Source organism: Salvelinus namaycush, chromosome 25 (genome assembly GCF_016432855.1).
Source record: "Salvelinus namaycush isolate Seneca chromosome 25, SaNama_1.0, whole genome shotgun sequence".
NCBI lineage: Eukaryota > Metazoa > Chordata > Actinopteri > Salmoniformes > Salmonidae > Salvelinus > Salvelinus namaycush.
In genome coordinates, this window is record NC_052331.1 from 9314241 (window position 1) to 9458419 (window position 144179).

Below are 144179 nucleotides of genomic sequence, written 5' to 3' on the forward strand. Positions count from 1 at the left end.
CTGTAGGTTTGCACAACTGAAGAATTTCTGCACAAACTGTCAGAAACTGTCTCAGGGAAGCTCATCTGCATGCTTGTCATCCTCACCAGGGTCTTGACCTGACCGCAGTTCGGCGTCGTAACTGACTTCAGTGTGCAAATGCTCCCCTTCGATGGCCACTGGCACAGTGGAGAAGTGTGCTCTTCACGGATGAATCCTGGTTTCAACTGTACCGGGCAGATGGCAGACGTGTGGTCGAGGGGTTTGCTGTCAATGTTGTGAACAGAGTGCCCTATGGTGTCGGTGGGTTTATGGTATTGGCAGGCATAAGCTATAGACAACGAACACAATTGCATTATATTGACGGCAATTTGAATGCACAGAGATACCGAGATGAGATCCTGAGGCCCATTGTCGTGCCATTTATCCACCGCCATCACCTCATGTTTCAGCATGATAATGCACGGCCCCATGTCACAAGGATCTGTACACAATTCTTGGAAGCTGAAATAGTCTGCACACCCAGTTCTTCCATTTCCTGCATACTCACCAGACATTGAGCATGTTAGGGATCCTCTGGGTCGACGTGTACGACAGCATGTTCCAGTTCCCTCCAATATCCAGCAACTTCGCACAGCCATTGAATAGGAATGGGACAACATTCCACAGGCCATAATCAACAGCCTGATCAACTCTATGCGAAGGAGATGTGCGCTGCATGAGGGAAATGGTGGTCACACCAGATACTGACTGGTTTTCTGATCTACACCACTACCTTAAAAAAACAAAATAAAGCTATCTATTCCCAGTCATGTGAAATCTATAGATTAGGGCCTAATGTATGTATTTCAGTTGACTGATTTCCTTATATGAACTGTAACTTAGTAATATCTTTCTAATTGTTGCATGTTGCGTTTATATTTTTGTTCAGTGTATATAGCAACACCTCCTTCATTTGCATTTCTATCTTTCCTGTATAACCATGTATAGCTACTACTGCATCAAAGGAATTATGTGTGTTTCAGAGATGGCTAGAATAGAAAAATATTCTGATGTTAGTAAATTGTCAATTTCATGAACCTTGTTTTGCAGGCTACATATGTTAATATGGTTATTTTTTTCTTTCATTTATTTGGTTTCTAGTACTATTCTGAAAGGCTGATCTGAGGTAGACATGGGTTGTCTTGCTGGAAGATCCACTTGCGGCCAACTTTCAGCCTTGCAGAGGCATCTAGGTTTTTGTCTAAATGTCCTGGTACTTGGTAAAGTTCATGATGCTGTTGACCTTAGCAAGGGCCCCAGGACCTGTTGTAGCAAAATAGCCCCATAACATCAAAGCTCCACCACCATATTTTACAGTAGGGTTGAGGTATTTTCTGCCTATGTATTGTTCTTTTGAATGACAAACTCACCACTGGTGTGTGTGGCCAAAGGCCTCTATTTTCATGTAATTTGATCATAGCACTGGTTCCAATCCAAGTGCCAAAGCCATTTAGCAAACTTCAGGCGGTGCTATGGTCAGATGAGATGAAAATAGAGCTTGTAAAGGGTTTACTAACGTGTTAGTTCTATTAGCTATGTTGACTATGACATTACTTTAGCTAATATGGTGACAATGATGTAGGCTGTGGGTAGCGGTTATGATATGGTTTTACTTGGAAAGGATTTTTCGCCTGGTCATATAGAGCTGATGTGTTGTGCATTGAAGTCCACAAGCGAAAGGAAAAGGTGAGAGGAGGAGAGCATGTAGATGCAAGACGGAATACGTGGCTGCTATGAAAGTGAACTGTTTTTACCTGTGATCAGGGATGTATTCATTCCGCCGATTGTTGAAAAACGTTTATTAAATAGAAGCAAACAGAAGGGGATAAACATACCTGAATTTGTCCAATAGAAACTCTCGTTTGCAACTGTTGGACTAATGATTACACCCTAGATCAGCTAGATGTAGGCACGAGTGTGCATGGCGGTATCGAATGTGTCACTGTCCATCGCCTCAAATTTTTCTCTCGACCTGTGTGCACCTACGTTGTAAACTTTCATTCATAGGCTAGGTTGTAGCAACATCATGATGGGTATAGGGAAATTACAATGAACTGGGTGAATGGAATATGAATGGTCCTCCGTCATCTTAAACGGCACCGACCGCTACTGCACTGTATATATTAGTCATAAAAATGCACTCTCCAAATCCACGCTTTTTCATTTTTCTTCTTTAATACATTAAATGTATCACACCAATGTGAATTTGAAAACAAGATATATAAACATGTAGATAATTCCAAGAGTCGTAGATGCTTTTATCCAAAGTAACTTACAGTGTACAGTGACTTTACATAATATTTAAGTATTATAAACATGCTATAAAGGTGGATAATAATGATATAGAGAGGGACAGAAAGGAGAAAAAAGAGATATATAGTTGTCACATTTTGACGTAAAGTAAAAACAAACAAAAAAAGGAATGTCACTTTAGCTCAGTCGAGAGCCAACCAAGAGTTTGCGTCCCGGGTGGCACAGAACTCATAGTTCAAAAACAACAAACAAAAACGATGGTCGCTTCAGCCCGGTCCAGTGGAAACCCATAGCTTTTATCCAAAGTGTATAGTGACAATACATGATAAGTATTATAATCATGTTATAAAAGTGGATAATGATAAAGAGAGGCAGAGAAAGGGGAAAGCTGGGATATAGTTGTCACATTTTGACAAAGTAAAAACAAAAACAAACAAAAGTCACCATTTGTCCTCCCTATCTAATTTATTATGATCTGAAAGGCAAAACTGATCATAGATCAACACTCCTACTCTGAGAATAGAGGCCCAGGTTTAGGAGAGCTACAGCCATATTCCTATTCCTACACATTGTTACGAACGATTAACTAGCCTACTGATTTTGCTACACTCATGATGTCCAGAGGTCCTCGGCCTACTTACTTAACTACCAAACATATTCCAGAACACCTGCCCCAACAAGAAAAGAAAACCTCAGTCACCACTATCTATTTTCCTGAATTTTTTCAAACTTTTAATCTTTATTTTTTATTTTAATAAAACTTCCTTAACTAAGTACCAATATGTACACTAGTGCTGAGGGATTAGCCGAAATGTTGGTTTATTTTCAGTTTAAAAAAACGAATTGATTGATTCAATTATTTGAATTTCATTTTTTGTGAGCTCAAAGTGCAGTTTTTAGAGAGAAATCAAATCAAGCAGCACAAACAGTGGGACTTAGTAGGAAGTTGTGGTTTTCAACAGGCAAATATTCAACAGTTTACCACAGAAAACCTTTGTAATTAACTAGTAATTAACTCAACAGAAAATGTTCCTGCCCACGAGCAAAACACTCACCAGCCCTACAGTAGATAACGAATACCAGCTGGAAACAATTGGACTAACCTCTTGGCCGACAGCCCAAAATGTTTTGTTGACCAATAATATCAGCTATCTTGCTAACTAACAAACTGAAAACCACACTTGCGCTGCTGGAAACCTCTCCTAGCATGCGAGCTCGACACAAACACTGGCTACAAACTTTCTCAACAAATGCACCACAATACCAAACTGGTTCAAAACCACCCAGACTTAACACCTGCCCCACATGAGCACCCAAATGCCAACATTTATGCCTGGACGAGCTCCAATTATGTTATGAAACCGATTAACTACCCTACTGATTTTGCTACACTCGTTATGTCTAGGGGTCCTAGGCCTAGCTAAATAGTCTGTAACCTGATGTAATGTGTGTATTTATGTAATAAGTAAGAGTATGCAAACTGTGTTGTTTGCATGTGCCCCCTAGAGACAGCAACCTTACCTTGGTCCAGCTCAGTAATGATTCCTTGGGTCAGCAGCCCAAGCTGATTCTTGACTTGTCCAGTTCATGGTGACAAAATAAATATAAACAAAAACGATAGTACAATAAGGCATGCCCAAAACTAAAAAGGTAACTCAAACAAAAAATGGCAGGCTACTAGCCACCGCACTCTCACGGTTTGAAAATCCTCCTGATTACCTGCACCTGCGGGCTTATCAAAGTCTCGCTCAGCACCTGGACCCAGTTGCTGCTGCCCCCTGGGGATGGAGTGTGGAAATGCCAGTGTAGTGTCCAAGTGTGTTCATGCTTGCTTAAATAACAAACACCTTCCCCATAACACATCCTCCAAAAATAAAATATATATTTTTTAAACTCACAATAGTCACGACTATGTATTTTCCAAACTTTTTTAATTTCTTTCCCCGTTTTTATTTTGTGTTCGTACAACTTAACTACCTAACCTATACTATAACAACATCTAGAAAAAAACAAAGACATATAAAAGTTGTTTCTGTAAAAAAATAAATGTCAACCTCAAATGATTATGCCTTTAGTGTAGTTAGTTGTATCTACTGTAGTTACTGGTATCACCAGCCTGGTCTCATAGACTAGACATAACATACTAAATGTAAATCTGTGACCCTGAAATTAAGGTTTTGGCATGGTTTTGTAAGACAGAAAATTACTTGAAGAAAAAAATGGAAGGAGGGTGGTTGGTCAGCGTGGATGGATGGGCGTATAACGCAAACGTCTAGCAACCCAAAGATTGCATGTTTGAATATCATCATGGATAAGTTTAGCATTTTGGCAACTTTTCATCTACTTACTACTTTTGAGGTACTTTGCATGTTAGCTAACCCTAAACTTAACCCTTTAACCTAACTCCTAAACCCTAGCCTAGCTAACATCTTCCAGCTAGCAAACATTAGCATTATCCATGTAGCTAATGTCAGCCACAACAAATTGGAATTCGTAACATATCATCCGTTTTGCAAATTCGTAACATATTGTACATTTTGCAAATTTGTTACATATATTTTAAGTTTTGCATATCCATAACATATACAAATTGTTATTTGTAACATATCATATGAAATGGATGATGGACATTCACAAATACAGTTGAAGTCAGAAGTTTACATACACCTTAGCCAAATACATTTAAACTCAGTCTTTCACAATTCCTGACATTTAATCCTAGTAAAAATTACCCGTCTTAGGTCAGTTAGGATCACCGCTTTATTTTAAGAATGTGAAATGTCAGAATAATAGTAGAGAGAATAATATTTTTCAGCTTTTATTTCTTTCATCACAATCCCAGTGGGTCAGAAGTTTACATACACTCAATTAGTATTTGGTAGCATTGCCTTTAAATTGTTTAACTTGGCTCAAACGTTTTGGGTAGCCTTCCACAAGCTTCCCACAATAAGTTGGCTGAATTTTGGCCCATTCCTCCTGACAGAGCTGGTGTAACTGAGTCAGGTTTGTAGGCCTCCTTGCTTGCACACACTTTTTCAGTTCTGCCCACACATTTTCTATAGGATTGAGGTCAGGGCTTCGTGATGGCCACTCCAATACCTTTACTTTGTTGTCCTTAAGCCATTTTGCCACAACTTTGGAAGTATGCTTGGGGTCATTGTCCATTTGGAAGAGCCATTTGCGACCAAGCTTTAACTTCCTGACCAATGTCTTGAGATGTTGCTTCAATATATCCACATAATTTTAATCCTCATGATGCCATCTATTTTGTGAAGTGCACCAGTCCCTCCTGCAGCAAAGCACCCCCATAACATGATGCTGCCACCCCCGTGCTTCACGGTTGGGATGTTGTGCTTCACGGTTGGGATGGTGTTCTTCGGCTTGCAAGCCTCCCCCTTTTTCCTCCAAACATAACGATGGTCATTATGGCCAAACAGTTCTATTTTTGTTTCATCAGACCAGAGGACATTTCTCCAAAAAGTACAATCTTTGTCCCATGTGCAGTTGCAAACCGTAGTCTGGCTTTTTTATGGCAATTTTGGAGCAGTGGCTTCTTCCTTGCTGTACGGCCTTTCAGGTAATGTCGATATTGGACTCGTTTTACTGTGGATATAGATACTTTTGTACCTGTTTCCTCCAGCATCTTCACAAGGTCCTTTGCTGTTGTTCTGGGATTGATTTGCTCTTTTCGCACCAAAGTACGTTCATCTCTAGGAGACAGAACGCGTCTCCTTCCTGAGCGGTATGACGGCTGTGTGGTCCCATGGTGTTTATTCTTGCGTACTATTGTTTGTACAGATGAACGTGGTACCTTCAGGCATTTGGAAATTGCTCCCAAAGATGAACCCGACTTTTTTCTGAGGTCTTAGCTGATTTCTTTTGATTTTCCCATGATGTCAAGCAGAGAGGCACTGAGTTTGAAGGTAGGCCTTGAAATACATCCACAGGTACACCTCCAATTAACACAAATTATGTCAATTAGCCTATCAGAAGCTTCTAAAGCCATGACTTAATTTTCTGGAATTTTCCAAGCTGTTTAAAGGCACAGTCAACTTAGCGTATGTACACTTCTGACCCACTGGAATTGTGATACTGTGAATTATAAGTTAAATAATCTGTCTGTAATCATTTTTTTGGAACAATTACTTGTGTCATGCACAAAGTAGATGTCCTAACCGACTTGCCAAAACTATAGTTTGTTAACAAGAAATTGTGGAGTGGTTGAAAAACGAGTTTGAATGACTCCAACCTAAGTGTATGTAAACTTCCGACTTCAACTGTACATACCATTCGAAATGTAACATATCATACTAAATGGGGTGTCTCGAATTTACGTAAAGAATAATACGAAATACTGAGACCAGGTTGGTATCACCTGTATCTCATTCTTCTCTCAGATTAAATCCTGGAGAGGGCTTGGGTCAGTGTTTCCCTGTTAAGCCGTTGGTCGAGTTTGGTTCTTTGTCATTGTGTCACAGGTGTGACGAATGCCCTATACTGTGCATGCTTTGGCCCAGGTGCTCCTAATTTAGTATTTGTTAACTCCGTGATTAAATGAAAGATGTGATTGTCTCCCTGTGTTTCCCTGCCCCTTTATAACCCTTTCTGTTTGGGGTGCGGCCGCCTTGGGGAAGGTGCAGGTGAGAGGGAAGCTGTGTTGGTGTTGAAGCTGTGGCCGAGCTCCTTCGGAAGCCTTGGTTTTACTAAGAGAAGTATTACCTTCCACCTGAACTGAAACCTGTTGTTGTTATTTGATGGTGTTACTTGTTTTATGGTGTATCCTCCATCTTGTGCTGAACAAAAGCTTACGCTACTGTGGTTCATGGAAACTGAGATTGACCATTCTTCCATGTTCTTCTACTCAAACCCAAACTAAAAGAACCGGTGTTGTCTATGGTAGAACTGTTATTCAGAGCTCCCTATTCTTAGTGTAAACATAGGGTGGTGTAGTCTGATCTATGATACTGACTGAGCTTAGTCACAGCCCCTTTCGTCCAGGGTGTGACAATTGGGCATCTCATTCCCCCCTGAATCATCCAAAGACTTATTGTCCTCATCTGCGTCAATGTCCTTAATGGGTTGGTATTGACTGATATCATCACTGTAGTCTTCGTGGAGGCTATTCAGGTCAACATCCTTCATGGGTTGGTATTGACTGATCTCCCGACTGTAGTCTTCATGGAGGCTATAGAGGTTCACATCACTACTCATGCTCTTATCTGAGTCATGAGGGAGCTCTTCAAAGAACTCTTCATAGCTCTTCAAACTGTTTGATTGTTGGCACCTTGTCATGACTCCTGTTTCACTGACGTTTTTCCTACATCTACCATCTACTGTAGACAGTAATTCCTTTACCATTACATCAGAACATTTCTCCCGACAAAGTCTTTTCGTTTTCAGGTGCTTCTTCAAATCAGTATGGAATATAAAAGTCTTTGGACACACCGGGCACTTCATGGGGCCATCGTAGTGTTTTAACATGTGCCTTCGCATGTCACATGTCTTCGAAGTTGTTTTCCCACAAACATGGCACTTTCTGGAACAGTCTTTTGTGTGTTCTTTCAGATCATGTGGGAACTGGAAAGTGTCCCCACAGTGAGGACACTTGTATTCACCAGGGTTGGATTGATCAATGTCCTTCATGGGTTGATATTGACTGACCTCCTGACTGTAGTCTTCATGGAGGCTATTCAGGTTAACATCACTACTCATGCTGATATCGGAGTCATGAGAGAGATCTTCAAAGAACTCTTCAAAGCTCTTCAAACCCAACACAGGCCCGATCTTTGAAGGCCCACCTGTGTTGCTGGAGCTTGGTTGTTGGCACCTTGTCATGACACCTGTTTCATGAAAAAAATCCCTTGATCTACCATCTACGGGAGACAGTAATTCCTTCGCCATCACATCAGAACATTTCACCCTACCAAGTATTTTCATTTTCAGGTGCGTCTTCAAATCAGTATGGAATATAAAAGTCTTCGGACACACAGGGCACCTGATGGGGCCATTGTTGTTGTGCTTTAACATGTGCCTTCGCATGTCACATACCTTCAAGATGGTTTTCCCACACACATGGCACTTTCTGGAACAGTCTTTTGTGTGTCCTTTCTGATCATGTGGGAGCTGGAAAGTGTCCCCACAGTAAGGACACTTGTACTCACCAGGGACAGATTTGAGGTGGAGCCCGGTAGTAATTACTTCATCAGAACATTTCTCCCTACAAGATCTTTTTGATCTCAGGTGCGATCTCAAATCAGCATTTGATATAAAAGTCTTTGGACACGCAGAGCACTTGTATGCTCCATTGTTGAAGTGAAGTAGAAGGTGCCTTCGCAAACCCAGCATACGAGTAGTTATTTTCCCGCACACATGGCACTTTATGGAGCAGTCTTGTGTGTCTCCTTTTACATGTTGTTTTAGGTCTCCTTGCAGATCACGATTTTTTTTCAATTCAGTTTTTTGCTGGACACTTTCTCCACAGTAGTCATCCCCATTGTCCTCGCCGTTCTCGTTATTGTTCCCTCCATCCTCATTCTTCTTCTCCTCACAGCCATGCTTCTGGTGTTCCTCTAAGTCCTCACTGAATTCAAAGTCTTGCCCACACTGGGTGCATTGATGTGATCTCTGCTCAATGTGAGATCGCATGTGTCTTGTCAAGCCCAGTGTGTCAGTGAAAGTCTTGCCACAGAAAGAGCATGCTTTGATGCGTTGGCTTCTTTTGTGAGAGATGTTGGATGGCTCAGGAGTTAGAGAGTCCTGAGGTACACTAACTGAGCGTTCTTCTCTGTTCTGCCCTTTGGCCATATGACCCCTGTGCTCCTCTGAGTGAAAGTGCTGTATGGGCTGTTGCAATTCCTCCTCCTTTTTATGAGATGATGGACAATGAGGAGAAGCACGGACTCCACCTAGTGTTGAAAAGAGAGAAGTGAGCAAGACATCTCCATATTGACATGAACTCAATCAAAGTCAAAGAGCACAGCTTAGTGCTTGAAGCTTAATACAGTAAAGGGATACTGAACTTTCCTCAAACATCAAGAAGTAAGAAAAACATCTAAAAATGGACATGAACTCAGTCAGAAAACAAGACCGATCCAGTGCTTCATAACAATAGAATAGAACACATCTCAATGCAGGTACGAATAGAATAAAGTGAAGCGATGCAGAAAATTCCTCCAAAAAAACATCAGTGAGCTCCAAAAGTATTGGGACAGTGACATGTTGTTTTGGCTCTGTACTCCAGCACTTTGGATGTGAAATGATACAATGACTATGAGGTTAAAGTGCAGACTGTCCGCTTTAATTTGGGGGTATTTTCCTCCATATCGGTTGAACCGTTTAGAAATTACAGCACTTTCTGTACATAGTCCTATTTTAAGGGACCAAAAGTATTGGGACAAATTCACTTATATGTGTATTAAAGTAGTAAAAAGTTAAGTATTTGGTCCCATGTTCATAACACGCAATGACTTCATACATTTGTTCGATGCATTTGCTGTTTGTTTTGGAAGTGTTTCAGATTATTTTGTGCCCAATTGAAATGAATGGTAAATAATGTATTGTGTCATTTTGGAGTCTATTTTATTGTAAATAACAATGGAATATGTTTCTGAACACTTCTACATTAATGTGGATGCTACTAGGGTTGGGAAGTATCCAGATGTCCACATCGTCATACCCAGTGGCAGTTCTAGCTTGTATGGCTCCCTGGGCGAGCCCCCCCTTCAGCCCCCCCAACAAAAACAAAAAGCACCATTCTGCACTAACTGTCATTTTTATTACGACATTTGGAACAACACAAATAAAAAAACATTTAAAACTATATAAATATAAAAATAAGACATAATAAATATCAAAAAGAAGTAACAAATTGTAGTATATAAATACAAATAAAAAAAGAGAATTTAATTATTACCCCATTACCCTATTGCTAACAAAAAAAACACAAATAAAACTAAATTGCAGTAGCCTGCCTAGCTCAAACTAGAATCAGGGCACCCACTCCGACAAGGTTAATTGACCCACAGTCCCACACGGTGACATGATATCATTGACGCAACGTGCAAATGAGCGATAGAAAACCGATTGCGCAAATGTCACCATTCTAAATGTATTTATATATATTTTTTTGTTTTGTTGGTGCGGGCGCCCCATACCGCCCCCGGCAAGATGCTGCCCTGGGCGGCTGCCCATGTCGCCTATGCCTAAATCCGCCACTGGTCATACCATCCTTCTCTCATCCTGGGATTTATATTATTACCAGTTTAGTACACAAGGGGGCGCCAAAGCATGCTAAAAAGACCATTGGGCGTCTGTTACCAGAATGCTAACAAGATTAGCACAAGTAATAACGAATGTCCATGGAGGCTGCTAGCTAAAGATGATGAGTGCAAACGAGAGACATTGCGCAAATGAACATGCTTGTCTGAAGGAAGAACTGTCTCTGAAGCAGCATGTGTACACACTGTGTCTGTATGGAGTCTGGAGTCTCTAGGGCAACAGGCCTGCCTGTTCTGCTTGTGAAGATGGGGGAGGAGCAGACTGGCCAAGAATGGAGGAGAAAAAATGCAAGGAAATCAAAAGATCGCAGCGGCAACTGTACAAAGAGCTTTGACTTCTCAAACACGGCAGAAATCTTACACAATATGATTCCCCCTTAATTCAGTAACTTACTTTGATAACTAGCAAGTTAAACTTAGGTGTCACGTTAATGCAGAATTCTTAATATTTCACGCAGGAAAAAAAGAACGCATAAGAAATCTCAAAAGCTGTGTTTTGTAAATCAGATCTAAAATGCTTCTTATTATAATTTCAGTTAAAAAAAAATTGATTCCGTTGCAATTCACTCAGATGAGAATTCACGAATGGGCATTCTATCAGCAGACAGCACTCTGACTGATGTGTAGCTATTTTTCTCTGGTACTTTTCTCTGGTAAAATGCGAGATTAACTTTAGGAAATGTAGCTGGCTACAGTCTTTCTGTGATAAACATTATAAATATGATGGCCATGCATCGTTTTTGCAAAAAATACTTAGCTTTTTCATTGTAAGCTCATTTACTTGTGTGGCTGCAAACCAAATAGCGTTGCACTTCTGTTGTCATCTGATGAAAATGAAGCTATTTTCTGCCAAATGTGTTGCACTAATATATTTTCTGTGAAGGAAAACTATAGTTGAATGTGCCTGATCACTCTGTTGACTTTCAAGATAAAAAGCGACCCCTGTCAATACACAGCTGGACTCACCTGCTACCGCTTTCTCCCGTTGTGCTATTTACAAACAAACACGTAACTGGCTCAACTGTTCTGGGGAACTATGATAAGCTTCATAATGTAAAATAATGTGACCTGGGAAACGAAGAACGCAATCTGCTAACGAATTGCACAAGTTGACCTGCAGGTATTGACTTAAAAAGTGGCTGCAAATATGAAAATGTATTTAAAAAAAGTTTCAACGGTATTGAAAAACCATCCCGTGGCTATTTCCAAATACCACAGTAAACGCTATATATGGTATACCGCCCAAGCCTAGCTGCCATGATTACGGATAATCTTGAATGAATCTTGAATAATGATGAGTGAGAAAGTTAGACGCACAAATTTTATACCCCCCAAAAATGCTAACCTCCCCTGTTATTGTAATGGTGAGAGGTTAGCATGTCTTTGGGGTATTATATTTGTGCGTCTGTCACTTTCTCACTTCATTCATGATTATCCGTAATCATTGGAACACCCACATTAATGTAGAAGTTTTTAGAAACATATATTCTTATTTACAATAAAAGTGACTTCAAAATGACACTATTTACCATTAATTTCTATTGGGCACAAAATCATCTGAAACACAACTGAAACAAACAGCAAATGTATCCAACAGATTTGTAGTCATTGCGTGCTATGAATATGGGACCAAATACTTTTTACTACTTTAATACACATAAGTGAATCTGTCCCAATACTTTTGGTCCCCTAAAATGGGGCACTAAAAAAGTTGTAATTTCTAAATTGTTCACCCGATATAGATTAAAAAAAACTCAAATTAAATCTGACACTACACTTTAACCTCATAGTGGTACCACTGTACCATTTCAAATCCAAAGTGCTGGAGTACAGAGACAAACAAAAAAAGAAGACAAAAACTGGGTCACTGTCTCAATACTTTTGGAGCTCCCTGTGGACGCAAGGAAAGTGTTTACTGAACTCGCAAGGGTACGATAAGCACTAGGCATGAATAGCATGGACGTTTAGGTATAGTAACCATTTTTCCCGCATCTTTAACGCTGTCATTTCTAGTTTGTTCATTATTTCAGAAGTTTTGCATGAGGAGCTCGACGTTCAGTGTTCTAAACACTAAGGAACACTCCTTACCAGAATCATTGACAGAGGTCCTTTCATTGACAGAGGTCCAAAGTTCTTTATCTGATGGTTCAGCATCTTCCCTGAGGACAGACCAAAATGAAAGTCAGGTATGATTTTCAATGGGTAAGTTCACTGCCAAGATCCCACAGTGCAAAAAGTGAAATCTGAGCAAGCCATAATATCTTATATTGAGTGATAAGTTAAATTATATAACGTCATTGGCAAATAATTTGGCTTATGCTAACCAAAAAAAAGGCATAATACAAGTAATTTATCTTCATTCAATATATTTTCCCTTAATAACATTTACATTTTAGCAGACGCTTTTATCCAGAGCGACGTACAGTTGTGAGTGCATACATTTTCAGATTTTTTTTCCCTTTTCATACTCGTCCCCTGTGGGTATTGAAGCCACAACCCTGGTGTTTCAAGCGCTATGCTCTACCCAACTGAGCCACACAAGACCATATATTGTATTAAGCCTTTTTTAAAGTTAAAATAAGCAAAATTATCTGCCAATGACATGAAATAATTTAGCTTGATAGAAAAAACGAAGAAAAAAATGTAAGTGAATTATCCTTCAATATATTATAGCTTGTTTTCGATTTCACTTCCTGCAGCGTAGCCACCACTGTAGCGACATTCAAATCTGTTTTTCATCCTTCCCCTAATACCTCTCGAATCAGGGACCGATTCAGTCCTCTCTGTACACTAGGTGACTGTATTCTCTGGTCAATCAATTATATTAATAAATCAATTTACTACCTGGGAGAAAAGAAAACCAGCAGCACAGCAGACCTTGAGGCCTGGATTTGAATACGTCTGTTCCACAGCTGACACTCACTCAGTTTCAGGTGAGTGCTCTCTTTTCACACTCTTTGCCTCGGTCTTCTCATTTCTGACACCACGTCCTCTTTTCTGTTTTCTCTTTCTGCCTCTTCTTTTCTGTCCTTGGGATCCCGTGGCCTCAGCCTGCAGTTTCCCTCTCTGTATACAATATATATGATAGTCATAAAAATGCACAGTCTGACTCAAAGCCATGCCTTTTCATATGTTTTCTTTAATGAATTTAAATGTATCACACCTATGTAAAACTTCAAAACAAGGTGGATAAACATGTAGATAATACTAGATAGATAATACTAGACGGCGTAGACACTTATCCAAAGTAACTTACAGTATACAGTGACATCACATGATATTAACGTGTTATAAAAGTGTTATAAAAGTGGATAATTAATGATACCGAGGGAGAGAAAGGGGAAAGATATAGTTGTCACATTTTTACATTAAGTAAAAACAAAAACAAACAAAAAAAGTAATGTCATTTCAGCCCAGTCCAAAGGCAACGCTGAGTTTGCACCCCAGGTGGGGACAGAACTCACTCTGTTACAATGGTGCCGTGACTCGAGATTACAAATCGGCTGTAGCAGACTAATAGGGAGTGAGTGTAGTGGATGTGGAACTAGCAGGCTGGAATTGGTAGCCGTCATGGGGTGATGTCACCCGCGCCGAGATCTCACGGCAACTATTTCTCATTGAGTAACAAGCTCCGTCTGTCAGCACGGTTGACTTCAGTGCCAAGGGTTGTGTAACAGAGAGAGGGTGAGATGGAACTCACTCGCTTACAGCAACATGTTGGTCCAATCTGGGCCCATATTCCTAACGCTTCTCAGAGTAGGAATGCTGATCCTCTTAGTTATTCTGATCTCAAAGGAAAAACTTATTCTAGATCCCTTCTACTCTGAGACACTTTGTGAATACAGCCCCAGGTTTAGGAGAGCTATGGCCATACAATACAATGAAATATAGGGAAAGTGGTAGGAAGTTGTTGCAGTCCATCATTTTCTTAAAACCTCAAATTGGAGTGCCTTTAGTATTGTCGTATCTATTGTTGATACCGGTATCACCTGTATCTCGTTCTTCACTTCTCCGCCTGTCTCTGATTGAGAATCCTGGAGAGAGCATGCCTCAGTGTGTGACACCTGCTCCTCTGTTAAGCATTCGGTTGAGTTTGGATCTTTGTCATTGGCCATCTCATTTCCCCCTGAATCATCCACAGACCTTCTGTCCTCCTCTGGGTCAACGTCCTTAACGGGTTGGTATTGACTGATCTCTGCCTGACTGTAGTCTTCATGGAGGGTATTCAAGTCAACATCCTTAACGGGTTGGTATTGACTGATCTCTGCCTGACTGTAGTCTTCATGGAGGGTATTCAAGTCAACATCCTTAACGGGTTGGTATTGACTGATCTCTGCCTGACTGTAGTCTTCATGGAGGCTATTCAAGTCAACATCCTTAATGGGTTGGTATTGACTGATCTCGTCACTGTAGTCTTCAGTGGTCATTATGGAGTCTTCATGGAGGCTATTCAGGTCAACATCCTTCATGGGTTGGTATTGACTGATCTCGTCACTGTAGTCTTCATCGAGGCTATTCAGGCTATTCAGGTTCACTTCACTACTTATGCTGTTATCGGATTGCTGCAAGTCATGAGAGAATTCTTCAAAGAACTCTTCAATGCTCTTCAAAGGCCTGGCTGTGTTGTTAGAGCTTGGTTGTTGGCACCTTGTCATGACTCCTGTTTCATTGACATTTTCCCTACATTTACCATCTGCTGAAGAAAGTAATTCATTCATCATTACATCAGAACATTTCTCCCTACAAAGTTTTTTTGTTTTTAGGTGCATCTTCAAATCAGTATGGGATATAAAAGTCCTTGGACACACCGGGCACTTGTATGGGCCATTGTTGTTGTGTTTTAACATGTGCCTTCGCATATCCAGCATTCGAGCAGTAGTTTTCCCACACACATGGCACTTTCTGGAACAGTCTTTTGTGTGTCCTCTCAGATCATCTGGGAGCTGGAAGGTGTCCCCACAGTAAGGACACTTGTACTCACCAGGGACAGATTTGAGGTGGAGCCCGGTAGTAATTACTTCATCAGAACATTTCTCCCTACAAGATCTTTTTGATCTCAGGTGCGATCTCAAATCAGCATTTGATATAAAAGTCTTTGGACACGCAGAGCACTTGTATGCTCCATTGTTGAAGTGAATTAGAAGGTGCCTTCGCAAACCCAGCATACGAGTAGTTATTTTCCCGCACACATGGCACTTTATGGAGCAGTCTTGCGTGTCTCCTTTCAGATCAGGTTTCTTGTCTCCTTTCAGATCAGGTTGTTTGTCTCCTTTCAGATCAGGTTGTTTGTCTCCTTTCAGATCAGGTTGTTTGTCTCCTTTCAGATCAGGTGGTTTGTCTCCTTTCAGATCAGGTTGTTTGTCTCCTTTCAGATCAGGTTGTTTGTCTCCTCCCAGATCAGGTTTCTTGTCTCCTTCCAGATCAGGTTTCTTGTCTCCTTTCAGATCAGGTTTCTTGTCTCCTTTCAGATCAGGTTTCTTGTCTCCTTCCAGATCAGGTTTCTTGTCTCCTTTCAGATCAGGTTTCTTGTCTCCTTTCAGATCAGGTTTCTTGTCTCCTTTCAGATCAGGTTTCTTGTCTCCTTTCAGATCAGGTTTTTTGTCTCCTTTCAGATCAAGTTTTTTGTCTCCTTTCAGATCAAGTTTTTTGTCTCTTTTTAGATCAGGTTTTTTGTCTCTTTTTAGATCAGTTTTTTTTTTCAGATCAGGTTTTTGCTGTACAGTTCTCCCACAGTAGTCATCACCATTTTCCTCATTATTATCCTTTTTGTTCATTTCCTCACAGCCATGCTTCTGGTGTTCCTCTAAGTCCTCACTGAATTCAAACTCTTGCCCACACTGGGTGCATTGATGTGACATCTGCTCAATGTGAGATCGCATGTGTCTTGTCAAGCCCAGTGTGTCAGTGAAAGTCTTGCCACAGAAAGAGCATGCTTTGACGCGTTGGCTTCTTTTGTGAGAGCTGTTGGATGGCTCAGGAGTTAGAGAGTCCTGAGGTACACTAACTGAGCGTTCTTTTCTGTTCTGCTCTTCTGCCATATGACCTCTGTGCTCCTCTGAACGAAAGCTTCTTTTGTGAGAGCTGTTGGATGGCTCAGGAGTTAGAGAGTCCTGAGGTACACTAACTGAGCATTCTTCTCTGTTCTGCCCTTCTGCCACATGACCTCTGTGCTCCTCTGAGCGAAAGCTTCTTTTGTGAGAGATGTTGGATGGCTCAAGAGTTTGAGAGTCCTGAGGTACACTCTCTGAGTGTTCTTCTCTGTTCTGCCCTTTGGCCATATGACCCCCGTGCTCCTCTGAGTGAAAGTGCTGTATGGGCTGTTGCAATTCCTCCTCCCTCTTATGAGATGATGGACAATGAGGAGAAGCACGGACCCCACCTAGTGTTGAAAAGAGAGAAGTGAGCAAGACATCTCCATATTGACATTAACTCAATCAAAGTCAAAGAGCACAAGTAAGACAGATCTGGTGCTTGATAAAAATAGAATAGACCACATTTGAACAAAGCTCAATAAAGTGAAGGGATACAGAACTTTCCTAAAATACAGAACAAGGTACTGCAGCCTTATAGATGCAGAGAAAGTGTTTACTGAACTCGCAATGGAATGATAAGCACTTAGCTATTCTCACAGCAGAATATCATGGACATTTAGGTCTAGTAACCACTTTCTTTGCATTTTTAAGCCTGTCATTTCTAGTTTCTTCTTCTTTATTCAGGAGTTGTGTATATCTAAGGAGCTTGACGTTCACTGCTCTACACTCACTAAGGAACTTTTCTTACCAGACTCATCGACAGTGGCCCCTTTATTGACAGTGGTCCAAAGTTCATTATCTGATGGTTCGGCATCTTCCCTGAGAAGAGTCCAAAATTAAAGTCAGTTATGATTTTCAATATTCGAGTTCATTGCCAAGGTCCTAACCAGCAAACTGAGAACATTCCCAGAACATAAGCTAGGGTTTTTTATATAACATTAGGTTAACATTCCAAAAACATTCAAATACTGTTTTTCATAACAGTTTTTGTTTGTTTGTTCAGAAAACGTTTTAAATGAAATATCCTTGGAATGTCCTAACATTCACTAAAATGTTGTGCACAAAATCTGTAACAACCACCACAGAACATTCCCCAAACGTTCTCCAGGTTATGTAATAACAAAATGTACCAGTAATGTTTTTCAGAACATAGTGCGGCAGCAAAATATATGAGCAACGTTCTGGGAACGTTCTTGCAACAGCAGGCGAATATTTTATACAAACATTGTATAATCATCAGTATAACTGGACAGTTTTTGTGTTATGAGAACATTTGTGGCAACCGAACAAATATTCTGGGAACTTTCATAGAACCACTTTTGGTTTGCTGGGTAGCCAATACTGTAGGGGCCTTCAAATCTGGGTTTTGAAGTCTGCACCACTGTTGGTTTTCATCCATCCCCTAATACCCCTCGAATCAGGGACCGATTCAGTCCTCTCTGTACACTAGGTGACTGTATTCTCTGGTCAATCAATTATATTAATAAATCAATTTACTACCTGGGAGACAAGAAAACCAGCAGCACTGCAGACCTTGAGGCCTGGATTTGAATACGTCTGTTCCACAGCTGACACTCACTCAGTTTCAGGTGACCGCTCTCTTTTCACACCCTTTGCTTCAGTCTTCTCATTTCTGACATCACGTCCTCTTCTCCATTTTTTCTTTCTACCTCTTCTTTTCTGTCCTTCTTTTCTGTCCGTTGCCTCAGCCTGCAGTTTCCTTCTCCGTATGATCAGCTTTAGCGAGGTCTTGGGTAATGACATATCGCTAATGTCAAGCGTATGTACTCCAACATTTTCAATCTTTAATCTTGTGATACCAGGTCCTATTTTCTGTCCTTTCTTTCTGCCTCTTTTCTTCGGTACTTGGGAACTCGTCGCCTCAGCCTGCACTATCCCTCTCTTTAGAGTCAGCGTTAGTGATGACTTGGGTAGCGGCATATCGCTCACGTCAAGTGTGTCTGTTTCAATCTTCTCGTTTGCAACACCCCGTCCTCGTCTCCGTTTTTTCTTTCTGCCTCTTCTTTTCGGTCCTGGGCGTCTTGTCACCTCAGCCTGAAGTCTCCCTCTCCTTAGAATCAGTGTTAGCAAGGACTTGGGTAATGGCATATTGCTAATGTCAAGCCTGTTCAAACGCAGTACAGGCTGACGGCGCAGACAGGCAGCTGTCAAGCGGCTGGTTTTCAGTCCGCTGCGTGTCTGAGGGCAGAAAACAGCTTCTTCTCTCCTCGTCTCTTTTATCGACTCTTTGTCGATTGTCTTGCGTTTAACCATTATATCAGTGGCGTCCTCTATAGTCTCGACCTCTACCTCCACAGAAGCAGAACCGGCTGGTGGCTTTACAGTCCAGACCCTACAATCTGCCATTCGGCAGTCCCAACTCATCTCTGGTTCATCACATGGGAAAGGGCTTTGATATCCCTGCATGGTGGGATAGGACTGTCTCTCTGGGCCAGCTTGGTAAGAGGCACTTTCTTCCTTCACAGAGGAAGGGGAAGACAGTGAAGAGAGGATGTAGTCACCACCAGTCGACCTTAGAGCTAGAAACAAGGAGAGCATCACGAGTAAACATCAGGAATAACTATTGAGATCAATGATAACTTTTTCCTTCATTTCCTGCATTTCCTCATTTCTACCCATAAATATAGAAATTCAGGCAAACAGGCAAGTCAATTATTTCCAAATCCTGTAACCCCACCTACCATTGGTGTCTAACTGTTTTCCATTTTTATGGTGATGGAGGAGTGCCTGTAATGGCTCAGGGTGAGCCACAGACTGCACACACTCCTCTAAGAGAGCAGGGGCAAGGTTGAGCCACGATGCAGTCTAAGAGGTGGAGAAAGTAAAAATGGCGTTTCAAGGTCTTGACTGGAATCAAAGGCACTTTGGGCCAAATAATTACTTGAGATCCGCATGCATACTAGGTATGGTGCGCAAGCACTCGATTCAAGGTTTGTATTTGATTGCTAATCATACATGTACAAATTCTATTAAGTAGCAGGTTACATTAAAACCACTGACAACATTTCAAACTCTAAGACGTGTTCATTATTTGTGGGATATATGTCAAGTGCAGTGAAAATGTTACACTTCGTTTTCAGTTGTATCAGAACAACCAGAAATTGTAGCGACCGATAGCATACCATAAACGTTTTGCATTCATCCCCCTTTCACGCTGACATGTAAGTACTTGAGTACTCAAACACAGAAATTATTTCAAATGCCCATCCGTAATGCATACCTCAAATGATGTACAGTAAAATAATACCTGTTTAATGTTTGGAGCAGGAAGCAGTTTCTCCAGTCTGGACAGGAACTCCCACACAAGAATCTGCAGTGTTGAGTCATACTTGGGGCCAAACTCCTCTGGAAAAACATTCTAAAATACAGGGCAAGCAGATGACAGTCAAAAGTACATACATCAATTATGTCTCTATAACACAAGCCTAGAAATATGGTTATTGGTTTGCTATTCATGGGGAAAAAAACGAGTTCCATTGAAATGAATGGCTCACTGGCACCAGATTGGAACCGGAAGCAATGAAATGCAATCATTTCACTTTTCCCCAGCATATTTTGACACTGGCCGTGTCCAAAATCTGTCTCGCCTACTACTTACTAAAACGATATACTGTGTACTAATCATACTACATGCTAATTAGAACGTACTCCTACGTAAAACCGAATGCAGTAAGCAACAAATATCAACATACCAGGCTTATTCATACTGAGAATACCTCATCTAATGTTCGATTGAGTTGATTCCTGCCGTTGGTTAATTTTGGTACCTTATCTTGATTATCTTCCTCAATCGTGTGCGGCAAATTCTACTAGACGAAAAGCCGCAATGAGTATGACATCCTGGTGTTTTAAAATATACTACATTTTTGAACACCTGACCCTAGGCAACAGTGACGAAGTTCTGGTTTCAATTGTGGACACGTCACGGCCTACATCACTACCTTATCCGCTTGAATAAAATAAAAAAGATGAACTAGCGAGATGGAGATCACAGAGGTTATTTTTAATGAGTGCATTTCGCAAGTGTAAATGCAATGTACTAAAAACACTTAGCAATGAGGCCTAGTGCACTCGCGATGGCCGATGCTTCATTTTGCACGCTTTGGATTTCAAAGCTATATCAGATATCTTGATGGTAAAACAGTGTGCTTTGAGCTCAATAATGATCGTTGAGAAATACAAAGTTATACCTACAGAAAGCTGACCATCCTCTCTTTAATATGGACAACTAGTTGTTTCCAAAGTCGTTTCTTACCCCCGTAATTGCATTTTGAAATGTTATACTCACGAGGGGCGGGGAGAGTGTGAGAACATTTCAGAACTCACTCATTACAGCAGCCGGCTGCAGCGAAACAGGAAGGCACAGCGGCAGGGCAGACAATTTTATTACAGGAATCATGTGGATAATGTAATTTACTGTTGATCAAATTCATGGTTTTATCCGCCTCAAAAATAGGACGTGTAGATTGAGGTGACCAGGTAGAATGTGAAGCTCGCACCAGTTTCCTTCCAAGTGCCAATGCCATTTAGCAAACTCCAGGGGACTCATTTATCAATATTACATCGTAACTATTCTAAAATAATACATACGGAAGGAATTTAGAATGTTCGTATGCATAGTGATTTATCAAACAATCCTACGAGCGTCATACACACACACAGGTGGTAGATCACCATTGTTTTCAGCCCCAGTGCTTGTGAACAGCCTTGCTATTTGCATTTTGAAATGCCCATAGTTAACCATATATGATGAAAATCATCCCTTTCTAGACCGTCGCGAATATACAACCCCGTACCATGAAATACAATGGCTCAACCACAAAAGGAAAATATTTTTGTTGTTGTTGATCCGAGACTGTAATAAAAGGTGCTAGTGTCAGAGGTTGAGTGCAACCAAAACATTTTACTTGGCTCGCTCAGTTGTGGCTTGACCAGTAAAAATACAAACACAGTGTGGGAGAAAGTAGGAATTGCAGTGAATGCTGCCTCTTCAGAATGCCCGTCAGTGGTGGAGATAAAGTAAAGTGGTTTGATCTTAAGTTAAATGCCAAAAAGGCACTAATAGTTCACAGACAGGACATTGGTGCAACTGGAGGGTGGCAGAGAACGTAAAAAGGTTCTACAGCTGCACCATCGAGAGCATCCTGACGGGTTGCATCAGTGCCTGGTATGGAAAATGCTCGGCCTCCGACCGCAAGGCCCTACAGCAAGTAGTGCGTATGGCCCAGATCATCACTGGGGCCAAGCTTCCTGCCATCCAGGACCTCTATACCAGGCGGTGTCAGAGGAAGGCCCTAAAATTTTCAAAGACTCCAGCCACCCTAGTCATAGACTGTTCTCTCTGCTACCGCACGGCAAGCTGTACCGGAGCGCCATGTCTAGGTCCAAGAGGCTTCTAAACAGCTTCTACCCCGAAGCCATAAGACTCCTGAACATCTAATCAAAATGGCTGCCCAGACTATTTGCATTGCCCCCCTCTTTTACGCTGCTGCTACTCTCTGTTTATTATCTATGCATAGTCACTTTAATAACTCTACCGACATGTACATATTACTCAATTACCTAGACTAACCGGTACCCCCGCACATTGACTCTGTACCGGTACCCCCTGTATATAGCCTCGCTATTGTTATTTTACTGCTGCTCTTTCATTATTTGTTACTTTTATTTCAAAAATGTTGTAGGTATTTTTCTTAAAACTGCATTGTTGGTTAAGGGCTTGTAAGTAAGCATTTCACTGTAAGGTCTACACCTGTTGTATTCAGCGCATGTGACAAATAAATGTTATTTGAGTGAGATGAGCCTCTCTCCTCTAGAACTAAGAATTGCCGGCATCATACGGCAGTGGTTCCCAACCTTTTTCGGTTACTGTACCTCCAACTGAATTCTGCTCTGCCCGGAGTACCCCTGAAGTACCCCTTCATGTGCATTTTACCAGTAGGCCTATGGTCTTATGAGTCTTCTCAAGTACCCCTGTGGATTGACCAAGTACCCCCAGGGCTCCTAGTACCACTGGTTAGAACCACTACTGTAAGGGATACTACTGGGGGGTGACAGTGACCCCCAGCCCGGTGTCTGACTCAAGGCCATCGCAAGTTCAGGTTGAAGGTAAGGATACAGCATATCAATTTCATTCAATTCATATTTATTTATCACGATATTGAAAACAAGTAGTTTTTTCGTTGTCCTGTGTTTAAAACAAATAATTGTAGGCTAATGATTCGGAACAAAACGAATCAAACAATAACACGACAAGTCATTAATACACACAAAAGAACGTCTATTGCGGATAGTGACTGGCAGAGATCCAGTCACCGTGCCACCCAGGGGAACTGGTGACAGTGCCAACCAGGGGAAGTCAACTCGTGCCAGTGCCACATCAAGTCGGGAGCCAACGGTACTGACTGACGCGGTCCTGAAAAAACAAGACGACATCAATAACTCCATCCTTGAAATAAACAATCAATTGAGAGAGGCATTAAATAACATAAATGATTCACTAAAGCAACAGGTCACATGTGCAAATCAAATGATCTAAACTACATTCACGTATGCGCCTTTTAAATAATTCCTTCGGCTACAAAACTCAATTTGTGCATCAGGCATAGGGTAGTCAGGTCGGTCCACCTGCTGTAGAGGGAGGCCAGGCTTGATGGACATATTTTGGAGAACACTGCAAGCCATTACAATATGGCAAAGCCTTTTCAGGTCAATATCGAGGCGGCAAGTAGCCTAGTGGATAGAGCGTTGGACTAGTAACCGAAAGGTAGCAAGATTGAATCCCTGACAAGGTAAAAATCTGTCGTTCTGCCCCTGAACAAGGCAGTTAACCCACTGTTCCTAGGCCATCATTGAAAATAAGAATTTGTTCTTAACTGACTTGCCTCTGTAAATAAAGGTAAAAAAAAAAATATATATATATATTGCAATGCGCCCCCAACAGAAGACAAGCACAGCCACAACCCTTGAGCATGCCAATTGTGTGCTCCGCCATGGACCTTCTAAGCGCATGGGCCGCGGTATAAGCCCTGTCCTGTGCCGTCATCAGTGGGGTAGGAAATTAACACCGCCAAATGAGGGTAGATTTTGTCTTTGGCGGTTAGAATGTATATTTCACCAGCCACGTTGGCGGGTGGTCACACAGAGCATTTGGGGAGAGTTTTATTATTTTTATCCAAAGCCCACATGTAGAAGGCTACTAAAGTGTGCTTTGGCTCTTGTTTCTTGGCCAGTTACATTGTTTTGTTCACATGCCAGGGTGTTTTTCAATGTTCATTTGCTGCAACTGTCTGCTGCTAGGAAGACATCTCGCAGTCTGAGAAAAAAAAAAAATCACAGACAAGCTGAGTGCCCAAGTTACCACAGTAGCAGCCTGTTCCTTAAGGGGCCAGTTGAACATTTTGGTCTCATCTAATGATTGTGCTTGATTGAGAATGGATCACTACCCAAACAAAAATATTCATTAACCTTTAGTCATTGTTCTCCTAGATTTATTTGTGTGCTTCTACATTTCTACTTAGGATCACATCATGTACTCCTTGTGAAAATGTCAGCGTAGAGCCCTGAACTATAATAATAAATAAGTCGTATCACTCAGCATTTTGTGGCAGGGGACTTTGTTGGTTCTTGATGTTCAGTTGTAGACGTTCTTGATGTTCTTGTTTTTATTATTGGATATAAATGATTTCTTTTAACATACATTGGTTAAAAGACGCAAGTCATAAAATGAAATGAAGCAAAATACCCCATTACTTCTTCCTAGTAGTACATGCATTGTCTTTGAAACATTAGAAAGTGTGCTCATCCATGTTTTTGTGATTTTGTTGGTGTAATTACGGAAAAACACATTTTGGTGGCTGGTAGATTTTTTTTAAATACCTGCCACAGTGGCTGGTGGACCAAAAAGTTAATTTCCCACCCTTGTCATCAGCCAGGGTTTTAACAGATAACTTCTGTCTCCTACATTTACATTTACATTTAAGTAATTTAGCAGACGCTCTTATCCAGAGCGACTTACATTTAACCTTTATTTAACTAGGCAAGTCAGTTAAGAACAAATTCTTATTTTCAATGACGGCCTAGGAACAGTGGGTTAACTGCCTTGTTCAGGGGCAGAACGACAGATTTGTACCTTGTCAGCTCGGGGATTTGAACTTGCAACCTTTCGGTTACTAGCCCAACGCTCTAACCACTAGGCTACCCTACCTCCTACAAAGAGAGAGAACCATTAGGACAAATCAAGTTGCTTTAGCAATGTCAAATATACTTCAAACGAGTAGGCAAACACTCACCAATAAGCCATCCATCCTCAACAGCTCCCTCCTGTAAGCGAAGGCCAACATTGCTGTTCTGCAGAACGAGCGAGTCGTGTGTTCCACCTGGCCACCACATTCAGTAGCGTCTTTTGAGCATCACATATGACATCCATTGAGCGGAAAACTTTTCTGTTCATAGTTGAACCCGTTTTGGGATGGTGCTTTTATCAAGACGTGGGTATCATCTATTGCTGTGATCGTATTTGAGAAACCGTTGATGGCAAACAAACCCCTCTTGACTTCAACCTTTTGTGCGACGGTGGTAACTGGATGCAACTGTAGCCCTTGCTGATGATTCAATCCAAAACAGCTGGCATGAATCGGCTCATCTAGGGTTGTGAGAGGCCAAACCAATGGCAAGCTCCAGCTGAAAAATGCTGTTTCCAAAAACCAGAGAGTGGATAGCACTTGGATGTGCACCGGAATGGCATGCGTTTTCTTTATTTACCTTTCTAAAGTAGGTATTAAATCTTGGCATAAATCCAATAATATTGGCTTTGGGAAATGATATCTTGGGAATTGATACCCGCCTAAAAACACATTTTCCAACAGAGCAAGATCAGCCATCTCCCATTCGATTTCCCATTATCTCAGTCTTTTATAGTATTTCAACAACGGTTTCACACATCCCTCTAATTTGACAATTTACTGTACTTTATATGGATTATTATCGTAAAACTGCGGTCAAATTATATTAAACAGAAATATATAGAGCACGCAGATTAGTTTCCCTGAGTTCGTATCTGACAGTTTGGCAGAAATTCTTTGGATGTGCAAACCCACAGTTTAATAAGCTTTCTGGGTGGCTGGTCTCAGACGATCCCGCAGGTGAAGAAGCCGGATGTGGAGTTCCTGGGATGGCGTGGTTATATGTGGTCTGCGGTTGTAAGGCCGGTTGAACGTACTGCCAAATTCTCTAAAATGACATTGGTAGATGACATAAAATGACATTGGTAGGCTTATGGTAGAGAAATTAACATTAAATTATCTGGCAACAGCTCTGGTGGACATTCATGCAGTCAGTATGTCAATTGCATGCTCCCTCAACTTGAGACACCTGTAGCATTGTGTTGTGACAAAACTGCACATTTTAGAGTTGCCTTTTGTCGCCAGCAGAAGGTACACCTGTGTAATGATCATGCTATTTACCCTGTAAGCAGACTATGGACAAGGTAAGGAAACCAATGTCACTATCCCTTTAATTGTTGCCCAAATAGTGGTAAATGAACCCATTGCCTGATTTATGAAGGTCAACACCCTCTTTTTGTTTGTGAGTTCTATGCCTTTCCCCATGGTGATGGATGACAAAGAGATTTTACCTGTTACCTAATTTTTATACCACAGTAAAACAGGGAGCCATGGAAGGCCACAACACAGTTCCCTAAGGTGAGATTAACTTTAAAAAGTAGAATGTTAATGCAGATTATATTTAGTTTGATTTTATTTAAAAGAATCTTTAGGGGTGCCAAAAATGTTGACACCTAACTTTTTGAAAAAACGAAATCTCTTTCTCTGAGCAATTGTATTAGAATAAAACAATATAATTTTCACCTGTTTCTGCATACAATATAGGTCTGTTTTTATATTATTTATTTTATACAGTTTTTCTGGCTCATCTTTCCTAATACAGGTGACTGTATTAGGAAAAGTCTGAGTTTGTAAGTCATAGGTCAACACATGGATTGCCATTTCGAAGGAAAGGCTTGGCTGAACATAAAAAGCGATAATTTTGAAAAAATTGTGATTTCCATTAACTAAGAATTGCCGGCATCATACGATGTTACACCCTCCATTATAGACGTTAAGAGTCTAAAATAGACATTCAAATCTCATAGATTTCTTGATCAAAATCTATCATAACATTTGTTGTCATTTGGAATGTTTTTAAAATGTCAGCAGAAGGCACAGTACTTTAAAATCGCATAATTATAGGTAGCCTGAATAGTATCCGCCTCATTTTCTAACGTTGCTATGGGCACAGCCAAACAAAAGAAGTGATGGATACGACTTCCGCTTGACTTCCCTAATGCAGTGCGCGGTGGCAAACTTGCTGTAGTAAATTATTCGAAGGAGTCAATTTATAGAGCATAAAAGTAAACAAGTGTAAGGATAAACTATAGGCTACATAGCCTAACTATAAAATGTTTGTGAGCATCCACACTAGAGGAAAGTTTACAGTTTATTGTTCTATAGTCCCGACACCTGTCGATCAACTGATCAACGCATCCTACTATTAATACAAGTGGTAACAAGACCATTCTGTGCTTTCAGGGTGTGTTTGTCATAGTGACAAATGCAAATAATAGGCTACTTTCAATGTACAGTGCATTCAGAAAGAATTCAGACCCCTTGACTTGTTCCACATTTTGATACGCTCCAGCCTTATTTTAAAATGGATTAAATACATTTTCCCTCAGCAATCTCCACACAATAATAACCCATAATGACAAAGCAGAAAACAGGTTTTTAGAAATTCCTTATTTACATAAGTAGTCAGACAATTTGCTATGAGACTCAAAATTGAGCTCAGGTGCATCCTGTTTCCATTGATCATCCTTGAGATGTTTCTACAACATGATTGGAGTCCACCTGTGGTAAATGCAATTGATTGGACATGATTTGAAAAGGCACACACCTGTCTATTTAAGGCCCCACAGTTGACAGTGCATGTCAGAGCAAAAACCAAGCCATGAGGTCGAAGGAATTGTCCGTAGAGCTCCGAGACAGGATTGTGTGCCAGAATACTCGTAAAAAATCCGTTTTTTTATTAAATACATTTTGCTTTGTCATTATGGGGTATTGTGTGTAGATTGATGAAGATTATTTTTATTTAATCTATTTTAGAATAAGGCTGTAACGTAACAAAATGTGGAAAAAGTCAAGGGGTCTGAATACTTTCCGAATGCACTGTATGTGTGCCTATACTGCCAATCCACTTTTCTGGAGACTAGATGAAGTCAGTATATTTTGGGGTCTTTCAATTGAAAGACACTCCAGGACTATTCACAGATTGTTTATCAACACTCTTCTCATCTTTTTATCTAAAAAAAAAAACTGTATGAGAAATGCATTTCAGCATATATTTTCCAAGAGAATCTTAGCTAACACACACAATTTTAAGATAAACAATTTAGTCGGTAAAAGTATGAAGAATACATCCCAGAACAAGCACACAATGTGGTGAATGCACAAGCTTCTGAAGCCAAGATATGATACAACAATATCCATTACATCCACATGTTACGGATATCATAAAGTCTTGTAGTCGAGTCACTAAACCTTGACTCCGAGTCCAAGTGCTCAAGTCTGAGTCAGTAGGTCTGAGTTTTGAAGCTTCTCTTCTATTTTTCTGTTACATATTTTACATTCTGCCACCCACTTTGCAACATCTGCTGAAAAACGTTTGAAAGCAAAACGAATGATTCGGGGTTCTTTAGATTTGGCTCGGATTTGGTCGAATAAATCCGCCCAGCAACAACTACTGGCGGGAAGATTTTCATGTGAGAATTAGAGTAATGCAAAGATTTTCCTCCCTGCCCAATGGTCATAATTGCCTGCAATATGCAATAGCCTATGAAACGAATAAGTAATTCAGGTTCACACACATTTTATTTGAACAATGTTGAATAGTTGTGTCAAATCAATAAGGATATTTTGAAGGGATGAATGGTCTCCATACGGAATTGGCTATTGCTCCTGTCAGATTGCAAATAATAATCTCATCAATAATTGTAACAGCTTCTCAGCTACGTTTTTGTAATCGCCCACTGATATGTGGATGTTTTGTTTTTTTTATTGCAGAGGGAAAACTAAAGGGAGACTTATCAGAAGAAACCTGGCTATGGGATGCAGGGGGGAAATTGAGAGGGTAGAGCGACATGACAAATTGAAATACTTTTTTATACTCTAGGAGAGAGACAAATAGCTAGACTGTTGTTTTACAATTAAACTCAATACTATTGTTTTCAATTTCGTAAAGCAGTTTGTGTTTCTTAACCAGGTGTGGCTACCCAATGAGCAAGGGCTACCCAATAAGCACTGGGTTCATTCCATCAGCCCCATTGTGACGAATGACGTTGTTTTGATAGCTACACTATATATACATAAGTATTAGTGGATTTGGCTATTTCAGCCACACCTATTGCTGACAGACGTATAAAATCGAGCACACAACCATGCAATCTCCATAGACAAACATTGGCTGTAGAATGGCTTTACTGAAGCACTCAGTGACTTTCAATGTGGCACAGTCATAGGATGCCACCTTTCCAACAAATCAGTTTGTCAAATTTTTTGCCCTGCTAGAGCTGCCCCGGTCAACTGTAAGTGCTGTTATTTTGAAGTGGAAATGTCTAGGAGCAATAACAGCTCAGCCACGAAGTGGTAGGCCACACAAGCTCACAGAACGGGACCGCCGATTGCTGAAGCGTGTTGAGCGTAAAAATCGTCTGTCCTCAGTTGCAACACTCACTACCGAGTTCCAAATTGCCTATGGAAGCAACATCAGCACTTAACTATTCATCAAGAACATCACAAAATGGGTTTCCATGGCCGAGAAGCCGCACACAAGCCAAAGATCACCATGCCCAATGCCAAGCGTCGGTTGGAGAAGTGTAAGGCTTTCTGCCATTGGACTCCGGAGCAGTAGAAACGCGTTCTCTGGAGTGATGAATCACACTTCACCATCTGGCAGTCAGATGGATGAATCTGGGTTTGGTGGATGCCAGGAGAACGCTACCTGCCCCAATGCATAGTGCCAACTGTAAAGTTTGGTGGAAATTGAATAATGGTCTGGGGCTCTTTTCATGGTTCAGGCAAGGTCTCTTAGTTCCTGTGAAGGGAAATCTTAATGTTACAGTATACAATGACATTCTAGACGATTCTGTGCTTCCAACTTTGTGGCAACAGTTTGGGGAAGGCCCTTTCCTGTTTCAGCATGACAATGCCCCTGTGCACAAAACGAGGTCCAAACAGATATGGTTTATCGAGATCGGTGTGGAAGAACTTGACTGGCCTGCACATAGCCCTGACCTCAACCCCAAAAAACACCTTTGGGATGAATTGGAATACCGACTGCGAGCCAGGCCTAAACGCCCAACATCAGTGTCCGACCTTTTGTGGCTGAGTGGAAGCAAATCCCTGCAGCAATGTTCCAACATCAAGTGGAAAGCCTTCCCGGAAGAGTGGAAGCTGTTATAGCAGCAAAAGGGGGGACCTACTTCATATTAATGCCCATGATTTTGCAATGAGATGTTTGACGAGCAGTTGTCCACATAGCTTTGGTCATGTCAGGCTCTACGTGGCTTGGCAAGTGTCAACTATGAGTAGCTACCACAAGAGATTGGACTTCTGTTAACGTTACGTCCTTGTTAACAATGGACCCTGTGTGAATTGGGTATCCCATGATCATACTACCAAATTCACACGAGGTCCATGGTGACAAACGACTAAAAGAAGCTATTTAGCTGTTATGGAAAACTGTTTGTCAACAACTGGAAAATAACGAGCTACTTCATGGGCAAAGTACACTGTGTACCGGTTTCATAGCTAGCTAGTTACTTCCCTCATTGTAACGTTAAAGGGTAGGTAGCGTGAGTTTTTACTAGGGGTGTGCCGAACTTGTCATACTCGTGATCATAATCATCCGTTTTTACAGTGCCTTCGGAAAGAATTCAGACCCCTCGACTTCCCCCCCAAAAATTACATTATTCTAAAATGGATTACATTTGTTAAATGACCTCAATCTACACACAATACCCAATAATGACAAACCAAAAACAGGTTTAGAAAAATGAAATAAAAAATACCTTATTTAAATAATTATCCAGACCCTTTGCTATGAGACTTGAAATTGAGCTCAGGTGCATCCTGTTTCGCTATTGGATTAGCTAACTCTCCCTCGACTGGTGAAACGGCCTCTCCCTCTGAAGGCCTCTCCTTGGCTCTTCTTTAACTTGGTAGCTAACTCAGTCGTCAATTGAGAAGTCTCCTCTCTCTACTTTTTACCTGCTGGCTTTTTTGTTGTTGTTGTGTTCTGTGGGTCCCTGCCTGTGCTAGACTAGTTGTTCTCTGGCTTACTACTTAGCTATGTCGACCGTGGTGGTTGGTTAGCTAGGCTAGTTAGCTGGTTAGGCTAGCTAGCAGGCTAAAATAAACTTCAGCTGGCTGGCTTGCTGGCTAAGAAAACTGCATATACCGGTAACATTATTTGATAACTGGTTAGATTTTATTTTTTATTTATTTAACTAGGCAAGTCAGTTAAGAACAAATCCTTATTTTACAATGACGCCTACCCCGGCCAGACCCTCCCCTAACCCGGACGACGCTGGGCCAATTTTGCGCCGCCCTATGGGACCCCCGATCGCGGCAGGTTGTGATACAGCCCGGGATCGAACCAGGGTCTGTAGTGACGCCTCTGGCACTGAGATGCAGTGTCTTAGAGCGCTGCATTTCGCAAACTTTGGTTTACTTTAATGAAGGTGTAAGCTAGGTGTTGATTGCAACTTGGCTGACTCACGCAGTGCTAACGTTAGCAGGTTCGTAGGACTAATGATAGCAGGCTACTTGGCTAGCAACCTTAAGCTGATTTGTATCAAACTGCATTGGGACTTTTGATGCGTATACTAATGCAAATCCAAATGTTACATGTTGTTACATTTATGCTACCTACCCTTTAACATAAATCAAAACTCTCATGGTAGCTACCCTAAGTTGATGCTAATGTAGCCACGTAGAGCAACGTAGCTATCAAAACAAGTCCTTCGTCACTATGGGGCAACAATCGACCCCATGCATATTGGGTAGCCACACAGGAAAAATCAAATAGTAGGCTGGTGACTGGTGATTATGGGGAAGCAAGAGTCACTTGTGTGATGTGAAGCATATGATCGGAGGCGGAGCGGAGCCTGCCTGTCTGCCCACAGTCATCGCTTGCTTCGCTGCAGCTCACCAGCTGATGTAGGCTGTGTGTTCCGCACCCTTCCCACTGCCAGAGAACAGAACCCTCGCTGCTCTGCGCACCCAGTTTTCCTAATATTCTGCTTATCATAGTAGCCTATTCAGTTCAAGTGCAAATATAAGTCACGAGAAGGCGAGTCCACGTCACTAATGGTCGAGTCACAAGTCATGAAAATCTGGACTCAAGTACTACAACAATGTCAATTATAGACCATATAAAACCTTGATGAACGTTAGTTATACTGATTAAGTTTCAAGATCCGATGAAAGGTGCATGTTTTACAAAAACTTTTAACCTAAAAAAAACGTCATGAATGTAACTTTGCCTGTCCCATTCACCCCGCTATCTTTACAAGACTGTAGGAACATGCAAACAAAATTCAAGACACTTCAACTTGGTTTGGATTGTTTTTCATTAACATCTCATCTTTTGTAACTAATACTGGGAGACAGCTGTGAGTGGAAAAACAAGCTCAGTGAGCCCTGTCTAAAAACCATGAAATATGATTGTCTGAAAAGCCTTTGACTACTGTGTAATGGTCAGAATTCATGCAATTTCCTACTTAAAAACGTATCAAATAAAGCCTGAACTCCAACATATTGACTTCAAGGATAATTATGACATGGTTTCATTTGGAAATTAACTTTATTTGTGCATGCTCAAGATGAACTTTTACACGGAATCAACCTATAAATCGTACTATTTTCGCATACCCAAAATGCCTACTATTTAGAATGCAAGTATGGGTATTCGGACACAGCCACTGACCTGGAAGAAGAGTTCCCTCTCCTTTGGCTCCTCCATTAGGGTTTCAATCAGCTTCGTGAAGTTCGCCTCTGATGCTTCCACATTTGGATCCGAAACCTGCAGCAAGAATTCACAGTGGATAAATATAACTAACCATTGGTTAGCAACATAGGTTAATCCTTTACAATGTTCATCCATAATGCCATTTAGCAAATATACTTACAGCCTTACATACTGTATACTTAGTATTTTGAGGCGAATGTGGGAATAAAACCCACATTATAAGCACTGTGTTCCATGTTACAAGGACAACACTCCAACCAACTGAGCCATTAGAATCACGGTTCCTCCTCTGAGTAGTCCTCACCTCTCCCTTATGATTGGAGATACAGCTCCTCATCCTGTTCAGGTGTGGCTGAACGGTGTCAGGGCGACACAACTCATCATCACAGCGACATAACTCTAGGACCAGCTGTCAATAAAATGAGAATTGAGTATTCATGGCAACAGGTGTGTATGTGATCGTTGAGTTTAATGTTGAAGTAGGTTGAGGTCTCCCCGAGATACTTATCTAAGGTAAATCTTGCGTTTCCTTCAAAAAAGGTTCAGATTTGACGGTACACTGATCCTAGATCTGTGCCTAGCGGCAACTTCTACGTCTTTCCCTCGTCACCCCCACTCACCCGTGCTCTTAGTCCCATGAGAAGTTGGACCCTCTCTCTGTAACTCATCAGCTCAGGGACTATTTCCAACACGGTGGTGGCAAACTCCTCCAGCAGCCCATAGTCCATGATGTCTCTCCGCTCGATCACCTGCCACAGAGCAGCACACACCAGCCGCAGGGGCGGAACAAAAAGACGCAGAGACGACAGAGGAAGACCTAGAAGAGACGATTATGTGCATTCAAAGATAACATGAATGAAAAAGCAAGCTAGCTACTATAACTTGGGCAGTACTTTATATAATGCCCCAACCCTTTCTGCACTTGTTCACACCCCTTTCCAGCTCTTCTAGATACAGGCAGGTGTAAACAACAGTGCCATTCATGTCAGATATATAATGAGTAACAGTGGGAGGGAACACCTTTTGGAAATAAAACTGAGCCTTGATCAACGAGGAAGCCATAGAAATCCTATTAAATTATTAGAATTCCTAATTCTATGGAGAATTAGGAAGTTACAGTATTTACTACACACATTACTCTAGGCTACACACATTACACTAAAAAAACATTACTGTCTGAGTTGCACAACATTTCTAATGACTCATATTCTTGAGTTCTTATACTACTGCATGATGTTCTATCTGGATATGGGTATTTTACTAAATTGGTTATGGTTTAAACACGTTCCAAGGCTCAAGCCAGGGCCCAGCTTCAGGCTGAAGAAGTGGGGAAGGGCTATAGTTCTGACGTGCAAAACGACTTGCCAAAATCTATAACTGACCCTTACCTTAACCTTGACCCAACCAAATGTTTTACCAATTATCAAATTAAATATTTAAAGTCCGTATTGCCACTAAATAAACCATCTTTGTTATAGCCCTTTCCGCGAGACTACTGGCAAAGATGGTGGTTGGCTAGCTAGCTAGTAAGGTAGCTAGCTTGAAATTGTGGCAGCAATGCAGACTGCAACATGTCACCTATACAGTTAATTGCAATATATTAATAAATTACCCTGTTCCTCCCGGAGCGTTTGCATTTTGTGCTTTCGTAAACATTAGCTACACCAAAAACAGTAGATCTCTTCACAGATCTGTCCGTGAAAATCTTGTTTACAGCATCACACGGTGCATAGTACGACATTAAAAACGCCTGTTTTTCTCTACCATGTTATCATCTTCAACGTTACAAATGTTTAAGCTACACAGTTGTTATTTGTAATATGTACTATATAATGATACATTAAATTCTGCAACTGTGTTTATGCAGATAATCGTTTAAACAAATGGTTCAAACTGCAGGCAAAATTGTAGAAAGACAAATGGGGACCTTCCAAACACGTGATTTTTAAGTGCGGAAAATGTGATTTAAAAAGACGAGGGAAAACGTGAGTGAAGATTATTATTTTTTTACGGGTGGAAAATAACCAATTGTAGATGACGAGGAAAATCCGTAAAACAATTCAATCAATCAATCAAGTTTATTTTATATAGCCCTTCGTACATCAGCTAATATCTCGAAGTGCTGTACAGAAACCCAGCCTAAAACCCCAAACAGCTAGTAATGCAGGTGTAGAAGCACGGTGGCTAGGAAAAACTCCCTAGAAAGGCCAAAACCTAGGAAGAAACCTAGAGAGGAACCAGGCTATGAGGGGTGGCCAGTCCTCTTCTGGCTGTGCCGGGTGGAGATTATAACAGAACTATGCCAAGATGTTCAAAAATGTTCATAAGTGACAAGCATGGTCAAATAATAATCATGAATAATTTTCAGTTGGCTTTTCATAGCCGATCATTAAGAGTTGAAAAACAACAGGTCTGGGACAGGTGGCGGTTCCATAACCGCAGGCAGAACAGTTGAAACTGGAATAGCATTAAGGCCAGGCGGACTGGGGACAGCAAGGAGTCACCACGCCCGGTAGTCCCGACGTATGGTCCTAAGGCTCAGGTCCTCTGAGAGAGAGAGAGCATACCTAAATTCACATAAGACAGGAGAAACACTCCAAATATAACAGACTGACCCTGCCCCCCCGACACATAAACTACTGCAGCATAAATACTGGAGGCTGACACGGAACCCAAACCGCTGCGCACGTGCTCCATCGTGCATAAATTTATTTTGTCCCACTACACCAAACACGATCACGACACGCAGGTTAAAACATCAAAACAAACTCTGAACCAATTACATTAATTTGGGAACAGTCGAAAAGCATTAAACATTTATGGCAATTTAGCTAGTTATCTTGCACTTGCTAGCTAATTTGTCCTATTTAGCTAGCTTGCTGTTGCTAGCTAATTTGTCCTGGGATATAAACATTAAGTTGTTATTTTACCTGAAATGCACAAGGTCCTCTACTTTGACAATTAATCCAAACATAAAACGGTCAACCGAATCGTTTCTAGTCATCAACGAAACTTATATGGTGATTGGCATCTAAACTTTCATAGTATTACTACACCGACCGGCAACACAGTTCGTCTTTCAATCACCCACGTGGGTATAACCAATGAGGAGATGGCACGTGGGTACCTGCTTCTATAAACCAATGAGGAGATGGGAGAGGCAGGACTTGCAGCGCGATCTGCATCAGAAATAGAAAGGAGTTCTATTTTAGCCCTTGGCAACGCAGACGCTTGTGAGCAGTGTGGGTGCAATAATTGAATAACATAAATTTCTAAATTTATTTTGCAGCGCACGCGACGCGATCGGTGTGGTCAGCCTATGAGACAGGAGGGGTCGGGAGACACTGTGGCCCCATCCGACGATACCCCCGGACAGGGCCAAACAGGCAGGATATAACCCCACCCACTTTGCCAAAGCACAGCCCCCACACCACTAGAGGGATATCTTCAACCACCAACTTACAAACCTGAGACAAGGCCGAGAATAGCCCACAAAGATCTCCGCCACGGCACAACCCAAGGGGGGGCTCCAACCCGGACAGGAAGATCATGTCAGTGACTCAACCCACTCAAGTGACTCACCCCTCCTAGGGACGGCATGGAAGAGCACCAGTAAGCCAGTGACTCAGCCCCTGTAATAGGGTTAGAGGCAGAGAATCCCAGTGGAGAGAGGAGAACCGGCCAAGCAGAGACAGCAAGGGCGGTTCGTTGCTCCTGTGCCTTTCCGTTCACCTTCCCACTCCTGGGCCAGACTACACTCAATCATATGACCTACTGAAGAGATGAGTCTTCAATAAAGACTTAAAGGTTGAGACCGAGTCTGCGTCTCTCACATGGGTAGGCAGACCATTCCATAAAAATTGAGCTCTATAGGAGAAAGCCCTGCATCCAGCTGTTTGCTTATAAATTCTAGGGTCAGTAAGGAGCCCTGCGTCTTGTGACCGTAGCGTACGTGTAGGTATGTACGGCAGGGCCAAATCAGAAAGATAGGTAGGAGCAAGCCCATGTAATGCTTTGTAGGTTACCAGTAAAACCTTGAAATCAGCCCGTGCCTTAACAGGAAGCCAGTGTAGAGAGGCTAGCACTGGACTAATACGATTTAAAAAATTGGTTCTAGTCAAGATTCTAGCAGCTGTGTTTAGCACTAAATTAAGTTTATTTAGTGCTTTATCCGGGTAGCCGGAAAGTAGAGCATTGCAGTAGTCTAACCTAGAAGTGACAAAAGCATGGATTCATTTTTCTGCATCATTTTTGGACAGAAAGTTTCAGATTTTTGCAATGTTGCGTAGATGATGTTCTCTTGATAAATGCATTAATTGGACAATTTTCTTGTACTGCTAAGCATTCAAAATGTAATGAGTAATTTTGGGTGTCAGGGAAAATGTATGGATAATTTTCTTATTTTCTTTAGGAATGAAGTGAAGTAAAAGTTGTCAAAGATAAATAGTAAAGTACAGATACCCCAAAAAATGACAGACCATGGCCCAGATTAACAAAACACTTCTTAGGAAGTTCAAAATATATTGTTGAGGAATTGCACTTAAATTATCTTAACATTTAATGTTTTTCTTACGAACTTCTAAAATATCTTCTCACAAATTTCTTAACTATCTTAAGATTCACTAGGCAACCTACAGTTGAAGTCAGAAGTTTACATACACTTAGGTTGGAGTCATTAAAACTTGTTTTTCAACCACTCCACACATTTCTTGTTAACAAACTATAGTTTTGTGCATGGCACAAGTAATTTTTCCAACAATTGTTTACAGACAGCTTATTATTTCACATATAATTCACTGTATCACAATTCCAGTGGGTCAGAAGTTTTCATACACTAGGTTGACTGTGCCTTTAAACAGCTTGGAAAATTCCAGAAAGTGATGTCATGGCTGTAGAAGCTTCTGATAGGCTAATTGACATCATTTGAGTCAATTGGAGGTGTACCTGTGGATGTATTTCAAGGCCTACCTTCAAACTCAGTGCCTCTTTGCTTGACATCATGGGAAAATCAAAAGAAATCAGCCAAGACCTCAGAAAATAAATTATAGACCTCCACAAGTCTGGTTCATCCTTGGGAGCAATTTCCAAAAGCCTGAAGGTACCACGTTCATCTGTACAAACAATAGTACGCAAGTATAAACACCATGGGCCCACGCAGCCATCATACCGCTCAGGAAGGAGACGCGTTCTGTCTCCTAGAGATGAACGTAATTTTGTGCGAAAAGTGCAAATCAATCCCAGAACAACAGCAAAGGACCTTGTGAAGGTGCTGGAGGAAACAGGTACAAAAGTGTCTATATCCACAGTAAAACGAGTCCTATCTCAACATAACCTGAAAGGCCGCTCAGCAAGGAAGAAGCCACTGCTTCAAAACCGCCATAAAAAAGTCAGTCTACGGTTTGCAACTGCACATAGGGACAAAGATCGTACTTTTTGGAGAAATGTCCTCTGGTCTGATGAAACAAAAATAGAACTGTTTGCCCATAATGACCATCGTTATGTTTGGAGGAAAAAGGGGGAGGCTTGCAAGCCGAAGAACACCATCCCAACTGTGTAGCACGGGGGTGGCGGCATCATGTTGTGGGGTGCTTTGCTGCAGGAGGGACTGGTGCACTTCACAAAATAGATGGCATCATGAGGCAGAAAAATGATGTGGATATATTGAAGCAACATCTCAAGACATCAGTCAGCAAGTTAAAGCTTGGTCGCAAATGGGTCTTCCAAATGGACAATGACCCCAAGCATACTTCAAAAGTTGTGGCAAAATGGCTTAAGGACAACAAAATCAAGGTATTGGAGTGGCCATCACAAAGCCCTGACCTCAATCCTATAGAAAATTTGTGGGCAGAACTGAAAAGCATGTGTGAGCAAGGAAGCCAACAAACCTGTCTCAGTTACACCAGCTCTGTCAGGAGGAATGGGCCAAAATTCACCCAACTTACTGTGGGAAGCTTGTGGAAAGCTACCTGAAACATTTTTCCCAAGTTAAACAATTTGAAGGCAATGCTACCAAATGCTAATTGAGTGTATGTAAACTTCTGACCCGCTGGTAATGTGATGAAAGAAATAAAAGCTGAACTAGATCACTCTCCTATTATTCTGACATTTCACATTCTTAAAATTAAGTGATGATCCTAACTGACATAAAAGGGAATTTTTACTGGGATTAAATGTCAGGAATTGTGAAAAACTGAGTTTAAATGTATTTGGCTAAGGTGTATGTAAACTTCCGACTTCAACTGTATCCAGCTAGCAATGGCAATCATGTTGGCATATTTCATACTGAGACACGTTGGGTTTCAAATAATCAATACTTCATCTTTCAGATGAGGTTTGAGTGAATTAAACATTGCTTTCATTAACTTATTCTCCCACTGCCCTGAGTTTAAAGACAGGGGTTTAGCTATCTTGGAATTAAGAACAAATCCAATCATTTTATCTTCAAGAATTACATTTTTTAAGGAGAAACATAAATAACGCAAGAACATTTTCAATAACCTTTTTGAGGAATAGCACATTTGCTTTACTTTGTTCATAAGTCTATACTTAAGACATTTCTTCTTAAGGTTTTGTTAATCTGGGCCCAGAGACTTAGATATGCAGTTTTGCTAACTATTATTATTCCTGTAAGTATTAAATATCAAGGCGGGAATTTTTATAGCGCACAGGGCTGCAGGCCAGAAGGCCACCGTGGACAAGAGTAGGGGTGGAAAGATCTCCTTTTATAGTAAAATAATTGCATGAATCTAGCATTGTATTTGTAGGTCTGAAAAAAATCATGCAATTCTATGTAATTTTACACGTTAGCAGAATCTGTTTTTTAATACCACACAAATTACTGAAATTGCAGGCTAAGAATGGACAGAAATAGGTCTGTGTTTATCTTATCATATTTCTCCAATGCCAAATGCATGTGTCTTGTTTGCAACGAAACTGCCCGTTTGCAATTAATTACATCTGAGACATCATTGGGAATCTTGAGCATGGTACTTCCAAAAGTTAGGCTTACCTTTCCACCCCGGACAGAGTAGGCTTACCTTTCCACCCCGGACAGAGTAGGCTTACCTTTCCACCCCGGACAGAGTAGGCTTACCTTTCCACCCCGGACAGAGTAGGCTTACCTTTCCACCCCGGACAGAGTAGGCTTACCTTTCCACCCCGGACAGAGTAGGCTTACCTTTCCACCCCGGACAGAGTAGGCTTACCTTTCCACCCCGGACAGAGTAGGCCTACCTTTCCACCCCGGACAGAGTAGGCTTACCTTTCCACCCCGGACAGAGTAGACTTACCGATGCAGAACATGTAAGCTTTAACTGCTTGAACTCACAAGTGTTTCCCTAAAAGCTATCTGGGTTTAAACATGTTCTATTGTACAGAAAGTGAATAGCTAAATCAAGTGATAGTGACATAATTGGATTACTTCCCAAGCAAAGTCGGTCCCTGAATGTCAAATAACCGAAACAATGACATCCCCATATGCATCAGTCACAGTCACGTTTTAACTGGGTATTTTACAGCTTGTTTCTAGCATAAAGCATCACGGACCAAAGCTCTGTTACAGATCACTTTATATAATCGGATCAGTTTTATTTATCTAATACAATTGTATTGGTCGCATAGACATTTAGCAGATGTTATTGCGGGTGGAGCGAAATGCTTGTGTGCCTAGCTCCAACAGTGCAGTAATATCTAACAATACACACATATAATTATAATTAACACACATGTAATTAAGAAATGTAGAAATATTTGGACGAGCAATGTCGGAGTCCGGAATACACACAGTACCAGTCAAAAGTCTGGACACACCTACTCATTCAAGGGTTTTTCTTTATTTTTACTATTTTCTACATTGCAGAATAATAGTGAAGACGTCAAAACTATGAAATAACACATGAAATCATGTAGTAGCCACCCTTTGCCTTGATGACAGCTTTGTACACTCTTGGCATTCACTCAACCAGCTTCAAGAGGCATGCCAATTGCACTCTCACTCAATCTGTGACATTGACAAAACTGCAAATAGAGTGGTCATTTATTGTCTCCAGCACAAGGTGCAACTGTGTAATGATCATGCTGTTTAATCAGCTTCTTGATAATCCATCCACAGATGTGGCCTATCTTGACAAATGAGAAAATGCTTACTAACAGGATGTAAACACATTTGTGCACAACATTGTAAGAAATAAGCTTTTTGTGCAAATGGAAAAGTTCTGGGATCTTTTATTTCAGCTCATGAAACCAGCACTTTACATGTTGCGTTTTATATTTTTGTTCAGTGTATTTATTCATAGTAGTACACAGGGACTGGTCTCTAAATTACCTTCTCTGCTGCTTAAAATTCCTCAAACCAACCCCTTACAATGCAGTAGCGGTGCGTGGGTAAAGTCACGGGGAAGCCAAACCAGAAAAAAGCCATAGGTCTATTACAACCTATACTACCGGTCAAAAGTTTTAGTACACCTACTCATTCAAGAGTTTTTCTTTATTTTTTACTATTTTCTACATTGTAGAATAATAGTGAAGACATCAAAACTATTAAATAACACATATGGAATCATATAGTAACCAAAGAAGTGTTAAACAAATCAAAATATTTTATATTTGAGTTTCTTCAAATAGCAACCCTTTGCCTTGATGACAGCTTTGCACACTCTTGGCATTCTCTCAACCAGCTTCATGAGGTAGTCACCTGGCATGCATTGCAATTAACAGGTGTGCCTTGTTAAAAGTTAATTTGTGGAATTTCTTTCCTTAATGTGTTTCAGTTGTGTTGTGACAAGGTAGGGTTGGTATACAGAAGATCGCCCTATCTGGTTAAAGACCAAGTCCATATTATGGCAAGAACAGCTTAAAAAAGCAAAGAGAAACGACAGTCCATCATTACTTTAAGACGTGAAAGTCAGTCAATCCGGAACATTTCAAGAACTTTGAAAGTTTCTTCAAGTGCAGTCACAAAAACCATCAAGCGCTATGATGAAACTGGCTCTCATGAGGACCTCCACAGGAAAGGAAGACCCAGAGTTACCTCTGCTGCAGAGGATACATTCATTAGAGTTACCAGCCTCAGATTACAGACCAAATAAATGCTTCACAGAGTTCAAGTAACAGACACATCTCAACATCAACTGTTCAGAGGAGACTGCGTGAATCAGGCCTTCATGGTCGTATTGCTGCAGAGAAACCACTACTAAAAGACACCAATAAGAAGAGCCTTGCTTTGGCAAAGAAACACAAGCAATGAACGTTAGACCGGTGGAAATCCATCTAAATTTAAGATTTTTGGTTCCAACCGCCGTGTCTTTGTGAAACGCAGTGTAGGTGAACGGATGATCGCAGAGTGAAGGAAAAGCAGCCAACTCCTTCAAGAGTGTTGGAAAAGCATTCCAGGTGAAACTGGTTGAGAGAATTCCAAGAGTAGTTTTGATGTCTTCACTATTATTCTACAATGTAGAAAATTGTTCAAAAATAAATAAAAAAACATTGAATGCGTAGGTGTGTCCAAACTTTTGACTGGTACTAGACGTGTGTGCATAAGTACGATCATTTTATGTGGATACAGCAAATAGTGTCTTATAAGCGCAATCGTATAATCAATATGGTAAAATTCCACTTAGACTATCAAGGCAATATGAAGTTACTACAATATGCTTACTGTCCGGTCCGTTCATATCAGCTATGGATTTGTCATACCTGTCATTTCATCCAAGTCCCAGAGCAGACAGTTACACATTCCTCCACAGGGTGGCACTGTGCACCATGTGTATGCATGCGCTCTCTTGCACACATGCGTTATTTTACTCTCCGCCAGGACCCTAAATCTAGCACACTTTTTTTTTTTAACGACACAATCTCTCTAAAAACACACACACACAGCATCTCGCAGACAATGACTCATGAATAATTCAAAGGCTCTTGGATGTAATTGTTATTTTATTTCGGTGGATAAATTCCCAGTTTTCCTCTTCAGAGTGTTTGTGAGAAGATGATGGGAACTCAGGGGACCGCTGGGGAAAGATTGCCGTGAACCTCGACTTTGTGTGTGTGTGTGTGTGTGTGTGTGTGTGTGTGTGTGTGTGTGTGTGTGTGTGTGTGTGTGTGTGTAAATGCCTGTGCCTAGTTCTTTTATTTACGAAAAGACACCATGGGACTTATTAGACATGTATGGATGCCTGTTATTCTAACGCTGCTGAATCTGAGCCATTATGGTTGTATTTTTACTCTTATCATTGGTATGCAAAGCTTCACTACTCGAACAAGTTTGAGAATGCTGGTGTGTTCAGTCATTTCACAGAGGAGAAGGCTCAGTTAGAAACCCAAATAAAGCCAATATTGACCAATAACAGTCCACAGAATGTGTAAATCCAAGCTTACCAACGAAACACACGCACACACAGTGAGCCAATGGCCATAGAGTGGGGGGTTCCAATCGCTGTGGTGCATGGTGGGTAGTATTCTTCCCCATTCTGCACCTGGGGTAAAGGGGTTGGCTCATTGTGTTGGAGGGATCAGGGTCTGGGCTCCATTCAAAAGTGTCCTTCATGATTTGCTCCCTCTAATTTGATAGGACTGAAAGACAGATGGACAGACATGGTAGAAGCTCTATTCAGTATTTTCAGACCATCACTTGCTCTTACCTACTGTACCTACTCTACCTACTCTTACCTACAGATCTACCTGGGGTTTCACCAAGGGCAGAGGGAAGGCAATAACTGTTTGGTTTGGAATGTAGCCATGTGGGAGGAGAACAGGAGCAGATGTGATGAGCTCTCGCCAGAAATGGAACCAGGCCCCAGGGACCTCCTGAGCTGAGCGCAGGTCTCAGTCCAAACTGCTGCTTCTGTTTTGTGATTCTCTCTTGAGACACGTATGCCCTCCCCTGTACCTCTCAATATACTGTACCTTACTATGCCATGTGCTCACTGACTGATAGGGATATACTTGCATTTTGTGAATCATCATTCAATGAGCGCATTAGCTCAAAGGAGACACATTAACAACAGTATATTATTCAAACAAAAATACTATTTTCTAAAAGACAACATTTTGCCTAACTTTATTCAGGAATGCTTTATCAGATAACATTTACATTTGAGTGATTTAGCAGACGCTTATCCAGAGTGACATACAGGAGCAATTAGGGTTAAAGGGCCATTCAGTTACGTACTTGCCCAATGCTTTAAGTGCTAGGCTACCTGTCGCCGTATGTAGCTTAGAATCAGTGGTGGAAAAAGTACCCAATTGTCATACTTGAGTAAAAGTAAAGATGCATTAATAGAAAATGACTCAAGTAAAAGTGAAAGTCACCCAGTAAAATACTTCTTGAGTAAAAGTCTAAAAGTATTTGGTTCTAAATACGTTTGAGTATCAACAGTATATGTAATTGCTAAAATGCACTTAAGTATCAAAAGTAAAAGTATAAATTATGCCAAATTCCTTATATTAAGTAAACCAAACAGATAGCCAGGGGCACACTCCAACTATCTCAGACATCATTTACAAACAAAGCATTTTTGTTTAGTGAATCCGCCAGATCAGAGGTATTAGGGGTGACCAGGGATGTTCTCTTTATAAGTGTGTGAATTGGACCATTTTCCTGTCCTGCTAAGCATTCAAAATGTATGTGTCAGGGAAAATACATCATTAAAAAGTACATCATTTTCTATAGGAATGTAGTGAAGAATGTAGTGAAGTAAAAGTAAAAGTTGTCAAAGAATATAAATAGTAAAGTACAGATACCCCCCCAAAACTACATAAGTAGTACTTTAAAGTATTTTTATTTAAGTACTTTACACCACTGCTCAGAATCAAACCAGTCAATTAGCATATTTACAGATCCTGGGATTTAGGGATTCATTCCTCAACGTTATTTTTGTTGTTGTTGATCGGATCAATTAAATCAATCATAGCAACCCCTGAGAGAAAGAGCTGATATACAGTACACAGAAAAACACACATAATGCTTTTATGAAGATAAGAAGATAATTTAGAGGGAGATTCTCATATGTTTGACAGTTACATCCGTTTGTGGGCCAACAGCCTGCTGGATAATTTATCTGACGGTTTACGCCAGAGAGGATCTAAAACGTACACTCCGCCACGAGCCAAACAAACACTAAACCCACCCAAATGAACAAATGACCTACATTTGATCATTTGAGTAGAGCATGAGGCACAGGGGAGGGTCCTGTGGATAAGCTTGTAAAACGCTAACACATACATCACTGGTTCCAAGTCACTTGTTTCACATTCTGTGGGCTAACATGGTCTGAAAGAGCATGGTCGACCCGGGTTCAATACCGGGTGGGTCGCATTGATGCCGTGACTCAGATCACGCAATTGGTTGTCTATGGTCTGCTAGATCAGTGGTTCACGAACTGTGGGGCGTGCCCTCTGGCAGGGGCGTGAGCTGTCGGCAAGGGGGGCTCCCCCAAAAAATCATATACTCTGACCAAAAATATAAACGCAACATGTAAAGTGTTGGTCCCATGTTTAATGATCTGAAATGAAATATCCCAACATTTTCCATGTGCACAAGAAGCTTATTTCTCAATTTTGTGCACATATTTCTTTACACCCTTGTTAGTGAGCATTTCTCCTTTGCCTAGATAATCCATCCACATGACAGGTGTGGCATATCAAGAAGCTGATTAAACAGCATGATCATTACACAGTTGCACCTTGTGCTATGGACAATAAAAGGCCACTCTAAAATGTGCAGTTGTCACACAATGCCACAGATGTCTCAAGTGTTGGAGCATGTAATTTGACATGCTTACTGCAGGAATGTTCACCAGAGCTGTTGCAAGAGAATTTTAATATGAATTTTTCTACCATAAGCCGCCTCCAATGTCGCTTTAGAGTATTTGGCAATAGGTCCAACCTGCCTCAACCGCAGACCACGAGTATAGCGGTTTGCTGACGTCAACGTTGTGAACAGAGTGTCCCATGGTGGCAGTGGGGTTATGGTATGGGCAGGCATAAGCTATGGACAACAAACACAATTGCATTTTATCGATGGCCATTTGAATGCATAGAGATACCGTGACGAGATCCTGAGGTCAATTGTCAAAAGCCCGTCTAAAAAACACGAGCAATTAGACCGGTGGAAATCTGTCCTTTGGTCTGATGAGTCCAAATTTGAGATTTTTGGTTCCAAACGCTGTGTCCTTGAGATGCAGAGTAGGTGAACGGATGATCTCCGCATGTGTAGTTCCCACGTGAAGCATGGAGGAGAAGGTGTGATGGTGTGGGGGTGCTTTTTTGGGGACACTGTCAGTGATGTATTTAGAATGCAAGTCACACTTATCCAGCATAGCTACCACATCATTCTGCAGCGATACGCCATCCCATCTGGCTTGCGCTTAGTAGGACTATAATTAGTTTTTCAACAGGACAATGACCCAACAAACTTCCAGGCTGTGGAAGGGCTATTTGACCAAGAAGGAGAGTGATATAGTGCTGTATCAGATGAACTGGACTCCACAACCACCCGACCTCAAACCAATGGGGTTGGGTGGCTACTTTGAAGAATCTCAAATATAAAATATATTTTGATTCGTTTAACACTTCTTTTGGTTACTACATGATTCCATATGTGTTATTTCATAATTCTGATGTCTTTACTATTATTCTACAATGTAGAAAATAGTAAAACAGAAAAACTGTTGAATGAGTAGGTCAAATCAAATTGTATTAGTCACATGCGCCAAATACAACAGGTGTACACCTTACTTACGAGTCCCCCTAACCAACAGCGCAGTTTAAAAAAATATATGGATAATAATAAGAGATAAAAGTGACAAGTAATTAAAGAAATTAAGTGGGTTCAAACGTTTGACTGGTATATATGTTCTCTCCGACAACCAGACGGGTGGGAACAGTTTCTGTCATGAACAGGGCTTGTGCACATAGAAATAGAAGTGGTGGGGGCGCGGGATGTTCCCCAATGCTGGAAGGTGGGGCCCAAGTGGAAAAAGTTTGGGAACCCCTGTGTTTGATTGAGGAGGTCAGTGTAGTTACCTAGAGTGAACAGTATCTGGAGCTCTGGCCTTGGTACTGTATGACTTATTAGTGGGGTGGTCCTCACTGAATAAGTCCCTGAAACCTCTCTCTTTCTCTCTCGCTCTCTAAACCTCTGTCACGGCTTCCACTCTGTATTGCTGCTCCAGATAAGGAATAAATCTGTTTTTAAATATAGCGATATCAGTTTCCCCCTCGGACGCCTGATTTAAGATGTCCTGCCCTGGGACAGAACACACACACGCAGATGAGGGAGGGGGGGGAGACGGAGAGAGAAAATAAGGTCATTTCAGCAGTGCTCTCCGACATGGTTGTGACTGTGTTGTCAGAGGAGATGAGTGGACTGGTGACGGGGACAGACAGAGACAGTGGTCTGAAAGCCTCTGTTTAGACTGTGAATCGCAAGGACAACTGGGCTGACCTTGAGCAGGGCTGAGCATGCAGACATGCACAGACAGACATGCGTGCCACACGAAAGCGCGTTCTGTAGGTCAGTGAGCTAATGTAGTCTGGATTCACTGTTCTACTCACTACTCACTCAGTATGTTCTGTATTACATTTACTCAATTCAAAACATCCCTCAAACTCCACTTTGGACCACAAAGCCTGTTCCACTGTGTTTTCCCCCCAGTGCTGCCTTCTAATCAGGGACTGGTTTAGACCTTGGACACCAGGTGGGTGCAATTAATTATCAGGTAGAACAGAAAACCAGCAGACTTCGGACCTCGTAGGGTTGAAAACCTCTGCAGTACATTTTCACTTTCCTTATTTTCTCTTAAGTGGACAATTGGTCTCCATGCAGTGAAAATAAAGACACACACAGAGGACCTGGGTTAGCTGACTCACTGTCTCCCACAACGCTAAACTGAGCCATCGCAAATGGAAAGTGGGAGAAAAATGTAGAAAAAGGACGAGTGTAAGTAATCCACAAGATGAGTGTCACATGCGTAAAGGCATGAGACTCCGTATCACTTCATCGTCTTCTCTCCAGCTACACAATGCTGTTACTGTTAGTTGCACAACCCCTGTTCCCGGAGAGCTACCCTCCTGTAGGCTTTCACCCCAACCCCATTTACCTCGTCAACTAGCTAATTATTAGAATCCGGTGTGCTAGACTATGGTTGGAGTGAAAACTTACAGGACAGTAACTCTCCAGGAACAGGTTTGAAGAGCCCTGACCTAGAGGATCTCTCTCTCTTTTGACCCAGTTACACAGGTTTGGTTCCCCCTCTCCCCAGACTCACACACATCTACACGTACGCGCATACTCTCACAGCGTGGGTTTGTATGCGTGTGTGTTTCCCTTTGTACAAATGGCCCACGTAAGGGAACAAAACTATTGGCCTGCAGTTAATTTACTGGGTGGGGGGGGGGGGGGGGGGGGGGGTCATTGGCAGCCTTTTTTCTTTTTACATGAAATAACATACTGACCCTTAAAATACCCTTTAAAAAAGATATGTGAGCCTCTCTTTGTGGTGTCACTGGGCCTCTCAATGCAGCTGCTGGTTACAGTGTATAACACTGCGTTAATTCATTCAACGCACACACGCAAACATACACAGCTCAGTACATTCTCACCCACGCATCAGATAACTAATAACACTATTCTTTACGGTAATAGGCTGACTGTTATGGGGACCCCCATATCATTCAACGTGGCCTCAGAGTTTAATAAGCTGACCCGCCGACCATACAGCCAATAACAAGTAGGAAAAAGGCCATTCGAACAGGCGGAATGCACTGTGTGTGTGTGTGTGTGTGTGTGTGTGTGTGTGTGTGTGTGTGTGTGTGTGTGTGTGTGTGTGTGTGTGTGTGTGTGTGTGTGTGTGTGTGTGTGTTCTTTCATGGTGCCAAACGCTGACATTCTGCAGACAACATACTAAACACAGCATGCATGTGTTGTATGTGCTTAAGACGCCCATATTTGGAAGGCCGCCATACAACTTCAATTAAGACCTTAATTACCCCAGAAACCCCTGCCTCAGGCAACCATTGTACAGTAACTACTCTGTGTGTGTGTGCGTGCGTGTGTGTGTGTGGGGGGGGGGGCTCATAAGTCAGGGACCTTTGACAATTTGAGTCCTTCATATTGTATTGCTCAACACTGAACCCTAATAAAAAGTATTCAACATGTGTGTCTCTATTTAGCCTTCCAGTAATAGCATGGGTCAGTGTGTGACAGGACAAAGGGACACTACACATGACCCCAGGGGCACGGGGGTCAATTCTGTGAAATGACTGCAGTGAAAAGGAAAAGCTTGGAGAAAGGAGATGGTTTAATTGAGTTAGAATAGACAGACAGGCAGCCTGAGGGTCATATTCATTATTAGTGGACAGACCGCTAACAATTTGCCCTCTGTCATAGAAATTGTATTCAATTCAATAACCAAATGTGTCCATCTCTATCTCCTTTCTATAATCTCCCTCCCCTATCCCTCTGTCTCTGTCATCTCCCTCCCTCTGCCCCTCTGTCTCTATCATCTCCCTCCCTCTGCCCCTCTGTCTCTATCATCTCCCTCCCCTATCCCTCTGTCTCTGTCATCTCCCTCCCTCTGCCCCTCTGTCTCTATCATCTCCCTCTCCTGTCCCTCTGTCTCTGTCATCTCCCTCCTCTGTCTCTATCATCTCTGTCCCTCTGTCTATCATCTCCCTCCCCTATCCCTCTGTCTCTATCATCTCCCTCCCTCTGCCCCTCTGTCTCTATCATCTCCCTCCCCTATCCCTCTGTCTCTGTCATCTCCCTCCCTCTGCCCCTCTGTCTCTATCATCTCCCTCCCCTATCCCTCTGTCTCTGTCATCTCCCTCCCTCTGCCCCTCTGTTTCTATCATCTCCCTCTCCTGTCCCTCTGTCTCTGTCATCTCCCTCCTCTGTCCCTATCATCTCCCTCCCCTTTCCCTCTGTCCCTATCATCTCCCTCCACTGCCCCTCTGTCCCTATCATCTCCCTCCACTGCCCCTCTGTCCCTCTGTCTCTATCATCTCCCTCCCCTGCCCCTCTGTCATCTCCCTCCACTGCCCCTCTGTCTCTCTATTATCTCCCTCCCGTGCCCCTCTGTCTGTCTCTCTATCTCCCTCCCCTATCCCTCTGCTCCTCTGTCTCTCTATCATCTCCCTCCCCTGTCCTTCTGCTCCTCTGTCTCTCTCTGTTACCCTGTGTATCAGTGAGTAATAAAGAGATTAAGACCGGGCCACACTGAGACAGAGGTCGAGAGTGGGCAGCAGACACTGTGGCCTTTTCGCTGTCCTCCATCTTAGGTTCCATAACCTCTCCAGCATCCCATGACCTTTCCAACAAGGCCGCCTGCCGCCCAGACACAGACTGCATGCAGCACAGGAGGTTGGTGGCACCTTAATTGGGGAAGACGGGCTACATTCCAGGCATTTATTATGAGCTCTCCTCCCTTCAGCAGCCTCCACTGGTATGCAGTACTGTCAAAACAACACATTCATCTCTGCCTCTAATGCCAACATAAAATAGCAAAGAGGAGGGAAGAGGCAGAACTCTGTAGATGAGTGTAAGTAGGTTAGGGCAGGAATGAAGACTTAATCCACAGAGATTGATGATACATGTGGACCATCAAGGGCCTCTGTGGGGCCTGGAGGGGACAAGACAAGAGGGCCTTTGTCGCTCGCTTGTGTGTGTGTGTGTGTGTGTGTGTGTGTGTGTGTGTGTGTGTGTGTGTGTGTGTGTGTGTGTGTGTTTGTGTGAGTGGAGATATGGCGGCCAAGAAAAGATGGTGGAAGAGAGAGAGAGAGTAAATGAATGGGTGGTTAACTTAATAAGTCAGACCACTGCTTCCTAATGTCATTACTGACCTTAATACATCTGGACCCATCTGAAACACACTGTGTGTGTGTGTGTGTGTGTGTGTGTGTGTGTGTGTGTGTGTGTGTGTGTGTGTGTGTGTGTGTGTGTGTGTGTGTGTGTGTGTGTGTGTGTGTGTGTGTGTGTGCGCGCGAGCGCGTGTGTGTGTACATGCGTGTGTGGTAGTTGGTCATCTGTGGTGTTGCAGCTGGTAAGTTTGTCTTTATGCTATGTGCATGAGTCGCGTGTGATGATCACTTCAAATCTACATAAATGATCACTCTTCTAATTGATAAAGAACCCCAGTTAAACAATATGACTAAAAGTCATTTTTGCACATTTCAGTGGTGTTAGCCAAAAATGTAGCCCATTTCTGTTACAGTAGTCCAGTGTAACTGTGCCACTCCATGCTAACTCCCTCTGGCTCCATCTGCTCTGATGTGAAAGAGCAGGACAGGTAAAAAAGCAAAGATCCCTGATAGGCATCCATTAGATTATCATAAAGTGGTGATGGTTAGTTTGAGGATTCAGGTCTGTGTTACTCTTATCTGATTGGAGATTGATTGGTTTTATATTTTTCTAATGAGGTTTAAAGTTCAGTAATCGATTGACACGCAACATCACGTCAGTTCCTTCTCAAATGTCATGGGAAAAGTTGAGTTAAACTTCTCACCATAGAAGTGTACTGGCCTTTCATATGACAGTGTTCACATACGAGCATGTATAAAGCAAGCCTGGTTCAGTAATGGTCAATTCCATGGGAACAGAATCGAGCTAGGACTCAGATTTTTCACCTAAATGTATACTAAACAAAAAGCATTGATTTCAAAGTTTAACAATCCATACAACTCTACTGTATGCACGAGGACTACTTTTACCAATTTACAACGCCACATTGTAAACAAAACACATTCACTGGAAGAACTGTGCAGATGCAAAGTTTGGTAACAGAATTTCTGATCAACCTCCCTCAGTTTTTTTTGGGACCAATTTTAAGATTCAAAGATGCCATCAGAAAGAATGGTGTGCCAGCTATGACATAGCCTCTGCCGAGTCCCCGACAAGCGGATGTTCCGGTTTTCAGGGGAAATGGGAAGAGAGCCCGTGATGCCGACTTCTGCTTTTGGACGCACCATCTTTAACTCCTCCTCCACATTGACTGGATTGGTTGAACAGTGCAGAAGAGAACCTCCCTCTCCACCTCTTTTTTTCTTCTTCTCCTCGTCAAGACCAGTATGTACGGGATCTACACTGAGTGTAAAAAACGACAACATTTGGTACACTGCTCTTTCCATGACACATTTGGGCATTCTACACGCTGGCTATTTTAATGACCTCTGCCCATTTGGGAAATGCTCAGTACAGGGAAATGTATCGTCCCCATATCTTCTGGTTAAGGTGTGTATCCTCACACACACACACCTGTATGGACACAAGAAGGGGTGGGCAGTCTGTCCGAATTACATTTGATTCCACAACTTAAAAACACCAGTGCCTGGGGCAAAAGTTCCCTCCAGACTCTCTCTTTTCTTCGCTCGCTCTCTTCTTTTTTTGTTGTTCAGGGGTGAATGTTTTTCTCAGAGACAAAGGGAGGTTGTTCACTCCTAGCATTCATCGTATCCACATGAAACTCTTGTATAATGATCCATCCTACAACCCTCTGGCCACATCTCTAAACCCTGCTATGTGTACTGTGTCAACACATCCTTAGTCCAACTCGTAATTTATTGTATCCATCTATCCATTGCTTTATCTCTCTCATATATATACATATCTATTCTCCATTGTCCCAATTCACACTTCTCTCACTCTGCATGTGCATCAACCCATCTCTCTCCGTCTCACTCATGCAGTTTGATTTGAGACTGGTGAAATAAGTCAACTTATCAGAAGTTGTTCAAAAGAGTATAAAGAAAAAGTACATTCCCACACCTCTGCCTATTTGTACTTTAGTGGTGTACAATATCTAAGAAGGATTTTCATCCAGCTTTGGGTCTTATGCTCCTCATCTCCCAACATAACCTACAGTAACTAATGTTTACCCTACGAATGTTATTTGCTCCAAGCGCCAAACAATATACAGAAAACTCTATGAGTGTTGTGTGAAACAAGTGATGCTTCTGTTGCTCCGTTTCAACAAGGAACATCCAGCTTTCCCTGCAGCGAGTCCTGACTCTGTGTGTGCTTGTGTCTGTGCAAAGACAAAGCCCCAGGACTTCCCATTGCCACTCTGTAGGGGTGGTGTGTCAATCTGCGTTATCTGTCAGGAGTTTCAACCTCTTAATTTGATTCTAAAAGTATATTTTGCTGTTCAAAGGCCAGGGGTTAGAGGTTAGAGTTCCAGGGCTAGGGGCACACTAGATTACTAAGCTGCATGTGTGTGTGCGCGCGTGTGTGTGGCCTAGGTCACACAAGACATGACTCAGCAGGACTGGGAACATGGCTTAGGGCTATTGGGGTGAAAGATCAGACTCTGTTGGATGTCCAAGGAGGGGTCCTGGTTGAGACTGTATTCACTTGTTTCAGACATCGCTCACAAAACTCTCCATTGTCCTAAAGCAGGGGTATCAAAAAGTCATTTTGCCAATGGGGACAATTCTTTAAAGGCAAATATCAGGAGGGCTGCAGTTGGCGGGAACAAAAACTTAGTCAACTTTTTATTTCCTTTTCTTTCAAATAAACCAACGATATACTTATATGCCCGCAGTATATTGCAGATGCGGAAGTAGAAGGGTGCGGCCTGGGGAGGGAAGGGAGAAGAGTTATGGAGCTGGGGAGAAGGAGGACTGAGGAATTAGATTTGGGGTGTGAGAGAGTGAGCGGGAAACCGTCGCTCCTTCGTAGGACGTCAGTAATGTTATTAGTTTCTTTTTGGTTGATAACAGCCTGTATGCCTCTGCCCAGACAGACAGACACCAGAGCATTCTCTCCTCATACAGTTTGGTAAGAAAGGCCACTTTGTTTACAGCGCAGACAACATTACTGAACACACGCACGCTCGCAAAACCACAATGCTACACTCACTCACTCATCTTGGTGAAAGAGGCTGGATAAGGGAAGCATAACTGTATAAACATGGTCTAGGGTTCATGGACTCCAGTCTGAAGACTGGAATGTGGGCTCTATTCCTCTCTAGAAAAAACACACAAACACACACATACCAAGTCCCTGTGGTGGGACTCCTGTGAGTTACCGAAAGGTTTGTGTGTTTCTTGCAGAGAGGCGAGAGAGCAGATATGAGCAGAGTGAAAGAGACCAGGTAAGTTATTCTAACTCATTTTGACGATGAGGACCAATGCAATGCTCTCCCTCTCTACCTCTGGGACAGTGATCAATCACAGGAATAAACCCATCTGGTAGTGACGGTATTATGGCAGCGAACAGTACAGCTCTTGGAAAACAGCCGCTGGTGTGGATAGAATATAGATCCTACAGAATCGAATATAGTATTATCTCCCAAACCGTGGTTAAGATAAATACAGGATTTTGAACTCCATAACTCTGAATCAGGAAAAATCCAGACAAGCCTAACCTTTCAGCTGTTTTTCAGTTGGATGGAGGAATTCCTGTAAAATGGCCGAAGGCTATAATCTGAGAGGTCTTGCCCTGACTCCTGTCCCATGGTGACAAGATGCACCTCAGTCACAGTCGTAACAGGGCACAATGTTCCACGGTCATAAAATATGTTCTTCCCCTCACTTTATTGAACAATAAATACGTTTTAAGCAGCTATCCCGCTGGCATACACTAAATTCTATCCACTGGATTGTTCTTTCTCTCTGAAGAAGGGAGGGGTCAAGTGGAGGCAGTAATCGCTGTAACGGATGACAGTGCCCAAGGATTTAAAGTTGTTAGACTGTGGTCTGCGCACGGAGCCAGTAGGGTAACGGGACCAGAAAAGGATAGAAGTCTGTACCATCAAATTGGACATTTTGATTCATTTTCTATAACTTTTTGGGCTATTTGACCTGTTTTTTGTCTCACTGAGATATAACATATGTTTAAACTTTAGACCTAGTAGAGCACACATGCCAACAACTACCAGACAAGGATCAACAGCAAAACATCATGTGGACGTGGGAAGAGAATTGATGAGGAGCGTTTGGACAAGATGACCATGACATAAATTTGGAATAATTCCGTTTTTTTCTGTAACCATTACTGCCCTTCTATATAAGTTGGGGAAGTCGTTTTCAAACGTTTTATTCTCAACTGGGAGAGGAGGCCTACCAAAGCAAACTGTTACTCAAGGTATCTTAAGAGAAGCATTTTTCCATCTTGCAGGTAAGAAAAGTTTTCTTCTGACATTCACCTGCTCATGTCTCGTTACATTGAACTCTTAGCTGCAATTGGGGGGGGGGGGGTATTTTGGGCTGTGTTCCTGTTTTGAAATGACAGCCTAAAGATTTCACGTTTCAGAGCAGCCAATGAGAGATCGGGAATGATTATGACGAAGACCTTGTTCATCTGTTTCCCGCTGGTTCTCCTGGCGGGACATCTCCTCGTGGTTAACGGACAAGCCAACGAGCCCAACCAACCAGAAGTCCTGCCGTCCGCCACACAGAAACCAGTAGTCTCTGGTAGAGAGAGCCTGGCGAGGTTCAACGCCAATGTCTCCGCTCCTCGGCACATGCGGCCTTTACCGCCGATGTGCTCGGGGCCTACCGAGATCAGAGACACATTTAAGTACATCAACACTGTGGTATCGTGTCTCGTGTTCATAGTCGGTATTATCGGGAACTTCACGCTCCTAAGAATCATCTACAAGAACAAGGGCATGCGCAATGGCCCCAACATTCTCATCGCCAGCCTGGCGCTGGGAGACCTGCTGCACATTGTGATCGATATTCCCATCAATGTGTACAAGGTGAGAACAATCAAGCACACGCCAACATAAGATACACACGCGCATGCACCATGCACCATGCGCATGCACCATGCGCACGCACCATGCGCACGCACCATGCGCACGCACCATGCACACACACCATGCACACACACCATGCACACACACCATGCACACACACGCACATCCACACAGTGGTCAAGTGGTACAAGGTGAGAAACAGGCTGTACTGTAATATTGGGTCAAAAATGTTTTCTCTGTCCGTGTACGTCTTACCCGGTCATACAATAGCATACGAATTGGATGATGTAACTTATCTTACATCTTTGAGGATGTGTAGTATTACACGTCTTTATCTGAGACCAAGTTGCGCTATAACAACAAGGGAGAATTATTGATGTTGGTGGTTAGGGGAACTAAAGACAAAAGGTAGCAGATTAGGTGAATTGGGTTTAGTTTAGAATAAGGGTTAAGGGAAGCGTTAGCTAAAATGCTACAGTTGTCCCCGATGCGACTCGAACATGCAACCTTTGGATTGCTAGACTGTAGTGGATTACTCCCACCCATCCTCCCCACTTTTGTTTCTGTCTCAAGTAACTACATCATTAGTAGGTATCATACACTGAGTGTACAAAACATTAAGGACACCTGCTCTTTCCGTGACATAGCTTTCACCTGGTCAGTCTATGATCCCTTATTGGTGTCACTTGTTAAATCCACTTCAATCAGTGTAGATGAAGGGGAGGAGACAGGTTAAAGAAAGATTTTTAAGCCTTGAGACAATTGAGACATGGATTGTGTATGTGTGCCATTCAGAAGATGAATGGGCAAGACACAAGATTGAAGTACCTTTGAACGGGGTATGGTAGTAGGTGCCATGTGCACCGGTTTGTGTCAAGAACTGCAACGGTGCTGGATTTTCACGAAGAATGGTCGACCTCCCAAAGGACATCCAACCAACATGACACAACTGTGGGAGGCATTGGAGTCAACATGGGCCAGCATACCTGTGGAACGCTTTCGACACCTTGTAGAATCCATGCCCCGACGAATTGAGGCTGTTCTAAGGGCAAGGAGGGGTGGGGGGGATACGTAAAGTATTATTTTGCATTGCTCTGAGGCCGGCAGTGGGGTGTTTTCATGGATGCCCCCCCCCAAAATTACCTAAAATACAAATAAACATAAAATAATGTAGTCTTTCGTGTCTGTGTTTCATAATTGTCCTTCAATTCGCAAGTGGCTGAATGTATTCCACGCAAGAAAGCATCCGAGTGAGCAAAACAGCGCTCCTCTGTCTCTTTATGTGTAGGCCAGAAGTCAGAAAATTACATACACCTTAGCCAAATACATTTAAACTCAGTTTTTCACAATTCCTGACATTAAATCCTAGTAAAAATTCCCTGTCTTAGGTCAGTTCGGATGACCACTTTATTTTAAGAATGTGAAATGTCAGAATAATAGTATAGAGAATTATTTATTTCAGCTTTTATTTCTTTCATCACATTCCCAGTGGGTCAGAAGTTTACATACACTCAATTAGTATTTGGTAGCATTGCCTTTAAATTGTTTAACTTGTCTCAAAAGTTTTGGGTAGCCTTCCACAAGCTTCCCACAATAAGTTGGGTGATATTTGGCCCATCCCTCCTGACAGAGCTGGTGTAACTAAGTCAGGTTTGTAGGCCTCCTTCCTCTCACACGCTTCTTCAGTTCTGCCCACAGATTTTCTATGGGATTGAGGTCAGGGCTTTGTGTTGGCCACTCCAATACCATGACTTTGTTGTCCTTAAGCCATTTTGCAACAACTTTGGAAGTATGCTTGGGGTCAATGTCCATTTGGAAGACCCATTTGCAACCAAGCTTTAACTTCCTGACTGATGTCTTGAGATGTTGCTTCAATATATCCACATAATTGTCCTTCCTCGTGATGCTATCTATTTTGTGAAGTGCACCAGTCCCACCTGCAGCAAAGCACCCCCACAACATGATGCTGCCACCCCCGTGCTTCACGGTTGGGGTGATGTTCTTCGGCTTGCAAGCCTCCCCCTTTTTCCTCCAACATAACGATGGTCATTATGGCCAAACAGTTCTATTTTTGTTTCATCAGACCAGAGGACATTTCTCCAAAAAGTACGATCTTTGTCCCCATGTGCAGTTGCAAACCGTAGTCTGGCTTTTTTATGGCGATTTTGGAGCAATGGCTTCTTCCTTGCAGAGCGGCCTTTTAGGTTATGTTGAGATAGGACTCGTTTTACTGTAGATATAAATACTTTTGTACCTGTTTCCTCCAGCACCTTCACAAGGTCCTTTGCTGTTGTTCAGGGATTAATTTGCACTTTTCGCGACAAAGTACGTTCATCTCTAGGAGACAGAACGTGTCTCCTTCCCGAGCGGTATAATGGCTGGTGTTTATACTTGCGTATTATTGTTTGTACACATGAGTGTGGTACCTTCAGGCGTTTGGAAATTGCTCTCAAGGATGAACTAGACTTGTGGTTTACAATTTTTTCTGAGGTCTTGGCTGATTTCTTTTGATTTTCCCATGATGTCAAGCAAAGAGGCACTGAGTTTGAAGGTAGGCCTTGATATACATCCACAGGTACACCTCCAATTGACTCAAATTATGTCAATTAGCCTATCAGAAGCTTCTACAGCCATGACTTAATTTTCTGGAATTTTCCAAGCTGTTTAAAGGCACAGTCAAATTAGTGTATGTAAACTTCTGACCCACTGGAATTGTGATACCGTGAATTATAAGTGAAATAATCTGTCTGTAAACAATTGTTGGAAAAATTACTTGTGTCATGCACAAAGTAGATGTCCTAACCGACTTGCCAAAACTCTAGTTTGTTAACAAGAAATTTGTGGAGTGGTTGAAAAACGAGTTTTACTGACTCCAACCTAAGTGTATGTAAACTTACGACTTCAACTGTATCTGATGCTGTCTGGTCTAAAAGAGTATGGCATTGTTGCCGCCCTTAGGATTGAATGCAAGGGAAGCCAGTGAGCATTTGGACTCGCTTGATAAAAAAAATTATTATAATAATACCGTTGAGCTAAACTGAGAAAGCGAACTGTGAATGGTCCTGGCAAAAAGGTGTTAAGGGAAGCCAGTTTGGATTTGGCTTCACTCCTATCACATCACATTGAGAGCGATACGTAATTCACAGAAATAACTTGAATTGTTGCATCTCGTTGTGTTGTTGTCCTCCGGTGGCTAGCTAACTAAAATTGGTGCTTTCTTGAATTAGGTCATGTAACTGTTTGTTACATGCAATATGCCTTGTGGAGTTCACCCAACAGAGGTTGCTCTCTGATTTTGTGATGAAACAAAGGTGTGGTTTAATTTATTCTGCCACTGTGTCTTCTTATTGTCTCGGCCTTTAGGCCTATATATTACGGTCGCAAGGCATATGAACTAACAGGTTATAGAGCAAACAACACAATTATCACAACACATAGGTTGTAATATGGATTCTTTTCTGGCTTTGCTTCTTCAGTGATTTTACCTGAGGCCAGGCTGCCCCAGTAAGCTTGTTTTATTTTCAAAATCACTCGTCAGGCTAGAATCTTATCATGCTCGGACACTAGTCTGCAAGCCAAATACATTCTTCTCCTCAGACCACATTCTGTATCACAGTAGCTAGGTCTCTGTATCACAGTAGCGACACTACAAAAGTATGTGGACACCTGCTCGTCGAACACCTCATTCCAAAATCATGGGCCTTAATATGGAGTTGGTCCCCGCCTTGCTGCTATAACAGCCTCCACTCTTCTAGGAAGGCTTTCCACTAGATGCTGGAACATTTCTGCAGGGACTTGCTTCCATTCAGTCACGAGGATTAGTGAGGTCTGTCACTGATGTTGGGCAATTAGGCCTGGCTCGCAGTCAGTGTTCCAATTCATTCCAAATGTGTTTGATGGGGCTGAGGTCAGGGCTCTGTGGCCAGTCAAGTTCTTCCACACAGATCTCGGCAAACCATTTCTGTATGGACCTCGCTTTGTGCACGGGGACATTGTCTGCTGAAACAGGAAAGGGCCTTCCCCAAACTGTTGCCACTAAGTTAAAGGTCCTCAATGATGTCACCATTGCCCTTAATTCTAAGCAATATTGTGCTGCTATTTTTATTGACTTGGCCAAAGCTTTTGATACGGTAGACCATTACATTCTTGTGGGCTGGCTAAGGAGTATTGGTGTCTCTATGGGGTCTTTGGCCTGGTTTGCTAACTACCTCTCTGAGTGCAGTGTATAAAGTCAGAAAATCTGCTGTTTCAGCCACTGCCACGCTCTTCTCAATTTACATCAACAACATAGCTAAGGCAGTAGGAAGCACTCTCATTAATTTATATGCAAATGATAGTCTTATACTCAGCTGGCCCCTCCCCGGATGTTGTGTTAAATGCTCTACAACAAAGCTTTCTTAGTGTCCAACAAGCTTTATCTACCCTTAACCTTGTTCTGAACACCTCCAAAACAAAGGTAATGTGGTTTGGTAAGAAGAATGCCACTCTCCCCACAGGTGTGATTACTACCTCGGAGGGTTTAGAGCTTGAGGTAGTCACCTCATACAAGTACTTGGGAGTATGGCTAGATGGTACACTGTCCTTCTCTCAGCACATATCAAAGCTGCAGGCTAAAGTTAAATCTAGAGTTGGTTTCCTCTATCGTAATCGCTCCTCTTTCACCCCAGCTGCCAAACTAACCCTGATTCAGATGACCATCCTACCCATGCTAGATTACGGAGACATAATTTATAGATCAGCAGGTAAGGGTGCTCTCGAGTAGCTAGATGTTCTTTACCATTTGGTCATCAGATTTGCATTCAATGCTCCTTATAGGACACATCACTGCACTCTATACTCCTCTGTAAACTGGTCAACTCTGTATACTCGTCGCAAGACCCACTGGTTGATGTTTATTTATAAAACCATCTTAGGCCTCACTTCCCCCTATCTGAGATATCTACTGCAGCCCACATCCTCCACATATAACACCCGTTCTGCCAGTCACATTCTGTTAAAGGTCCCCAAAGCACACACATCCCTGGGTAGCTCGTCTTTTCAGCCCTATGTGCTGTTGTCTGTGCCCAATAATGTTTGTACCATGTTTTGTGCTGCTACCATGTTGTGTTGCTACCATGTTGTTGTGATGTTGTGTTGCTACCATGCTGTGTTGTCATGTGTTGCTACCTTGCTGTGTTGTTGTCTTAGGTCTCTCTTTATGTAGTGTTGTGTTGTCTCTCTTGTTGTGATGTGTGATTTGTCCTATATTTATATTGTATTTCTTTTTTCTTTTTAATCCCCGTCCCCGCAGGAGGCATTTTGCCTGTTGGTAGGCCGTCATTGTCAATAAGAATTTGTTCTTAACTGACTTGCCTAGTTAAATAAAAAAAATAAAAAAAGTTGGAAGCACAGAATTGTCTAGAATGTCATTGTATGCTGTAGCATTAAGATGTCCACATACTTTTGGCCACGTAGTGTAGGTCTGTATCACAGTAGCTAAGTCTCTTTATCACAGTAGCTAGGTCTCTGTATCACAGTAGCTATAGGTCTCTGTATCACAGTAGCTAGGTCTCTGTATCACAGTAACTAGGTCTCTGTATCACAGTAACTAGGTCTCTGTATCACAGTAGCTATAGGTCTCTGTATCACAGTAGCTAAGTCTCTGTATCACAGTAGCTAGGTCTCTGTATCACAGTAGCTAGGTCTCTGTATCACAGTAGCTAGGTCTCTGTATCACAGTAGCTATAGGTCTCTGTATCACAGTAGCTATAGGTCTCTGTATCACAGTAGCTAGGTCTCTGTATCACAGTAGCTATAGGTCTCTGTATCACAGTAGCTAAGTCTCTGTATCACAGTAGCTATATGTCTCTGTATCACAGTAGCTATATGTCTCTGTATCACAGTAGCTATAGGTCTCTGTATCACAGTAGCTATAGGTCTCTGTATCACAGTAGCTATAGGTCTCTGTACCACAGTAGCTATAGGTCTCTGTATCACAGTAGCCAGGTCTCTGTATCACAGTAGCTATAGGTCTCTGTATCACAGTAGCTATAGGTCTCTGTATCACAGTAGCTATAGGTCTCTGTATCACAGTAGCTATAGGTCTCTGTATCACAGTAGCTATAGGTCTCTGTATCACAGTAGCCAGGTCTCTGTATCACAGTAGCTATAGGTCTCTGTATCACAGTAGCCAGGTCTCTGTATCACAGTAGCTATAGGTCTCTGTATCATAGTAGCCAGGTCTCTGTATCACAGTAGCTATAGGTCTCTGTATCACAGTAGCCAGGTCTCTGTATCACAGTAGCTATATGTTTCTGTATCACAGTAGCTAGGTCTCTGTATCACAGTAGCTATAGGTCTCTGTATCACAGTAGCTATATGTTTCTGTATCACAGTAGCTATAGGTCTCTGTATCACAGTAGCTAGGTCTCTGTATCACAGTAGCTATAGGTCTCTGTATCACAGTAGCCAGGTCTCTGTATCACAGTAGCTATAGGTCTCTGTATCACAGTAGCTATAGGTCTCTGTATCACAGTAGCTATAGGTCTCTGTATCACAGTAGCTATAGGTCTCTGTATCACAGTAGCTAGGTCTCTGTATCACAGTAGCTATAGGTCTCTGTATCACAGTAGCTATAGGTCTCTGTATCACAGTAGCTATAGGTCTCTGTATCACAGTAGCTATAGGTCTCTGTATCACAGTAGCTATAGGTCTCTGTATCACAGTAACTAGGTCTCTGTATCACAGTAGCTTGTCTCTGTATCACAGTAGCTAGGTCTCTGTATCACAGTAGCTAGGTCTCTGTATCACAGTAGCTAGGTCTCTGTATCACAGTAGCTAGGTCTCTGTATCACAGTAGCTAGGTCTCTGTATCACAGTAGCTAGGTCTCTGTATCACAGTAGCTATAGGTCTCTGTATCACAGTAGCCTAGGTCTCTGTATCACAGTAGCTATAGGTCTCTGTATCACAGTAGCTAGGTCTCTGTATCACAGTAGCTATAGGTCTCTGTATCACAGTAGCTATAGGTCTCTGTATCACAGTAGCTATGTCTCTGTATCACAGTAGCTATAGGTCTCTGTATCACAGTAGCCTGGTCTCTGTATCACAGTAACTAGGTCTCTGTATCACAGTAGCTAGGTCTCTGTATCACAGTAACTAGGTCTCTGTATCACAGTAGCTAGGTCTCTGTATCACAGTAGCTATAGGTCTCTGTATCACAGTAGCTATAGGTCTCTGTATCACAGTAGCTATAGGTCTCTGTATCACAGTAGCTATAGGTCTCTGTATCACAGTAGCTATAGGTCTCTGTATCACAGTAGCTATAGGTCTCTGTATCACAGTAGCTATAGGTCTCTGTATCACAGTAGCTATAGGTCTCTGTATCACAGTAGCTATAGGTCTCTGTATCACAGTAGCCAGGTCTCTGTATCACAGTAGCTATAGGTCTCTGTATCACAGTAGCTAGGTCTCTGTATCACAGTAGCTATAGGTCTCTGTATCACAGTAGCCAGGTCTCTGTATCACAGTAGCTATAGGTCTCTGTATCACAGTAGCCAGGTCTCTGTATCACAGTAGCTATATGTTTCTGTATCACAGTAGCTAGGTCTCTGTATCACAGTAGCTATAGGTCTCTGTATCACAGTAGCTATATGTTTCTGTATCACAGTAGCTATAGGTCTCTGTATCACAGTAGCTAGGTCTCTGTATCACAGTAGCTAGGTCTCTGTATCACAGTAGCTAGGTCTCTGTATCACAGTAGCTATAGGTCTCTGTATCACAGTAGCTATAGGTCTCTGTATCACAGTAGCTATAGGTCTCTGTATCACAGTAGCTATAGGTCTCTGTATCACAGTAGCTATAGGTCTCTGTATCACAGTAGCTAGGTCTCTGTATCACAGTAGCTATAGGTCTCTGTATCACAGTAGCTATAGGTCTCTGTATCACAGTAGCTATAGGTCTCTGTATCACAGTAGCTATAGGTCTCTGTATCACAGTAGCTATAGGTCTCTGTATCACAGTAACTAGGTCTCTGTATCACAGTAGCTTGGTCTCTGTATCACAGTAGCTATAGGTCTCTGTATCACAGTAGCCAGGTCTCTGTATCACAGTAGCTAGGTCTCTGTATCACAGTAGCTAGGTCTCTGTATCACAGTAGCTAGGTCTCTGTATCACAGTAGCTATAGGTCTCTGTATCACAGTAGCTATAGGTCTCTGTATCACAGTAGCCAGGTCTCTGTATCACAGTAGCTATAGGTCTCTGTATCACAGTAGCTAGGTCTCTGTATCACAGTAGCTATAGGTCTCTGTATCACAGTAGCTATAGGTCTCTGTATCACAGTAGCTTGGTCTCTGTATCACAGTAGCTATATGTCTCTGTATCACAGTAGCCAGGTCTCTGTATCACAGTAACTAGGTCTCTGTATCACAGTAGCTAGGTCTCTGTATCACAGTAGCTATAGGTCTCTGTATCACAGTAGCTAGGTCTCTGTATCACAGTAGCTATAGGTCTCTGTATCACAGTAGCTAGGTCTCTGTATCACAGTAGCTATAGGTCTCTGTATCACAGTAGCTAGGTCTCTGTATCACAGTAGCTATAGGTCTCTGTATCACAGTAGCTATAGGTCTCTGTATCACAGTAGCTAGGTCTCTGTATCACAGTAGCTATAGGTCTCTGTATCACAGTAGCTAGGTCTCTGTATCACAGTAGCTATAGGTCTCTGTATCACAGTAGCTAGGTCTCTGTATCACAGTAGCTAGGTCTCTGTATCACAGTAGCTAGGTCTCTGTATCACAGTAGCTAGGTCTCTGTATCACAGTAACTAGGTCTCTGTATCACAGTAACTAGGTCTCTGTATCACAGTAGCTAGGTCTCTGTATCACAGTAGCTAGGTCTCTGTATCACAGTAGCTATAGGTCTCTGTATCACAGTAGCTAGGTCTCTGTATCACAGTAGCTATAGGTCTCTGTATCACAGTAGCTAGGTCTCTGTATCACAGTAGCCAGGTCTCTGTATCACAGTAGCTATAGGTCTCTGTATCACAGTAGCTATAGGTCTCTGTATCACAGTAGCCAGGTCTCTGTATCACAGTAGCTAGGTCTCTGTATCACAGTAGCTATAGGTCTCTGTATCACAGTAGCTAGGTCTCTGTATCACAGTAGCTAGGTCTCTGTATCACAGTAGCTATAGGTCTCTGTATCACAGTAGCTAGGTCTCTGTATCACAGTAGCTAGGTCTCTGTATCACAGTAGCTAGGTCTCTGTATCACAGTAGCTATAGGTCTCTGTATCACAGTAGCTATAGGTCTCTGTATCACAGTAGCTAGGTCTCTGTATCACAGTAGCTATAGGTCTCTATCACAGTAGCTAGGTCTCTGTATCACAGTAGCTAGGTCTCTGTATCACAGTAGCTATAGGTCTCTGTATCACAGTAGCTATAGGTCTCTGTATCACAGTAGCTATAGGTCTCTGTATCACAGTAGCTATAGGTCTCTGTATCACAGTAGCTATAGGTCTCTGTATCACAGTAGCTATAGGTCTCTGTATCACAGTAGCTATAGGTCTCTGTATCACAGTAGCTAGGTCTCTGTATCACAGTAGCTAGGTCTCTGTATCACAGTAGCTAGGTCTCTGTATCACAGTAGCTAGGTCTCTGTATCACAGTAGCTATAGGTCTCTGTATCACAGTAGCTAGGTCTCTGTATCACAGTAGCTAGGTCTCTGTATCACAGTAGCTATAGGTCTCTGTATCACAGTAGCTATAGGTCTCTGTATCACAGTAGCTATAGGTCTCTGTATCACAGTAGCTATAGGTCTCTGTATCACAGTAGCTATAGGTCTCTGTATCACAGTAGCTAGGTCTCTGTATCACAGTAGCTAGGTCTCTGTATCACAGTAGCTATAGGTCTCTGTATCACAGTAGCTATAGGTCTCTGTATCACAGTAGCTAGGTCTCTGTATCACAGTAGCTAGGTCTTTGTATCACAGTAGCTATATGTCTCTGTATCACAGTAGCTATAGGTCTCTGTATCACAGTAGCTATAGGTCTCTGTATCACAGTAGCTAGGTCTCTGTATCACAGTAGCTAGGTCTTTGTATCACAGTAGCTATAGGTCTCTGTATCACAGTAGCTATAGGTCTCTGTATCACAGTAGCTAGGTCTCTGTATCACAGTAGCTAGGTCTCTGTATCACAGTAGCTATAGGTCTCTGTATCACAGTAGCTAGGTCTCTGTATCACAGTAGCCAGGTCTTTGTATCACAGTAGCTATAGGTCTCTGTATCACAGTAACTATAGGTCTCTGTATCACAGTAGCTATAGGTCTCTGTATCACAGTAGCTATAGGTCTCTGTATCACAGTAGCTATATGTCTCTGTATCACAGTAGCTATAGGTCTCTATGTCACAGTAGCTATAGGTCTCTGTATCACAGTAGCTAAGTCTCTGTATCACAGTAGCTATAGGTCTCTGTATCACAGTAGCTATAGGTCTCTGTATCACAGTAGCTATAGGTCTCTGTATCACAGTAGCTATAGGTCTCTGTATCACAGTAGCTAGGTCTTTGTATCACAGTAGCTATATGTCTCTGTATCACAGTAGCTAGGTCTCTGTATCACAGTAGCTAGGTCTCTGTATCACAGTAGCTAGGTCTCTGTATCACAGTAGCTAGGTCTCTGTATCACAGTAGCTATATGTCTCTGTATCACAGTAGCTATATGTCTCTGTATCACAGTAGCTATAGGTCTCTGTATCACAGTAGCCAGGTCTCTGTATCACAGTAGCTAGGTCTCTGTATCACAGTAGCTAGGTCTCTGTATCACAGTAGCTATAGGTCTCTGTATCACAGTAGCTAGGTCTCTGTATCACAGTAGCCAGGTCTCTGTATCACAGTAGCTATAGGTCTCTGTATCACAGTAGCTATAGGTCTCTGTATCACAGTAGCCAGGTCTCTGTATCACAGTAGCTAGGTCTCTGTATCACAGTAGCTATAGGTCTCTGTATCACAGTAGCTAGGTCTCTGTATCACAGTAGCTAGGTCTCTGTATCACAGTAGCTATAGGTCTCTGTATCACAGTAGCTAGGTCTCTGTATCACAGTAGCTAGGTCTCTGTATCACAGTAGCTAGGTCTCTGTATCACAGTAGCTATAGGTCTCTGTATCACAGTAGCTATAGGTCTCTGTATCACAGTAGCTAGGTCTCTGTATCACAGTAGCTATAGGTCTCTGTATCACAGTAGCTAGGTCTCTGTATCACAGTAGCTAGGTCTCTGTATCACAGTAGCTATAGGTCTCTGTATCACAGTAGCTATAGGTCTCTGTATCACAGTAGCTATAGGTCTCTGTATCACAGTAGCTATAGGTCTCTGTATCACAGTAGCTATAGGTCTCTGTATCACAGTAGCTATAGGTCTCTGTATCACAGTAGCTATAGGTCTCTGTATCACAGTAGCTAGGTCTCTGTATCACAGTAGCTAGGTCTCTGTATCACAGTAGCTAGGTCTCTGTATCACAGTAGCTAGGTCTCTGTATCACAGTAGCTATAGGTCTCTGTATCACAGTAGCTAGGTCTCTGTATCACAGTAGCTAGGTCTCTGTATCACAGTAGCTATAGGTCTCTGTATCACAGTAGCTATAGGTCTCTGTATCACAGTAGCTATAGGTCTCTGTATCACAGTAGCTATAGGTCTCTGTATCACAGTAGCTATAGGTCTCTGTATCACAGTAGCTAGGTCTCTGTATCACAGTAGCTAGGTCTCTGTATCACAGTAGCTATAGGTCTCTGTATCACAGTAGCTATAGGTCTCTGTATCACAGTAGCTAGGTCTCTGTATCACAGTAGCTAGGTCTTTGTATCACAGTAGCTATATGTCTCTGTATCAAAGTAGCTATAGGTCTCTGTATCACAGTAGCTATAGGTCTCTGTATCACAGTAGCTAGGTCTCTGTATCACAGTAGCTAGGTCTTTGTATCACAGTAGCTATAGGTCTCTGTATCACAGTAGCTATAGGTCTCTGTATCACAGTAGCTAGGTCTCTGTATCACAGTAGCTAGGTCTCTGTATCACAGTAGCTATAGGTCTCTGTATCACAGTAGCTAGGTCTCTGTATCACAGTAGCCAGGTCTTTGTATCACAGTAGCTATAGGTCTCTGTATCACAGTAACTATAGGTCTCTGTATCACAGTAGCTATAGGTCTCTGTATCACAGTAGCTATAGGTCTCTGTATCACAGTAGCTATATGTCTCTGTATCACAGTAGCTATAGGTCTCTGTATCACAGTAGCTATAGGTCTCTGTATCACAGTAGCTAAGTCTCTGTATCACAGTAGCTATATGTTTCTGTATCACAGTAGCTATAGGTCTCTGTATCACAGTAGCTAGGTCTCTGTATCACAGTAGCTATAGGTCTCTGTATCACAGTAGCCAGGTCTCTGTATCACAGTAGCTATAGGTCTCTGTATCACAGTAGCTATAGGTCTCTGTATCACAGTAGCTATAGGTCTCTGTATCACAGTAGCTATAGGTCTCTGTATCACAGTAGCTAGGTCTCTGTATCACAGTAGCTATAGGTCTCTGTATCACAGTAGCTATAGGTCTCTGTATCACAGTAGCTATAGGTCTCTGTATCACAGTAGCTATAGGTCTCTGTATCACAGTAGCTATAGGTCTCTGTATCACAGTAACTAGGTCTCTGTATCACAGTAGCTTGGTCTCTGTATCACAGTAGCTATAGGTCTCTGTATCACAGTAGCCAGGTCTCTGTATCACAGTAGCTAGGTCTCTGTATCACAGTAGCTAGGTCTCTGTATCACAGTAGCTAGGTCTCTGTATCACAGTAGCTATAGGTCTCTGTATCACAGTAGCTATAGGTCTCTGTATCACAGTAGCCAGGTCTCTGTATCACAGTAGCTATAGGTCTCTGTATCACAGTAGCTAGGTCTCTGTATCACAGTAGCTATAGGTCTCTGTATCACAGTAGCTATAGGTCTCTGTATCACAGTAGCTTGGTCTCTGTATCACAGTAGCTATATGTCTCTGTATCACAGTAGCCAGGTTTCTGTATCACAGTAACTAGGTCTCTGTATCACAGTAGCTAGGTCTCTGTATCACAGTAGCTATAGGTCTCTGTATCACAGTAGCTAGGTCTCTGTATCACAGTAGCTATAGGTCTCTGTATCACAGTAGCTATAGGTCTCTGTATCACAGTAGCTATAGGTCTCTGTATCACAGTAGCTATAGGTCTCTGTATCACAGTAGCTATAGGTCTCTGTATCACAGTAGCTATAGGTCTCTGTATCACAGTAGCTATAGTATAGGTCTCTGTATCACAGTAGCTATAGGTCTCTGTATCACAGTAGCTATAGGTCTCTGTATCACAGTAGCCAGGTCTCTGTATCACAGTAGCTATAGGTCTCTGTATCACAGTAGCTAGGTCTCTGTATCACAGTAGCTATAGGTCTCTGTATCACAGTAGCCAGGTCTCTGTATCACAGTAGCTATAGGTCTCTGTATCACAGTAGCCAGGTCTCTGTATCACAGTAGCTATATGTTTCTGTATCACAGTAGCTAGGTCTCTGTATCACAGTAGCTATAGGTCTCTGTATCACAGTAGCTATATGTTTCTGTATCACAGTAGCTATAGGTCTCTGTATCACAGTAGCTAGGTCTCTGTATCACAGTAGCTATAGGTCTCTGTATCACAGTAGCCAGGTCTCTGTATCACAGTAGCTATAGGTCTCTGTATCACAGTAGCTATAGGTCTCTGTATCACAGTAGCTATAGGTCTCTGTATCACAGTAGCTATAGGTCTCTGTATCACAGTAGCTAGGTCTCTGTATCACAGTAGCTATAGGTCTCTGTATCACAGTAGCTATAGGTCTCTGTATCACAGTAGCTATAGGTCTCTGTATCACAGTAGCTATAGGTCTCTGTATCACAGTAGCTATAGGTCTCTGTATCACAGTAACTAGGTCTCTGTATCACAGTAGCTTGGTCTCTGTATCACAGTAGCTATAGGTCTCTGTATCACAGTAGCCAGGTCTCTGTATCACAGTAGCTAGGTCTCTGTATCACAGTAGCTAGGTCTCTGTATCACAGTAGCTAGGTCTCTGTATCACAGTAGCTATAGGTCTCTGTATCACAGTAGCTATAGGTCTCTGTATCACAGTAGCCAGGTCTCTGTATCACAGTAGCTATAGGTCTCTGTATCACAGTAGCTAGGTCTCTGTATCACAGTAGCTATAGGTCTCTGTATCACAGTAGCTATAGGTCTCTGTATCACAGTAGCTTGGTCTCTGTATCACAGTAGCTATATGTCTCTGTATCACAGTAGCCAGGTCTCTGTATCACAGTAACTAGGTCTCTGTATCACAGTAGCTAGGTCTCTGTATCACAGTAGCTATAGGTCTCTGTATCACAGTAGCTAGGTCTCTGTATCACAGTAGCTATAGGTCTCTGTATCACAGTAGCTAGGTCTCTGTATCACAGTAGCTATAGGTCTCTGTATCACAGTAGCTAGGTCTCTGTATCACAGTAGCTATAGGTCTCTGTATCACAGTAGCTATAGGTCTCTGTATCACAGTAGCTAGGTCTCTGTATCACAGTAGCTATAGGTCTCTGTATCACAGTAGCTAGGTCTCTGTATCACAGTAGCTATAGGTCTCTGTATCACAGTAGCTAGGTCTCTGTATCACAGTAGCTAGGTCTCTGTATCACAGTAGCTAGGTCTCTGTATCACAGTAGCTAGGTCTCTGTATCACAGTAGCTAGGTCTCTGTATCACAGTAGCTAGGTCTCTGTATCACAGTAACTAGGTCTCTGTATCACAGTAACTAGGTCTCTGTATCACAGTAGCTAGGTCTCTGTATCACAGTAGCTATAGGTCTCTGTATCACAGTAGCTATAGGTCTCTGTATCACAGTAGCTAGGTCTCTGTATCACAGTAGCCAGGTCTCTGTATCACAGTAGCTATAGGTCTCTGTATCACAGTAGCTATAGGTCTCTGTATCACAGTAGCCAGGTCTCTGTATCACAGTAGCTAGGTCTCTGTATCACAGTAGCTATAGGTCTCTGTATCACAGTAGCTAGGTCTCTGTATCACAGTAGCTAGGTGTCTGTATCACAGTAGCTATAGGTCTCTGTATCACAGTAGCTAGGTCTCTGTATCACAGTAGCTAGGTCTCTGTATCACAGTAGCTAGGTCTCTGTATCACAGTAGCTATAGGTCTCTGTATCACAGTAGCTATAGGTCTCTGTATCACAGTAGCTAGGTCTCTGTATCACAGTAGCTATAGGTCTCTGTATCACAGTAGCTAGGTCTTTGTATCACAGTAGCTAGGTCTCTGTATCACAGTAGCTAGGTCTCTGTATCACAGTAGCTATAGGTCTCTGTATCACAGTAGCTAGGTCTCTGTATCACAGTAGCTAGGTCTCTGTATCACAGTAGCTAGGTCTCTGTATCACAGTAGCTAGGTCTCTGTATCACAGTAGCTAGGTCTCTGTATCACAGTAGCTAGGTCTCTGTATCACAGTAACTAGGTCTCTGTATCACAGTAACTAGGTCTCTGTATCACAGTAGCTAGGTCTCTGTATCACAGTAGCTATAGGTCTCTGTATCACAGTAGCTATAGGTCTCTGTATCACAGTAGCTAGGTCTCTGTATCACAGTAGCCAGGTCTCTGTATCACAGTAGCTATAGGTCTCTGTATCACAGTAGCTATAGGTCTCTGTATCACAGTAGCCAGGTCTCTGTATCACAGTAGCTAGGTCTCTGTATCACAGTAGCTATAGGTCTCTGTATCACAGTAGCTAGGTCTCTGTATCACAGTAGCTAGGTGTCTGTATCACAGTAGCTATAGGTCTCTGTATCACAGTAGCTAGGTCTCTGTATCACAGTAGCTAGGTCTCTGTATCACAGTAGCTAGGTCTCTGTATCACAGTAGCTATAGGTCTCTGTATCACAGTAGCTATAGGTCTCTGTATCACAGTAGCTAGGTCTCTGTATCACAGTAGCTATAGGTCTCTGTATCACAGTAGCTAGGTCTCTGTATCACAGTAGCTAGGACTCTGTATCACAGTAGCTATAGGTCTCTGTATCACAGTAGCTATAGGTCTCTGTATCACAGTAGCTATAGGTCTCTGTATCACAGTAGCTATAGGTCTCTGTATCACAGTAGCTATAGGTCTCTGTATCACAGTAGCTATAGGTCTCTGTATCACAGTAGCTATAGGTCTCTGTATCACAGTAGCTAGGTCTCTGTATCACAGTAGCTAGGTCTCTGTATCACAGTAGCTAGGTCTCTGTATCACAGTAGCTAGGTCTCTGTATCACAGTAGCTATAGGTCTCTGTATCACAGTAGCTAGGTCTCTGTATCACAGTAGCTATAGGTCTCTGTATCACAGTAGCTATAGGTCTCTGTATCACAGTAGCTATAGGTCTCTGTATCACAGTAGCTATAGGTCTCTGTATCACAGTAGCTATAGGTCTCTGTATCACAGTAGCTAGGTCTCTGTATCACAGTAGCTAGGTCTCTGTATCACAGTAGCTATAGGTCTCTGTATCACAGTAGCTATAGGTCTCTGTATCACAGTAGCTAGGTCTCTGTATCACAGTAGCTAGGTCTTTGTATCACAGTAGCTATATGTCTCTGTATCACAGTAGCTATAGGTCTCTGTATCACAGTAGCTATAGGTCTCTGTATCACAGTAGCTAGGTCTCTGTATCACAGTAGCTAGGTATTTGTATCACAGTAGCTATAGGCCTCTGTATCACAGTAGCTATAGGTCTCTGTATCACAGTAGCTAGGTCTCTGTATCACAGTAGCTAGGTCTCTGTATCACAGTAGCTATAGGTCTCTGTATCACAGTAGCTAGGTCTCTGTATCACAGTAGCCAGGTCTTTGTATCACAGTAGCTATAGGTCTCTGTATCACAGTAACTATAGGTCTCTGTATCACAGTAGCTATAGGTCTCTGTATCACAGTAGCTATAGGTCTCTGTATCACAGTAGCTATATGTCTCTGTATCACAGTAGCTATAGGTCTCTGTGTCACAGTAGCTATAGGTCTCTGTATCACAGTAGCTAAGTCTCTGTATCACAGTAGCTATAGGTCTCTGTATCACAGTAGCTATAGGTCTCTGTATCACAGTAGCTATAGGTCTCTGTATCACAGTAGCTATAGGTCTCTGTATCACAGTAGCTAGGTCTTTGTATCACAGTAGCTATATGTTTCTGTATCACAGTAGCTAGGTCTCTGTATCACAGTAGCTAGGTCTCTGTATCACAGTAGCTAGGTCTCTGTATCACAGTAGCTAGGTCTCTGTATCACAGTAGCTATATGTCTCTGTATCACAGTAGCTATATGTCTCTGTATCACAGTAGCTATAGGTCTCTGTATCACAGTAGCCAGGTCTCTGTATCACAGTAGCTAGGTCTCTGTATCACAGTAGCTAGGTCTCTGTATCACAGTAGCTATAGGTCTCTGTATCACAGTAGCTATAGGTCTCTGTATCACAGTAGCTAGGTCTCTGTATCACAGTAGCCAGGTCTCTGTATCACAGTAGCTATAGGTCTCTGTATCACAGTAGCTATAGGTCTCTGTATCACAGTAGCCAGGTCTCTGTATCACAGTAGCTAGGTCTCTGTATCACAGTAGCTATAGGTCTCTGTATCACAGTAGCTAGGTCTCTGTATCACAGTAGCTAGGTCTCTGTATCACAGTAGCTATAGGTCTCTGTATCACAGTAGCTAGGTCTCTGTATCACAGTAGCTAGGTCTCTGTATCACAGTAGCTAGGTCTCTGTATCACAGTAGCTATAGGTCTCTGTATCACAGTAGCTATAGGTCTCTGTATCACAGTAGCTAGGTCTCTGTATCACAGTAGCTATAGGTCTCTGTATCACAGTAGCTAGGTCTCTGTATCACAGTAGCTAGGTCTCTGTATCACAGTAGCTATAGGTCTCTGTATCACAGTAGCTATAGGTCTCTGTATCACAGTAGCTATAGGTATCTGTATCACAGTAGCTATAGGTCTCTGTATCACAGTAGCTAGGTCTCTGTATCACAGTAGCTAGGTCTCTGTATCACAGTAGCTAGGTCTCTGTATCACAGTAGCTAGGTCTCTGTATCACAGTAGCTATAGGTCTCTGTATCACAGTAGCTAGGTCTCTGTATCACAGTAGCTAGGTCTCTGTATCACAGTAGCTATAGGTCTCTGTATCACAGTAGCTATAGGTCTCTGTATCACAGTAGCTATAGGTCTCTGTATCACAGTAGCTATAGGTCTCTGTATCACAGTAGCTATAGGTCTCTGTATCACAGTAGCTAGGTCTCTGTATCACAGTAGCTAGGTCTCTGTATCACAGTAGCTATAGGTCTCTGTATCACAGTAGCTATAGGTCTCTGTATCACAGTAGCTAGGTCTCTGTATCACAGTAGCTAGGTCTTTGTATCACAGTAGCTATATGTCTCTGTATCACAGTAGCTATAGGTCTCTGTATCACAGTAGCTATAGGTCTCTGTATCACAGTAGCTAGGTCTCTGTATCACAGTAGCTAGGTCTTTGTATCACAGTAGCTATAGGTCTCTGTATCACAGTAGCTATAGGTCTCTGTATCACAGTAGCTAGGTCTCTGTATCACAGTAGCTATAGGTCTCTGTATCACAGTAGCTATAGGTCTCTGTATCACAGTAGCTAGGTCTCTGTATCACAGTAGCCAGGTCTTTGTATCACAGTAGCTATAGGTCTCTGTATCACAGTAACTATAGGTCTCTGTATCACAGTAGCTATAGGTCTCTGTATCACAGTAGCTAGGTCTCTGTATCACAGTAGCTATAGGTCTCTGTATCACAGTAGCTATAGGTCTCTGTATCACAGTAGCTATAGGTCTCTGTATCACAGTAGCTAGGTCTTTGTATCACAGTAGCTATATGTCTCTGTATCACAGTAGCTAGGTCTCTGTATCACAGTAGCTAGGTCTCTGTATCACAGTAGCTAGGTCTCTGTATCACAGTAGCTAGGTCTCTGTATCACAGTAGCTATATGTCTCTGTATCACAGTAGCTATATGTCTCTGTATCACAGTAGCTATAGGTCTCTGTATCACAGTAGCTATAGGTCTCTGTATCACAGTAGCTATAGGTCTCTGTATCACAGTAGCTATAGGTCTCTGCATCACAGTAGCTATAGGTCTCTGTATCACAGTAGCTATAGGTCTCTGTATCACAGTAGCTTTAGGTCTCTGTATCACAGTAGCTTGGTCTCTATATCACAGTAGCTAGGTCTCTGTATCACAGTAGCTATATGTTTCTGTATCACAGTAGCTAGGTCTCTGTATCACAGTAGCTAGGTCTCTGTATCACAGTAGCTATAGGTCTCTGTATCACAGTAGCTATAGGTCTCTGTATCACAGTAGCTATAGGTCTCTGTATCACAGTAGCTATAGGTCTCTGTATCACAGTAGCTAGGTCTCTGTATCACAGTAGCTATAGGTCTCTGTATCACAGTAGCTATAGGTCTCTGTATCACAGGCGCTAGGTCTCTGTATCACAGTAGCTAGGTCTCTGTATCACAGTAGCTATAGGTCTCTGTATCACAGTAGCTATAGGTCTCTGTATCACAGTAGCTAGGTCTCTGTATCACAGTAGCTAGGTCTCTGTATCACAGTAGCTATATGTCTCTGTATCACAGTAGCTATAGGTCTCTGTATCACAGTAGCTATAGGTCTCTGTATCACAGTAGCTATAGGTCTCTGTATCACAGTAGCTATAGGTCTCTGTATCACAGTAGCTATAGGTCTCTGTATCACAGTAGCGATAGGTCTCTGTATCACAGTAGCTAGGTCTCTGTATCACAGTAGCTAGGTCTCTGTATCACAGTAGCTATAGGTCTCTGTATCACAGTAGCTATAGGTCTCTGTATCACAGTAGCTATAGGTCTCTGTATCACAGTAGCTATAGGTCTCTGTATCACAGTAGCTATAGGTCTCTGTATCACAGTAGCTAGGTCTCTGTATCACAGTAGCTAGGTCTCTGTATCACAGTAGCTATAGGTCTCTGTATCACAGTAGCTATAGGTCTCTGTATCACAGTAGCTAGGTCTCTGTATCACAGTAGCTAGGTCTCTGTATCACAGTAGCTATAGGTCTCTGTATCACAGTAGCTATAGGTCTCTGTACTGTTACATATTTTCCTTAACTGCTGAAATCCCCTTCTGTCTCTGTTATGCTTGAATAGTTCACTGAACAAAAATATAAAAGCAGCATCTAAAGTGTTTCATGAGCAAAAAAAAATAATACATTTGGAAAATTGCAGACAATTCTCTCAAATTTTGTGCACAAATTTCTTTATGCCTGTTAGTGAGCATTTCTCCCATGCCAAGATAACCAATCCATTTAACATGGGTGGCATATCCATAAGCTGATTAACCAGCATGATCATTTCAAAGGTGCACCTTGTGCTGGGGACAATTAAAAAGGTCACTCTAAGTGTGCAGTTTTGTCACAATTGAGACATCACATCATGTCTCAATTTTTGAGGGAGAGTGCAATTGGGATGCTGACTGCAGGAATGTCCACCAGAGCTGTTCCAGAGAATTGAATGTTAATTTCTATACCATAAGCTGCCTCCAACGTCATTTAGAGAATTTGGCAGTATGTCCAACCGTCCTCACAACCGCAGACCACGTGTAACCACGCCAGCCCAGGACCTCCACATCCGGCTTCTTCACCTCTGGGATGTCTAAGGCAGGGCTGCCCAAACCTCTTCCTGGAGATCTATCATCCTGTGGGTTTTCAGTCCAACCTGAATTTAACACACCTGATTCTACCAATTAGCTGCTCAACAACACCTTAACTAGCTGAAACAGATATGCTAAATTAGGTTTGGACTGAAAACCTACAGGACAGTAGATCTCAAGGAAGAGGGTTGGGCAGCCCTGGTCTAAGGGAGGGGGGGGGGGGGGTGCTGAGGATAATTGATGTCTGTAATAAAGCCCCTTTTTGCAATTTCTCATGTCTTACGCATTATATATAAAAAAAAAATGGTTCAAATTGGATGTTAGGTACTATATTTATTGAATAATATATGAATAGAAATTAAAATGGTCAATGTGGGTGCAATTGATTATCTTAATTTTCTAACAACTGAAACAATTTCAAAACAATCTGAGATGGTGGGTGTTGAAGTCCTCTTTCTTGTGCTTTTTGAGGTGGAACGACCCTGGATAGAGTATTACAGATATTTGGGTAATGGGAGGCCAAACTTTAAATTATGAAATGCATACCAGAAGAATATATCTGTGTGCTGTGGAGATATGATCACCACATGTGATTCCAATACAGTAGGGTGAGATTGACCCTCAATGCTGATCTAGGGTCAGTTTGGTGTTAACCTCCACATGTGATTACAATAGGCCTCATAAGCAGGCATTAAAAACCCCATACAGGTTAGCAAATAGAGATTCTTGTCTTCTACTCATGACTGGTAAAAGCATCTAAACTTTCATTGTTTATACAATATCATGAAGTAGATTCATAGCGTGAAATGCATAGTGCGAAATTTTGTGTTGTGCTTTATGTTATGGCCCGCTAGCCTATTTACAAAATATTTACATAGAAACGACATGGTAATCATTAAATACCATATGGTTAATATAATTACATGACAGATCATTGGGAATAACCCTGATTTCTCTATCCCCCTGTCTTTACCCCTAGCTCCTAGCCGAGGATTGGCCATTTGGTGTAGGTCTGTGTAAACTAGTGCCGTTTGTCCAGAAAGCTTCAGTGGGCATTACTGTGCTGAGCTTGTGTGCTCTGAGCATTGACAGGTATGTTAACACGCACACACACAGTTGTATTTATTGACTACACAGAAAATGTTGCCCTAATGTTTCTCCCCCTCTGCTCCTATACCCAGGTACCGCGCGGTAGCGTCGTGGAACCGTATTAAGGGGATCGGTGTTCCCAAGTGGACGGCTATAGAGATCGCACTCATCTGGCTGCTGTCCATACTGCTGGCGGTCCCTGAGGCTATAGCCTTCGACATGCTCGCCATGGACTACAAGGGAGAGCACCTCCGCATCTGTCTGCTACACCCCATGCAGAAATCAGGCTTTATGAGTGTGCGTAGACACACACATGAACACACACACATACAGTACGCACACAAGCAAGAACCGCACGCACACACCTTGAACGCACGCACACAAACAACAGTAGGCTATCGGGAGTGTCCCTGGTTGGGGCCTGGTGTGGGAAAGGGGCAGTTTGCCGACTCTCCCCTTGTGCTCACCCTGATTTGAAAAAAATCAATCATTTGACTTTTGAGGCACCTGTTTGTCTGGATAAGGAGGTTTGAGTGTGTGTGTTGTCACAAGTGCGAGTGCATGTGTGTGTGTGCGCGCGTCTCAGAGAGCCCAATAGATGATAGGTTGAGCTTTTGTAGTTGTCGTCCCAAAGAGGTTTTAGATGAAGTGACGTGTTACCAGAAGTGAACTACGTTACACAGACCCTTTTGGTCTGCTTGAGGTTACTCCTTCTCACGCTTCTTCACGTCCGTCATACTTCAGCATTAGGATTTGGCTCCCAACTAACTCCCAAGCCTATAGAACCAGTCAGAGTCCGATTTTCTCCACAGTCCGTGGCTCTTTCTAATGGGTATTTTGCATTGTGAACTGCAGTAGCCTTAAACAGAGTTTCCATTTATCCGGTGTGCCCTGTATTTATTGGTGTTTTCTTTGTGTTCGTCCAGTTCTATAAGACAGCTAAGGACTGGTGGCTGTTCAGTGTGTATTTCTGCCTCCCTCTGGCCGTTACCGCCGTCTTCTACACCCTGATGACTTGTGAGATGCTGAGGAAGAAGAACGGAGTCCAGATCACCCTGAGTGACCATCTCAAACAGGTAACCTCTCTCTTCACCCTTCATCTTCAGCCTAAATCATTTAGATGTGTCTCTTTTACTTATGAAGGGCACTGTAGCCAGATAGTTGGATTAGTTGGCTGATCGATTGATCTCTGTGTGTGTAGAGGCGTGAGGTGGCTAAGACCGTGTTCTGCCTGGTGCTGGTGTTTGCTCTATGCTGGCTGCCCCTCCATCTCAGCCGCATCCTCAAGCTCACCATCTATGACGAGAAGGACCCCAACCGCTGTGAACTGCTCAGGTGAGGAATGTCTTTGTGCCCCACTCATGCTACACTGACCTTAATATTGTAAATAGGAGATGAAATAGCATGTTGTGTGTGTGTGTGTTTCTCCAGTTTCTTCCTGGTTCTAGACTACATAGGGATCAACATGGCGTCTCTTAACTCCTGCATCAACCCCATCGCTCTCTACATGGTCAGCAAGCGTTTCAAGAGCTGCTTCAGGGTAAGACAGACGCACACACAGCATCTAAACAGCGTGCCAAATAGGGTTAACCCCTAATGGGCTTATATGTATGTACAAAGAGCTAATGTTCTCTCTCTCTCTATCTCTATCTCTAGTCATGCCTGTGTTGCTGGTGTCTGCCAGCGGAGATGTTGATTGATGAGAAGCAGTCCTGTATGAAGCTCAAAGTCACAGACCGGGCCTCCGACCAGAGCAACTCACGTGCTACTAACAAGTACACTTCAGCATGAGAGGGGCCCCGTGCACTCAATGAAGTACCGTATGATGTGCTCTAAAGGACTAATTGAAGATCAGTCATGTAACCTGATCCTGACTGAAACCATTATGAGACGGCCATAAGATGTGTCCTAAGAAGTGCCCTTACTCAGTAGATGTAGTTTTAAACCACTAAGAGAAAATAAGTGCCCTAAAGGACTGATCCAGCGAAGTCTCCTCTGACTGGAGGAAGAAGTAATCAAATGTACTTAAACCCACAAGTGTTGCGGACAGGGTTCCCTCAAAGTTTTGGTTCAGAATAAACTGTCAAATGGCCAGAAATTCAGCTAGAAATTAGTTTAATTTATAAAAATCTGTTAATTTAGGAAATCTGTTCCCAAGAATTCCCACAAATATTTTTTTTAAAGAGACGTGATCGTGTCTAAATGTAATTCAAGGTATGAAATTACAGGGTTCTCTCTCTCTTTTTGGGCTTAGTTGTGGTCAGTTTGCAGTGTACAAATTATGTTCCAGCCCCCCGACCATCCGATACGTTGTCTACCCCTGGTCTAGAATGTTTAGCTGGGAGAGTGTTGATGGAGAAGAGGATCATTTGGGGAAAGATGAGTGGAGGGAGAGAGGTTCAATGCATACAATCAGATATTAGTATTATTGATGACGAATGGCACAACATAGAGTTGTCATATTGTGGAGAAATGACACTGCCGGTTGTGACTCCCCCTGGTTATAACCTCTATAGGAATGTTCATAAGGTACACGACATAAGGCAAACCCAAAGGGGCTGTGGCAGAGGCGTCATAGTGAAAATGCCTGAGGTTGAGACATAGGGAACGTTATATGAACATTGCAAGAAGGTTGAAATATTGTACTGTATAATATATGTGTGGCTTTTTTAACATATCCCGTATACTACTCTGAATTCAAGGACTTAAGAATGAATTCATTTTCACGCCTTTGCTAAATTGCTTTTACACTGTTTGATATTGCTATTTGATATTGCTAGGATTTGACTTGGATAGTTTGCTATGGCATCTTTGAATGTTTGACTTCATGTTCTGTATTGCTACTAGGATTGATCTGTTTCTCATTAAACTGCTGATCTGATTGGGTATGACTTCGTGTGAGGCAATCATAAATGGCAACACTTTCCAAACATTCTCACAATAGGTTTATTGCAAAAACAGTTCAGAGTCTCATGTATGATTATTTTAGTATTCTGTAGCTTTCTGGACTGCCACCCAATTGTAAAAACAGATTGATTTCTTATGATTTAATAGCGAGGGTGACAAGCCAGAGACGGTTATTGGGGACTTGGATGAGAGGGAGAGGATACATTTGAAGTAGTTTTTCTCTTCATATGCCCTGCAGTTCTGTGTTTTTCTGTCTTATATAGTAAGGAATCTGATGCTGTGACAATGTGAAGCGCTGTATTAATGATGCTGTACACTGAGCGTACAAAACATTAGGAACACCTGCTCTTTCCATGACATAGACTGACCAGGTGAAAGCTATGATCCCTTATTGAATCGACTTCAATCAGTGTAGATGAAGGGGAGGAGACAGGTTAAAGAAGGATTTTTAAGCCTTGAGACAATTGAGACATGGAGTGTGTGTGTGCCATTCAGAGGGTGAATGGGCAAGACAACAGTTTTGCGTGTGTATCAAGAATGGTCCACCACCCAAAAACATCCAGCCAACTTGACACTGTGGGAAGCATTGGAGTCAACATGGGCCGGCATCCCTGTGGAACGCTTTCAGCACCTTGTAGAGTCCATGCCCCAACAAATTGAGGCTGTTCTGAGAGGAAAAAGGTTTGCAACTCAATATTGGGAAGGTGTTCCTAATGTTTTGTACACAGTGTATATAGTGTACATAGAGGTCCTGTGGTTGTGATGATGTGCCTGCCTATTTCCTACCCTTTGCTTACCTCTATCTTTTTAATTTACCCCCCAAAAAAATATTAGGAAAGAGAAAGACACGAGAAGTAGACATCCTAGACATCAACCTATCACTACAGTTGACTCCAGATGCAAAACTGCATTAAACCAAATCCTGAGCCAGTACAAATAATGTACAGTACTTGAATTAGGACTGGTGACCACAGCGTACGCTCATCAGGAGTTGATTGTACTTCATTGAAGTCAATGAGTCAAAATCTCCCTAAAGACAAACTACTGTAACGTAAACTTGGATCTCACCACCCTAAACCCTTCGGGGGAATTTTTTTAAATGATTGTTTACTCCACAACCCTTTTCTTCAAAGCTGTTTCGCTGCCCTCTCTCAGTACAGAGTGTGACCAAAGGCACGCATCATGTGAGACTGAGCGCTTCTTTGACCTGGGAATGTCCCTTCGGGCTAATGCAGTGTCACGCATGTCACATTACCCATGAAAGATACCCACTGTCCCTTCACCCCTATCTTTCCCTCCCTCTATTCCTCCCTCTCTGCTGTCATTATTAACAACGGTGCCAGTGATGAGTTCTGATGTTTGGAAAACAGTGTGCTTTCACAGCTCCTTGTCGAATCAGTGCCCAGCAATGAACCCTACATTGATGGCAGCATTAGAAGATCAACAGACTAGCCTTGTGTGTGTGTGTGTGTGTGTGTGTGTGTGTGTGTGTGTGTGTGTGTGTGTGTGTGTGTGTGTGTGTGTTTTGAAAGAACAGAGAACACATACGCTCACTCTCCTGGCACTGCAGTAAAATCACTTCAAGGTAAACGTTTTGAAATAACCCAAAGTCATGATCCTCACTCACTCAAGAGAATGCCAAACGAAGTTGTGTGGGGCCGGAGTGTGAGTGTGTGTGTGTGTGTGTGTGTGTGTGTGTGTGTGTGTGTGTGTGTGTGTGTGTGTGTGTGTGTGTGTGTGTGTGTGTGTGTGTGTCTCATGCACACGTGTGTATGAAGTTTAAAATACATCGCAAGGAGAAACAGAGAAGAGTAGAGCAACCTTGCCACAACTTTGATCCAATGCTTTATAACTAGCTCATGGACATATGAACAACAAGCTGGGCACACCAAGTCTTATGTGGATACATACGGTAAATCCAGGAGAAACGACCCTGGCTGAGCTCTAAAGAACTAGTAGAGGGTCAAGTCGAGTCTTCATGCCAACAGAGGGGATTGATCAGTTTGGTTTGATGATTTATTGAAAAATACCTTCTGGGTTTTCTCCCTGTATTCTTCGTTATAAGAGTAATGGTCAGACCCCTCTGACAGTTTCTGTCTTTCTATGTCCAAAAACCTGTCATCTCCATTTACACCTTTTTATTGGAGGTGTGAGGTAGCCTAGCGGTTAGGAGCGGTGGGGCAGTAACCGAAAGGTTGCCGGATTGAATCCCAGAGCCGACTAGGTGACAAATCGGTCTGTGTGCCATTGAGCAAGGCACTTAACCTTAATTGCTCCTGTTGCTCTGGATAAAATGACTAAAATGTAATTGTCAAAGGATATGATATCAAATTTTGCCATAAAATATAACACAATTTGCAAATACCCCAAAGGTGATATTATATCTATGTAATGACTGAAATAAAGATATCTTCATTATGATCTGTCTCTTTGAATGAACTCCTCCGATGATCTATATCTTTGTATGTCTATACCTGTATGTGTTTCCTAAATCTGAGAAAAAAGGACCTGACAAAGTCCTGAAGTGTGTAATTTCAGAGGGTGGATCAGGAGTGGCTCCAGGAGTTATCAAGGAAAGGGAGAATGTCTACAGAAGGTAGTCACGTGCACGTACACACGCACGCATCCAATCAGATTGTGCGACTACAATATGTTCTACTACTACTATATATGACATATTACTATATACGATATATTAACAGTAGGGGAGTGTACCTATCTTTTTGGGCCAAACCAACAAATTCTTGGACCCCCAGTTTATACTTCGCAGCAGTGGAGGCTGTTGCGGGAGGACGGCTCATTATAATGGCTGGAAAGAAGTAAATGGAATGGCATCGAACACATGAGTTCGATATTCTTGATACCGTTCCACTCATACCTCTCCAGCCATTAAGATGAACCCGTCCTCCCCAGTTAACGTGCCCTCAACCTCCTGTGCTCAACAGATAAAGGGGGAGGAAGATGGGGATAAAAAGAGAGATCAAAGCTACCCCACACAGTATTATTTTCATATATCTCGATAAGAGTTGAATGTAAAACAAATTATTGTATGCTAACCGGCATCACATTCTCTCTTCTATGTGGCATGGTGGCCCTATGCTACCCTACCATACACACGCAACAGCAGACATGACTCAGAGGAGAAGAATGCCTCATACCGGCCAGGGGGAATAGATGCTTTAGCATGTAGTGGTGTTCCCTTTTCAGAGATTAGGGACCTGCTTGAAAGCCTGACATGAGCATATCGGATAAATGTAAACTCAGTTTGTGTACATTGCAGTTAACCTAGTTCCAGTCGAGTCAGATTAGTGGTGTCTTTAAAAAGAGGAAGGAAGGATAGGCCTATGTTGAATTATGCATGACTGTATTAGCAGAGGGCCTACAGTTCTACAGTCCTTGGAATAAATATGTGTCCTGTGCATGCTGGCCAATAGGGAGTGCTAGTGACTATGTAATTGAGAAACAGTGTTCATCTCACATACTTTTATTTTATTTTATTTAACCTTTATTTAACTAGGCAAGTCAGTTAAGAACAAATTCAAATTTTTACAATGATGTCCTAAACCGGGAAAAAAAACTCCCCTAACTCGGACGACCCTGGGCCAATTGTGCACCGCCCTATGGGACTCCCGATCACGGCCGGTTGTGATACAGCCCGGGATCAAACCAGGGTCTGTAGTGACACCTCTAGCACTGAGATGCAGTGCCTTAAACTGCTGCGCCACTTGCCCGAGTGGTGATTGTGTGCACTGTGCATGTACGGTATGCTTGCTCTACCCTCTGTACCTTTGCATTGCAAATATACCTGTGTTTACCTTTGCTTCTTGCTGACAATGGTCTTTGCCAGGGGTTACCTAACACAGGACATGTGGCCAATCAGAATTCACGGTGGGAAGGGCCCGTAGGGTCAGTGCTTTTTGGGATCCTTGGGACATCCCTACCCTAAACCCTAACCCCCCTACCCTTACCCTAACCTTATAGGGATTCTTCGGGAATTTACTTCCCCAGAGTCAGATGAACTCATGGATACTATTTTTATGTCTCTGCATCCAGCTTGAAGGAAGTTAGAGGTAGTTTTGCGAGCCAATGTTAAATAGCGTTAGCGCATAGACTGGAAGTCTATGATATCTACTAGCACGCTAGCAGTTACCATAGACTGCCAGTCATTGTGCTAACACTAGTTAGAACCTTCAAACTGCACGCAGAGAGATAAAAATGGTATCCATGAGTTCGTCTGATTCCGCGATGGTGGATAAAGGGCTTCATTGCCAAAATCCTGAAGTGTCCCTTTAACCCTTGCCTTAAACATTTAACATTTCAACCAATGGGGTAGGGTCCTCCCAGGGACAGACCGGGCCCTTAGGGGAAAGAGGAAGCAGAGCAGTAGTTAGAAGTCACCCCTTGGATACTGATCGGAGGTCAGTTTGGTGTTTTCCTCCGACTAGTTATTGTTAGAAGATTGTGACGGTAAGCTGATCCTAAATCTGTGCCAAAGAGCAGCCTCGTCCCAGAGTTTTTGTGTCACAGGAGAAAAAAACAGTTTCCTGTTCTCAGCTTTGGTCGTACCAGCCAGCTGCTACACGTAGACATAGCACGAAAGGCACAAAACAAAAACAAGGTAAGCTCACTGTCACTATCATAGTCTATACAGAGGAGACCATTAACATGCCCTGTTAAAATGAAGCGCTTTGTAACACAAAAACTAGTCGCAACTGAGCTGCCACCAACGTGAAGGAGACGAGGCCTTAACTTTGCCGGAGTATTGAAGCACATCATCATGAGATGCTTTGAAAGATTACATGGTGTGTTGGAACACCACTTATTCAAGTTTTGTGCAACACCCTGCCGGAGACTTCCGGAAAAGGTTGAAAACACTATTTGGTGTTTCAAATCCTGTCTAGTGCAGAATTAGATAACTTCTTCTAGAGTATTTTAATATTTACAGTGCCTTCGTAAAGTATTCAGACCCTTTAACTTTTTTCACTTTGTTACATTATTCTAAAATGGATAAAAACTTTTTTTTTTTAATCATCAATCTACACACAATACCCCATAATGACACAGCAAAAACAGGTTTAGACATTGTTGCAAATGTATAAATAAATAAAAAAACAGATCACATTTATATAAGTACTCAGACTCTTTACTCAGCACTTTGTTGAAGCACCTTTTGCAGCGATTACAGCCTAGAGTCTTGGGTATGACACATAGGCTTGGCACACCGGTATTTGGGGAGTTTCTCCCATTCTTCTGTGCAGATCCTCTCTAGCTCTTTCAGGTTGGATGGGGCGCGTCGTTGCGCAGCTATTTTCAGGTCTCTCCAGAGATGTTCGGATGTGTTCAAGACCGGGCTCAGGCTGGGCCTCTCAAGGACATTCAGAGACTTGTACCAAAGCCACTCCTAAGTTGCTGTGTGCTTAGGGTTGTTGTCCTGTTGTCCTGTTGGAAGGTGAACCTTCGCCCCAGTCTGGAGGTCCTGAGCGCTCTGGAGCAGGTTTTCATCAAGGATCTCTCTGTACTTTGCTCTGTCATCTTTCCCTCGATCTTGTCTTGTCTCTCAGTCCCTGCCGCTGAAAAACATGCTTCACCGTAGGGATGGTGCCAGGTTTCCTCCAGGCATGAAGCTTGGCATTCAGGCCAAAGAGTTTAGTCTTGGTTTCATCGGACCAGAGAATCTTGTTTCTCATGATCTGAGAGTTCTTCAGGTGCCTTTTGGCAAACTCCAAGTGTGCTGTCACGTGCCTTTTACTGAAGAGTGGCTTCCGTCTGGCCACTACCATAAAGGCCTGATTGGTGAGGTGCTGCAGAGGTGGTTGTCCTTCTGGAAGGTTCTCCCATCTCCACAGAGGAACTGTGGAGCTCTGTCAGAGTGACCATACGGTTCTTGGTCACCTCCCTGACCAAGGCCCTTCTCCCCCGATTGCTCAGGTTGGCCGGGCGGCCAGCTCTAGGAAGCGTCTTGGTGGTTCCAAACTTCTTCCATTTAAGAATGATGGAGGCCACTGTGTTCTTGGGGAACTTCGATGCTGCTGACATTTTTTGGTACTCTTCCCCAAATCTGTGCCTCGACACAATCCTGTCGCCGAACTCTATGGACAATTCCTTCGACCTCATGACTTGGTTTTTATATTGACATGCACTGTCAACTGTGGGACCTTAAATAGACTGTTGTATGCCTTTTCCAAATCATGTCCAATCAATTGAATTTACCACAGGACTCCAATCAAGTTTTAGAAATGTCTCAAGGATGATCAATGGCAACAGGATGAACCTGAGCTCAATTTTGAGTATAATAGCAAAAGGTCTGAATACTTTTGTTTTTAATTTGTAATAAATTTAAAAAAAAATATTTAAAAAAAAAACTGTTTAAGCTTTGTCATTATGGGGTATTGTGTGTAGATTGTTGAGGAAAACATTTTATTTCATCAGTTTTAGAATAAGGCTGTAAAGTAACAAAATGTGGACAAAGTCAAGGGGTCTGAATACTTTCCGAATGCACTGTAACATTGATTTATGTGTCTGATAATTTGCCAGGCATTGCAGGATACTGTATCTGCATCTAAAGTCTTAAGATGAACATGTGGGAATGGGTCCTTTCATTACCGAATGTCATTTTGCCTGACGGTTTCGATATCCGTTCATAATGATCTACTATTATAACTCACTTTACAGTCGTACCCGTACACGGGTTGAACATTTGTTTGGGCTGTATAGAAACATGCTGTAAATGACGTCAGAGCTCCGCTTCACATCACAGTATGGGTTTTGACTCACAGCCGCTCTGAACTTTAGCACCGCAGGAGACAAGAAGTTGACCCCATCCCTTCCGTTAATTGGGCAACTTTTTGCAAATGTTTTGTCTGAGCGAGGGAAATGCTATAAATGAACAGTGCTCAATGTATTTTGAAAGAGGAGACGTTGAGGATTATAATAGATACCCCACTGGGCACACACTGGTTGAATCAACGTTGTTTCCACATCATTTCAATGACGTTACACCAACGTGCAATAGATGCTGAATTGATGTCTGTGCCCAGTGGGACTGCCTTGATGTCATACAAGCAAGCCAAACACCCGAGTCCAAATTTGCACTTCACATTTCCATATCATAAAATAAATGTCATATACAGTGTCAATGTTTTTTTATCACTATGTTTAGTGTATAGTTACAAGATGACTTGGCCTCATACCCTGGGTTGTTCTAAACAGGACAGAGCTTATGTTTATCTATTGTGAAGAAAGTCCACTGCAGAATAAGCACCTGAATGCACCTCATGACTCCTTTCTATAAGCACCAAAAATTACAATCGGCTTCTCTGAATTGCCTTGTGAAAGCCTAACACTAAGATCCACGGGAGGTGGGTGGCGACTTAATTGGGGAGGACGGGCTCGTGGTATTGGCTGGAGCGGAATAGGTGGAATGGTACCAAATACATCAAACACATATTTTCCAGGTGTTTGATGCCATTTCATTTGCTCCATTCCAGCCATTATTATGAGCCGTCCTCCCCTCGGCAGCCTCCACTGGTAAGATCATATTTTATTTCTTAGCTAGTGTCAAGATCGTCATAAAGAGGAGACCAAGGCCCAGCGTGAGTAGAGTTCCACATAATTTTAATCAACTGAAACTCACCTAACAAAGAACCGAGACGCTACAGCTGTGCACTCAGGCAACTCAATGTAGACAAGATCCCACAATACAAACGAGGACAATGGCTACCTAAATATGATCCCCAATCAGAGACAACGATAATCAGCTGTCTCTGATTGGGAACCATATCAGGCCAACATAGACATACAAAACCCCTAGACATACAACACCCCTAGACATACAAAAACCCTAGACATACAAAAACCCTAGACATACAAAAACCCTAGACATACAAAAACCCTAAACATACAAAAACCCTAGACATACAAAACTAGTGTACCCACCCTAGTCACACCCTGACCTAACCAAAATATATAGAAAAACAGAGATATCTAAGGTCAGGGCGTGACAGCTAGTCATGTTGGCAATAGAACTTTCAAATGCTTTCAAATGATGCCAACCTGAGCCAGATTGCAATGTATAACGGGCCATTTTTGGATTGCGTAAACAACAACGCAACAACAAACAAGACAACTACAAGTGTGCTTGCTCTAGTCCCTCAATGGCACAGCTAGGAGAGCTCAAAGCACCTTCTAGTTGAAGACTATAATGACATTACTGAGGAACTGTGCACATTTTGGAGAGGTGTGTGGCTCCCATAATCTCCAAACTGTTCCCTTTCAATTGCTACCATGCTTATGCATATGCATTTCATATTACTTCGGTAAGAAACATTTCAATTTAGCCCTATCCGTACAGGCCAATTCCCACGAGTGTAAAGGGTTCATTAATACTCATAGAAGTATACTTTTCTTTTTTCAAAGGTGAATACAACATTGTGTAAAATAATAATAACAATAAAAATAATAAAGTCTAAACATTTTGAATTACCCACAATACTCTAAAAACAGAGTCAAACGGCAAGATAGGAAGTGCAAGGAGATTAAAACCAGACTTCAAATGAGTTCAATCAACCAATTCTCTCTCTTTGGTTATCATCATAATATACTTACATTTTGTGCAACATATTAAGTTGTATGTATTATTATTTTGGGGGGGTAAAAGGAAGTTAATAAATCATTGAAATTACTTACGTTCATTTTTATTGAGTATGTTGGTTGTTTTTGTGTCAATTAAAATTCAAGAATATTTTTTTACAGTGGCTGTGTGAATGTGTGTAACATTCCATTTAAAAAAATGAAATGTACCATCTTACTGCCCCAGAAGTCACCTGTCCCCCCCTTTCACTCCTTCTCTGTCTCCTCCCGTTTTTAATCTGTCTAAATAAAGCATTGAAAAAATTAAGGTGGAATTCCACACAAAAAAAATCATGATCATGAATTGTATTTGCATTTCTTAACCATTTGATTGTATGACAAATATTTGTGTATGTGTTTTAATGTTGCCTTTTACATGTACTGAAACCCACACAAAAGTGTTTTCACAACACTCTTAAAAACACCAATATTCAGATTGAAGAACCACTTTGGGTGTTTCAGAGTACTTCTATACTGTTTTAAAACTGTCACGCCCTGACCATAGAGAGCCTTTTATTCTCTATGTTGGTTAGGTCGGGGTGTGACTAGGGTGGGTTATCTAGGTTATTATTTGTCTATGTTGGCCTGGTATGGTTCCCAATCAGAGGCAGCTGTTTATCGTTGTCTCTGATTGGGGATCATATTTAGGCAGCCTTTTCCCACTGGGTTTTTGTGGGATCTTGTTTGTTTGTGTGTAGTTGCCAGTGTGCACGGCATTTGACTTCACGGTTTGTTTTTGTTCTGTATTGTTTTGGTGAGTTTCTTTAATTAAACATGTGGAACTCTACGCACGCTGCGCCTTGGTCTGTTAATTCTACAAACGACCGTGACAAAAACACTATCATAAGACTTACATTGGGTTTACATTCAAAAACCCAAACACAAGTGTGACTGTCAATGATTTAATTGACAAAAACAATGGGATTGTGATAAGGAGGTGGATGGGTCTGTGTAGTAGCTCGAGATTGAAGTGAAAGTGTTTTGTGCTCTGTAGTTGAACATTGCAGCAACCCCAGAACTGAGGTTGTGAGTTTGGCATCCATGTGAGGAAAACCCAATTCAAGGAGGCTTAGGGTTCTATGTGTGTTGTATTTTAGAGTTCTTATCTCTTCGTATTGTATCTGTGTGCATGTCTGTTTGTTTAGGGCTTTAGAGTATTTACATAAAGTATCCAGGCCCCTGTGGCTTTGCAGATGATAAAGGTAAATAGTCCAACATGCGCGCGCGCACACACACACACACACAAAACAAGGGGGTTAAAGGGATCATTCAGGATTTTGGCAAAGAGGCCTTTTATCAACTTCCCTAGAGTCAGATGAAAGTTAGAGGTGGATGAAAGTTAGAGGTGGTTGTAAGTGGTTTCGCGAGCCAATGCTAACTAGCATTAGCGCAATGACTGGAAGTCTATGGGTATCTGCTAACATGCTAGCATGTACCCATAGACTTCAATGACTGGAAGTATATGTGTATCTGCTAGCATATGCCCATTGACATTCAGTCATTGCGCTAGTTAGCAACTTCCATCAAACTGCACGCAGAGACATAAAAATGATATCCATGAGTTCACCTGGCTCTGGGGAATTTATTTTTTCCTATATCTATCCTACCCTGTCTTTCTAAGGTCTTCGAAAGCCAAGTTAACAAACAGATTACCGACCATTTCGAATCCCACCGTACCTTCTCCGCTATGCTATCTGGTTTCAGAGCTGGTCATGGGTGCACCTCAGCCACGCTCAAGGTCCAAAACGACATCATAACCGCCATCGATGAGAGACATTACTGCACAGCCGTATTCATCGACCTGGCCAAGGCTTTCGACTCTGTCAATCACCACATTCTTATTGGCAGACTCGACAGCCTTGGTTTCTCAAATGATTGCCTCGCCTGGTTTACCAACTACTTCTCTGATAGAGTTCAGTGTGTCAAATCAGAGGGCCTGTTGTCTGGACCTCTGGCAGTCTCTATGGGGGTGCCACAGGGTTCAATCCACGGGCCGACTCTCTTCTCTGTATACATCAATGATGTTGCTCTTGCTGCTGGTGATTCTCTGATACACCTCTACGCAGACGACACCATTCTGTATACTTCTGGCTCCTGTTTGGACACTGTGTTAACTAACCTCCAGACGAGCTTCAATGCCATACAACTCTCCTTCCGTGGCCTCTAACTGCTCTTAAATACAAGTAAAACTAAATGCATGCTCTTCAACCGATCGCTGCCCGCACCTGCTCGCACGTCCAGCATCACTACTCTGGACGGCTCTGACTTAGAATACGTGGACAACTACAAATACCTAGGTGTCTGGTTAGACTGTAAACTCTCCTTCCAGACTCACAATAAGCATCTCCAATCCAAAATTAAATCTAGAATCGGCTTCCTATATCGCAACAAAGCATCCTTCACTCATGCTGCCAAACATACCCTCATAAAACTAACCATCCTACCGATCCTCGACTTCTATAAAATAGCCTCCAACACTCTACTCAACAAACTGGATGCAGTCTATCACAGTGCCATCCGTTTTGTCACCAAAGCCCTATATACTACCCACCACTGCAACCTGTACGCTCTCGTTGGTTGGCCCTCGCTTCATACTCGTCGCCAAACCCACTGGCTACAGGTTATCTACAAGTCTCTGCTAGGTAAAGCCCCGCCTTATCTCAGCTCACTGGTCACCATAGCAGCACCCACTCGTAGCACACGCTCCAGCAGGTATAACTCACTGGTCACCCCCAAAGCCAATTCCTCCTTTGGTCGTATTTCCTTCCAGTTCTCTGCTGCCAACGACTGGAACGAACTGCAAAAATCTCTGAAGCTGGAAACACTTATCTCCCTCACTAGCTTTAAGCACCAGCTGTCAGAGCAGCTCACAGATCACTGCACCTGTACATAGCCCATCTTTAATTAGCCCAATCAACTACCACTTCCCCTACTGTATTTACTTATTTTGCTCCTTTGCACCCCATTATTTATATTTCTACTTTGCACATTCTTCCACTGCAAATCTACCATTCCAATGTTTTACTTGCTATATTGTATTTACCTCGCCACCATGGCCTTTTTTGCCTTTACCTCCCTTATCTCACCTCATTTGCTCACATTGTATATATACTTATTTTTCTACTGTATTATTGACTGTATGTTTTGTGTATTCCATGTGTAACTCTGTGTTGTTGTATGTGTCGAACTGCTTTGCTTTATCTTGGCCAGGTCGCAGTTGCAAATGCAAAAAAACTTGTTCTCAACTAGCCTACCTGGTTAAATAATGGTGAAATAAATAAATAAAAAATATATTTTTTTAATTTAACCTTTATTTACTAGGAAAGTCAGTTAAGAACAAATAATTTTTTACAATGACAGCCTACCCCGGACGATGCTGGGCCAATTGTGCACCGCCCTATGGGACTCCCAATCACAGCCAGATATAATACAGCCTGGATTCGAACCAGGGACTGTAGTGACGCCTCTTGCACTGAGATGCAGTGCCTTAGACCGCTGCGCCACTCAGGAGGCCTTCCACTCAGAAGTAGATAAAGGGCCTCATTGCCAAAATCCCGAAGTATCCCTTTAAGATTTGTAGTTCACCAAAACATGTAATGTTATTCAGAGTCTCCCCATAATTTCTCCATGTTCGATTGGCTAGGCTTGGTCACCCGGGGCAAAAGAGGAAGCTTATCAGCTCCTTTCCTTGTTCCTCTATCTGCCTGGCCTAGTTCACAATGCGCTTTCTTTACACACGCACGCACGCACGCACACGCGCGCACACACACACACACACACACACACACACACACACACACACACACACACACACACACACACACACACACACACACACACACACACACACACACACACACACACACACAGGGCATTGAGTGTGTTATGAAGCTTATCACTGAAGCCACAGACACAGATGTGTGTGTAATAGGACTGTGTCATGTCCCAAATCGTCTTAAAAACCTCCTTTTGTCACCATTGTGTAGGGAAGGAGACAAGTGCAGGAGCCATTTAACAATATTGGGACATACAGAGAGACACAGAAAACATGGAGAAGCGTTACCGGTAACCCAACATTCTAAACAACCATAATACAAGACGGCAGTCTGGCAGACGTACAATGGAACATTGGTCTCCGTGGTGACAGCTTTTCCCGCGTTATAATAGGCCTCCTCCGCTCCCTCCCTTTCTCTCAGGAGGAAGTGGAGCCCACAGAAAGGGTTGTGCTTCCTGTGCGATAACAGCCTCAGTTGCATCTTGCTCTCTTAGCCGTCATGCACATACACGCACGCACACGCTGTCAGCTTAGAACAGGAAACCCACATTGGGCAGTATGGAGGAGGGAGTTGAAACCAGGTTGACTACCAACAGTCTTAATCAACCTCCTGTCCTTTCCTTGGCCCATTCAATTCAAAATTCCTCTCCATTGTGACCAGTGCTACCACAAGTGTCAAATATCCCATTATACCCTATGCTATGCAAGCAACAACACATATAGCAACAAAATCTGCTGAACACAAGCAAAACAGAACAGCAAATGAAGACATTTTTCGTTTGGCATTCCCAGAAGTCTCCTGTGAAAACATATTGGCATTCAAAATGAATAGGCATATGACTATAGCATGCATGTCTGCCCTGTGAGCAGCTCTTTGTCTCTCTAGGGAAGTCTCCTCTCTCTTTCTTTCTCTAAAGGGTTAAGGGTAGAGTGGGAGGAGATCAGGTAAACGCAGGTGTGTAGCATAACAACTGTCGTCATGGTGCCTGTCACCGAGCTTGCTTACCTACTGCAACCTGACACCTGAGAGAGAGAGAGAGAGAGAGAGAGGGAGAGAGAGAGAGAGAGAGAGAGAGAGAGAGAGAGAGAGAGATAGAGAGAGAGAGAAAGCGAGAGAGAGAAGGAGAGAGGGGAAAAGAGAGGGAAAGAGGGACAGAGGGAGGGAGAAAGAGAGGAGGGAGCAAGGGGACATGGTAGACCAGCAACGGCAGAAACAGGATTTTCTGGTGCTAACAGCAGTCAGTAACTGCCGCCTGAAGAGAAGAGGACAGGTGAGTAAACGAGTGGAGAAAATGTGTGAGTGACTGAGTGAGTGAACAAATAGGGAGGTGAATGAGTGGAGGAGAGCGAGAAAGAAACCAGAGGCATACAGGAATGTGTGTGTGATCCTATCTAACTGACACCATGGACAATGCCTGGCGTGAATGCAGAGAGGACAGGCCAGGGCTGGGTTATGGTTGGGGGTTGTGTCTTTCAGACACAGTGATGATGGTTGTATAAGCAAATTTCTGTGAACAACAGACAAAGTATATCTAATCTAATGTAACCTAATGATGTAGGAGTCACAGTCAATCATTACCTAGCCCCTTTTGTGATTCCCCCACCCTTCTCTCTGTAGCAATCTAACCCTGTGTGTCTGTCTGTTAGTTCTGTGCTTATCTCTCATAGGAGCTATTCCAAACACATTCCTGGCATACCAAACCAGAGGAAAAACACAATATCTTGAAATTAGGAGTTTCCTTTCACAGACACATAACACAGACAGACCCTAACGCAGATGCCCATTGTGTGACCTGAGCATTAGGACCTCTGAGCAGACACAGCTGCTCGTTTTTGCCTGCCCTACCTCCCTTCCACACATACAGTACACTCATATAACACACACTCATGACTCACTCCGGAAGCTTCTTTCCTGTTGCTGGTTTGGCTTCTTTAGAAGGGGAGATGAGATGAGATGAGAGAGAGAGAGAGAGAGAGAGAGAGAGAGAGAGAGAGAGAGAGAGAGAGAGAGAGAGAGAGAGAGAGAGAGAGAGAGAGAGAAACAGAGAGGGAGAGAGAGAAACAGAGAGGGAGAGAGAGAGAGGGAGAGGGAGAGAGAGAAACAGAGAGGGAGAGAGAGAAACAGAGAGGGAGAGAGGGAGAGAGAGAGGGAGAGAGAGAGGGAGAGAGAGAGAGAGAGAGAGAGAGAGAGAGAGAGAGAGAGAGAGAGAGAGAGAGAGAGAGAGAGAGAGAGAGAGAGAGAAAAAAAAAATAAGACAGAACAGAATAAAGAACGTGATAAGAGGAAGGAATATAAATAGTTGCTGGTTGTAAGAGGCCTTGGCTCAGCTTGGCAGACATTGTTTTTGCCCTGGGTCTTCCTAACAGACTGTTGTTCTACCAGCAGAGTTTAGAGAGCCCTGATCATGTGATTCTGTTCATTGTCTGCACTTTGCTCAAGGTGTGTGTTTGATCAGAAAGAGTGTGGCACATGTAGAGTACATGTAGAGTTATCATGCCCTGAAGAACCTTCTCTAATGTAATTTATATATTTTTCTATTTCTGTCCCCCCCCCCATACCCCCACCACTCTGTCTCTGTTCCCTTTTCTCAGGGTAAGACCACAGGACCGTTGGACCTACACTTCCTCATCGAGAGTAGAAACCGTGAAGAAGAGAAAACAAGTAACTATGCTCTTGTTCAGCATTTCATCTACGGACCGTCTACTGAGGAGGCCTGCAGGATTTTATCTCAACAATTTTACCAAGTAGCCAAGCCAAGCCAACACTCACTCTTCTGAGAGGTCTAGCCACTGCGCTGGAGTGAGCAACTAGTTAGCTAGCCAGCTATTTAATTTAGCCAGTTTAGTCACTGTGCTGTTATTCAGCCATGCGGTTGAAGGTCACTCATCCTCAGAAGGACCTGTGAAAGGCCACGGACACAGAAAAGAACGGGGGGACGCTTTGGATACAACTTACTCTGCTCTGGAACTTATGAAACACAGAACCTGTGATTTGACACTTATAACTCATATCCGGTGCTCTGGGACCTAAAAACTTGGACATCTAACGTGGAATGCTAGGATGAAGACATCGTAGAGCTGCCATCAGAGACTTCTGCGATGTCTGCCATGCTGCAGCAGACGGAACTCATCTTTGAGTATGCCAGCGACCGCGTGAATAATGGACTACAGGTGGGAACGACCGTGTGTGCGTGCATGAGTGTGTGTGTGTGCACGCCAACAGATAAAGCATCAATGCCTCCTCCGGAATCATGCGTCAATGTAGAACCACTTGGGGAATCAAATATCAAAGTGCAGACGAGCTGTATTGAATGCAGAGGTAGAGTCAAGACATACAGTAGCCAAGGAGGACATGGTGATGACGTCAGCCATAGTTATTGAAGCATCCACGAATTTATATGCCCATAAAGTGTTGGATAGAATGAATTAGAACGGAATTAAAGTGAATGACAGATCATTTGTCCCTCTGTGTTGCAGCTGGATGAGCACTTGGCCTCTCCTGCAGTGATAGTGGAGCAGGTCCCACACTCCCACCTGCTCTCCTACTCAGGCCTGGCCTGTGAGCAGACACACACAGACGACTGCCTGCTAACAACGGGTAACAACACATGCACACACTTACCCTGTTCTCATGAAGGGAAAGGGAAGGGCTGGGATTGAGCTGCTGGGCTTTCTTGGCATCATCAACAGCACCTGCAGAGACAGAAACAGGCACAGAGGACTTAACATCGTTTTGTAGTACTTTAGGAGGTCTATGTTCAGGTAAGGGGTCTGGCATTTTAGGATGTCGGTTTAGGCTCCACGGCTTCATTCAGCTCCTGAGAGAAACTGTCAGTGTAAAACAGGAGGGTAATATGCACATAAGTACCGGTGCTGGGCAAAAATAAATAGCTGATGAAGACATTGTACAGTCAGTACATTCAGTGTGATGTATGGAAGGTGGTTAGCCAGTTAGCTAACTAGCTAGCTATGGTAGATAGTTTAGCTACCACACTACAAACAGATCGCTATGAAGCTAGTTGCTGTGTTTATAGCACCTGTATCACTACTGGAATTTAACAACAGAGCAGTTTCAAATCAAAATAGTTTAACCTAACTTAACCTCTATGGGATCTGTGTCCCCCCCCCACAGGATGGTTGAGCTAACGTAGGCTAATGTGATTAGCATGAGGTTGTAAGTAACAAGAACATTTCCCAGGACATAGACATATCTGGTATGGGCAGAAAGCTTAAATTCTTGTTAATCTAACTGCACTGTCCAATTTTTGATAGCTATTTGATTTGATTTATTACATTATACCATGCTATTGTTTGAGGAGAGTGCACAATTATGAACTTGAAAATGTATTAATTAACCAATTAGGCACATTTGGGCAGTCTTGATACAACATTTTGAACAGTTATGCAATGGTTCATTGGATCAGTCTAAAACTTTGCACATACACTGCTTCCACCTAGTGGCCAAAATCTAAATTGCACCTGGGCTGGAATAATAAATTATGGCCTTTCTCTTGCATTTCAAAGATGATGGTAAAAAAATTCATGTTTTTTCATTGTATTATCTTTTACCGGATCTAATGTGTTATATTCTCCTGTATAAATTTCACATTTCCACAAACTTCAAAGTGTTTCTTTTCAAATAGTATCAAGAATATGCATATCCTTTCTTCAGGCAGTTATATTTGGGTATGTCATTTTATGTGAAAATGGGGGGGGGGGGGCGATCCTTGTTTCTAACAAAGCACAAATAAATACCCTAGCTAGCTATCTCTACTCATGTTGATGAGGGGACTGTAAACTGTCTGTGCACATGCGTACTGTGGCCATCGCATTTGGCCCAATCAGAGAAGTTCTCACATCCAGGAAGTGAAACAAAACACGTCTTCTTGTGGCTGCTGCAGTTTTGTTAAAGTTGATTATCATGTAGCTCTCTGCAGTGAAACAGTTCGTGGAAGTAATTATTGAATAGCGAGGATCTTAGTCTATGCAAGTACGTTTGTGGCAAATTGGTTTTGTAGCTTCACTTGTCTACTCCTGTAACTGTCTAGCTAGTTAGCTAACCTAACTTTGAACTACCTAATTTAGCAACTAACAACGTTAGCTTCTTTTTTATTTTCTACTTTTAGATAGCTCACTGTCAATCGTTTACCGTGGCATGTTACAACATTAGCATTATCTCTGTTTAAGCTAGGATTTGCAAGCTTGCGAATATACAGTTAGACTATCGTTGTGGAAGAAAGATGGGCTTACTAACAGTGTAGTACAGGGTTTCCCAAACTCTGCACAGTTTTGCCCTAGCACTACACAGCTGATTCAAATAATCAACTAATCATCAAGCTTGGATCATTTTTATCAGATGTGCAGTGTTGTGGCAAAAACGTCCCGTGGACCGAGTTTGGGAAACGCAGGGCCATTAGTTAGCTAGCCGCCTTGTTTATTCCCGCTGTCCCATCACTAGGGGTTGGCCTACAGACAGAGCCATTAGGTCATGCTGACGCATCACACCGTTTCTCTCGATATTGAGCTCCCCTCTATCTATCTATCTATCTATCTATCTATCTATCTATCTATCTATCTATCTATCTATCTATCTATCTATCTATCTCTATCTATCTATCTATCCAGTGGAGGGGAGTGAGAGTGGCGATGAGGAAACCATGGAAACACTGGTGGCAGCTGAGAATCTCCTCAACATGGACTCCCCCGACTCCCTCTCTCTGGACCAACAGCACTACAGTGAGACACACACACACACAGCTAGTCTTAGCTAGTAGCTCAGTGAGTAACTTGTCTTGACTCGGTCTTTGCGTGAACTTCTCAGATGTCGCTGAACGTTTAGCTTGTTGTCTACCATCACCATGTTTCTTGTCTAGGGCAAACAAACATCCATATTTCTGCACTGATTTGGAGCAGATGTATACATCCTGTAATCAAATTGACCTAATCTAATGGTCTCCTTGTAGACCCATTCATTACGCTGTAAGCCCTAACAGTGTGTGTTTGTCTCCTCCCCTCTAGCCCAGCTGTACGTTCCCTCCCTGGGTGATGTCATCACATCGCCCGTTACCCACCAGTTGATGGTGTCAGTAGAGGACATTGTGGGAGCTCTGAGCCAGCCCCAGTGGGTCACGCTGCAGAGGGAGACGGTTGCCGAGCAACCAAAGAAGAAGAGAGGTCAGACTGTAATTTTACTTATGTCATTATCTGGCCATGTTTTCAAACTATAAATTGTAATCATAACCTTAGCTCATATGTCTGCTCATCAGTTCTGACAGTATTACTTATTTTGTGCTTTCTCACATTTCCATTTATGGACTGCTGTAATTTACAATGTCAATTATGTCATTGTCACAGTAAAATAAAAACTCTGTTATGTGTTTCAGGTAAGAAATCCAAAAGGCCTGAATCTCCCACACCGGACATCACATTCAAGAGGGGAAAATACAGCAAAGGTACACACACACACACACACACAGAGACACACAGACACACACACAGAGAGAGAACAGAACACTCAATCTCACCTCTCATGTTTCAGGTAACACTCTGTATCTGTGGCAGTTCCTGATTGAGCTTCTTCAAGACCGTCAGGCCTGTCCCCGCTATATCAAATGGACCAATCGGCATGCAGGGATCTTTAAGCTGGTCAACTCTAAGGCTGTGGCTCGACTCTGGGGAAAACACAAAAACAAACCAGACATGAACTATGAGACCATGGGCCGAGCTCTCAGGTACGCTGTAGTTAACTTACATATTATTATTAATTTGAACAAAACTTAACTTTCTATCTGTGGCCCTGCAGGTGTGTATCAAAGCTGACCTATCTCTGCCCCTAACAGGTACTACTACCAGCGTGGGATCCTGAACAAGGTGGAGGGCCAGAGGCTGGTGTACCAGTTTGCTTCCCTGCCCAAGGACATGGTCTTCATCAGTGGTGATGAAGACCAGGAGGACCAAGGCAATCATGAGGATGATGAAGACGTTCCAGAGGAAAGCCCGCCCTCCAGCGACCAATCCCTGGACGATTTAGCGTCCTACGAGCATTCTTTCCCTCCTCCTCCCCCCTCCTCTAGACCAGGTTACCAAAGGTCCAGACAGACCAGCAGTAGTCCGGCAACAGCCCAGTGGCACCAACCCGGCCCACAATCCGAGTCCCGATCCCCAGCCCAGCGCAGAACAGTTCTTCGACCACTGGGATGCAGTCTGATCCAGCAGCAGCACCTGCCTATAGTCTCAGCTGAGATGCTGCGCACCCTGCAGAACGTGCAGTCTCTGCAGCCCGGTCAGCACGGGTCGGTCTTCAGAACCGCTCAGCTGCTGGGGAGTATGTGTGAGAGACAGGCTGCTACTGCAGAACAGACCACCAGTCAGATAGTGACTCTGCAGTTACAACCCGTGACCTGCCCTGTCAAGCAGGGGAAGCTGGAGGTTGAGACAGAGGAGGACCTAGACTCAGGACTGACCAGGGAGTAGGATGCCTCGACATCTGGTCAGTGTCGGTCGCTGTCATCTCCTCCTAGTCAAGACGACTACAGAGGACAGTGATTGAAAAGGGAGACCTCTGAGAACGATGATGGACAGATGTGATGTAAATTTGATATATTTTACAGATGTGACAGATCTGAATAGTCTTTGTCTCGCACTCTTACATTCCCTTATGCACCAGAGCCATTTTTACAGAGAGTTAACCAAACGGACTTCCATGTTGGCACCAAACACTCCATGACGATAACATTCTAATAGGCATTCTAAGTAGAATGTCATTGTCTTAGAACTCTTGGTACCAACATGGTGGCCATTTGAATTCTCCACCAAAGACGATAGACGTGCACCGGAATCTACAGCCACTCTGCAGAACATCCTGCGATACTCTCTCTGTTTGCACTACAGTGGAGCTTGCACACTGTGCTTTTTTCTCTCTATTTTCTTTCCTCTGCCATGATCAAAGCTTTGCACGAATGTTAACTCTTCATGTGCCATTTATTTGTCCCCACTCTTACTCTCGCCCACCAAAGTGCCTAAAATCTTCAAACAATTCTGTTCCAGCTTTCACGAAAGACAGCCTTGATCTGTAGCACGCTAGCTACTGCATATTGCGCCTAAACATTGTTTTATGTCTGTGGCATTTGATGATCTTCAACGCAAACACACACTCACGCTGTCACACACAACAGTAGAAGACACACCATCAGTGCTTGTGGTAAACGTGTCGTAGCTGATCTGTTCAGGGGATACATTCCATAGAGATTATTATGACTGTTAACTTTCCAATGACGGCTACAGGCTTTACATTCATGTTTTCAGAAAAGAATACAAATCCAAATCAAAAAGGATTTTCTGTGTAATCTTTGCAGCAGTACTGTTGGCTTTGAGATTAAGAAGCATTAATGTTGACAGGGTGCCTGATAACTTCTCTCTGGCTTTTTGAAAAGTGTGAAAGTACTTCTGCCAGAGTCAGTAATGTTCTATTGACACTGATCTAAAGTCAGTTTTGTGGTGTTCCCTGGTTATTATTTGGTGATTGTAAACTGATCCTAGATTTGCCCCTATGGGCAACTTCTACCCAGTGCCCTTCTGACAGACAGTCCTGTTAGCATTCCAGATATGCTGTAGTAGCTATGACTGTGCTTTCTTGGACCATATGCCTTGATTTTTTTGTTGTTGTGTGTGTATATATTTTGTTTTTCTGTCAGTTGTCTCAGGTTTGTATGCGTTTTTATTTCTGCACACAGTATATATGGTCCCAGTTCCCAAACGTTCTAACTCATCTGTAAAGAGGGAAGATGATGTTGCTCTTTTGGCCTAGACTCTGATCTATAGTTAGTTTTGCTGTTCCTACGAGGATCCTCTATCTAATGCCTTGCAAAGCCGTAAGACCTTGGCTCCTAATAAAAAGCAGATTGTTCATATGCAATCTTTTCCTTTGATAATATTGCCTCATGCTTCTCTGATTTATCTGGAAGGCTTTGATATATTTGTTATTGTTATATTGTGTGAAGAAACTTGGTTAAAATGTAATTGTGGAAATGCTGTACCAGGCTTTTATACTATCAATTTATTGATGTTCATTCGGATGTTTTCATGCAATGTATTATACAGAAGTAGTTGATAAAAGAGGAATTATTGTTTTCATGAAATAAAGTTTTAATTTTAAATGAATCCTGGTAGTTTTTTGGCAAACCTTAAATGTTCCTCACCCGCACAAAATTCCCTGTGTCTGTGACGCCTACCGTTTGGTGTGGCGCGAGCATGGTGAAACTGAAGACATTGTCCGTTTGAGTTTTGAAGCAGAGTCTTTACCTGATAGTCATGTTACCCAGTGAAAGTGTTTGTGCTGAACCCACTAAGGTGTTTCAGATGCCAAGCTTATGGTCATGTTGCTGCAGTTTGTTGGAGGGAAGTTCCGAGATGTGAGAAGTGTGCAGGATGGCATGGGACAAAGGACTGTGTAGTACGGGTGGAAAAAACAGTGTGTGTCAATTGTGGGGGTGCCCATGTTGCTGGGGATCAGAAGTGCCCAGTGCAAGAGAGACCGCTTGAGGTTGCCAGGGTCAGAGTAGAACAGGTGTCGTATGCTGAGGCAGTGAAGAGAGTAGAGGCTGATGAGTCAGGTGTGAGTAATAGGCCTATGCCAATATTATGAATTTGTGCTTCAGTAAGATTGACTTGTTAGCATTCATTGCCATGGTTATAAACTGTACTGTAGAAATGGAATGTCAATTTATATTTTAGTCATTTAGCAGACACTCTTATCCCGAGCGACTTACAGTTAGTGGGACTCTGCTGTCCTATCTTCAGGGGGAAGCTGGGCAGGGACACTGCTGTCCTATCTTCAGGGGGAAGCTGGTTCCACCATTGGGGTGCCGGGACAGAAAATAGATGTGGTGGCAGCTGCAGAGAAGCACTTGGGTGTATGAGGTTTTACTGCAGAGTTACAAGGTGTGTTGAACAAAAGGGTCCTGTCCTCACAGGCCGTCAGCCTGGTGAAGGTTCAGTTAGGGTCTAAATCAAATCAAATAGTTTTGGTCACATGCACATAAACTCAGCAAAAAAAGAAACATCCCTTTTTCAGGACCCTGTCTTTCAAAGATAATTCGTAAAAATCCAAATAACTTCACAGATCTTCATTGTAAAGGGTTTAAACACTGTTTCCCATGCTTGTTCAATGAACCATAAACAATTAATGACCATGCACCTGTGGAACGGTCGTTAAGACACAGCTTACAGACGGTAGGCAATTAAGGTCACAGTTATGAAAACTTAGGACACTAAAGACTGACTCTGAAAAACACCAAAGAAAGATGCCCAGGGTCCCTGCTAATCTGCGTGAATGTGCCTTAGGCATGCTGCAAGGAGGCATGAGGACTGCAGATGTGTCCAGGGCAATAAATTGCAATGTCCGTACTGTGAGACGCCTAAGACAGCGCTACAGGGAGACAGGACGGACAGCTGATCGTCCTCGCAGTGGCAGACCACGTGTAACAACACCTGCACAGGATCGGTACATCCGAACATCACACCTGCGGGACAGGTACAGGATGGCAACAACAACTGCCTGAGTTACACCAGGAACGCACAATCCCTCCATCAGTGCTCAGACTGTTCGCAATAGGCTGACAGAGGCTGGACTGAGGGCTTGTAGGCCTGTTGTAAGGCAGGTCCTCATCAGACATCACCGGCAACAACATCACCTATGGGCACAAACCCACCGTCGCTGGACCAGACAAGACTGGCAAAAAGGGCTCTTCACTGATGAGCAGTGGTTTTGTTTCACCAGGGGTGATGGTCGGATTTGCGTTTATCGTCGAAGGAATGAGCTTTACACCGAGGCCTGTACTCTGGAGCGGGATAGATTTGGAGGTGGAGGGTCCATCATGATCTGGGGCGGTGTGTCACAGCATCATCAGACTGAGCTTGTTGTCATTGCAGGCAATCTCAACTCTGTGCATTACAGGGAAGACATCCTCCTACCTCATGTGGTACCCTTCCTGCAGGCTCATCCTGACATGGCCAGCATGACAATGCCACCAGCCATACTGCTTGTTCTGTGCGTGATTTCCTGCAAGACAGGAATGTCAGTGTTCTGCCATGGCCAGCAAAGAGCCCGGATCTCAATCCCATTGAGCACGTCTGGGACCTGTTGGATCGGAGGGTGAGGGCTAGGGCCATTCCCCCCAGAAATGTCCGGGAACTTGCAGGTGCCTTGGTGAAAGAGTGAGGTAACATCTCACAGCAAGAACTGGCAAATCTGGTGCAGTCCATGAGGAGGAGATGCACTGCAGTACTTAATGCAGCTGGTGGCCAAACCAGATACTGACTGTTACTTTTGATTTTGACCCCCCCTTTGTTCAGGGACACATTATTCAATTTCTGTTAGTCACATGTCTGTGGAACTTGCTCAATTTATGTCTCAGTTGTTAAATCTTGTTTTGTTCATACAAATATTTACACATGTTACGTTTGCTGAAAATTAAAGTTGACAGTGAGAGGACGTTTCTTTTTTGCTGAGTTTATTTAGAAGATGTTATTGCGGGTGTAGCGAAATGCTTGTGTTCCTAGCTCCAACAGTGCAGCAGTATCTAATCATTCACAACAATACACAAATCTAAAAGTAAAATAATAGAATTTAGAAATATATAAATATTAGGATGAGCAATGTCATAGTGGCATTGACTGAAATACAGTATAATAGAATACAGTATATACATATGAGATGAGTAAATCAGTATGTAACATTATGAGATGAGTAAAGCAGTATGTAAGCATTATTAAAGTGAATAGTGCTCCATTATTAAAGTGGCCAGTGATTTTATGTCTATATTTATATAGGGCAGCAGCCTCTAATGTGCAGGGTTGAGTAGCTGGGTTGTACCTGGCTAGTGATGGCTATTTAACAGTCTGATGGCCTTGAGATAGAAGCTGTTTTTCAGTCTCTCTGTCCTAGCTTTGATGCACCTGTACTGACTTCGCCTTCTGGATGATAGCGGGGTGATCAGGCCGTGGCTCGGGTGGTTGATGTCCTTGATGATCTTTTTGGCCTTCCTGTGACATCGGGTGCTATAGGTGTCCTGGAGGGCAGGCAGTGTGCCCTGGTGATGCGTTGGGCAGACCGTACCACCCTCTGGAGAGCCCTGTGGTTGCGGGCGGTGCAGTTGCCGTACCAGGTGGTGATACATCCCGACAAGATGCTCTCAATTGTGCATCTGTAAAGGTTTCCGAGGGTCTTAGGGGCCAAGCCACATTTCTTCAGCCTCCTACTTGCGCCTACATATTGTACAGACAAGCGCCTACTTCACCACACTGTCTGTGTGGGTGGACCATTTCAGATTGTCAGTGATGTGTACGCCGTGGAATGGGGAATGGGGTGGTGTATATAGGGCTCCCGAGTGGCGCAGCAGTCTAAGGCACTGCATCTTAGTGCTAGATGTGTCACTACGGACCCTGGTTTGATTCCAGACTGTATCACAACTGGCCGTGATTGGGAGTCCCATAGGGCGGCGCACAATTGTCCCAGGGTCGTCCGGATTAGGGTTTGGCCGGGGTAGGCTGTCATTGTAAAATAATAAATAATAAAAAATAATATAGGTGGAATGGGGTGGTGATTTGTATCTTTATGAAATAGTGGTGTATTGGGTGTAGGGTTAGTTTTTTGGGTCCTTTTTCCCTTTCCTTTTTTAAGTTTGTATCACAAAATGTAACGTGATTGACCACACACTACCGCACAATAGGTGGCGGCATGCACAAACAAAATGTGCGAACGCCATAATACCGAAGAAGAAGCAGCAGCAGCAACTGCGCCTACCCAGCTGACCGTTGACAGGCCCGCACGGCGCATGCCTACTACACTGTGCTCCAATCCACTCACTGCACCACAGATAGAACAATGAGACAGATATTTCACTGGATGTTTAAATGTGAAGCATCCGCTTTGCCTTTCCACTCACTACCAATATGGTAGTGACAGGAAGCCAGAAGATGGAACGAGATGGATTTTGGTCGACATTCGGCAAATGTTCTCATCGATTAAACATTTGATCTCAATACAGGTTTATGTTCCCAAAACTAGAATATGTTATGAACAGAGTGGATTAAGTTTAGCAAACTTTACCCTTTGCAAAAGTTTTTAAAAATCGCGTTGTTTAGGAGTGCTATGGGGAATAGTTATTGCACACGCGCGCTTCACATAGCTTGTGTTCCCTAACGGAAATATGCAGATGATGCTAGAACGCACCAATAGGATCTCGCTCGTTCGTGCTTGGCTCTGCTTGTTCTGCCCACTTGGGCTCATTTGTTCCCATTGGAAATGACAGGCAGTGGTCTATCTTGGTTTACTTATACACATCTTTGACTGAACTATAGCGCAAGAGTTTAGGCTCCATTCTCCAGCATAGTTTCGTTTTCTGATTCCCATCTAGAACTTTCCAGCTAGCTAGTCTCTGCTCTTTCTCCCACTGACAACACTTCTAGCCCCATGGCATCCGAACGGCAAGTATATGAGCTACATTTTCGAGTATTTTGTCATAAATGTTTACTTATTCAAGAGGCTAACGTTAGCTTTGTTTTCTCGTTTTAGCAGTTTCCCCGATAGCTTCATAGACGAGAACCCACAGAAAGCTATCGAGGTAAACAACGGCTAGCTGGCTGTCAAACTAGAAAGAAAATATAAACACGTTTTATTGAAAGTAAATTGCATTATTCTTACTAGCTAAAGTTGCCATGGGTTTGGAAATGTTTTCAATAACTCTAACTAGATAGTTAACTAGATAGCCAGCCCCGAAAAGTGTATAGCTAGCTAACTAGCTAATCTTGTGCTAACTTTAGAAACTAATCTAACGAGAGAGCCAGTTAAGTTAGCCACACTATCGAACTCTTTTGGTCTGAAACGACGTACTCCCATTAGTTGCTCAACTCCAGCAGTAGTGATATAGCTAGCTACTAGTATATGTGTACCGTCACAGGAGCTAGTTAGCTTCTTGGTTGTATCTTGTTGCACTAGCTAGCCAGTTAAGCTAATGTTAGCATAGCTAGCTAACTGGCTAACCACCTGCCATACTGTGTGCATCAACATGTCTTGATTGTTGCTAACCACCTTACTAATGTAAGACAAAGAAGATTGTGTGCAGAAAGCCAAGTTAAATAGTTGGGAACATAAAAATGTATCTAAACAATAGTCAGCCTTAGCTAGTGGTCATAAACATGTTTTTTTCAATGTCTTGTCAATTCAATTGACCCCAAGTTTGCCCATTTGATGTATGTCACCGTCATTTTCCCCTAGGAACTTAATGAAGCATTGGAAGTAAACTCGGACAATTCAGAATGGTTCTGCCAACGAGCCTATGCCCACCTCCAACTGAAAAACTACAGCTGTAAGTCTCTTATCCAAACCCCCCCCCCCCCCCCCCCCCCCACAAGTACTGAAAAACTGATATCAGTCAGACAAACCTTAATCCTCCATTGACAAACTACAGCTCTAACCCTTGACTAACCTACCTAGCTTTACTGATTTTCTGAAAGTGGTGATTTGTAGAATGATTTTAATTCAAGTGACTGGCATATGTTAGTTCCCTCATGTTGTCTTTGCTACAGAAACTTGAGCTATGTTTCTCATCTGAGTATATCTGTTTCTACAGGTGCTGTCGATGATGCCAAGAAAGCCCAGCAGCTCAACCCCAGTCTTGCTCTTGCCTTCATGAGAACAGGGTATGTGTGCAGAAGGAGCGTAGCTAGGGCACTGCATTTCAAACAGTCAGAAATAATCAAATTAATTCAGGGCTTGTAAAATTATGCCTAGGCTAACTGTAAGACCCACTACCAGGGCGGCAGGTAGCCTAACGGAGCGTTGGGCCGTAACCGAAAGGTCGCTGGTTCGAATACCAGAGTCATCAAGGTGAAAATTCTGTGTCCTCGTGTAAGGCATTTAACCCTAATTTGCTCCAGGGACTCCGTACTACTGTGGCTGACCATATTCAGTGTATGTGACAATAAAGCGTATATACTATACCAGTCAAAAGTTTGGACACACCTACTCATTCGAGAGTTTTTATTTGTACTATTTTCTACATTGTAGTATAATAGCGAAGACATCAAAACTATGAATTAACACATGGAATCATGTAGTAACCAAAAAAGTGTTAAACAAATCAAAATATATTTTAGAATCTAAGTAGCTACCCTTTGCCTTGACAGCTTTGCACACGCTTGGCATTCTCTCAACCAGCTTCATGAGGTAGTCACCTGGAATGCATTTCAATTAACAGGTGTGCCTTGTTAATTTGTGGAATTTATTTTCTTAATGTGTTCGATTTGTTTAACACTTTTTTGGGGGGGTTACTACATGATTCCATATGTGTTATTTCATAGTTCTGTAGAAAATAGTAAAAATATAGAAAAACCCTTGAATGAGTAGGTGTGTCCAAACTTTTGACTGGTACTGTATATATCATTTACGTTATCAAAATGGTTTAACCAGATTTTTTGCAATAATCACTGGCCTGTCTTTCAAGTCTATGAAAATGCACTTTTTGTAACAAATTGAACCATGCATAATGCACATCCACATCCACTAATAAGGACAGCAATGTCTCACGCATAAGACCACCTGCTAGTGAGTAGCCAGCAATTTTGATATTTAAAGTCTCCAACTTGAATCTATTTGCTTGCTAACAAGGTAGAACAATTGAACTGTGGCGGACAGCCTCCTGTCCGTCTCAAACTGTTTGAGCACTTTGTTTAGATGTTGAAATCAAGTGGATTACCAAGATAAATATATGCTTATTTCTCAGAATGAGAATTAATGGCTAATTCCTTATATAAATGTGTCTTCTTATGCTCAATGCACATTTATAAAACACAGACTAGACAGCACATAACACTCTGGCTAAATTGCTGGTAGCGGTACTGCAATTCTGTGCGCATCAAACAAAGGATTCATTTTCCACAATCATGTTCATTGATACTCCCGTCTTAGTAGGGTCTGCTCTGTTCTAAAATTGGGAGTTGAGACAAGGGGTATCGTTACAAAGGTTAAGTTATCCTCTTTTACAGTAAAATGTCTCAATGTGTTTTGGTGTCCATATGACCGATTTAAAAAAAAAAATATATATATATATATATATAATAATAAAATATAAAAATACAATTTTAAATGTATGTTGGACCAAACCTCAAATGCAAATAAAGCAGTCATCCTCATAGTCATTTAAATCAACAGTGACAGAAATAGTCAGACGTTCCCCCCCCAGAAAACACAAGCTGCCAAAATAAATGCATGTCAATTCAGATCGATTAACATTGTTTGACAGGTGTCATGGGCTAGACTTTAATGTTGGGTGATATCAAATTAATTTGATTTTAATTCATGTTTTAGCACGATATTCCAAAATTCTGCAAGAATCAAGGTTTTAATATCTTTTGTTTGTTTCTATGAGCGTGTCGTTTTGGTCTCGTCTACTTTGCTCCTTCTGTGCACCTTGCCCCTCGCACACAGACAAGCCCCTCCCCCACCACTCACAACAAACGAAAGATCACCTTCTTCCTCTCTGACAACAGTTTCCCAACTAGTTATCTTCATACTGAGATCCCGTTAACGGGATCGATATGACAGCCGCCAGTGAAAGTGCAGGGCACCAAATTCAAACAACAGAAATCTCATAATTAAAATTCCTCAAACATACAAGTATTTTACACCATTTTAAAGATAAACTTGTTAATCCCACCACAGTGTCCGATTTTCAAAAAGGCTTTACGACGAAAGCACACCATCTGATGATGTTAGGTCAGTACCTAGTCACAGAAAAACACAGCCATTTTTCCAGCCAAAGAGAGGAGTCACAAAAAGCAGAAATATAGATAAAATGAATCACTAACCTTTGATCTTCATCAGATGACACTCATAGGACTTCATGTTACACAATACATGTGTGTTTTGTTCGATAATTTATATAGAAAAATCTCAGTTTACATTGGCGTGTTATTTTCAGTAATGTTTTGCTTCCAAAACATCTGGTGATTTTGCAGAGAGCCACATCAATTTACAGAAATCCTCATAATAAACATTGATTAAAGATACAAGTGTAATGCATGGAACTTTAGATCCACTTCTCCTTAATGCAGCCGCTGTGTCAGATTTCAAAAAAGCTTTACTGAAAAAGCACACCATGCTACAATCTGAGTACAGCGCTCAGAGACCAAAACAATCCATATAGATACCCACCCTGTTGTGGAGTCAACAGAAGTCAGAAATAGCATTATAAATATTAACTTACCTTTGATGATCTTCATCAGAATGCACTCCCAGGAATACCAGTTCTACAATAAATGTTTGTTTTGTTCGATAAAGTCCATCATTTATGTCCAAATACCTCCTTTTTGTTCGCGCGTTTAGTTCACATCCAAATTCACGACGCGCAGGCCAGACAAAGTCGAAAAATTCCATTACAGTTCGTAGAAACATGTCAAACGATGTATAGAATCAATCTTTAGGATGTTTTTAACAAATCTTCAATAATGTTTCAACCTGAGAATTCCTTTGTTTTTAGAAAGGAAAAGGAACGCAGCTAACTCTCACGGGCGTGAGCCTGACTGAGCTCATGGCATTCTGCCAGACCTCTTAGTCAATCAGCTCTTATTCTCTTCTCCTTCACAGTAAAAGCCTAAAACAAGGTTCTAAAGACTGTTGACATCTAGTGGAAGCCTTAGGAAGTGCAATATGACCCCATAGACACTGTATGTTGGATAGGCAAGGACTTGAAAACCTACAAACCTCAGATTTCCCACTTCCTTGTTGGATTTATTCTCAGGTTTTTGCCTGCCATATGAGTTCTGTTATACTCACAGACATCATTCAAACAGTTTTAGAAACTTCAGAGTGTTTTCTATCCAATTCTACTAATAATATGCATATCTTTGCTTCTGGGCCTGAGTAGCAGGCAGTTTACTCTGGGCACCTTATTCATCCAAGCTACTCAATACTGCCCCCAGCCATAAGAAGTTAAAGATGTTTTCAGAACACTAAGCACTGTTGTTGAACCTTTTACAGAAATGTGATGCGTTTTTCCTAATAAATCAGAAAATCCATTTGGTTAAACTCAACTCCACGTCTCCCTTATATCAGGGGTCTTCAGACTTTTCTTGATCAGGGACCCCATCATAGTTTAGCAAAAACATATTTTTTTCAAGTCTTGTCTTATCAGGTGAATGATGATCCACATTCTAGAATGAATAGATTTGCTACATAGTTTTTCGTTGTTTTGACCTCCCCACATTATAATTGAATGAGAATGTGTAAACTCTAATATAGCCTATTAGCTAGAAAGGTAACTCCAAACACATTTTCCCCAAGCGCAGCTGTTTAGGTGGTTAAAGTTTAGCCGTGTGTTGGCAAAAATGTATGTCAAAGTCAAGAAAGCTTACCGGCGGCCGCAGTGGTAGCCTATTCGCGGGTGCTTTTTCAAGGCCTGTGTCAGATACTCCAGTGAGTGTAGTTGGCTCAATATTAATCTTTGAGAAATAATGTAATATTTTGTTCTATTGCTAGGGATATTCATAAAAACATTAAAGTAAAAATTACTTTTTATACAGTGCATTTGGAAAGTATTCAAACCCCTTGACTTTTTCCACATTTTGTTGTTACAGCCTTATTCTAACATGTTTTAAATAAATACACATTCTCATCAATCTACACAAAATACCCCGTAATGGCAAAGCAAAAGCATGTTGTTTTTTAGAAATTTTTGCAAATGTATATTAAAAAAACGATTTATTTACGTAAGTATTCAGACCCTTTACTCAATTGAGCTCAGGTGCATCCTGTTTCCATTGATTGTCCTTGATGTTTCTTGATTGGAGTCCACCTGTAGTAAATTGAATTTATTGAACATGATTTGGAAAGGCACACACCTGTCTTTATAAGGTCCCACAGTTGACAGTGCATGTCAGAGCAAAAACCAAGCCACGAGGTCGAAGGAATTGTCCGTAGAGCTTCGAGACAGGATTGTGTCGAGGCACAGATCTGGGGAAGGGTACCAAAAAATGTATGTAGCATTGAAGGTCCCTAAGAACACAGTGGCCTTATCATTCTTAAATGGAAGAAGTTTAGGACCACCAAGACTCTTCCTAGAGCTGGCCGCACGTCCAAACTGAGCAATCGGGGAAGAAGGGCCTTGAGGGAGGTGACCAAGAACCCGATGGTCACTTTGACAGAGCTCCAGAGTTCCTCTGTGGAGATGGGAGAACCTTCCAGAAGGACCACCATCTCTGCAGCACTCCACCAATCAGGCCTTTATGGTAGAGTGGCCAGACGGAAGTCACTCCTCAGTAAAAGGCACATGACAGCCCGCTTGTAGTTTGCCACAAGAAACAAGATTCTCTGGTCTGATGAAACCAAGATTGAACTCTTTGGCCTGAATGCCAAGCATCACGCCTGGAGGAAACCTGGCACCATCCCTATGGTGAAGCATGGTGGTAGCAGCATCATGCTGTGGGCATGTTTTTCAGCGGCAGGAACTGGGAGACTAGTCAGGATCGAGGGAAAGATGAACAGAGCAAAGTACAGAGAGATCCTTGATGAAAACCTGCTCCAGAGCGCTCAGGACCTCAGACTGGGGCGAAGGTTCACCTTCCAACAGGACAACAACCCTAAGCACACTGCCAAGGCAACGCAGGAGTGGCTTTGGGAGAGACCTGAAAATAGCTGTACAGCGACGCTCCCCATCCAACCTGACAGAGCTTGAGAGGATCTGCAGAGAAGAATAGGAGAAACTCACCAAATACAGGTGTGCCAAGCTTGTAGCGTCATACCCAAGAAGACACAAGGCTGTAATTGTTGCCAAAGGTACTTCAACTGAGTAAAGGATCTGAATACTTATGTAAATGTGATATTTCAGTTTTTTTTATATATACATTTGAAAAATATTCTAAGCTTTTTTTTGCTTTTGTCATTATGGGCTATTGTGTGTAGATAGATGAGGGGGGGGGGGGGGGGACGATGTCATCAATTTTAGAATAAGGCTGTAACGTAACAATGTAGAAAATGTCCGTCTGAATACTTTCCGAATGCACTGTATATATTTACATTTTTTCGCTGGCCCCGTGCAGTACCTGGCCGCGGACCACCGATTTGAAAACCACTGCCTTATATGTCAAACTTAAATTGGTTGTCAGTTTTCCCCAGGTTTTTTTGTTGTTCTGCTTCTGATAACATCCCTGTCTCCCTCCCTGCAGAATGGCAGAGTTCCACCTGAACCACTTCGAGTCGGCACATGCTGCCTTCACTCAGGGACACAGCCTGGACGGTGAGGTCTGCTGAGGGGACCTGTGAAGCACCTACCACCTAGACACCTCCTTTAACCTTACCCACTTAATCCCAAAATGGACTGCTAGCCCATATCCTTAGACATTTGATGTATATCTAAAAGCTAAAGATATTATTGGTAATATAAATATAGTAACAGCCCTTGGCCTCTGATATGTTAGGTCAGTGGTATTCTGTTTTTTTTCAGTGGGGACCCCATTTCCTTTCAGCCAAAAGTTTTGGGGACACCATTTATTTATTTTTTGCAAGAATTTCTTGTGACCCCAGCCCTAATCGAATGACAACCTTCAAATCGATACATTTTCATATCTTATCAAAATGAAAAGAAACCAATACATACATTCATACCTTGAACACACCAGCAGTGTTTTTTTTGCGTAAAATGGTACGCAGCATCTGGATTTGTGTGCAACAAAAGTTCAACATTCACCTTCTGTTACCATTTCTGTCAAGCAGCCTACGCATACAGTTCGATGCATACGTTCGAGTTATCCAACGTATGCACCACACTGCAAGGCAAACGCAGCGTTCCATTGGAAATGAATGTACTTCTGGTGTACCATGACGCTGTCGGTGTGATCGAGGCATTACTCAATATTTAATTTCTAATTCTAATTATTTTTATATATTAAAAAAAACATGTATATTGTCCCATACAATAATCTGTTATTTTAATCTGTACTATTAAATATTTATTCGATTGGGGTCACCAAAAGTAGACTTTTTTTAATACTTCTGGGTTAGGTGAAATATTAGACATATTGCTTATCTTGTCTGTTTGAATCTACAGAAGTCTGTGGCTACGGGTATATTTGTGATTCCTCAGTGGAGTTGTGTTCAAACTGGTTGAGATTGTCTGAACCCTAAGTGTGTTCTCCCTATGCTCCACAGGCTCTGATAACACTTTCCAAATGTGGATCAAACGCTGTGAGGAGATGATGGAGAGTAAGTAGGGTCTGCTTTCGTACCTCAAACTCCATAATGAAAATAAGTCCCTGACTTTGTGCAATCCGGGTCACGTTTTATAAAAACATAAATAATAATCTAAATAACGTAAACTCACCCCATTCCGTATAAATGTGCGCAACCGCAACATTCAAACGAGGATACAAAGAAAACTAATGGGACTGTAGCAACTGTGTTGACTTCAAAGTCGGGGGTGTGAACTAGGTTTCTATTCAAGCGTTGATCGACATGGTAATGGCTCTATAGTATTGGAGAAAAGTTGAAAAAACGGACCCTCCGTTACATCGTGACGTGTCATGTCGTAACGTACAGCACGCATAAAGCAACTGTTTCTGTCTTACAATCTCTCTCCACCAGGTGTAGCACTTCTCTCATCGTTTAAAAACAAGAAATGGACAGTGACGGGGGTAAGGGGGGATACCTAGTCGTTTTTTGCGTCATCATTGCATGCGATCATCATTCTCAAAGCCGCTGTTTACTTCTAAGATCACTTTAGCACCGCCCTAAAAACCAGATTCAAATTCGACACAAACCTTCAAATAGGTATGTAATGACACATTATTATATAAACTCTTTATAGTGTTTTATTTACATTTTAAAGGTGATAAGTTGGACAGATCGAGTGAAAAAAAGCAATTTTCCCACACAACATCTCTCCTTCTCACTATCACGCATTAGTTTCGCTTCACCCACCCTCCATTTTTAAAAAGACCTGACGGGGCTCATTGCCTGCTTGAATTATGCAGAAACAGGCAGAGTTTAGGTAATGTAATTGATAATGTTGGAAAGGGGAGAAATTGTGCTTTACAATGGTATTGACATTACAGTTGATCTGGAAGTATTACGTTTTTGGGGCGCTAAAATAAGGGCAATTGTATGGACCAAGGCGATTTACGAGTTTACGTGAGTTTACGTTACTGTGTATGCAGTTGAAGTCGGAAGTTTACATACACCTTAGCCAAACACATTTAAGCTCAGTTTTACACAATTCCTGACATTTAATCCTAGTAAAAATTTCCTGTCTTAGGTCAGAAAAGGATCACCACTTTATTTTAAGAATGTGAAATGTTAGAATAATGGTAGAGAATAATTTATTTCAGCTTTTATTTCTTTCATCACATTCCCAGTGGGTCAGAAGTTTACATACACTCAATAAGTATTTGGTAGCATTGCCTTTACATTTTTTAACTTGGGTCAAATGTTTCAGGTAGCCTTCCACAAGCTTCCCACAGTGAATGGGTGAATTTTGGCTCATTCCTCCTGACAGAGCTGGTGTAACTGAGTCAGGTTTGTAGGCCTCCTTGCTCGACACTTTTTTAGTTTTGCCCACAAATTTTATATGGGATTGAGGTCAGGGATGTGTGATGGCCACTCCAATACCTTGACTTTGTTGTCCTTAAGCCTTTTTCGCTGATTTACTTTTGATTTTCCCATGATGTCAAGCAAAGAGGCACTGAGTTTGAAGGTAGGCCTTGAAATCCATCCGCAGGTACACCTCCAATTGACTCAAATGATGTCAATTAGCCTGTCAGAAGCTTCTAGAGCCATGACATTCTCTGGAATTTTCCAAGCTGTTTAAAGGCACAATCAACTTAGTGTATGTAAACTTCTGACCTACTGGAATTGTGATACAGTGAAATAATCTGTAAACAATTGTTGGAAAAATTACTTGTCATGCACAAAGTAGATGTCCTATCCGACTTGCCAAAACTATAATTTGTTAACGACATTTTGAGGAGTGGTTGAAAAATGACTTTGAATGACTCCAACCTAAGTGTATGTAAACTTCTGAGCTGACAATTATAATCAATCAATTAGACAGCGAAGCAAACATTTGTGAATTTGGCTCTATACTCCAGAATTTTGGATTTGAGATCAGATGTTTCATGAGGCGACACTACAGAATGTCACCTTTTATTTGAGGGTATTGGCAAACTTTGATGTTGTACTGTTTTGAAATGAGAATTATGTATGCATCTTGTGCCCCTATTTGAATACTTAAAAAAAAAAAAAAAATGGGGGGGACAAATTCAGTTCAAATTCATCAAAAATTGCTCTGCCATTTCCCAGATGCTAAAATTCTGATACTAATTTCAGTTTGACAAAACAAGCAAGTATAGTGTAGAGAATCATTGTACCATCTACAGTTCTGTGAAATATTGTTTGAAGTTAATGTACTGAAAGAAAAACAAAACCTAAGAACGGGATGCATAGAAATAGTGCACATAGAATAGATCTACTGCTTAGACTTGCTTTCAATGAGTGACAGATCTATAAAAATTCTATATGAATTTGGTTGAGTCGCCCAAAAAGTTACATATTGCAGCTTTAAAGTAGTCAAGCATTTAGTATTTGGTCCCATATTCCTAGTACGCAATGACTACATCACACCTGTGACTCTATAGCCTTGTCGGATGCATTTGCAGGTTGTTTTCGTTGTTAGATTATGTTTTGCCTAATACAAACTGAAAAATGTATTGTCACTTTTATTGTAAATGAGAATAGATGTTTCTGAACACTTCATTAATGTGGGTGCTACCTCGATTATGGATAATCATGAATGAGTTGTGAATAATGAGAAAGTTAGAGGTCATAACCCTCCATAAATGCTGACCTCCCCTGGTATTGGTATAAAAAAATAATGGGGTGGGGGGTTATGTACTGTCACCTCGTGAAACATTTGATCTCAAATCCAAAATGCTGGTGATTTCAGCTTCACTGTTGAAATAGAGGTTGGAGATGCATTCCCCTCCCTATCTAAACTCTACCCCTGTACTATCTAAACTCTACCCCTGTACTAGCTAAACTCTTTGTTAGAGAATATGTGTGTGGTTGTCATCGTCTGAGGGTTTAAATTGAACCTGTTTGAATCGCATTAATAATTTAGGTTTCTCTGCCTCAGATCAAACCCGGTAAACATCCAAACACACACGCATCCATTGCGTGTTGGGCTCGCATTCTAAACCACCCATGCATACCAAAATACAGACGCACGCACATACAGATGTATAATACATATTCAAACCGATTCAAAAGCACATTCAATTCACGCACATTGTTGCACAAGTGCACCAACACACACCTCAGTCCAACGTTGCCATACCCTGGCCTTACCCTGTGAGTTCCCTCCCGTCTCTTTCATGTGTGAAGTGACAGTGTTTACCGCTAGGCGCTTCAGCTTGACGCCCCCACACATCAAAACGGGGTGTGCATATGGTGATATCACACACACACACCCCGCTCCCCCTCCCCGTTTCCCTTTTCAAACGCGACCTCATTTAGACAACATTAATACTCCGTCTCATCCCTGCCCTCTTCCCCTTTTCTCTCCTCTTTACTTTTCTCTCCTTCTCCCTCCCCCTCTACTGGCCTCCCTCTGCCACCTCCCTCTCTAATGAAAGCAGTGAATAATGTAACAGACATAACTGGTAAATACAGATCAGGCCTGTTTAGCCTCAGAGGGTAAACAAACTGCCTCTGAGATCTCACAGGGATGTGTGTGTGTGTTTTTTCTGGCCTGTTAATCTATGAGTAAGTGGAAACTGGCTGACTATACTATTCCTTTTCCTCTCCTTTGCAGTGGCCAATCAGAATGGAAAGGAGAACAAGGTAAGTGCTAATGACCACTTTGGACATTCCTACCATTATTCTATGTCCACAGTAGAGATGGAAAGAGGCCTCGTCTTTATCTGTTCCATTATGCCATCTGTGACAGCCTCAATGGCGCGGCCCAAGCGATCTCCATTTTGAGGTAGTACATTTTCTTCCTCACGATTGGCTGATCCCTCCTGATGACCCGTTGGACATGACTCCCAACAGGGTCACCAGGAGGGATCAGCCAATGAAGTTGGAAGTCCCACCCAGTTCACGACATTCAAATGGTGGAAGCCCTCCATTGCGCTGCCCAATGCCAAAACAGCCTTTTGGCCACTAGAGGCCTCTATCATTCTTTATGATGTCCACATACCTTTAGACCACATGTGCCAACCTCATTCCATGGGAGGGCTGAGTGTCTGAGGGTTTTCGCTCCTCCCTTGTACTTAATTCAACGAAATAAGGTCGCTAATTAGTAAGGATCTCCCCTCACCTGGTTGTCTCTCTTAATTGAAAGGTAAAAACAAAAACCCGCGGACACTCGGCCCTGAATGGAAAGAGGTTGACACCCCTGCCTTCTGGCTTTCAGTTCCACTCTCCGCCTCATGGGGGCAATGTTACACTCAGTATTTCAGACCGTATTCTGTCTGGTCTAAAGGCCTAAGCTCATCATAAAATCTTTCTCTTTTTCTCACTTGTTTTGTGTGTTTGTTTAAACTTTCTCTCTCTCTTCCTGGGATGACTGGATGCCCCAGCAGACACCGACGCCACACATTAAGTAAGTACAGTTCATGCTGAGTCGCAAATGGCACCATTTTCTCTACTTAGTGCACTACATTTGGAATACTTATGGCCCTGGTCAAAAGTAGTGTACTATATTGGGAATAGGGTGCCATTTGGGATGTGTGCAGGAAGGTGTGCAGGAAGGTGGATAACTTGTTCCTACTCTTCAGGGGCAACCTGTACTAAGTGTTTATGTCCTCAGGCATGACTGGTACCAGACAGAGTCTCAGGTCATCGTCACCATCATGGTGAAAAATGTGCCTAAGGATGGGGTCAACATCAACTTTGACGAGAGACAGGTACACACCCTCTCTCTCACACACACACACACACACACACACACACACACAGAGAAGTCAGTGTAAGAAGCTCTTGAGGAGAGAGCATGACAGTTCTAAACTGTCAGAAGTGCTGCCAGAGTATCAGCTGCCCAGTACTGTAGTCACTGGGGAAGCCAACTCTAGACATGTCTATTTCTCATCTTATTTACACTGACTTTAAAAAATATAAACTCAACATGTAATGTCTTGGTTTCATGAGCTGAAATAATAGATCCCAGAAATGTTCCATACGCACATAAAAGCTTATTTCTCTCAAATGTTGTGCATTAATGAGTACATCCCAATTAGTGAGCATTTCTCCATTGCCAAGATAATCCATCCAACTGACAGGTGTGGCATATAAAAAGGCTGATGAGGATTATGGAATGACAGAGGAAAGGCGGGGGAGTCGTCTTCCCAGAGGTGGGGTGTGGGGGTAGATTAGTAACGATGGGAGGTTGTTAGGCTTGGGCGGTATCCAGAGTTTCTCTCATCCCATGATTTACAGTATTACCGGCATAGCACTTTTCTTGCTAAAAAGGCAAGAAAAGTCTATTACCACAATGCTATCAATATTAGCACAAACTAATAGCAAAATCACATAGATGCTAATAAGCGGGGAAAATGTAAACTAATTGCAAAGACAAGCAAATCAGCTCATAAAGTTATACAAGAATAGCTAGTGAATGTCATTTTCGGGCAGTGTGGACATTTTACAAGTGAAAGTGATCGAGAGAAATTGTGCAAATGAACAAAGTTGTGATGCATGCTTTTCTGAAGGAAGTGCAGCATGTGAACATAGAAGAGAAGAACAGAGGGGGGAAAACACTAGTAGGAAGCACAGGGGGGGAAAAATGGCAACTGTGCGCCACACAACAGACTCGCTGATATATGTGCTATGGACCCACCTGCTTCCGCTTTCTCCCATTGTGCTATTTACAAACAAACATGTGACTGGTTCAACTGTTCTAGGGGAACTATGGTAAGCTCCATAATGTGACCTGTGAAATGAAGAACGCAATCTGCTTTATCTCTTAACGTATTGCAGAAGTTGACTGCAGGTATTAACTTAAACAGTAGCTACATATTAAAATGTATTGGAAAAATAGTTTTGACAGTATTGAAAAGCCATCCTGTGGCGCTTTCCAATACCCCAGTGTACCGCCCTAGCCTAGTTGTTCTCTCTGCTGAGGTCCCCCTACAGGAGAGCAGCTCTCTCTGATACACACAGAGATGCCCGATTTCCAGTTCCACATCTCGTTCCCTTCCTTTGCCCTCACCCACTCTTTCTGTTGTTCTGAGAATAGTAGGGGAGGTGTTATTAGGGCTAATGAGATAGCTAGGGGGCTTGCCCTCCAGATGATCTATGGCAGGGATGCCATCAGGGGTACGCCAAATAAAAATGTCACTTTTTAAAATTAGAAATTAAAAATTTGGTATTTTCCAACATTTGGGTGAGATTTTTTTATCTTCTCATCGGAGTAGCCTCGTTTCACTGGCAAAAGAATACAATTAAACCATCTAGTGTTCAGCGAAATAACACAATGTCAAATCCAGGTAGCCTAGTCAAATAATTAACATCCAATTGCATTAACCGTTACTCTCACTGGAATTCCACTAACGGTCCGTATGTAGCCAAACGTAGCTGCTGCTCATGTTGGTATCTGTACTGATGGCTCAAAAGCCATGACAGGGAGACAAAGTGAAGTGGGCAATCGCGCGCAAGCAGTTTCTCCCGACACCACTTGGGTACACTGCAGCATCCACCGAGAGGCTCTTGCTGCCAAAGGAATGCCTGACAGCTTGAAAGACGTTTTGAACACTACAGTGAAAATGGTTATCTTTGTTAAAGCAAGGCCCCTGAACTTGTGTATTTTCTGCACTATGCAATGATATGGGCAGCGACCATTTTACAACATACCGAAGTGCGCTGGTTATCAAGGGGCAAAGTATTGATACGTTTTTTTTAAATTGAGAGACGAGCTTGGTTTTCTTTACTGACCATAATTTTCACTTGTCTGACCACTTGCATGATGACGAGTTTCTCACACGACTGGCCTATCTGGGTGATGTTTTTTCTCAGCTGAATGATCTGAATCTAGGATTACAGAGACTCCGCAACTATATTCAATGTGCAGGACAAAATTGAGGCTATGATTCAGGAGTTGGAACTCTTCTCTGTCTGTATTAACAAGGACAACACACAGGTCTTTCCATCATTGTATGATATTTTTGTGTGCAAATGAACTCAAGCTTACGGACAATGTCAAATGTGATATAGCGAACCACCTGAGTGAGTTGGGTGTGGATTTACGCAGGTACTTTCCCGAAACGAATGACACAAACAACTGGATTCGTTATCCCTTTCATGCCCTGCTTCCAGTCCACTTACCGATATCTGAACAAGAGAGCCTCTTCGAAATTGCAACAAACAGCTCTGTGAAAATGTAATTTTTATCAGAAGCCACTGCCAGATTTCTGGATTGGGCTGCGCTCAGAGTATCCTGCCTTGGCAATCGCCCTGTTCAGACACTGATGCCCTTTGCAACCACGTACCTATGTGAGAGTGGATTCTCAGTCTTTACTAGCATGAACACTAAATACAGGCACAAACTGTGTGTGGAAAATGATTTAAGACTGAGACTCTCCAATACAACCCAACATTGCAGAGTTATGTGCATCCTTTCAAGCACACCCTTCTCATTAACCTGTGGTGAGTTATTCACAATTTGATGAACAAATAAGGTTTTATATGTAAAATTATTGATTATTATTTGTGCCCTGGTCCTATAAGAGCTCTTTGTCACTTCCCACGAGCCGGGTTGTGACAACACACTCATTCTTAAGTTTAATAAATGTGTGTGTGGCAGGCCTACAATGATGGCAAAAAAACAACATTTGAGAGTGCGCTGACCGTGGTGCTAGAGGGGGTACGCAGCTGGAGGTTGAATGTTTGTAGGTGTATGGGACTATTAAAAAGTTTGGGAACCACTGCTGTAAGGGGTATCACACACTCACTCCCTTTGGGCCCAGCTATGCCCCCAGGGGTGCCTGTAAGCTCAGATCTAGGAACAGTTTACTCTCCCCGAGTCTAAATCCTCAATCGAAGAAAGAAAGCCCAACTGATCTAAGACCAGCACTAAAACACCCTCGGGGTGAATTTGAACAAACATCCTATCCCCAATCCTCTATAATGGTCTGCAGTGGAGGATGTGTGTGTGTGTAATGTGTGATTCTATCTGTAGTTGTCGGCGGTGGTGAAACTTCCGTCGGGGGGGGACTTCAGCCTGAACATGAACCTGCTGCATCCCATCGTCCCCCAACACAGCACCTTCAAGGTCCTCTCCACTAAGGTAATACTCCATACTCCTCGGCCTATCAGAAATGTCATATCATTTGCCTCAAGAACTGAGAAAATGTACCCACTGTTGAAATGTGTGTAAAACCACAGTCCTCAAGGTTATATGCAGTCCCCAGGAACCCTTAGACATGTGATTAAACACAGCAGGTTAACCAGAGAATGACCAGACTGGAATGTGATAATTAACCATTAGTGGAGCAGAAAGACTGGGAGGAGGAGAAACCTCTTTAATACAGCCCTGACTGGGTCAACACACACACACTAGAACTCTGCCCTGTGAGAATTAACAAGCTCTGCAGTTGTAACTAATTATGGCCAATAATGAGTGGGAAGGGCACTTCTTATTGTACACAAATGAGTGAGTATGTAGTGTATAGTAATTAGTGCGTAGGCATCTCTCCGTGCTTATTCTTACTCACTCCCACTTTATTATGTTGGAACCGACATAGAAGCCTGTGGTCAATCCTTCAGAATGTGAAAATGCACTATTGTTATTGTGTATTAATGACAAACTTGAAAAGGTCTCTGTATCCATTTCAAGCTTGTGTCACACATGCAATGAGTGTGACTGTTTTGAAACGAAGTGTGTGTGTGTGCGAGAGACTCATCCTGTGCGTGTGTACATGTGAGAGAGGCACTCAGCTCATCCATCTAGTGTGCGTTGGGAATCTGGGGATGGGTGCAGCCTGTTGGGACTCGTTTGGGGCATGAGGTGCTCAGTCTAACGAGACGGTGGGACATGCCACACACACGGCACAACAGCGGGAGGGTTGACAGAGACACGAGTGAGGAGATGATTTGGTAGTCCGACAGACGTGCAGCCTCTAGCTAAGCAGAGAGTAAAGGAGATGGCGGGACACAGAGGGAGAGGAGGAATAGAATATAGTGAGGTAGAGAAGAGGTTATTGCTGAGTTCCTGCCAGCCAATGCTAAAACTAGTTTCCACCCTCGAGAGGACGTAGCCCCTCTCCGTACTCCCATACATACACTCACTCACAGTTCGCCATGGCAACATCAGGCACTGCATACCAGAGGTGCACGTGTGTTGAAGCTCAAACAAAGACCCAGTCTTAGAATAGGAAGAGGAGGGGAAAAGAGGGGCAGATGACTGCCTAAGACACACACACACAGGTTGTCATCGGACCTGGGTTCAAATGCATGTCTATTTTGTTATTTAAATACTTATGTGTATTTGAGTATATTCCGATAATGTGGCCCGACTCAACTACTTCTGTTGGAAGTATTTAAAAAATAATTTCCTATAAATAGCCTACTGTTTGAAAGTGTTTTAAAATACTTTTTTCAAATGCCTGGGTTATATCCATGGGAATGTATTTGAGCATTTTCAAATTCTTTCTACATTCCAAAATTCAACTACTTGTCTTTTTTTTTTTTATGGTCGTCCAACACGCACTGCGAACATGCACACAAACTTAATCTTGTGCGTAATACACACACACACACACACACACACACACACACACGGAGTCAGTCTTAAAGGAAGAGAAGGGGATGGAGTTTGGGGAGGGAGAGAAGTGAGTTTAGGCCCCCTCCACTCCCACAAAGCCCTGTCTGTTCCCTGGTCCACAGGGCTCCACAGGCTCTCATGGTCCTACACACACACACACAGAAATATAGAGAATGTACACATGTAAAACACACTATCGCTTACTGTATATGTATACACAGTATTCACACTCAAACATGACATGAGGACAAATGCGCACACTAAACACATCAGTCGATGGTTGCATTCCTTTCCACTAGGCACACTGAGAGACCTGATCTCTGAACAGGTGAACTGTGTTCAGTTATTGTGAGAGAGCACGCACGCGAGGAAGTGTGCTGAGATTATTTGACGCTTCTCTGACTTCATTTTAGCCGTGCAGCATCCTGGTATGAGCAAGCGTCACAGAGACCCACCAGAAGAGACCCGGGCCAAACCTGTCCCTAACTAACTACTCTCTGTGTGAGTCCAAGGGCTTTGCACTAGTCAGACTAACGACACCAACTGCAGTACTCACTGTGTTTTTTCCCTTTCCCAATGGTGGTTTACTTTCACAGCTTTCTTCAGAGGACACTTAGGAAGGGATACTAGGCTGTACTATGCACAGTTGCGCGTACAGGAAACACACCTAACACTCTTGTGCCGTCTTCACGTGATATTGGTAATGCTTGGTCCTGTGTGTGTGTGTGTCGTGCACACACGCACTCGTCAGTGCTACCCTCTCTGACCTCCCGTCGTCGGCTATGAGGCATTCTAACCCGCGGGGTCGCCATGACAACAGGGAGCCAATTACACACCAGAGTGTTTGATCAGAACGGAAGGGTAAACACGCACGCGCACGCACACTCGCTCTGCTCCAAACTCCTCTCGTCTCTGTGAATAGATAACATACAGCCTCCCTCTGTAATTTCCATGCCTGTCAGCCTCCCTCGCCAGACTGTTCCTATTTTTATTTATTTATTTGTTAAGTTGCTTTTTAAAATCTTCTCTGCTGTAATCTAAAGTAGGGGCTACTTTGTGAAGGGCTGAGATGGGAGACTCTTTGTATGTGGATTTGTATGTGGAGGGCAGAGGGGAGGGGGCGTGTGTGTGTGTGTGCATATGTTGTATAAGACCGGGGCGGGTGAGTGTAGGACAGGGGGGACTTCGGTGGGGGTAAGAGCACGTGGGACTGGTGACATGGGACACAACTCCCCCTCTGAGAGACTGACAGGCATGTGTGTGTGTGTGTTGCTCAGTATGGCCCCTGGGAGCTGTGGGTGGTGGTCCTGTATGTGACGGTGCTGTCACATCCCTTTAAGACCCAGCCCCTCGCCTGCCACGTCCCTTTAACACGCAGAGACACAGATGTGGCAGCAGATTAATGTTGTATAGCCCCCCAGCACACACTCTGCATGGGCACAGACTGCATCAGTTATCACCACACTCACTCACTCTCTGTGTGCACATAAGAGTATAAAAACCTCCCTGCCACTGCAAGGGGTCTGTGTGTCTCTGCCTCGTCTCCCAGCCCATTCCCCTACACTGTACACGAAGGTTGACTAGGTCGGTGTCTGCAGACAGATGTTGGTTGTCAATATTCAATAGAGAAGGGCGCCATGTGAACATCAGTTAAGCATGGGTCATTGTTGAGCATTCAGTCCTAAGATTTGAGGTGTTTAGTCTTGGGTTAGTATTGAGCTCATCTATTAGTCGTGTGTGTGTGTGAGCAAGCCTCTTGATGCTCTGGCGTCTGCTCCTGACACGTTCATGAATGAAACATCCCTTAACTCAACAGAGCAGAAATTTTATTTTAATTGCGTCGACATGCCAGCGCATCCCCCCCCCCCCCCCCACAACTCTGTCAAACTTTGTCTCTAAACACACATGCTCTCTCTCTGCGCACACACACACTTAAATACATACACACACACACAAGATGACGGGGGGGGGGGGTACTGGAGAACTCGGCAGCTTAAGTGTCCCACTGGTATGAGGCCTGTCACTGCAGCTCGCATGTGGTGGCGGCTGTCCTCTCTTCTCGTCTCCTCTCCTCCGACGTAATGATCTGTCCAGAAATGTGTGTTCCTGCCACTGGTCGACAGACAGATAGCTCTCACCCACCCCCACACACAAACAAACGTACGTTGAGCTGATCTGATCACACACTCTCCGGCCCCTTGAGCTGACAGATGTCTCGTTAGCACTCTCTGTCAGGAAGATTTGGGAGTGAGCTGTGCCCCCGCATATCACTGTCTCTCTCTGCCGTGAGCTGATCCCACCATTAGAAGAGACTGGTGAGCGCTGAGCTACCGTCTTCTGATCTCATGTGTTGAGCCCTATATAGACGTGACGATAACTAAAGACATTGGCTTCGCTCTCTCTCTCTCCTTGCTCTCCACGCCCTCTTCCTCCACTCTCCTCTCTCTTTCTCCCTCTCTAACCCCCTTCTCTTTTTCTCAGGTGGAAATCAAAATGAAGAAGACGGAGGGGATCAGGTGGGAGAAACTGGAGGGTGAAGGACAGGAGCCCAGCGTCAAACACTTCACCCCCAGTGAGTACCTCTGTATCTCACGCACACACAGTTTCCTCTGCTCTCTCTCCTTTACACATATACCAGCCATACCGCTAAACAAATACATTTAACTGTTTTTTTTTTACAGCATTTAGTTTGTACTACTGAAAGCCCCCTCTCCTGTGTTGACCAGTACCCATGGTAACCCTCTCTCCCTCTAAACATGTGTTCCTGTTCAGACCAGTACCCATCTTCGTCCCACTCCAGCCGTAACTGGGACAAGGTGGTGGTGGACATCAGTGAGGAGGAGAAGAAGGAGAAACTGGAGGGAGACGCAGCGCTCAACAAACTCTTCCAACAGATCTACGGGGACGGCACCGACGAGGTCAAACGGGCCATGAACAAGTCCTTTGTGAGTGTCTTTATATATATATATACACACACACTTGCACACGGAGAGAAACTGAGAGATGTAGTTTTATTTTTTTGCACTATCACTGACTTACACTCCTCCCCCTGTAGATGGAGTCAGGTGGTACAGTCCTGAGCACCAACTGGACGGACGTGGGGAAGAGAACGGTGGAGATGAGCCCTCCAGACGACGTGGAGTTTAAGAAATACTGAAGAACCAGAGGGGTGTCTCTCTCGCTCTCTCTGTACTACACAGTCCTACGCTCAAATGGACCGCCCCATATCTCCTCTACCCCAACACCACCACCACCCCACACACACACACACACTCCTCATCCCAGGCAGTCTGTCAATATTGCTTTCTCCCGGCCAACTCTCGTTCTCTCTCTGCCTCCGATGGACGTCCACCTTATTCGCCAAAACCCACCTTTTCCAACACCTCCCCCTTCCAGTCTGTCTGTCAATATTGGTTTTTAGAGCTTTGGTGATTCTCAGCAGCAATCCAGAAACCACTATTTACCCTCCATTAAACCATTCTCACACTCTATGAAGACTGTCATAGATATATCAAACTGTTTTTCCTAGAAACAGTAGGAATCATCCTCATGGTCAGTTCTGGCTGTTTGATGGTTAACCTGGTTAAAGGTGGTGATGAGTTGAAACGGAAACCCTTTTCACCTCTTCTTGTCTCCGCAATGGCCGGTTCTTGTTTTCAAAGCCTGTTGTTTTTCTGGGGTGGGTTGGAGGTTGGAAATGTTTCTATCGCCTCATTCACTGCTTTTATGAAAAATGAAACCCCTTTTTTCCCCTGTACACTCGTAGAATAATTTCTTTTTCCACATCAGCAGCAATACAGTCATGAAATGGAAGTCTGGAGTCTTAATTTCCTTTTCCTCAATGTGATTCAAACTTCAATGTAAATAAATGATTTATTTTCTGGATCACAATTTTGAGTTTTGCTGTGTTTAGTGTTGAGACCTGAAGAAAGCTTGCATCACCAATCCCAAACACGCTTATCGTACTGTTTTGATCTACTGTATTAGAGAAGGCATAGACCTCATCCTCACACACGCTCCGCTTCTCTCTGCTACGAGTGGGCGTTGCGTAAAAGAAGCACGGGAGCATTAATATGCATTTGCCTGCCTGCTATCCGCATCATCAGCTCTCACACCTAGTTAAGTTTTATATTCATACTCACTCACACACCCCTTCCTCGCTGAGTTGTGTTAGATGCATTGCACGTCGTTTCATCTCTCGTGACAATCAAAATCTGTTTGTGGCTTCGGATATAACTGCATCGCACACACACACGCGCTGCCCCCTCCCATACCCCTGCCTGGAGCTGCTCTCCTGACATCAAAAGGAGCTAAGCACTTTGCATCGTGGGTAAGATCAGAGCGTGATGGCTGCGTAGTCTTTTAGGCTCATTATAGCCACCCAGACCTCTCAAACTCTGCTGCGCTCCAGTTTTTTACCTTATTGATCAACTACTGTATTTTGTATAAACTCCAGTGTGTGTTTGCATGTACATACGGCTGCTTGTGTAAGTGTGCCTGCATGCGTACTGTATGTATAGTATCATTGATCTCGGCTGTTGAACCATAACATGCAGTAGACTCATTTGCTTTGCACAGTATGAATTGTCTTATCTTTTGAGGTCAGTACATTAGTGAACTAATGCGCTACTATGATCTAGTGATGCAAAAATGATGCGTTTATATGATTACTTAAAATACCATTTATTCATTGAATTTGCACTTTGAAATAGTTATTTAACGCTGATGGAGAATACGCAGTGTTTTAAGGAGAATACCAGACAGTGTACAGTAGATGTTAGTAGGCTCTACATCTGGAGAAACTGTTGGGAAATGAGTAACAACGGTCTGGAGGACAGAAACATTTCTCACTAGCGTGATGAATAGCTACAGACACGCACAGCTGACAGTCTAGTCCAACTCATTTACTTTAACTTCTGCCTACAGAATACTTGTTATGGCTTACATTTATTTCCATCAAAAGGCAAAGGAAAAACTGAAAGGTAAGTTTACACATCACTATCCGTCATGTCAGTCACTAATAAGATATAACTATTGATATACAATATACAAAAAGGTGACAAGATCAGACAGGTTGATGTCATCACAGGGTATGTAGTATGCAAGTACTCTTAAGAGTATGGTATGAATAATGATATACAACTTATGGTATTGTAGCCTACCTACCGTATGTGTTACAGCATACATATTTCTCTGTTATGGTTGAAAACTGAATATCCTTGATTGATTGTTTGCTCGCTCCCCTTTAAAAAATAATCTTTGTCTCTCTTCCTCCCTTGCCCAAATCCTAAGTGAACTGCACTATACCTAGCCAAGCTAATTACTCAATTTGGTGTTGACCTATCTCTCTTTCTCCCTCGCTCCCCTCTCTACCCCCTTCCCCCCCCTTCTCTGTTTTTCTTTCCCCTCTCTCTCTCCACCACCTGTCTTTCTCTGGATTCTACCACTCCAGGTCTAGGCAGGGGGTGTTTAGAGGATGCCCAGGATGCGTCCCACCCACCAGCGGCAGGGCATGATGACTCTGCAGGCCACCCTGCACCCGCGGTAGTGGTAGGGCCAGGGTTGGAACCCGCCCAGGGGCTCACAGATCCTCTGGCACTGGGTGTGGCTCCTCCGGCACTCCGTACAGCACACGCCCTGGTGGTCCAGCATGGGATCAAAGGTCATTGTTCCCTCCTCGCCCTCCAGACCACGCTACATGTTGAGTGAAAGGGGAGAAGTCGTGTTAAATACTGGTAGTAGCAGCATTTGTAGAAATGTCTGTGTAGAAATGCATCTCTGAAGAACTAAGAAATGTATTTCTTATTCAATGGGTTATCTGAAATGCAAACACTGAGTCTGGTTCTATGTCTGTGGTGGTCTGGGGATGTCTGGAGGAGGAGCAGTTGGGATTAGGGGGAGTCTAGAGGCCTATACATGGTGGGGGAACAGGGCGTGGGGAGATTCATAGTGGAGCTATTCACACAGAGCCTCAATGGAACTTTAGTTTGGTATTCTAAAGGAGTCTCTGAGGCGCAGACAGACTCAGGGTGACAGCGATCTCTCACACACACACACACACATGCTCTGAGGGACAGGCGTGCACACACACACCCACACACAGTTGGGGTGACAAGCGTGGTCGCTCAGGGTGATACCGTGAACCCAGCATCTGTTCCTGCTCACACAGCTGTGCATGCTGGGAGAGAGACGGGACAGGAACCATTTGACCCGTTGTCAGACGCTCAGCTGTTGACATGGGCGTGAGAGCGTAACATTATACTGTACCTCTAAGAGGATATGTAGTCTGGTTGTTAGAACAGGCCTGTGGTGACACAACAAACACTGTCTGAGAAGGCCAAACATTAGAGCTGTGCTGCTGGAATTTGAAGTTACACAGCACACTGATTGAGTGGGCGAAGGCACTCACATGATAGGGATTCTCAGGGTTAAATTCTGCTTCCGGATCCACTTCCTCCTCTGCCCCGGGTGCCTGGCGGCGCTGCCGAGGGACTGCCCTCCTCTTCCTCTGTCCACCTGGGGAGAGCACAGAAACCGTTAATATGCTATCTAGGCCAACACAACATATGTTGGCATTATTGGAGCCACCTTTGGAAGCACCACACCTACACCGAGTGTACAAAACATTAAGAACACCGGCTCTTTCCATGACAGACTGACCAGGTGAATCCAGGTGAAAGCTACAGTACGATCCCTTATTGATGTCACTTGTTCAAACCACTTTAAATCAGTGTAGATGAAGGGGAGGAGACGGGTTAAAGAAGGATTTTTAAGCCTTGAAACAATTTAGACATGGATTGTGTATGTGTGCCATTCAGAGGGTGAATGGGCAAGACAAAAGATTGATGTGCCTTTGAACGGGGTTTGGTAGTATGTGCGAGGCGCACCGGTTTGTGTCAAGAACTGCAACGCTGCTGTTTTCATGCTCAACAGTTTCCTGTGTGTATCAAGAATGGTTCACCACCCAAAGGACATCCAGCCAACTTGACACAACTGTGGGAAGCATTGGAGTCAACATGGGCCAGCATCCCTGTGAAACGCTTTCAGCACCTTGTAGAGTTCATTCCCTGACAAATTGAGGCTATTCTGAGGTAAAAGGGAGGGGGTGCAACTCAATGTTAGGAAGGTGTTTTTAATGTTTTATACACTAATTGTGAAAAGAAAATACTAATTGTACTGTTTTGCTTATCTCCAGTGCATCATGTTGCTATGTGCGTTGTTTGAAGATGACCAGTCACTTTCACAACTTATTGTTGTCCTTCAAATACACACTTTACTACTCCCATATAAGGACTTGTGTGTGAGAATATACAGGTGCTAATTGGGTACCGTTGGAGTAGGTAGGGCGGAGCCAGAAGATTGGCAGGTCTCCACACAAATCGCGGATCTTGGAGCTGAGGAAGGTGGGGTCAGAGAGGGGCATGTCAGCCGCCACCCAGATCAGAGAGTCCTCCTCAAACTTAGCAGGCATCACCTCATCCTCCTGGAGAGAGAGATAGGGAGAGGGGTGGGTTATGTAATTACAGGATGAAGATTCAAATGTGTATCCTATAAGGCCTATATTCAATCTATAGCGTTGAAAATCTGCGCCGAGGCGCGATGGAAGTTTAAAGGTCATTTCCATTTGAGCCGACATATGCAGTTCACCGTGGCGTGAATGCAGTCTCCGCGAACGCGGGAACATTGCGTTTAAATTTCAACCGTGCAGATCTTCAGCACTACAGATTGAATCTAGCCCAATTAAAACAGCCCATTTCACTGCACCAGTGGTTCTGACAATAAAAACAAAAAGAAACAAAAAAAGTAGCTCTCGACTATACAGTGTTGACAGACAAGCTTTTAAGGAATGTCCCTGGGCTTACACTGTCTGACTGATATTGTAATTATTTTCCTGTATAATTGCAATATTCTTACGACTCTTTTGACCCCTGGTTTGTTTTGATGTGGTTTCATATCTCGTTCCTCGTTTTCTGTTTTAATCCTTTGCATGTTTTCTTAATGAAACCGAGCAAAGTACATAACACAAAAGGGATATCCCTCAAGCCTTCTGTAAATATATAGTCCCTGAGCTAGTGTTCATTAGACAGACAGATTGGATCTGGGTTAGAAACAGACTTTATTAATCCCCAGGGGGAGATTCAGTCGAAGACACAGTAGCTCTCCTGTCTATGAGAAGCCCTCAGATTCTCTCCAGCGTTTAGGCGCTTAAACAACGTCAAGAATCATTCACATCAAGTCAACAAGCTGACGGAAAAGCAGGATGGCCTACATTTTATAAAGTCTCCCTGCTGATGTGTAGATCAAACACGCACACACACACTGCTAACACGAATAATAACATTGTATTACTAGAGTAATATACCTGTGTTACTGGTTACTAAACAGGTAATAGATATTTAGGGGAATGCTATCATCTAACCTACATGGGCACACTTTTATTTTTCATTTTAAATTATTAGCTTGGGGGACAAACAACAGCAAGCGTTCTCCAGTGCAGGACTGATGAGTTTATCTAACCCATTCTCTCTGTCTGTGTTTGACTGTGTGTGTGTGTGTGTGTGTGTGTGTGTGTGTGTGTGTGTGTGTGTGTGTGTGTGTGTGTGTGTGTGTCGCCACTGATAAGAGGTTATCGTACCCATATTTCCCATCACTAAATCACAACAGATAACCCAGCAAGATCACACCGGATAGACTTCCGTATTCAACGTTTGTCCACGTCCCGAGGACGTTGGGAGATGCCTTCAATTACCGTCCAATAGGGGCAACGTGAGCACATATTACTCTCTAGCGGCTTGCTAGGCGAGGATCGCGGGTTCAATCCCAGTGCTAGGCAATCGTTTTAATTGTTTCTTTTTTCACCCTGTCACAAACCTTAACCCTTACCTTATTGCCTAAACTTAACCGTCAAGTTTTTTATGTTTAACTGTCAAATGTTTTCTGTTACCAACCTTAACCCTTACTTACACTATAAATACAAAAGTATGTGGACACCCCTTCAAATTTGTGGATTCTGCTATTTCAGCCACACCCATTGCTGACAGGTGTATAAAATCGATCACAAAGCCATGCAATCTCCTTAGACAAACATTGGCAGTAGAATGACCTTACTGAAGAGCTCAGTGACACTCAACCTGGCACCTTTCCAACAAGTCAGTTCGTCAAATCTGGTCAAATTTATACCCTGCTAGAGCTGCCCCGGTTAACTGTAAGTGCTGTTATTGTGAAGTGAAAACGTCTAGGAGAAACAACGGTGCAGCCGCAAAGTGTTAGGCCACACAAGCTCACAGAACGGGACCACCGAGTGCTGAAGCGCATAGCACGTAAAAATTGTCTGTCCTCAGTTGCAACACTCACTACCGAGTTCCAAACTGACCGAGTTCCAAACTGCCTCTGGAAGCAGGTGTGTCCTCTCGGCTCACCGCACAAGAACTGTTCGTCGGGAGCGTCATGAAATGAAAGCCATCCCAAAAGAGTGGGGGCTGTAATAGCAGCAAAGGGGGGACAAACTCCATATTAATGCCCTTGATTTTGTAATGAGATGTTCGACACACAGGTGTGCAAGTACTTTTGGTCATGTATTGTACTTTCACTTCACCCACAGACATTTATGCCACCTCCTGGACAAAATTTGAATACTGAGATATTGTTGGATGACCAGCCTGTAGCTACTATTATAACCACATCTCACTATCTGAGCCCAACATACACACAAACACACACTGTCTAGCACACACCGTGGAATAAATAAATGGCTGTTGACGAGGCAGAGAGGCGTGTGTGTGTGTGCGTGCGATGGCCTGCGATGGCCTGCGTGATTTTTAACGATGTGTGCATGGAGCATACACAGCGCTAACTGATTTGAATAACCAGAAAGCCTCATTTCGGCAGTGGGACAGCTTACACACACTCACAAACACGCACACAGAAACACAGACATCTTGCAGCACTGTGACAGCTTGACAGGCTTGTTCAGATGTTGCTAAGATCAGTGTGTTGATCCAACCCGTCTCATTTCAGTTTGGCCAGAGAGAGAGTGTGAAAACATGACTCACGAGTGAAAGCAATCCCTCTCTCTGAGCGGCACGCGCGAGTGCGTGTGTGTGGGTGTCCTCTCGGCTCACCGTCCCATCAAATACTTCTAAACTGACTTCACTTTGTGAGGAATGGACAACATGACAGTTAGGGTTATCACACATGACTTGCGGTATGGGGGGTGGGGGAGTTATGTATGTCAGGTGAGCCCAGATCACAGGTCTTGTTTGGGGATAGTTTGTGGCAGAAGAGATCCTCCAGATCAGAGCAAGAGAGAGCTCATGTTTGGGGCTGGATACCAATCTGCAACAATCTCTTCCTTTACTTGTACAAGCCCTTACCCTTGGGCTAAACACATCCAAGCCAACTAACCAAAGACAGACACAAACACACAGCCAACCCAGCCAGTAAACCACTCAGTTCATCATACAGCTCTCCTGTAATCGCTTAAATTAGCTCAGTCCCTATATCTACCTCAACCCCCCACAACACACAACCAATGTTAACTGTGTCTGACAGTAGATAGGTGTGTCGTGGTCATAGGTAACCCAGAAATACACACAGAGAGAGGGGGGTGGGGGGGGGGTGGGGGGGGGGTCATTCCTACCAGGTCGAACAGAAGAGAGTCTTTGTTGAGTGTTTCCACGTCAGGCAGATGAGCTTTGACCTGGGTCTTAATGTAACACTTCTCTCCTCCAGCAAAACGGATACCAGTTATACCCTGGGGAGAGAGGAAGGAGAGGAAATTGCTTGTAAGAAAATAACAATGTGCATCTAACATGTTACAAAATTGATTTAGCCGTCAATGTACCAATTGGAATTGGAATGATTTTTGTTGTTGTTTCAAACGTACAATCTGGAAGTCGTGGACCTCCACTGCCTCCTCGTTTCCACTCCCAGTGCGGAACCTCTCCATGTTGTTGGTAGCATCAATCTCCATAGAGCCCTCCTCCACCTTACCATTTATACTCATGCTGTAGTGGACGTTGTAGACCTGCCACACACACACACATACACACACACAGGGAATGTTGTCACACCTGTAAGGAGTGTGGTGTGTGTGGGGGGGAGGGGGGGGGGGGGGGGGGGGGTCTTCTTCTTCTTCATAATAGGTGGGCTTTGTTAACACCCCCCTCCCCCATCTCCATCCTTGAAGCAGCGAGAAAAACAACCAAATGATTATCCTATTCTCGTTCAGGCAATGCATTTAAACTCATGCAGGCCTATAGCTACCAAATGTATTCAAATCATACACATAATTGTTTTATTATTCGGCAGTAGCCTAGGCTTACCTCGATTACACCTCTCGTCCCCGGGACATCAACAGGACCCTATGAGCCCCCCCCCCCCCCCCCCCCCCCCCCATTCCCCCCTTCCCAAGTCTCAGAAACACAAGGCTTCCATTCATTATACGCTCTTGACTTTTCCCAAGCGCTCCAACACCTAAATGGCATAGCTCAACTGATGGCATAGCTCAAATTATATGATTTATCAGCTTTTAACATTAGGCCTACCATGGAGAGACAAGAGTCGCTGGTTCAAGGCCCAATGCCTCTTGAATTCGCTGTAGTCCATTATTACAGAAGGACTAATGTTAAAGCTCTTACATGTTTGTCGTTATTATTCCAGAAGTAAAAAGCTCCGATAGCCCCGAACAGCAGCAGTATTGCCCCGGCGATCAAAACCACAATCCCGGACTTCAGCAGGCGGCCGGTGGCCACCGGTTTAACTGCCACGGCAGTGTATGCCTGTGATGAACACATCAACAATTTACATGAATGCCGCCTATACTGGGTTCGAAAATTGATAATTGTTTGTAAAAATAGTTTACAAAGCATTTATAATGCGTTGCCTTCGTAAAGTCCAACTCAACATCAACACCTCCATAAAAATTAGCAGGTGTCTTCGTGGAATGACCACACAAAGTTCCGGACCCTAGCCTAGGCTATCTGGCACAGGTATATCATTTAGAAACTCAAGCAACGATATATGATAGTCTACTTACAGGTGGCATAAACTGTTGCAGGTCCTCGGGTCCCGCTAAAGCGATGGGCACTTTATCTGAACTCTCGGCCATGGCTGCGAGTTGGTCTGAGAGCCTGAGCAAAGGTGTCCACTAATCCTCTCTCTCTCGCTCTCGCTCTCGCTCTCGCTCTCTCTCTCTCTCTCTCTCTCTCTCTCTCTCTCTCTCTCTCTCTCTCTCTCTCTCTGGGACAGGGCAGGGCTAACCAAACTGCCTATTCATGCGCGATGATTGTTATATTACCTGCCTGGAGAAATAAATCCCCCAAAAACCCGGTGGAAAGTATGCGCGTGCGGCGTGCCACACCGGGAATCTTTTTAAATTGTCACTATGTTGGCTTGGCGCCCTGCCTCAGGACAGGGGTCCATCAAGGAATGCAGAGTAGAACGATGTTATGGCTTTGGAAGACTGAGAGAGAACAGACTGTTCGGATCTTGAACCAACAACAGGGCAAGTGCGCTACCTTCTGTGCAAAACACGTCCAGACAGCGTGGGCCTACACAACCTAAGAAAGTCTTTGTCAAAATGTGTGTATTTACATTTGACAGGCATATATGATGCGCAATGGGAAAGTCTGGTTTATGTTAATGTATATCTCCAACATTTCTTTGGGAGTCCTATTCAAACGGGAACGCGGATTGTTCCGTAGGTGGAACACAAATGATGTGAACGTGCACAGCTGATGCAGAGGCTGTAAGGAAGCCTTTCCTTAAATCACCCTGGAACATACAATACATACAATACATACAATACGCTCAGTCAGAGGGGATCTGAGCTGCTCTTGCAGTAGTCTCTCTCTCTCTCTCTCTCTCTCTCTCTCTCTCTCTCTCTCTCTCTCTCTCTCTCTCTCTCTCTCTCTCTCTTCCCCTCTCTCTCTCTCTCTCTCTCTCTCTCTCTCTCTCTCTCTCTCTCTCTCTCTCTCTCTCTCTCTCTCTCTCTCTCTCTCTCTCTCTCTCTCTCTCTCTCTCTCTCTCTCTCTTCCTCTCTCTCTCTCTTCCCCCCTCAGTTCTTACGGGCCCAAGGTCCGAGGTGGATCCTGTGGAATGTGTGGCCACCTATCTCGAGCTAACGATACAGTATGGGCCACTCCGCGAAGACCCCATGGGAACAAATATCCATCCAAAATGATTATCTCAATGGAGACGTGGGATATCTCGTTCCCAGCTGTATGTGCGCTGATTGAGTTATCATTACATGTTTTATTACCAAACACATTAATTACATCCTGTGGTTAAAGGCAATAGTTAATCGATGCGTAAACAGTTTTCTATCCGAACGTGCTTTTACGCGAAGGCGCCCATTGGGCATATGCGTTTTAATTAAGTGGTGTGCGCAACTGTTTATTATTCTGTGCCTTGAGGAGGTCGGTCTACAGACTGTATTAGACTCTTTAGACATGCAGAAACCCCTGGAGATTATAATATACACGGATGAGTATGTTAATCTTATTGATGAGTTTGATTGGCTCCGACTGCTGCCTCTAGCGAGAATGACTAGACCGCAAGATCGTTTCGTTGCCAATAGTCAAACTAAATTATCAATCAAATGTAGACGAGACGAGGTTCATCGTTTATATTCGGTTGTAGGTGAAATGTCATCCTTCACTCCTCCACTGTCCTGTCAGAGCGCACAGTTTTTTCAATAGCGACACCTCTCGGCTCCAATTGTACAACAGATTAGGGCTATTATTTAACTGTCAAAGGGGGCAAAGTGCCTTGATTAAGGATTATGCCTCTGTTTAATAACATAGAAGCACTTTATATTGAACTCCCATATTCCTCCAGGACTAAGAGTAGCATGTCTTAAATAGGTTGATGTAGGAGTGAGTGAACAGAAATAAGTCAGAGACAAGATTCATGTTTCAAAACGGTATTTCAACGTTTATTTTCTTTCGAATATGGTGATAGAAAATCTAAACAATTATTACATCATTGCATTTAAATAAATTCATACATAGTTATCAACTTGATACATTGAGTCTCCGGCATCAAACCGTGGTTTCTGGGCCATTTGAATAGTAGGCATGCCTTAGAATCAGTATAATTACAATTCATATGTACACATCGTCGGTGTTTATTTATGATTTTTATAAAAAATAAACTCTCTTTATGTACAAATCCTTGCATAAGTTACACAGTATATGCCCAACAAAGTCTTAACAGTGATTGGATATAGAGTCCAAATGTGACTTTTACATTGAAACACTTAAAAATTCAAAATACACAAATATTCTTTAGGATATACAAACTAATTTACATGACAAATAATCTCATACATTTGTAAGCAACATGTTATTCTCATTGTCATGGTTTTATAAATTAAATGAAACACATTTTTGAATGCTGTTATTTAGGTTCTTCTTTAGACTTCATTGCTGGGACACCGTGTCGTGGTCGGACCGTAGACTGGGATAGTGATTTCACTAATCTCCTGAACTCTCATGGGTATGGGAGGAGTGACCAGGACATAGTCATATTCTCTATGCAGAACCTTCTCATACACACTCTGCAGGCCGGTTGTTTTGGGGATGTGCGCCTGGTAATAATTGTCCCGCCGGAGCGAGTCTCGGGGCAGCGAGGCCGTCTTGGAAAGACTGTTGAAGGAGGAGAGGGTCTGGCCGGTAGGGGTGGGGACGGGCGAGGGACCGGTGTTAGCGTGTACAGTGGAAGGGCTCCAGCAGCGGTCAGAGTGACCCAGAATCTTACACTCACTGGTACACGCCCATAGACCTGAGAGAAAGATAGAGGAGGGAGGGGTTAGAGGTTAGTCTTCTTGTGCGACCAAACAGAAAAGAAAAACCGCGTACACATTGACTTCTTTCGAATGACTGTAATGGTTATGATAAAGAAATAGAAGTATCTCTTACCACTCTGGCCGCCCATGGGGGGTACCGGTACTCCCTCCTTCTTCAGGTCGGTGCCACTGATGTCACTATCGCTGTCGTTAAAGTCACTGTCGCCTTTCCCGCTGTCCTTCCCGCTGAATGCGGGGTCTCTTGCGGAGATGGTGGTGTAGGAGTTGCCCTTCCAGATGGTGATTGGTCTGACCACTTCTTTACCGTTATTGTAGCCGTTTCCGTAGCCGGGCAGAGTGGAGTAGCCCTGCGGAAAAGAGAGAAACAGCACAGTTCAGCACCATGGACAGTAACACATTACAAGATCACTGTGTGAGGCTGAGGGCACATACAGAGAAAGAGAGTGAGGGGAAGGGGGAGAAGGAACAGAATCTCACCTTGGGTTTGCTGTCCGGTTCGTAGACGCACAGGGCCTCGCTCCCGTCTTCTGAGGCGGAGCACAGGTCACTGCTACCAGTGTGTTCCCCGGCAAAACCGGGCTGGCTCGAGAAGGTGTGGGCTTCAAACCCTCCCACGACTCCGTGGAGCGGCAGCAGCGGGTTGTCGCTGTTGTTTTTGCCTCTTTCCAGAGTCTCCTTCTCCCCGTACGAGTCTGTGTCATCTCCAGTCTTGTCCCGTTTCCGCCGGTTGCAGGTGGTGGCGATGAGGATGATGGCTAACAGCAGGAGCGTGCAGCTCCCCGCGAGGACGATGATAATCACCACTGACAGGTCCCACTGTGCGTGCTCCCCTGCCTCCCTGCTGCCGGCCCGGTACACGGTCCTGTCGCTCGGAGGGGCGCCCGCAATGATGAGGAAGTGAAGCGTGGCGGAGGTGGTGAGCGCAGGTCTCCCGTTGTCACTCACCGTGACGGTCACACGCAGGGTCTCGTCCACGCCGTGACTGAGCATGCGGTTGAGGTAGACCTCTCCGGTGGCTTTGTTAACGGAGAACACGGATGCCTCTCCAGATGCCAGTCTGTAGGACAGCTCCGCGTTCACGCCCTCATCAGCATCTCGCGCCTCCACCTGGGTGATGACGTAGCCTGAGGGCGCATCCCGGGGCAGCAGAACCTCAGCGGACCCATTATTGAGCACGGGCTGGTTGATGACAGGTGCGTTGTCGTTTTGGTCCACTATCCTAATGTTAACGGTCGCGGTTCCGGTGAGGGGCGGGGACCCACCGTCGCTGGCTGTGATGCGCAGCTCGAGCTGTTTCATGACTTCATAGTTGAAGCTCCTGAGTGCATAAAAGGAGCCACTCGCGGGGTCCAGTGAGACAAAAGCAGACACCGGAGAGCCCATGACATAGGTGTCAGCGAGCTTGTAGCTCACCTTACCGTTGTGGCCCAAGTCCATGTCCCTGGCGACCACCGTGGTGATGTAAGCACCTGGTGCGTTATTCTCCACCACAGCCACTTCATACACCGGCTTACTGAACACAGGGGCATTGTCATTCTCGTCCGTTAACCGGATGGTGTACTGGGTGATGGTTCTGAAAGGTGGGGATCCCAAGTCCTCTGCCACCACTGTTAGATTATACTCAGGGATTTTCTCCCGGTCCAACGGGCTCGTGCTCACGATCATGAAGCTGTCCTCGTACGCCTGCTGCAACCTGAAGTGGTCGTGGCCGTAGAGCGTGCAGTGCACCTGTCCGTTAGCACCAGAGTCCCTGTCCGAGGTGCTGACCAGAGCAACAAAACTCTCGCGTGCCGCAGACTCCGTGATATAGGCGATTCCCGCCGTGATGGAGGTCATAGGCGTGATGGAGATCTCTGGCGCGTTGTCGTTAACGTCCTGCACCTGCACCACTATCTTACAGATAGCCGGGCTCGGGTTTGGACCCAGGTCAGTCGCCTGGACGTCAAATTCATACGTTTTTTTGCTTTCAAAGTCAATGGGGCTCTCGAGAGTGAGGCGTCCCGTTTTGCGGTCCACTCTGAAAAGTTGTCGAATCTCTGATGGCACCTGGTTACCGAACCCATACACCACCTCCCCATTCAGCCCCTCATCCGGGTCTTCTGCGTTCAGGTCCAGTAAGAGAAACCCTACCGGTGCGTCCTCAGGGAGGTCGACTGAGAAATTGTTCCTGTCAAACACCGGGCTGTTGTCATTGTAGTCTTTCACCTTGACGTTGATGCGAGTCGTTCCCGTGCGGGACGGGTTGCCACCATCCATAGCAACCAGCTCGAGCGCATAGGAAGCCTGTGTCTCACGGTCCAGCTCCTTCATGAGCACAAGCTCCGCATATTTAACCCCGTCGGCTCTGCTGAGCACATCTATGGTGAAGTGACTGTTAACGGATATCTGGTAGCTCTGGATGTAATTCAAACCCACGTCCTCATCCACAGCGAAGTCTAACGGGATCCGCGTGCCCACGGCTGTGTTTTCGGAGATCTCCAGACTCGACTCTTTCCGGGGGAACTCGGGGGAATTGTCGTTGATGTCCTTGACCTCCACCTCGACGTGGATGAGTTTGAACTGCTCTTTGGAGAAGCTGACCACATCAAATGCGATGAGGCAGTGAAGGGTGTGTTTGCAAATTCTCTCTCTGTCAATTCTCTCTCCGATAGTCAGCTGTCCGTCGCTCTCCCTCAAACGGATAAAAGACGAGTTGAACTGCTTCATCATCCTGAAATTTGTCTTGGAGCCCGAGGAGGGGCTGATTGAAATGTCCTTGGCCAAGTTTCCGATGACAGTCGCCGGGGCGTCCTCCTCAAATGTCTCATACTTCACTGTCTTTCCCTCCGTGAGAGCGGGCAGGACAGCCAGTGAGGTGCACACCAGCACCCACCAATTCCACCCTCTCATACCCATCCTGCCAATTTAAATAACAAAACAAAAATCCACTAAACTGGCTGCGCTTGGCTCAACTATTTATTAAGACAAAAGCACTTTCCAAGTCTCGTTGGGTACGACAGTGTTCGTTTTAGGACGACGAGGTAATAAGCCCTGACTCTCTCTGCAATGCTCGCTCCGAGGTGTGCTCTCCCAGCGCGAGAGGGCTGCAGTGGCGGGAGGGTTTATACCGCGGTGCATGCAAATGAGCTGCACTGTAACCAATCCGCGCGTTGAAAACGAAAAGGGGACTTCTAAAAGACCTCTAAGCCTGCTTAGAGATTCCTGGACTGTGCGGAAAAACTTGGCACAGATATGTGGTCTAAAGGCAAGGCTTGATTTAATATGTTTAGTTTCCGTTGATTATTTATGTGTGTTGGTCTGTTAAATGAGTCTGCGCACAAACACACGCGGGGCGCTGTGATGCGCAGTGCCCCTGAGCTAGAGGACAAAGCACTCGGGTAACAGACAGTATAGCTACAGTCGCATATAAAGACAAATATTGGTCATTATGGACAATGCATAGGCTACGGGACTTTTATTGTTCTCTGCTGTATGCCAGGCAGCCTACAATTTACTGGATCATTAGGCTATTGATGCATTATCCACAGGGTCATATCAGGTTCTTTACCAGAAGATTGATATGTTCAACCTGGTCTCAGAGTATTTTGTATTATTCTGTACCTAAACCCAAATTACTCCATTTAATATGATATGTTAAGTTTCGTATGGTATGTATTCATTTGTGGATGTCCATCATCCATTATTAAGGATGATATGTTACGTATTACAATTCTTATGATATGTTACGAATTTGCCAAACGTACAATATGTTTAGAATTTGCAAATGTGCAATCAGCTATGAATTTGCTAAACGTATTATATGTTACGAATTCAGATTTTTTTTGTGGCTAACTTTAGCTAGCTGGCTAACTTTAGCTAGGCTAGGGGTTAGGGTTAAGTTTAAGGTCAGGAGTTAGGTTAAAGGGTCAAGGTTAGGGTTAGGGGAAGGGTTAGCTAACATGCTAAGTAGCTAAAAAAGTAGTAAGTAGTTGAAAAGTTTCTAATTAGCTAAAATGTTAAAGTTGTCCGTGAAGAGATTTGAACACGCAACCTTTGGGTCGCTAAACATTTGCATTATATGCCTACCCATCCACCTCGACCAACCACCCTCCTTTTGTTTTACCTTAAGTAACCTTCTGTCTTATGTAACTATACCTAACATATCATACTAATTTGAGTGTCCCGGATTTACTTTTACCATGTTATGTCTAATCTATGAGACAAGGCTGATATGTTTGGTTGGGAAGCTTTGAAGAGAAGCCTATCCATCCCTTTTCGTAAAGGACCAATTATGAGGGGAAATTGTATTCCGTAGCCCTGTCCCAACCCAAAAAGCCCCTCAACCCTTTAAGAGGGCACATTTGTTTGTCCTTGACAGATCAGCATCTCTTTCCCCCAATAACCCAAACCCTGAAGAAAGGGTAGGCCTCCACTGTGAGCCTAGCTATCCTGTAAATGAAAATGTGTAATATACATAAAAATGTTGCTAACAAAAGTGAAAATGCTTGGGACCCTGGGACTGAACACCTCCCTCTGCAAATGGATCTTGGACTTCCTGACGGGCCGACCCCAAGTAGTGAGGGTATGCAACATTACTGCCGTCACGCTGACCCTCAACAAGGGGGCCCCACAGGGGTGTGTTTGCTGGAGACACAAAGTTCGTAGGCCTGATCACTGGTGACGATGAGACAGCCTACAGAGAGGATGTCAGGGACCTTGCAGTGTGGTGCCAGGACAACAACCTCTCCGTCAACGTCAGTAAGACCAAGGAGCTGATCGTGGACTACAGGAAACAGGAGGGTGAGGACGCCCACAACCACATTGACGGGGCTGCAGTGGAGCGGGTCGAGAGCTTCACACACACGCAAAAAAAAATGGTTGTGAAGACGGCGCAATAGCGCCTCTTCCCCCTCAGGAAGTTTAATAATTTGGCATGGGCCCTCAAATCCTAAAAAGTTATACAGCTGCAGCATTGAGAGCACCTTGACTGGCCGCAGCACTGCTTGCTATGGCAACTGCACCACCCTCGATTGCATGGCGCTACAGAGGGTGGTGTGGACAGCCCAGTACATTACTGGGGCCGAGCTCCCTGCCATCCAGGACCTCTATATCATATCAGGTGGTGTGAAAGGAAAGACTCCAGCCACCCAAGCCATAGACTTTTTTCGCTGTTTGTGCACAGCAAGTGGTACCCAGAGAATAAAGTCTGACATTAACAGGCTTCTGAACAGCTTCTATCCCCAAGCGATAAGACTGCTATGTAGCGAACAAAATGGCTACACGAACTATCTGCATTGACCCTTATATCTTCTCTATGTGTAAAGGACGTTGCTTGCGTAGCGAGTAACACTTCCTCCCAATTCGACCAATACCTGGCACGAACTCGGGACCTCTGCTAGCACACGTGACAGCCCTCCTGAAGCATCTTAGCAGTTGGCACCTCGCATGGCGCAAGTGGGATACTTCAGGCTGAGGAATAAGTTTCACACATCCCCATGTGCTACATTCACCCCTCAAATGTACCCAATAGCAAGCCCAGTGCAACTGTAGATCCGGGTCACGGCACCGGTTTGGAACCACCAAGACTCTTCCTAGAGCTGGCCGCCCGGCCAAACTGAGCAATCGGGGGAGAAGGGCCTAGGTCAGGGAGGTGACCAAGAACTTGATGGTCACTCTGACAGAGCTCTAGTTCCTCTGTGGAGATGGGAGAAACTTTCAGAAGGACAACCATCTCTGCAGCCATCCACCAAGCAGGCCTTTATGGTAGAGTGTCCATACGGAAGCCACTCTTCAGTAAAAGGCACATGACAGCCCGCTTGGAGTTTGCCAAAAGGCATCTAAAGACTCTCAGACCATGAGAAACAAGATTCTCTGATCTGATGAAACCAAGATTGAATTCTTTGGCCTGAATGCCAAGCGTCACCTCTGGAGTAAATCTGGCACCATCCCTACGGTGAAGCATGGTGGTGGCAGCATCATGCTGTGGGAATGTTTTTCAGTGGCATGGACTGGGAGACTAGTCAGGATCGAGGGAAAGATAAATGGAGCAAAGTACAGAGAGATCCTTGATGAAAACCTGCTCCAGAGCGCTCAGGACCTCC

The 144179-nt window shown here is 43.2% G+C and overlaps 6 protein-coding genes across 14 annotated transcripts; 3 read left to right on the forward strand and 3 right to left on the reverse strand.

Annotated features, from left to right (window-relative positions):
* Positions 1-13653: 13653 nt before the first annotated feature.
* On the reverse strand, positions 13654-34408 carry LOC120020193. 4 transcript variants are annotated; one of them, XM_038963687.1, is made up of 9 exons: positions 34299-34408; positions 33307-33503; positions 32991-33095; positions 32645-32740; positions 19851-19961; positions 19285-19408; positions 18162-19122; positions 17331-17401; positions 13654-16929 (listed from the first exon to the last, which is right to left on the reverse strand). In XM_038963687.1, the coding sequence occupies exons 1-9, from the start codon at positions 34321-34323 to the stop codon at positions 14471-14473; spliced, it is 4149 nt and encodes a 1382-aa protein (XP_038819615.1). In that variant the 5' UTR covers positions 34324-34408; the 3' UTR covers positions 13654-14470. The 4 variants fall into 4 exon arrangements, with proteins under 4 accessions (XP_038819615.1, XP_038819616.1, XP_038819617.1 ...); XM_038963688.1 differs by lacking the exons at positions 13654-16929; positions 17331-17401; positions 19285-19408 and having other exon boundaries at positions 19038-19122; XM_038963689.1 differs by lacking the exons at positions 13654-16929; positions 17331-17401; positions 18162-19122; positions 19285-19408; positions 19851-19961 and adding an exon at positions 22749-23018.
* Positions 34409-53886: 19478 nt separating this feature from the next.
* Positions 53887-80057, forward strand: LOC120019993 (endothelin receptor type B-like). The gene is made up of 8 exons (XM_038963411.1): positions 53887-54797; positions 54933-55380; positions 77068-77180; positions 77270-77474; positions 78104-78253; positions 78379-78512; positions 78609-78717; positions 78834-80057. Exons 2-8 carry the CDS (start codon positions 54955-54957, stop codon positions 78966-78968), a joined length of 1272 nt encoding a protein of 423 aa, XP_038819339.1. The 5' UTR covers positions 53887-54797; positions 54933-54954; the 3' UTR covers positions 78969-80057.
* A 13598-nt stretch (positions 80058-93655) lies between these two features.
* On the forward strand, positions 93656-101642 carry LOC120020195 (ETS-related transcription factor Elf-1-like). 4 transcript variants are annotated; one of them, XM_038963693.1, is made up of 8 exons: positions 93656-93758; positions 95080-95658; positions 95965-96085; positions 98113-98223; positions 98506-98661; positions 98871-98939; positions 99026-99218; positions 99327-101642. In XM_038963693.1, exons 2-8 carry the CDS (start codon positions 95587-95589, stop codon positions 99958-99960), a joined length of 1356 nt encoding a protein of 451 aa, XP_038819621.1. In that variant the 5' UTR covers positions 93656-93758; positions 95080-95586; the 3' UTR covers positions 99961-101642. The 4 variants fall into 4 exon arrangements, with proteins under 4 accessions (XP_038819621.1, XP_038819623.1, XP_038819622.1 ...); XM_038963694.1 differs by lacking the exon at positions 93656-93758 and adding an exon at positions 94719-94927; XM_038963695.1 differs by lacking the exon at positions 98113-98223.
* Positions 101643-105828: 4186 nt separating this feature from the next.
* Positions 105829-127181, forward strand: sugt1 (SGT1 homolog, MIS12 kinetochore complex assembly cochaperone). 3 transcript variants are annotated; one of them, XM_038963699.1, is made up of 13 exons: positions 105829-105972; positions 106064-106109; positions 106763-106853; positions 107118-107187; positions 112708-112778; positions 113690-113743; positions 117345-117373; positions 118114-118136; positions 118344-118440; positions 121707-121814; positions 125772-125862; positions 126063-126235; positions 126346-127181. In XM_038963699.1, the coding sequence occupies exons 1-13, from the start codon at positions 105959-105961 to the stop codon at positions 126445-126447; spliced, it is 969 nt and encodes a 322-aa protein (XP_038819627.1). In that variant the 5' UTR covers positions 105829-105958; the 3' UTR covers positions 126448-127181. The 3 variants fall into 3 exon arrangements, with proteins under 3 accessions (XP_038819627.1, XP_038819625.1, XP_038819626.1); XM_038963697.1 differs by having other exon boundaries at positions 105830-105972; positions 106061-106109; XM_038963698.1 differs by having other exon boundaries at positions 105831-105972; positions 106061-106109; positions 118117-118136.
* A 1578-nt stretch (positions 127182-128759) lies between these two features.
* On the reverse strand, positions 128760-135399 carry LOC120019964 (leukocyte cell-derived chemotaxin 1-like). Its single transcript, XM_038963372.1, has 7 exons — positions 135328-135399; positions 134930-135070; positions 134176-134316; positions 133930-134043; positions 130620-130773; positions 129700-129806; positions 128760-128984 (listed from the first exon to the last, which is right to left on the reverse strand). The coding sequence occupies exons 1-7, from the start codon at positions 135397-135399 to the stop codon at positions 128760-128762; spliced, it is 954 nt and encodes a 317-aa protein (XP_038819300.1).
* A 2307-nt stretch (positions 135400-137706) lies between these two features.
* LOC120020609 (protocadherin-8-like) lies at positions 137707-140994 on the reverse strand. Its single transcript, XM_038964318.1, has 3 exons — positions 138715-140994; positions 138212-138446; positions 137707-138074 (listed from the first exon to the last, which is right to left on the reverse strand). Exons 1-3 carry the CDS (start codon positions 140992-140994, stop codon positions 137707-137709), a joined length of 2883 nt encoding a protein of 960 aa, XP_038820246.1.
* Between the last annotated feature and the right edge of the window lie 3185 nt (positions 140995-144179).

Bases quoted from the DNA above. Each gene is read 5' to 3' on its own strand.
- sugt1 (XM_038963697.1), top strand. The intron at 112,779-113,689 runs GTGAGGTCTGCT...TATGCTCCACAG, and splicing joins TCAGGGACACAGCCTGGACG to GCTCTGATAACACTTTCCAA. The intron at 117,374-118,113 runs GTAAGTGCTAAT...TGGATGCCCCAG, and splicing joins AGAATGGAAAGGAGAACAAG to CAGACACCGACGCCACACAT.
- LOC120019993 (XM_038963411.1), top strand. From the start codon at position 54,955: ATGATTATGACGAAGACCTTGTTCATCTGTTTCCCGCTGGTTCTCCTG. The intron at 78,513-78,608 runs GTGAGGAATGTC...GTGTTTCTCCAG, and splicing joins AACCGCTGTGAACTGCTCAG to TTTCTTCCTGGTTCTAGACT. The intron at 78,718-78,833 runs GTAAGACAGACG...CTCTATCTCTAG, and splicing joins GTTTCAAGAGCTGCTTCAGG to TCATGCCTGTGTTGCTGGTG.
- LOC120019964 (XM_038963372.1), bottom strand. From the start codon at position 135,399: ATGGCCGAGAGTTCAGATAAAGTGCCCATCGCTTTAGCGGGACCCGAG. The intron at 134,317-134,929 runs GTAAGAGCTTTA...TGTGTGTGGCAG, and splicing joins GGAATAATAACGACAAACAT to GTCTACAACGTCCACTACAG. The intron at 129,807-130,619 runs GTACCCAATTAG...TGCTCTCCCCAG, and splicing joins CCGCCCTACCTACTCCAACG to GTGGACAGAGGAAGAGGAGG.
- LOC120020609 (XM_038964318.1), bottom strand. From the start codon at position 140,994: ATGGGTATGAGAGGGTGGAATTGGTGGGTGCTGGTGTGCACCTCACTG. The intron at 138,447-138,714 runs GTGGGAGGGTTT...TCTTTTCCGCAG, and splicing joins TGCTGCCGCTCCACGGAGTC to GGCTACTCCACTCTGCCCGG. The intron at 138,075-138,211 runs GTAAGAGATACT...TCTTTCTCTCAG, and splicing joins CCCCATGGGCGGCCAGAGTG to GTCTATGGGCGTGTACCAGT.
- LOC120020195 (XM_038963693.1), top strand. From the start codon at position 95,587: ATGTCTGCCATGCTGCAGCAGACGGAACTCATCTTTGAGTATGCCAGC. The intron at 95,659-95,964 runs GTGGGAACGACC...TCTGTGTTGCAG, and splicing joins GCGTGAATAATGGACTACAG to CTGGATGAGCACTTGGCCTC. The intron at 99,219-99,326 runs GTACGCTGTAGT...TGCCCCTAACAG, and splicing joins ACCATGGGCCGAGCTCTCAG to GTACTACTACCAGCGTGGGA.
- LOC120020193 (XM_038963687.1), bottom strand. From the start codon at position 34,323: ATGCAAACGCTCCGGGAGGAACAGG. The intron at 32,741-32,990 runs GTGAGGACTACT...TTCTTGCTGCAG, and splicing joins TCTCCAATCATAAGGGAGAG to GTTTCGGATCCAAATGTGGA. The intron at 17,402-18,161 runs GTGAGTGTCAGC...GACTCTTCTCAG, and splicing joins GAGCGGTCACCTGAAACTGA to GGAAGATGCCGAACCATCAG.